A 124,977-nucleotide genomic window follows, 5' to 3' on the forward strand; every position below is an offset into this window, starting at 1 on the left:
TGTTCCTTTTTCTTTTTTTTTCCCCCTTAGGAAGGAGCACCAATGCTTCAGATTTTTTTTTTTTTTTTTTTTGTGTGTGTCGAAATTCCTTCCTCTTTTTGTAATGTTGTAATCGGAGGAGGGGGGTTCACCTTAGAATTGAATGAAAGAAATTTCATTTTTTGCACATCACGGTGTGAATGGCTTTGTAATTGAGTTTGAAAATATTTTATTGAATTTGAATTTGAGAATGATCAAGTTTCAATGAATTCTGAATTGGATATTGAGCCCTTACCTGATCAAAAATCAAACAATGACTCAATGGAAGAAGAACAAAGCAAAAACAATCCAAACAAACCTATTTACATTCACTGGAATGAAATAGACTCAAAACAAAACTCTAAAAGACAAGCCATTGAGCTTTACACAAATTCTGCAGTTTTTCCATTCTGGGTTCATAAATTGGCTTACAGGCAGATTGAGTGACCTGACACAAACAAGAAACACACCTAGAGTCAACTAAAATCTGGATGGCCGACTGAATGTTTAACCAGCCAGCAGATATATGAACATGCGACTCGAGAGCGCAGGGAGAAGACAAAATTCCTGACTCGACTATGCCCCTAGTTCATTGCTTTGACTTTCTGTTTTTTTTTTTCTTTTTTCTTTCTGCTAAAGTGATTTTGATCAACATGAAAGGTAAATTAGCACACTTCTTCCATTTTCTGACTGGAAATCATATAAGCCAAATTATGAGCACTGAAAATTCTCTTTTTGGTCCAAAGAATGGTCTAAGTTTTGCAAAAATGGAATAATTTTTGAGAAAATCAATCAACATTAAAAGTCCTCAAAATCTATTTTTGCAAATGACCACTACTCGATCAACATGAAATGCTTGAGATGTACAACTGAATCTGTCTTGTAACTGAATTCGTCATGAAGGAGAAATAGGACAACTGAATCAAATGGGGACGAGTCACTCAAATATGGGTAGTTGAGTTGAATAAAGATACACCAATCAAACACAGACGAGATGAGTGAGTTGAAAAATGATTAGAGTCGAACTTCAAGATGAAACTGCCTACATATCCCAAAGATAGGAATCAGGCCATATGTGGTTTTAGCTAAGGTTCACTCGGGTATTGACACTCTCCTTTTGTGCTCTAACTTTTGCCAAAGTCGCCCTTTCAAATTTTCAACTTTGCAAGCTTTTCATTTTTTATTTTTCTATTTTTTTCATTTTTTTTTTCACTTTCTATTTTTTGTTTTTCTGCTCTAACTTTTGCTTAGGTTGCCCTTTTGGGTTTTCAGCCCAACAAGCCTCTCAAGGATGATACTTTCATTTTAGCTTGCCCATGTTGATTGGTTGTGAGATCTTTAGGCCATCTAAATCTATAAGAATGACTGCTAAACTTTACTTGATAGATATGATGATGTAGGGACTAGGCTAATTTGGTCTAAATTTGCCCCTAGTGTCGTGGATAGAAACTCGACTGTCCTTTAGTAATAAAACTCATTCCCTCAGATTTCGGGATTTGACTTATTTTTCGGTCTTCATTAGCTTAAGAAACAATCCAATTTTAAATTTTTTATCGCATCCAACCTTATTGCCCCTAGTTCAAGGGCTGCTTCCAATCTAAATCACATTCGACCTTATTTCCCCTAGTTCAAGGGCAGTTTCCAATCTGGATCACATCCGACCTTATTTCCCTTAGTTCAAGGGCTGACTCCATTCCGGCTATGCAAGCCTTATACTTTGGTTGATTACTGAACATTCTGAATCAAGGTTTGAAAGCTAAGGAGATCGGACCTTAAGTCGAGAGGGATACTATGCTTTCAATTTCATGTTTTTTAAACCAATTGAGCAAAACCACCCCTCTTTGTTGAATGCGTCTCAAAATTAGGGTTATGGAAATTTTGGGGTTTCTCTCTAAAATATAAATTGGAGATCAACTCTCATCATCACTTACAATAATCTTCAATAATAAACATAATTTCATCCATAACCATAGAGTATTACTCACATTTTCCCAAATCACTTACTAACAACACAATCTACACACACATATATATATATATACACATACACATGAATAGCTAATGAAAATTACCACATAAGTAGTTCAAATTGAAGATATAGCAAGTTAAAGACACCCCTACCTTGAATGTGGAAGCTGGGGTTGTGAATCACACTTGAAACTTTGATGATCCAACGAAATAATAAGTAGAAGTGTTGATCTAGACTTCCTTTCAACTTTTCTTGGATGATTTTGAGGGAATCTTGGGTTGAAGTTAGAGAAATCTAGGGTTTGCGAATTGGGGTTTTTAGAAAAATAGCGTTAGAGAGAAAGAGAGTGTGAAAAGTTAAAATAAAATGAGTGAGGATCGACTTTTAAAATCTACTGTCCTGACTAACTGCTCGAGCACAACTTCTTTCACTCGAGCAAACAGTGTCGCTCAAGCGACACATCCTACGCTCGAGCGAAAAATGAAAGGTCCCTAAAGTTTTGCAAAGCTACAGTGAAATTACTAGAGCAAACATTCTATGCTCGAACGACAACTTCTTCACTGGAGCGATCCGCCTGCAAAACTGCCAACTATTGTGACCTGAAGATCTACGCTCGAGCGACAAAAGCATCGTTCGAGTGGTCCAAAAAACCCAAGTGTCACAGCCTATCCTCTTTAAAGAATTTCGCCCCCGAAATTTCGGTAATCCTTGTTAAAAGCAACTCTAACAATTCCCAAGAAGACAATTACTACCCTTGTAATACCTCTAATCATCATATTATCATCACACACCATAATTCGAAGTATGAATAGCTAAAACACGTGAACTTCTTATCATTACAACACATATACCTACCAAAGTTTATTCACATTCTTTAGGCTATATTACAAACATTAACATCACAAAGTAAATAAGATTACACATCTCTAAACAACTTAGGGTATTTCTCTCGGACTTCCACTTCTGTTTCCCAAGTGGCTTCTTCTACTCTGTGATGGTGCCATAGTACTTTATTCCTACAATTAACCTCATAAAACAGGGCATTTTGGAATTTCAAGCCTTATCTGGCCTTGTCCCTAATCCTAATAAGAGCCATATCTTCTTCTCAGGTTGCAACCACACCCTGAGGAAGGATATTTTGGATCTTACCCAATTCATTGAGGAAGAGTTGCCTGTAAGGTATTTGGGAGTTCCTTTGATCACCACTAGATTGCGAGCTAGTGACTGTAGGAGTTTAGACACTAGAATTACTAAAAAGTTGAAATCTTGGACCAACAAGGTCTTGTCTTATGCTGGGAGGGCCCAGCTTATCAAGACAATCTTATTCTCTATGCAAGTTTACTGGTCCTCTCTTTTTATCCTTCCAAAAAAAGTGATTAAAGAGATTGAATCATTATGTAGAGCTTTTCTTTGGATTGGTTTGGATCTTAAACAAACTGCGGCTAAAGTGGCTTGGGATAAAATTAGTGCTCCTGTTAATGAATGGGGCCTTGGTTTTAAAAATATGGAGGTGTGGAATAAGGCTGCTGTGTCTAAACATGTTTGGTTCTTAATCTCTAGTGGAGAGCAGTCTGCGTGGTGCCAATGGGTTAAATCCTACGTCTTAAAAGAAAACTGCTTTTGGGGTATCAAAACCCCAAGTAATCCTTCCTGGGTTTGGAGGAAGTTACTATCATTGAGAGAAAGGATCTATCCCCTTGTTAAATGGGTGGTTGGTCCTGGTAGTAAGGTTTTCCTTTGGCATGATAATTGGCATCCTTTTGGTTCCCTGTAAGAGAAATATGGTGCTAGATTTGTGTATGATACTGGTCTCCTGAGCCAATCCAAGGTTGACTTTGTGATTTCTGTTACTGGTTGGCATTGGCCTAATGCTTCCTCTTGGGAAGTGCAGGAAATTGTGGGGCACTCTCCTCCTATCATGGTGCTAACCATTGGTAGTAGGGATGAGGTAATTTGGCTGCCAAATAAGAGTGGGTTGTTTACTATTGGGTCTGTTTGGAATCTTTGGAGAAAGAAGTGGCCTAAGGTATCTTGGGCTGATCTTTTGTGGGGTCCTTACAACATCCCTAAAGCTAGCTTTGTTGTTTGGATGGCTATCTTAGGGAGACTGAATACTGGGGACAGACTTGCCACCTTTGGCATTAATGGGGTCTCCAATTGTCAATTTTGTACCCATAATGGGGAAGATCACCAACATCTATTCTTTCAATGTCCATTTGCCTTGCGAGTGTGGACTGCTATCTAAGACAAATGCCAAGTAAATTGGCAGAATATTCCATGGAGTGACCTACCTCAGGTAGTGGCTGCTGACTGTAAAGGAAAATCCTTAGCTACCATCATTAGACAATTGAGCTTTGTAGCTCAGTTTACCATATGTGGCTAGAAAGAAATAATAGAATATTTTCCCATGAAAAGAAACCTGAAGAAGTGGTGGTCAAAGGCATTGTGTCTCTTGTCAGATACAGACTTTTGGCTATCTCCAACATCAAAAGAACTCAAACTGAGGAATGGTTCCTCCAAGAGTGGAGGCTTCCTGCCTCTATCCTTAAATGAGTGTTGTGTTGTGGGTTGAGTTATTGGTGAGCCAGTATAAGAGGGCCTAGTGATGTGAGCCATATAGTGAGGTTTTTAAATCTAATCATTATATTTGTTTGGTTCTAACGTGTGTTGTTGCAGATTTGCAGGCCATTCCAGTGGAGTAAAGAGTATAGCAATAGGAGGGTTGAGTGCAGTGAGTTTATAAATCCTGTGAGGAGTGTTGTAAGGTGTGGGTTGAGTGAAATAGCCCTATAATATTTTCTAATACTACTGCAGGTACATATGCTGGTACAATTTGTAGGGATATCCATTGTTGAGGGTTGAGTGATTGAGTGTATAATTTGTTGGTTAATTAGGCTTTATTCTCTAACTTGCTGTTAATTGTTGAGTGTCCTTTATTTGTGGGTTGAGTGACCAAGGAATTTACATAAGTGAGAATTGTTGCGGGTTTTCTTTATTTTCATATTCTTATTGGTGATTATATATAGCTTCATCGCTGTTTACTAATCTGAATTGGATCAGGGTAATCAAGGTTCTTACACTTGCTTTGGTTGTTAGGTTTTATTAATCGATGGAGGTAGTGTTTGCTGCGTTGTTTGCTGTGTAGTTTGCAGTATCCGGTTTGAAGACTCTCATGGTTGAGGCTGCATAGGTGCGCCAAACCTAGTGGAATCTAGTTGGAAATTCGTTGTTCTTATTATGATAGTTGGCTCTTTTGTTTATGTTTTGATTTACACAGTTTTGAATGGTATAGCTCTTTTATTATGGTAATTGTCCTATCCCTGCGGGCTATGTAGGGTAAAGCTCTTTTTTTTGTTCTCTTTTCTTTCTCTTTTGTTGGAACCGTTTGGCATTTTGGACATGTTGACTTTGCTAGGTTTCTTCTTGCCTTTGCTACAAAGTTGGTTCTCCCCTGTTCATCACCCCTATGTGCTGTATATGGCTGCTGAACAGGTTTTGGTTTTTTATGGTTGTTAGAGTGGATCACGCTGGTTCTGCTGTTGGTCGGTGCTATGTAGAAACTTTCTCTTCTAGTTTTGGTTTTGGGGTTCACTGGGCTGTTGCTGCTTTGCTGCTATGGTGCATTTATCCTAGGGGGATTTTCAGTTCTAGTTTTGTCTTTATTTGTTTGTGCTTTTCGAGTTCGAGTTTGTTCTCAGCTCATTTGTTCTTTATCTGTTGGGCCGATGCTTTTGTTAATAGTTTATAGTTCTTTGTTCTACTTCTTTTTTGTTTTGCTTGTCACTATTTGTTTGTATAGTTGGCTAGATCCTGGGGCATGCCCCTTGTATTCCTGTATTTTCTTCTGTTTTATTTTATGACTTATTCACCCAAAAAAAAAAAAACAAAAATCTCTACAAATATTTCTCTTTGTTCTTCCCTCCTATGTCACCATTGTAAAATCTAAGGATTTGGAGTGTGGATATAATATTAAGAAACTCTAATAACTTCTTAATGAAAAATGTTTCAGACCACTAATTCAATACCACTAATACACCACTAATGATATGACACCATGTGGACTCCATCACTGATATGATAATTTGGCCTTTGTTTTTTATTTTTACTTTTATTTTTTTCTTCTTGCACTGCCAGCTCATTAGAGTTGACATTAGTACTACCATTTTAGAGCACTGAATCAATGTTGGGTCTTAATTGACAAAGGGTTTTCCAAAAGAGGCTTGTAATTCAAGTGTCCGATCCAGATCGTTTTCACATCAAGTAATATGGTTACCCGTGTTATTTTTATTCAACTATATATAGTGGGTGTTTGGAATGTTGCTATTTTAGTAAGATATTTTAATTTTTAGCTATTTTAGTAAGCTAAAAATCTGTGTTTAAGAAGATAGATTTTTTTGTAGTTGAATGTGATGTTTGTAAGAGAAAAAGTGAAATGATTATAAATTTTAACATTTTATTTTATTAATTATTTTAGCATATTTTGTCCTTTTGTAAATTTTAACCCAAAAAAAAGGCTAAAATTCAACTTGCCAAACACCCCCATAAAGTGAACAAATTACTTGATGTCCAAACTTTTTTTTATGCCACGTGTCCCATATTTCTTAGAGAAATATAAAATTAAATATTAAGGTGATAAAAGGCACTTGAACCTAAAATCATTGGTTTAATAAACAATACTTCTACCACTAAAGCAATAGACACTATTTTTAATTCAAAATCAAAATGTATATTTTATAGATTTAACATGACATTTATTGGGTGACACTCACCCACCAGCGTGTATATATATATATATATATATGAAGTGTTGTTCAGGACACCGAAACAAAAATAAAAAATAAAAGAAACCTTAATGTAGAGAGAGAGAGAACAAAGACGTTCAGTGAATAATTAATTAAACAAAAAGCGTACACAATCATGAGACAAACAGGGGGATGGTTATAAGTTATTTATGCCATCTATTTCTAACTGTCGTGCTGCTGCTACTCATCCTCCTATTGCAAATATTGAGTGGGTGAGTGAACGAGCGGATGTCATAATACTTTGGACTATACCCAATGGATGATTCCCGTTGAAATGCGAAACAACCTCAACCTCAACCTCATCCTCATCTTCATCTTCACCTTCATCCTCATCAAGCAAGACTACCTCTCAACATATTCCATCGCCTTCCTCTTAACAGATTCAATCCTTTCTTCATCACCTACAGACTTTCATACTTTTTGAATAAGAACTGCATTTCCAACAAACCACACTTATTCACTCACTCATGTGACAAGGAAAGTCTCAAAAACTAAATCTTCAGCATGAGCACGAAAAAAAAAAAAAACAAAACAAAACAAAAACAAACACAACCAACCAGTTAAGTTGCACACACCTTCATCCTTTTAGGTGGAAGGCTCAAACTTGTTGCCCTCTCAAATAATGCACGAATCACATCCACATCACCAAGTCGAATTTCCTGTTTGTTAATTTTTTTTTTTAAGACAAATTTTAATGCATAAAGCAAACTATATTTTTTTATCATTCATTGTTAAAAATAAACAACAGAAATAGAAGAAAAGGATTTTTACTTGATCAAGATAAATGCTCCACAAATCTGTTCTCTTTGGGTACTCGCGAAGCATTCCCATCGCCCTCTGTCAGGAACCCCACATTTGAACTCTAGAATAGCTGCTTGCGAGAGGAACTTAATGTGCTTATGCCGGGGAAGGCATACAACAGCTCATTTTACAATAGACTGAACTTCATCCTGATTTTGATTCAAAAGCCACTGAATCCGCCTTAACCAAACCTATAAAAAATAAAAATTAATAAAAAACGTATGGTGAAGTCTAGTAGATTAATTTGATAGCTCCGCCACTCGAGGAAAAAACAATAACAATACTCTAGTTTATTATATCATAAAAATACCTTGCATGAATGCTTTGAATTTCTTGCTCATTTTGCTGAGAAGCTCGTCAGCCAACTTGTGTTGCTCAGTCCTTTCATACATTCCCAACAGTGCCAGATGCACCTTTTTGGGATCACAATACTGCAATGCTCTTCCAAATATTTTTGAAACAGCGTCCTGTAAAGAAAAACTAAAGTAAGAAAACTCCTAGAAGCTATTGAAATGATACTGATGGTGAGAGAGTTTTTTTGGAAACAAGGCAAAAGGATATACATGTATAGTATATATATTTTACCTCTGGAGGATATCCATATTCATTCTCTAAATTAAAATAAGCCACCCATACATTCAACTTCTCAGATTCTTCTCGGATGTTTATTGTCTTCAAAGCCCTAAAGAACACAACAGAGACATAGAGTGAGAAGCAAACTAGCACACATTATGAACATAAAAGCCAATTTGTGGATGTGCATTTATTTTATTTTTTTGATGCAACTAGCTACTGCTGACACAAAAAATGGCTCGTTGGTTCAACCACAGCATATTTGATGAAGGGAATATAAGGTAAAACCAAAAAATTTGAATGTAGAGAAAAATGAAACCAAAGAAGAAAGAAACAAAGAAAAAAAAAAAGAACAAATCAATACAATAAGACATCACGTGACCAGAAAGCTGAAATGCAATTTAGGACCCACAATAATGTCGGCCTTGTTTGGTTTGTGTTTCTCAAAAAATTTTGGGAAAATTTCTCTACAAATAAGTTTTCAAAAGTAATCAAACCAAACAAATTTTCTCAAAATTTTTTTCCAAAACTTGTTTGGTTTACAAGTTTTCCAAACAAATCTCTCTCTCATACACATCAAATCAATCACTTTTTCCAAAACTCTCTCTCAAAATAATTTTTCAAAACATCTTTTGAAAAAAAACCAAACCAAACAAATTTTCGTACTTTTTATCTCAAAACATGTTTCTCAAATACAAACCAAACAAGCCCGTCAATTCTCTGCTTCAAGTCCAAGATCACTAATCCACTTTCACATCCTGTTCAGATATTCTCGCTTTTTCTTGACAAACAAAAGCTTACACACAAGACCATGCACTCATATGTTCCATGTGGCTATTCACTCAACAAATCAGTCTCATTATTTTGAAAATTTAAGGTTTAGCATTTACTTTTCAACTCAAATTAAACAAGCCTTTGTCTCAATTATCTCAGCTCAATTTGAATATTTTCTTTCTTCATACTACCAGAGAAATGCTTATTATAACATTGATTAAAGCAGGCAGTGGATTGGATCCCATTGTTAATAACTTTTAGTATTTCCTGTTAAAAAATAAATCATAACAAGGAGAATAATAACAATAAAAAGACACATTTAGGGACAAAATGTTTTGCTTGAAGCAAGAATTTCAAATAAGATTTAAAAAATAAAATAAAAATACAAATGCAGAAAAAAAAAAAAAAAACACTCCATATGTTTTTGCCAGAGCAAACTAGAAACTAATAATACAGCTAAATGATTACCTCTCAGCAATTGAGCGGGCTTTCTCAACATCAGCCAAAGAAAGCATAAATGCCATGTACTTTATCCAGACAAAGCTGCTATTTGGGGAAATTCTAACCACTTTCTCAAATTCATCAGCACTTCTTGGAATATCTTTCTCTAATAGCCTTTCTTCAGCAGCCCTAATTTCTCGTTCCCTGAGCAGAACAATTTCCATTCTTAACAGGAAAACTGAGACAGACAGCCTTTAATAAGAAAATCATGAAAATATGTGAATAAAAAAATTACCTCTCTTCATTGGCTTTCTTCTTTGCCTGGCTTTTATTCTTTTGATCTACAGCATCAGCATCATCAACGTGCTCTATATTTTGACAAGCAGCATTAACCATGTCTGATTTCTCTATATCATCGAGAGGGACCTCAAGTGGAAGAATAGAAGCCCTCGCTTCCACTTCAGCAGGAAGAGGATGCTGCCCATTTTCACATTCAAAGTCCAAATTCTACATCCCGAATGAGCCTCTATCTGGCAACATTGTTAACCTAGTACCCACCATGTGATCTTTTTCCTCAATGGCATCATCATACTTCTGCTTTGAAGGAGCTTGAATGTCATAATTGCTCATAAAATAAGAATTCTTCATCCTAAGAGAAACTCGTTGTCTATCCTCATCCACCTGATAATAGTTTGAAAAACAGAAGAAAATAAAAAATACAGCTTCTGTAGCCACAGAGAGTTACTCAAACTGGCAGAAGTTCCATAGCAGCTGTTCCTATTTTAGATAATATTTAGAGAAATTATTCATTTGAATCAATATACATGTTCTCCAGAGTGTAGAAAGAGGTTACAATAATCACCATTCAGCAATCATAACACAACAACCACACTGCTTGCAAAGCTTGACATGCAATTGTTTACCTTCAAAACCTTTGATGTAACTCTCTCCCCTGCTCTGTATTTAGTTTCAATATTGTCAACATGATCATCAGAAAGCTCGGAAATATGGCATAATCCAACCTAGGCAGAAGAAGAATGCAATTATAAACCCAAACTAATATGCAGTCCGCTGCCAGAGCAGGATACCATGTGTTACATAACCTAAAAAGAGTTGGGGCACACCTACCCATAAAACACATCCTATATTCAAAGTTTGGTAAAATCAAACAAATGTGATGATTGTACAAACTGGCTTATTATTATAGTGACAGAAGTTGATGGGCCAGATGTTACCGCCACCCGTTACGGCCGCTTTTGCAGTATGATTGAGATTCACAGGTGTGTCGGCCGTAGCTGCTACCGTAGCGGTCTTAACGGTGCCGTAACAGCCGTAACGGCCTGTTACGCACTGTTACGTAACGGTTCCAAATTGTTTCTTTCCAAAAAACACACAAAAAAAAAGCTGAAAATGGGGGAAGAGGGATAGAGAGAAGAGAGAAGATAAAGAGAGAAAATGGAGAAGCAAGAGATAGAAAGAGAGAAGAGGGAAGATGAAGAACATGTTATTGATTCGTTGAAGTTGTAAGACCTATGTTATTCTATTCAGCTGCTATCACTCAACCATTTTGTTTGTGTGTGTCTATCTATATATTGTTTGAAAATAATAATAATAATGAGTGTGGTCATTATCTATTTGGGTTGGTTAAAATATGTATATATATATTTAGGCTTTTATTTATTCTTTTACTTTTGTCATTGTTTATCTTATATATAATAGTTAGTGATTGATTTTTTGTATAATATAAAGTCATTAATTATTAAAATAAAATGAAAAAAACTCAGTTTATAGTAATTTAAAAATATGAAATATATTAGATCATACTTAAAATTTATAAAAATTAATCAATATTTATTTTTAACCCAATAAATATGATCATGGAAAAAAAATATGCGTATCCGTAAGTTTGTTTCAAATTGTGCGAAAAATAAAAAAATTCACGGTTCCGGTTACCGCAACCGTTACACTACGGCCTTTACACCCCGCAACCGCAACCGCGCCACCGCCACCGTTACGGCGACCGCAACCGCTTTTTAAAACCTTGATTTCATATGATTTTCCAGCAAAGGGGGCAGTTTTTCGGAAATCTAAATTGCCAGCTTAAATAAGTCCTATTAACTATTTAAATAAGGCCTATTAACCATACATCTTAAATAACTACTTCATCGAAAAAAGACAAGTGATTCAATACTAGAGAGCTGACTATTATATATCATATGATTTTCCAGAAAAAGGGGCAGTTTTTCTGAAATCTAAATTGCCAGCTTTGTGTGGAGCAATTTTCAGTTCCATCGGATATTGAAGGTGCTGACTGGCCGATTGGGATCACCAGCCAGGTTTATTGGAGCGTAATGTTAAGCTCTGGGCCCCATTGGTATTCAGGTCCCTGGTGTGCTGTTTGACAGTTAATTTTTTTGGGTCAGTTCAACATTGTTTTGCAATTTTCTAATATGATTTGGTGATATTAGTTCCTATTTTTTGTTGGGTGTTTGCTGACTGCTTGCAGCACCCACTAAACAAGAAAAGAAGGAGGGGGGGGGGGGGGGGTGGGGGGTGGGTTGGGGGGGTTTGGTGGTCAGTTGAAGGGTTACAATAATAATGCAAAATGATAAGTGCAAAAGAACGAAATAGAATTTTAATTATATACGGACTTGGTGATGCAAGAAAGCACCAGTAATTCTAAATACTTACAGTGTTGTTGAGTTCACTGTTGCTGACAGTAGTAGACTTCTGAGAATGAATGCCATCTGAAGTTGTGCGTAATGACAAATCAACCTGGAAAGTTCCCTTAACTGAATGGCTGATTTCTAGGACTTTGCATTTGACAAATTGTCCCTCATGATATCCAGACAATGGGTCAGAAACCCATAAGTCTGTCAATTCAGTAAAATGGACCTTTCCATACCGGTGTGGATCTATTTTGATGAGCATTCCACCCACACCAGGAAGAATTTTGGAAATCCTGCCGCCCACAACATCACCTTCGTGAATATGGTATGCTACATTCCCATTCAAGTGATTGCTTGTGTCATCTATCTTAGTAGTTTCACAACCAAGTGTTCTATCAGGAGCAGAATAAATTAGACGCAGCACGAAACGTAACAGCTTTTTCTCCTTATTAGCACTTAAAATATAACCAGATATTGCTTTCCCCACAGTATAGCGCTTCTGGAATTCCTGAAGTTCAGTAGGTTCACATGAACTGTCAAGAACGTAGAGCTGAGCCTTCACATGTCGAGACATTGTTAACCAGATCCATTCACTATCCAATTTATAGACAAATCCAGTAACATGTTGCCCAATTGAATAACTGAAATCTTCATTGCCAAGCTTAACTCCCATTTCTGTAGAACCTGGATAAGCAATTGCATTTGGATCAACTTGAGTGATAAAACAGATACTAGAACAAAGTTTGGGTCATGTGCAACTTAGACCAACTAATGCACCAGCAAGGGCTGATTTGATACATGTTGCAGTCTCAAACAGAACACAGAGGAAAACAGAGGACATGGGTTAAGGGAGTGGCCTTGGATCTCACCGAGCATTGCTTTGAATAGACCCAACCAGAGAAAAAGGATAAAAACTGCACCCAGCAGATAAAAAAAATATCTACTTTTTTAATATATTAGCCATATAGTTGAATTTATATGGATGAGGATGATCCCTAGAGCAATGCCCAACAACTATTAACAGACACATATAAGGTGTAAGCTTTTCTGTTTCTGAGTTAAACATATTACAAGATGTAAGCATTTCAACGAATTTATCTTCAAGTGGGATAACTACAAAGACAATTAATAGCATAAGGTGAGTCATGCTACAATAAAGGATACCGTCTTTTTTTCCACCAGGGATGAGAGCCAGATAGTTGATCTTTTTTTGGTTTTGAGAATTTTTGGGGTGATCTCAGGGCTAATTTGGCAAAAAGTAGTGTGGTGGGCATCAATTTGCAACGTAATAAGCTTCAACGAATGGCTTCGCTTCTAGGATGTGGTATTGAGGTACTTCCGTTCAAGTACCTGGGACTTCCACTGAGGGATACTCCTAGGAGTGAATCTTTTTGGAATCCAGTTGTGGAAAAGATTGGCAAGAGGTTGAAAGGGTGAAGCAAGGCTTTCCTCTCACGTGGGGGTAGATATACTCTAGTAAGACAGTTTTAAGCGGTATTTCTATTTTTTTTTTTTTTATCTGTTTAGGATTCCAATTAAGGTTGCAAGATCATTAGAAAAGTTGATAAGATCCTCTGGGAAGGTAAGGATGAGGGTAAGAAGGATCATCTAGTGAACTAGGAAATAGTTTCCTTCCCAAAGGAGAAGGGGGATTTGGCCATTGGTAACATCGTGGCTAGAAACATGACTACTTGGCAAGTGGTTATAGAGATTTCCAAATGAATGTGACACACTATGGCATTCTGTTATTAGAAGCAAGTATGGGATTCAAGGTAATGGTAGGGATTCACAGGTGGTCTTTAGGGGTAGTTGTCGTGCTCCTTGGAAATCAATTTCTCATCTCTACACACTTTGGTCTCATTATCATTCTATGATGGTGGATAATGGGAACTTGTTAGATTCTGGGAGGATGTTTGGGTGGGCTCTTCTTCCTTTGTTTCAAATTTTCCACATTTATATAGAGTGGCCCGGTCTCATAATAGTTCTATAGCTTCCATGGCTTGTTTCTTTTTGGCTCCAATTTCTTAAAATTTCAATTTTTTTAGGAATCTCAATGATAGGGAAGCTGAAGAGTTGATGTCTTTGTTGTCAAAAGTTAATCATATTTCTTTGGCTTCTCTTTCGGAAGACAGAAGGTTTGGGCTCTTCATTCATCAGGTATTTTTTCTTGCAAGTCTTTTTTGGCAAAATCATTAATAATCCCCAAGTTCCTCAGTTTCCTTTTAATAAAATAATTTGAAAGACTTGTGCTCCTCTTAAGGTAAAGGTATTCATGTGGTCCTTGGTTCATGGATCATTTATTTTTGCACTGTCCAGTTGCTTTAAATTTATGGCATAGATTGTTTCTTTTGAAGAATGCTACGTGGGTGACCCCAAAAGGCAATGTGCATATGCTACTAATTGACTTTCGAGCTTTGGGTGCATCGAAGAAGGCCAACGTGCATTGGTATTGTGCCATCTTCGCAACTTTTTGGGTCATTTGGTTGGAAAGGAATGCACGGGTTTTCGAATATAAATTTCGGGATGTGGATTTTTTGTGGGATAAAATTTGTCATGTGAATGCTCTTTTTAGAGGGGTTCCACTTTTTAGAGATTGGTTGTCGATGTGTGACATGTAGAAGGATTTTGATGTAGTCTTGTTTGGGTTGTGTACTTTCTTTCTTTTTTATCCTCTTTGTAGAGGATGCCTTATCCTCGTTTCTTTTTGTTCATTAATAAATCTCTTTGTTATTGATCAAAAAAATACTACAATAAAGGATACAAAGTAGTATTACTGGGATGAACTATTTTGAGATGGAAGAACACTATGATAAGTAGATATGATGGAACACAATTTGTGATGGAAAAAAAAGTTTAACGGCTCTAGTGCTGGGGTTATAGTCCAAGTTCAAGACACTGCTTGCACAAAGGGGAGGAGTAGAAGTGTAGAAAATGATTCAAGGTTACAAGAAAAGAATGGTGTACTTAGATAAGAAAGAATGAAAAAAACAAGTTGCGTTGCCAATTCAACTACTTGGAATAAATGTCAGCCAACTTTGGGTGATATGTTAACATATTGAAAGGACAAGTATGCTGTTGAGGGAACCCAGTGACTGAAAGCTTTGATATAGACTATAAATAAAGAAACTTTAGACATTACCTTACCTGAAACGAGAGAAGGTCTGATAGACAATTCCCACTGATAGTTTTTCCTATTATTTTCTGATTTATTGGTCTTTGAAACAATTACTGCGGTCAGTGTTTGTCCAATTCTGAAGTCTTTAAAGGGATTTTCGACAGCATTATCATCATTTGCCTGCCACAACACAAGTTTAACTAGTATATACAGCCAAGTAATTCGAAACCCATATAAATCTAGAAACAATGATCATAGATGACTGTACTGTGCCATTGTGTCAAAAAAATAAAAAATAATAATTGAAAAATATTCACCTCTGTGATATGTACCCTCCCATGGAAACCAGATCCAAATTTCAATTTCAGTTCCAAAGTCTTTATTTCAGTAATCTAGCAATAAAACATAATTGCATATAAATAATCTTAAAAAATAAAGAAACCATGATAACAGGTTTTTGTGGTCAAATGAAGCCTTTAAATATTAACACCAAGATGGAAATCCAACAAAAATAGATATTTCTACCTCTGCCTGAACAACAGCTCCCACATCATAGCCAGACTTCTTTTTTGCTCTTTTTGAACTAGAAGTCTCTGTAACCTCACTTATAGATTTAAGTAGCAACAGCAACCTCCCAGCTGTTGCAGGGCTTGGCAAAGCCATGATGGTGGCAATGACACTACATTACATAAACAATTTCAACTTGTGAATCCACAAAAAAGCATATATAATTTTGAACCTATAGAGTTTCAAAAATATTTGGAAAGAACCTCTCCTAGAATTGGATTAGTAAAGTTGGTTTATTCTTTAAGTTTGATTACAGCTTTTCTTTTTACTTTTTAATTTGCATATTAGGGTATTTTGCTAATTTTACTTTTCAGTTATATTCTTATTGTCTTTTGTTCTTTATTACTCAGGTAAGCTTTCAAGATCATGAGTATGATTCTGTATAGGTCCAACCCTTAGCTTTACTTAATTTTCAAGACTACTTGGCTCCAAATTTTCAAAATTGAATCCTCCATAAAAGTGATGCAGTGGAATTACTTTGAAGCCCCCTGAATGAGGAATTTGTTGGAAGACAGTTACTAGTAGTATGTGATGCAACCTCTTGCAGATGTGATGCCAAAAGAGTCTAGGGGGAATTGCTTCAGGATTTCCTCACTGTTTCTACTGTCTCTTCTCATGTAATCCTTGTTCACTGAACCCACGCATTCTGTCAACCACCAACTGCTGTTGTAACACCCTAGGTATTTCCATTAACTGACACATACATATTTCTCATTTCAATGCTTGAGATGCCTGGAATTAAATTTTCCTTCTTCAGTGTATGATACACTTAAAAGACATACTTTGATGGTCCTTTGGCATGACTAGAAAGATTTGTTCTTTGAATAAAATACACATGTTTTGCTATCCAATGTTTATAGCCTTGAAGTTCTGTCATTTGATGTGAAATGAAAGAAAACATAGAGACAAGAAAGGAAGAATTATATTTGCATACATATAATTATATTCCCCTCATCAAGATGCTTAAGTGGCATGGTCTAATGTTCTTAACATTTATATGCAATGTGTGGAAAACATAATCAGGATTAGTGGTAATTTAAGTGTGATTAGTGAATTTAATCAAGATTAATTAAGCTTAAACAGGAATAATTAAGTCAAGTGTGATTAGTTGCCTGAACTTGATTAATCAGTACTAACCTAGCTTAATTAGTGTAAACTTGATTAATTAATATTAATCATGTATTGGTAGAGACATCCAAGCACACACCTCACTTAGGAGTGTGAAACCTCATACTTGAATAGATAGATACATATATAGGAGAGGCAAGTGTCTGTCCAGTAATAAAAAACAACGGAAAATAGAGAGAGAGAGAGAGAGAGAGAGAGAGAGAGAGAAAAGAAGAACCTAAACTTGCCCCTAGTTTGAATTGAGGTAAAAAAAATTATTTTTATTATTATTATTATTATTTTTGATAGGTAAAATTCATGTTCACCTTATTGTTACCTTTAATTGGTTGATTTTATGCTTTGACACTTACTCTAATTGAATTTAAGCTTTTGAGTAGGAAAATAACTGAGTTCTTGACAAGTAGAATCTGAACAGGTTGCACTCTTTTGACCATATCTCCTAAAATATGTGAAATTTTGATGTGAAATTACTACTATTAGAAACTAGACTTATGGGAGTTCAATTTAGAGTCAATTTTGCCCAAACCCATGTTTGTGTGAAGGAGTTATGCTCATTTGAAAGTAACTTACCTGTGCTGAAAATCAGTGCACAGGCAGCAAAAGTTTTGGGTCAATTTTGATTGCAAATCTGTATTACTTGGGAAAGAAATAAATGGCATGGCCTATACCATTGGAAACATATAGGAGTCTAGTTTCTAACACATCAAACGGAGCTTGATTTCAAGTTTTGTAGTGAGAGATATGATTGTTTCACTAAAAGGTGTCGGTGCTGCCTAGGGGTGAAGGAAAAACTGCCTACACTGACCAGATCCCGGTTTTTGGTCTGTTTTCTGCACCGTTGGACTGTGTTGGGATTTTTTTTTTTTCCTGGAAATCGGTTCAGTGTTCGGTTTTGGAGATTTCACCCGGATAGAACCGAACTTAACGGATTATACCAAATTTACCGAACATTCAAATAATATACAAGCATTACCTCTTACTGTTGTTGAATTTGATATTTGATGAATTAGTCTTGGTGCAATTATGTTGTTGTTTGTTAGGTAAAAACAAGCCTTATATTTTAATTAGATTGATCTATAAAATATATATATATATATAAAGGCAATTATTTATTTTTTTTAAACAAATGCACAAACCGGTAAACTGCACCGAATCAAACGAAACCGAATTTACTGGTCCGGTCCGGTTTACTTGTTCTAGTCAGTCTGTTTGGTGCCATAGTTGTAGAAAACCGATTTTAACAATTCTGTCAAAAAAACATGCAAAACCAGACTGAACCAGACTGATTTCACCTACTGCTGCCCACTCAATTCGAATCGCATTAAAATGGTTTCAAACTTATTTTCTTCATCTAATTCAGCCCCAAATCACACAGAATTTAACTCAAACATGTTTTGAGATATTAGCAAGGGCCTAAGCAACATGGTCAAACCTTCGATATACCTCAAACAAGTTAATTTAAGAAAATGAATTTCAAACCGAATTAAAATTGCTCTAATTTTGTTGAAATGGATTGTGTACACCAACATGCATTGTTTTATATGATGCAGGTTGAATTATATTTGGACTAACCTACATTTTAAGGGGGAAAAGAGGTGAGTGGCGATAAATCACAATTTATTTTGCAGTACAACTTCTTTGAAAATTAAATCTACCCTGTATTCTTCGAATATAAAATGTTTAATCAAGGATATCATATGTTTATTACATTTAATGTATAAAGATGATATCTATGGTTTTGGTTATGGTTTTAACTGTTTTGGGAGCAAAGTACTACATGAAACTAAGTGCTACATTGTATTGTGAAATACAATGGAAGCCACCTCTAGAATTTTTACAAGTCACCTCCTGGATCCTACATATCAGCTTTTGTCCTGGGCTGCTATTGGGGAACATTAATCTACTAATAATATTCGTCCCGGAAGCTATTTGGATACATTAATCTACTAATCGTATTGGTATTGTGAAAGTTATCTTAGAATGCGGTCTTGACATCATCGAAGTCAACCTAGTTATGTTTTGTTTTGTATTTTCTGGATGGGCATTATCACCATCGAAATGCAAAAGATATGTTAAATTTCAAATGCAAATTTAGCTTTTAAGTTTTGAACAACTTATAATTATTGGAAATGAAGATATCCTTGTCTCTAAATAGCTTTGATACATCACAATTCATTGGGCTTTAGTTCACCTCGCTTCCCTATATATATGAAGGAGATGATGATAGAGCATGAAGATTTCATGTTTGAAGCTAAGTGTTTATGTGAATAGACAAGAAAGTTTGTATGCATAGTTGTTGGATAAAAGACGAAGCCCTGAAGTTTGAAAGCTTTGTACACGTTTATCTTTGGAAAGAACATGACGTTCTCTTGTAAAATTGTGTACTCCTTGTGACTGAGTCTGTAAAAGGCATAAAAAATAATAATGTATGTTTCATTTCATTTACTTATGCACTTCCTCTGAATGGATGTCGTGGAATAAACAGGTCTTCCAATTTAGTGGCTTCCGCTACTCAAAGCAGTTTTTCCCCAAATTTTCCGTAAGTACAATGCTTTTGTTTAGTTAGGCCGTTGACTATTGGCTGGTCACTACTCTATCTCAGTTTGGGGTGGAATGCAATCGTGACAACTGTGGACTTCTTAAGCCACATCATACTACTACAGAACTTTCATGCCAAAATAAAGCAATCAGACTTCAATAATAGTAGAGGGCGAGCACATGAATACAGGCTACAGCTATTGTCAGATTCTGTCAGATACTTCAGTATAGAGGATCACATAATCCATATCATACTTAAGAAAAAATAAATTTAAAAAATCATAAACTATGAAACCATGGTTCCATTTCAAGGCCGGATCCACTTTAAGCTTTTCATAATTAAGTTCTAAATAATGTCGAGTTTTTTTTTTATATTTCCTTCAAGCACTACTGCTTCAGTTTTGCGTATCTTAAGTTATGTTATGTTTTAGGAGTAAAAAATTATTCAGCATATCCACATTTTCCAGACATGGGCTGTAGTGCTAAAATGTGGTTTACATTTTGTTAATAGATGTGTTATTGGGTCCCTTGTTTTGGCCTTAAGTGTGTTAAGATAAGTTTCACTAGTCATAACTTAAGCAGCTACTTTGCCTTATTCCTACCCCACAAGCCTCTTTCATACACTAACGAAACCAAACCAGTCTAAGTCTTCCCCTCCCCCTAAGTTATTCATTTGTGGTGATCACATAATTTTTTTCTTTTATCATTGCATCTATCCATCTTTGTTGTATATGATCAAACCATCTTAGCATGTTCTCCTACAAAACCCTAAAAAAGTTGCCATGCAAAAATTTCAGCAAGCCATCCTTTGAAAATTCAAAAAATCCAATCCATTTTTATCCATAAAACCTACCTTTTCAAAAATCCTCAAAACACAAGTTTACCAAAACCTAATCTCGCCAAATATTCAACTATAGGCCGCAGTATTCTAATTTTCAAGTGCTGTCAAAGAATATTTGATTTGAATTTTAAAATAAAATTAAAAAAGAAGAAACAAAGAAATGGCATGCACAAAGTATTGATTAAATTACACCAGAAATCATGTTTCACCTTTGGCCATTAACATATTGTCTTGGAGGGAACTTTTGTGTGCTGTAGCCGGTCAGTGAGGCATATCCAACAGCAAAGTTATATTGTGGTATTGACAGAACCTGCTCCACAAGTAACACAATAGGAAGAGAGAGATCAAAATAAGTATAGATCACTAACAGTGAATTCTTGTGAGACTAAACAAAAACATCAAACACTTGCCAAGTAAGTATCTTTCACAATCTCCACCATTGCATCAACAGTTTGATGTACCTCCAGTTCTTTGTGTGATTCCTTTTTGCGTTTCTGGAATAAACAATTGCATAATTCATGTTTAAAAAGTCAAGGAGGAGAAAGAGAAGGGAACTACAGATGATCTTCATTAGTGAACCATGAGAAGTGAAATGTCTAAGACAGTAGCTAAATTTAAAATATAACATCACACCTCATCCTATAAACTTTAACAAATGAAATATAGGTGTATGGAGATTCCCTAAGACGTGAAAGCGCAACAATATAATTGCACTCAATGTGCAGCGAAACGTATTCACCAGAGACCAAAAGCATTAACAGAGCTGGAAGAAGAAGAATATCAGAACTGAGAAAGATCATCTCAAATCACAATGTGGGTGTTTGGAAAGTGACTATTTTAGAGGTTTTTTAGCTTTTTGGCTATTTTAGTAGGCTATTTTAGTTTTTGTGTTTGGGAAGATGGGATGGATTTTTATTTTAGTTGTTGTATTGAAAAATGTGTTGAAATGATGTTTAAAGTTAAAATGACAAATTTACCCCTAACATCACATTTTTCAAAATTAATGTAAAGGGGCAAAATCGTCATTTACCAAGGGATGGGACAACTTGTCAATTCGTGGTTGCAGCTATTTTTTTTATAAAGTGTTAATTTAGGAGCTTTTTGGCTTTTTTTTAGTTTGAGGCTATTTTAGCCTCAAACTCATCTTCCCAAACACCCCCAACGATAATATGTGACTGAGGAAGAGGTGGAAGAAGCAAGGGAACAGACAACATCTGGTACATCAACAGTACATCAACATTTAGACACCAAACTTGAGGCAAACCTTCTTGTTAATATCAACTTTAGAAGTTTCTTCTCTCAATATATCAACAAATGCTGCCCTTAAAGACAAATCCACAAGGTGTTCAATCTTGGCAACATCAAGAACCACAGCTCGAACGATGGACCCAGTTTCCACAGTAATTCCACCTTCTGCAAAAGATTTGTTGCACCAAACAGATGTATTACATCTTGAGAGATAATAAATAACTGATTCATGAAATTTTCAAATAAAGGACTTACACTGATAGTGCGTAACAAAAGCAAAAACATCATTATACTTCTCAAAGCTGACGACAACTCCAAAATCTTTCACATCACTAACTTTTCCTTCAACAACACTGCCAATGCTAAAATCTTCAACCCAATTTAACCCAAGACTTTTTGAGTCAGATAACTGCAGCTTAGCAATCTGGATCATAAAGTAAGATCAGTTCAAAGATGAAAATATTACATATCCAGAACATGGTCAAGAGAGTCAACAGCAGCATCGAAACAAATATGCATGATAGTTACAGAGCAGAAGTAACATCTTACATAGGAACCTCAAATGCTAAATGAATAAATTCAATTTACAACACACTGTACAGTTTCAAGCAAAAAAGGTAAAAGATACAGAAAACAGTAATGTGTGTGTTTTTTTTTTTTTTTTGCTCATATATCATATGAGCGTTCTGAAGAATAAGGAACATAAAAGGAGGAATGTGGAAGGTACTTTAAAATTTTTAGGAAGAATATAAAGAATTTCCACCAAAATGCTTGAACAACTAAACCAACCAGTGAAAGGTTCCAAAGACATCATTCTTTGAAGTAAGTTCCGCAAAGCTGTTCTACATTTTCCACAGGGGCTTCTTTTCTTTTCCAAGGGATGGCATTTTTCCCTTAGCTTATTCACTAAGCTATCCTTACCAAACAAGACAAGTGAGTTATCCCACAATTAAGATCCCACCCCACCCAATGCCCATATGGTTTCAGCTGGAAAATTAAGGCTGTGTTTGAAACGATTTCCAAACATTGATTCTACCCCCACGTTCCAATATGATGTTTGGATAGGCATTTGGAACTAATTTTCCACAACTCCGCAGAAAACTCTGTGTGTGAGGCGCGATTTTTAATTTTTTTTTTTTTGAATTTGGCCTAACCGGTCGTCCCACCGATTGTCCGGCTGGTTGACCGGAATAGTACTATTTTTTTTTTTTTTTTGCAATTGACATATTTTAATTTTTATATATTCGAAAAAAATATTTTCCGAATTTTTAAAAAAAAATTATGTGTTTTAATAGAATTTTGAGTTGTATGTTTGATTATGAGTTGTAAGTTTTTGTATCAAATATCAAATGACACATCAAAAATTCCCCACTCAATTCAAAACTCTTTCACCAAACAAATTTTCCACACTCAAATCATAATTCCAAAACTCACAAACTCAAAATATAACTCCTACTCTCAAATCATAGTTAGAAAGCTCTACCAAACGCAACCTAAGATTTCAAAGGAAAATTCATTCGCAAATGACATCAGATCAGATCAAACATAACAAAAAGAAATGCCGTCCTTTCCTTGTCCACCTTGAACCACTTTCCAACCCTAAAACTTTGATGGCAACTTTAATAATAATAAAAATAAATAAATAAATAAAAATAAGTATAGTTAAGACAATTCTGCATGTGCAATTAGGAATAGTTTAGACAATTTTCCTATAGTGTACATTTGATACATTTCCTGTGCTAACTCATGAGCAATACTACAAGAAAATGACATAGTTAGCCTTAAAGCATGACAATCGTTTTTGGTGTCCTTCAATTTCTATCACATTCACAATTCTTCCTGTTTTTGTAGAGCGCTAGATAACTGAGGAGTGATAATAGGCATTTTGGCTTTTGTGACAAGTCTGGCTGTTGACATTGGTTAGTACCCCTTTAATGCTTTCTCTAATAAATCTTTTACTCACAAAAAATATAGATAATAAATAGAACTGCTTTTGCTGGCCATTGTAAGCCCTCAAACTTGTAGTTGAAGCGCAACTTTTTCCCATCATCGAGCAATTCAGAAGCTGATATAAGTTAGTCCACTAGTAAACCTTTCATCAGCTGTTTCAAGAACCTTATACGTACAGTGAACATCATCAGCTATTTCAAGAAATCATTACCTCTTGTTTTTATCAGTTCAGCGAACCAGAAACCATCAGCTATTTCAAGAATCTTATCCAGGCTACAGTAAATGAGTATACCAAACCAATGGACAAAAGCATCCTCAACAAGACAGGAAAATCAATTTTGTTTGAAACCTATCAAATAAGAATTGCATTTTGTACATCAATTAGAAACATGCCCATGATTTCCTAAACAGTTGAGCCAGATATGGAATTAGCACATATGATAAGTGCATTTCTAATGATTTGGAAGTCCTTGACAAAAAGAGTTGAATAACCCTTTCTTCCATGGGAAACTTTCGAGTTGTTCTGTAATTAGAATAACGACACAAAAAACAGAAATAAAAAATTTCACACTCACGAATCCAATGTGGTTGCATTTCTATTTTGTTTCCTTCTTAGTACATAGAATTTAAAGAAGAATTATCTTTTCTCTAAGTTTGGATTATTTAACTAAAGAGTTAAATTTGTAAACAAAATCATTTTTGATATGTTAAAAATATGGTGACTTCAGTGTTTACCTTTTCTTCCAAGAGAAAGTATTCTTGGATAAAGGATGCATCCATCGAAGAGCATAATGATTGCTTCAAAGATAATGTTACTCTGCCAGTTTCACTACTAACCTGGAAAGAAAACAAACAGAAGCTTGTAACTGAGATTCTTCAATAGCATAAGAGATTCCATTCTCAAATTGTCAACCTACATCAAGTATGTAACTGCGAACAGATTGCCCAATGTAGAAGGCTTCAGACAGATTAGTTCTTCGGTCATCCGTTGCCTTCAAAAAACAAAAAACAAAAGAAAACCCAAAATGAGGGAGAATACTACTAAATTAAACAGGACACTTGGGCCTTGTCTGGTTCAGGCCATTTTAGCCTAAGAAACATTTCATCGAATTTTTTTGATTTTAGGTTCCTCGAGTAGAGGGAACCTAAAAACAAATTTTAAAAAATGATCCAATTTGAAAAAATTCATATGAGCAAAAATTAAGCCAATTTTTTGGGTAAAAGATAGCTTATTTTCGTCTTATTAAGACTCTTTAAAAATTTGATCATATTTATTATTTTTAGGAACCTAAAAAATTTAAATAAAAAATGATCAAATTTGAAAGAAAAAAAATTCAATTAAGGTAAAATAAAGCCAATTTTTGGGCAAATGATGCCTAATTTTTGTCTTAAAAGGACATTTTAAAATTCAATCAAAATGTTTTTTGATTTTTAGCTTTTAAAAAAATAATAATAAAATAAAATAAAATAAAAAACTAGGAAAAAAATTGATCAAATATGAAAAATGTCCTAATAAGACAAAAATAAGCTGATTTTTCTTACTTAGGTTAAAATAGTCTCAACCAAACCTGTCCAGAGAAAGTAATGGCCGGAAGAAAAAAAGAAATGACAGAAATAATGAAGGTAACTACCTTGCTTCTAAGAGCAAAACCAGTTAAACGCTCAATATATCGAACAAAACAACCAGATTCAATCAAGTTACACACGTACCCCTGGTTCAAACATCCGAAGTAGTATTAGTCAATAAAATTCAACTGCAAAATATCCGCAATTGATCTTTTAAAGCTATGGGGCACTTTGATAATATTTCGTATACTTTTAACTTCCAACTTTCCATGGGCTTCATTTGTAGGTAATCTAAGTTGTTGGAGATGATGATCCAGTTGTTTGGCACGGGAAGTGGGTTAATCAAAGGGAACATAGTGAGTGCGAACTGTATGGAGGAGTTAAGTGGCTGAATAGTCTGGTGGCAAGCTGGAGTTTAATTTTTTCTCTTGTTGGACAGTGCAGGTGTGAGTATAATATTTTATAAATGAAGATTGGGCAAGGTCGGCAATGGTTTAGGATTGGAAGAGAATGAAGACAAGGGGTGGGCTTAGGCAAACACAAACGAAGAAAATGTGAAAAGGGGTTGACAAGATTTACTTTTCATACTTTTTCATCCTATCATCTTATAATTTCATTCTTTTTTTGGCCATTTTCAGTTCTGTTTTGAAAACCAATGACACCAACAATGCATATTCTCTAGCTTCTCCCTCAATATATATATCTTTTAAGAAATTACTTTTAAAAATGCAGCAGAATAGGGGGCTGCATTAATATGTGATGAGTTTTCCTACAAAAAAATATATATATAAAAAATAGAAAAAAACAGGGCTCAGAAATAAACTAGTAAATAAATTCTTACATGGATTATTGAATGAGGACAAATTTGAGAAACTTCTGCAGGAAGCTGTTTAGCAGATTTAATAAGTGAATACTTTGCAGTGAGAATTAAATTGTTGCTCTCAGCGTCTACAACATTCAAGAGGAAATTTTAAAATTTGGATCAGCAATTCATAATTGTCATAAAGACTTTCTGGCAATGAAAATTTAATAGCATCTAAGCAAGAAACAAGCATACATACAAGAAATATCCTTTCAAGTAGAAGAAAATGACTAAGAAATAAAAATGATGACTGCCAAAAACTCGCTCTCTCCCCCTCTCCAGTTATTCACCCACAAGCAGCAAGGGTGCAACTCCAAAACGTCTGCTCCATTAACGTATACACCCCTTGACAACCTCCCAACACCTAATACTAGTCTCTGATAATTCAATGAACCCATTCCCTTCCCCAAATGCTGGTCCCAATTCATCATGGTTTCTTGGAGGGGAGTGTAAAGAGGGAAAAAAAATAAAGGGACCGTAGGGGTTGTTTGGGATGTCCTAAATAAGTGCACTTTTTGACTTTTTAGACTAAAAAGTTGAGGAAAAAATTATGATTGTTTGGGTTAACTTTTTGACTTTTTATGGGAAAATGTGTATTAAAAAATTGTATAAATTAGTGTGTAGGAGAAAATTAGAATCCGGAGTTGTTCAGCCGTAATTTTTGACTTTTGGATGAATAGTGATAACTTTTTAACTTTTTTAGTAATTTTTTGGGTTTTTGACTTTTTTACAACTTGTCAAACTTGGTCTAAATCAAGCAGTAAAGAGATGATCAACTGTCTTCCCTCTGTTCTCACATACAAAAACAAATGGGCAAAATAAATCTTGAATGTATTTCTGAAGGCCAATGAACTATCCATGTTAAAACTAATAAATCTTCAATGTTCAAACTAATAGCAACTGACTTGGGGACACAACCTCAATGAAGCATAAAATAATAAAAGAGGTAAAAAGAAAAAGAAAAACATTTTGTTTGGGTGCCTTTAATCAGGAAAGAGATACAAAACTTTGAGGATGTGAACAGTGCCCAGACAATTACAGTTGGTGTCATTGCTATGGCTAATTATTTCAAAAGGAAAGCAAATAAGCTCAACAGAGAAGATTTTACAAGGGTTAAAAGTGGTTACGGGTCATAAACTAAGACCAAAAAAACAATTTCAGTAGAAGTAGATGCTAGGAGGCAATTCTAAAAATCCTTAAAGGTCAGACTTAGGCTTGGAATTGCACCACACATTCCCTAATAAATTGCTAGAAAATTCCTCGAGAACTACTCTGTATTGAACTGAATGCATCTAGTAGGTATTATATGTAGACTAGTAGATAATCCTAACCTATGTTACGCGGACTCAGATACAGGTATCGGGTGCGGGAGGGTATCTAGAGGTCAGACCCAGCAAACGTCAAATTTAAGGGTATACTGACTCGGTATAAAAGGTCAAATTTTATATTTTTAATCTATTATATGAGATAAAACAATGTTAACTTATATGTAACATACAATGTCAAAAAAGCATTTTATTTATTTTATAGCAATAATACAACAATATATACATATAATAATAGTGTTCAATAAAAATATGTATGGAGTGTCTGATGAGAAGTATCGGACATATATCCCACACCATTGCCCAAGGGTCGGGTGTCCAACATAAGTATTTGGTTTCTTTTTAGTCAATGTAACATAGAATCCTAACTTCAGTAGGATTTAGAATCCAAATTTAAAATTTTATATGCTTGCTAGTGCAATCCATATAACCAATATAAAGTCATCAACTAAAGATCCAATAGTGCAATCCAGAGTTCAGAGCTGTTGCCCATGGAATCTGTGAAGTAATGTGGATTAAAAGAATTCTTGAAGAATTAAAGCTTTCTCACCCGACACCTATGAAGGTCTATTGTGACAACAAAGCAGCTATATCTATAGCTCATAATCCAGTTCTACATGATCGCACAAAACATATAAAAGTGGATAAACATTCCATCAAGGAGAAAATCAATGCTGGCATAATCTGTATGACCTACCTTCCAACAGGTGAACAATTAGCTGATGTGCTAACGAAGGGACTACACAAGAGCAATTTGATAAGCTGACTAGCAAGCTGGCTATGGAAGATATCTTCACACCAGCTTGAGGGGGAGTGCTGGAAATTTGTGTTAATGTATATAATAAGATAGTGGCATGTATATAATATGATAGTGGTGTTGGTGACAGATAGTGGCATGTATAGAATATGATAGTGATGTTGGTGGCAGATAGTGGCATGTATATAATATGATAGTGGTAGATAGTGGTAATATATAATATGTAAGTGGTATATAATAGGTTATAATGATGTTTATAATATCTCCTATATAAGGAGTGTCATTTGGTCTTGTAAGATAAGAAGTTTTGAATATAACAGAAATATATTCCTTCTTCCTCATATTTTCGGAGTTCTTCTTCCTCATATTTTCTAAGTTGGTATCAGAGCAACAAAAAACACAGCAGCCCTAAAACCGTCATAGTCATGTCGGAAGTCACGTCCGAAACCACTTCAACCCCTACCGCTGCCATTCCGGTGAAAACGTCCAACTCTCACTCTGTCCAAATCACCACCATCCGCCTAAATGGTGATAATTTTCTCCGCTGGTCACAATCTGTCCGGATGTATATCCGTGGGCAAGGAAAGATCGGTTACATCACTGGTGACAAGAAGGCTCCTGCTGTTAATGATCCGCTGTTCGACAGTTGGGACGCTGAAAACTCCATGGTTATGACATGGTTGGTCAATTCCATGGAGGAGGATATAAGCTCTAATTACATGTGCTATACTACTGCACAAGAGTTGTGGGATAATGTTAGTCAGATGTATTCTGACCTAGGAAATCAATCTCAAGTTTTCGAATTAACTTTGAAGTTGGGAGAGATTCGTCAAGGAGATGATTCCGCCACCAAATATTTCAATTCGTTGAAAAGGTTGTGGCAGGATCTTGACATCTTCAACACATACGAATGGAAATCGGTTGACGACTGCAACCACCACAACAAAACTGTGGAAGACAGCCGTATTTATAAGTTTCTTGCCGGCCTCAACATTGAGTTCGATGAAGTGCGAGGAAGAATTATTGGCAGACCTCCTCTCCCATCCATTGGCGAAGTATTTGCCGAAGTCAGAAGGGAAGAGAGCCGAAGGAGCGTCATGCTTAAGAAAAAAGGTACTGGTGAATCGACTGAAATTTCTGCTTTAATTAGCGATGCTGCAGCCAACAAGGCTGCAAATTACCAGCGCAGGTTTGATGTAAGCCACGGGTCTGGTGTGATTTTTGCAACAAGCCTCGCCATACACGCGAAACGTGTTGGAAGATCCATGGCAAACCTGTCAACTGGAAAAGCAGCAAACAAGGAGAGAAGAATCGTGGCTTTCCTACCGCTAATGAAGCCGATTCAGGTCCCTTCAACAAAGAGCAGATTGATCAACTCTTAAAGCTGATAAAATCCAACTCCTCATCCGGTACTCCTAGTGTTTTGTTGGCACAAACAGGTAGAAATCCTAAAGCCTTCTCTTGCCTAAACTTCTCTCCGTGGATCATAGATTCCGGTGCCTCCGATCACATGACTAGTTTTCCCATTTATTTAGTACCTATTTCCCTTGGTCTGGTCATGACAAAATCAGAGTAGCCGATGGTAGTTTTTCACCTATTGCAGGAAAAGGATTTATTAAACTAACTGAGAAAATTAATCTCAATGTTGTTCTTCACGTCCCCAACTTAGCCTGTAACCTTTTGTCTGTCAGTAAACTATCTAAGGATTCTAATTGTCGTGTTACATTTTTTGAATCCCATTGTGAATTTCAGGACCAGAACTCGGGGATGATGATTGGGCGTGCTAGGATGCTTGAAGGTCTTTACTACTTTGATGAAGTACCTGTTAGTAATAAAAAAGCTCAGACCTTTAATAGTACTAGTTCAATCTCTGTTCGAGAAAAAATAATGCTATGGCACTATAGGCTAGGACATCCTAGTTTTCTTTATCTGAAACATTTATTTCCAGAATTATTTAAAGGGATTGATTGTTCTTCTTTTCATTGTGAAAGTTGCATTTTTACAAAATTTCATCGCTCTACTTATTTGCCAAAACCTTACCAGGCTTTCAAACCTTTTTATTTGATTCATAGTGATGTTTGGGGCCCTTCTAAAATCACTACTCTTTCTGGTAAAAGATGGTTTGTTATATTTATTGATGACCATACCCGCTTATGTTGGATTTATTTGATGAATAAAAAATCTGACGTGACAAATTTATTCACAAATTTTTACAATATGATTGATGTTAGAATTTCCCATCTTTACCTTCACCTACTCCACTACACACTCCACTTCACCTACCTCCACTTCACCACACACTCCACTTCACCTAACCCACTATCACCTCCACTACACCTACTACCACATTTTCTTCTATATATAGATTGTATAGGAATTGTAATTAATCAATCTTGTAAGACATCAATCAATAATATTACATCATTTTTTTAACATGGTATCAGAGCAAGGTTAAGACCTTAGTATTTCTCGCTTCACCGGCGGGCGGTAACCTCGCCTTGGCCGCCCGCCGGACCTCAACCTAGTCTGCTAAAATTCTCTACACATACCTTGAAATTTATTCGAGTCCACCACCACTGTTAACCTTACCCTGTGAGAACCCAGCTTCCAGATCCAACTCTACCGAACACTCTGAATATACATCAACTCTGGTGGGATTTCCCCAACCAGTTGATTCAACCAAATCATCAAATCCCGGAGCTTGGCGAGGGAACCCAAGCTAGCAGGGATTTCCCCAGTGAGGAAATTGAAGCTCGGATCAAGAGTAACCAGCTGAGTACAGTTACTCAGATTCTTCGGTATCGGACCTGCTAACTTATTTTTCTGAAGATACAGAACTTTCAACATGTTGCTAGGATCTTGACAAATACCAGGAGAGTCCCAATCGGTAACTCACCAGAAAAGTTGTTATTAGAGATATCGAGATTCCATGGCAGAGCAGAGCCAGACAAATTGTTGAAAGAAAGATCCAACTCCACCAAACCATTCGAGCTCGAGCACAGAGACCCAGCAAGCTGGGATGGTATTTCGCCATAAAAATCATTCTTAGACAGATGCAAGAACTTCACAGTCCCGGCTCTTCCAGTCGGTTCTTGCCCATCGCGGCAGCCACCGCCGCCGACCTCGGCTCCGACGCCGCTGTCTCCTCCAACTTCCTCGCCTTTGCCTGCCAAACATGCGCCTTCTCGCTATACTGCGCCGCCCTCTGCGTTCCTTCGCACCGCCAGTTCGCACTCAAGTTCTCTTTCTAACAGCCGCCTCTCTGCCGAGGCTTCTCTCTTGCGGAAGAATAAAGAAGAAAAGTAAAAAAAAAACCAAACAGGGGGCCCTTCTTCTCTCTCTCTAATAATCACCCACACACCACCCACGTTATCTCCCACATTTTTTTTTATTTTACTATATCTATATATTAAACTAATGCCTTATAAAACCATTAGTTTAGCTCAGTGTTTGGATGGTGGGGGCCACAGCATGCTTTTCCAGAATCAAAAATAAAATTTAAAAAAAAAAAAAAAAAAAAAACAAAACAAAACAAAAAAGTGCCACACAACCCCTTTCTTTTCTTTTCTTTATTCTCCACTCACAAACAATTATCATTACCTTTTGCACCTCACCCGTTGCTCCACTTTCTTTCTTTTCTTTTATGTTATTTATTTATTTATTTTATTAAAAAAAAAAAAAAAAAAAAAAAAAAAACCAAACAAACAAACACGGAGGAAGAAGACGAACTGCGAATTCATTTTATTCATATCGGGCCTCACCCCGATCATCATTTTACACACAAAAAAAATAAAAATAAAAATAAAAATAAAAAAAAATAAAAAAAATACAAACAAAACAACCACACCCACAGTGGGATTTTTCTTTTCCCTTCTCTATTCTACTGCAGGTCTCTTCTTCTTACTTTTATCTTGGGTGTCCCGTGCCAGTCCGGTCTCCGTGTTTCCTTGTCCACTGAGCACGTTCACTCCCCCATACTCCTCCACTGCAGCATATGGAGGACCTCCAAATCGGAACATCACGGTGGCCTTTCGCTTCAGCTCCTTGTTTTCTGCCCTTAGCACGCTTATCTCTGCTCGCGCATCCTTATACATGCGTTGGAGCAGAACCAGCTGGGAGTTTAAATGCTGCACCTCATTTGTCCTACTCTGCAGCCGGTTCGACAGGTTTGTGACCGCCGTCATGCTTTCCACACATGCCTTCAAAGTATACTGATTGGCCTCCACATCCGACTGCACTGCCATTCTTTGCTCCACAGACCGCATCGGAAAGTTCAACGGAGTAAACTCCGTGGCGCTTGGTTGAGGTTCCAGTGCCACCGCACCAGTTGTCTCTCTTGTTGACTCATTGAGGTCGGGAAAGAGAGTGAGCAGACTCCGGGAAGATGAAGCCATTTTCTGGGCCACAGAGTATTACAGAGTATCTCTCTCAGAAATCTCTCTCAGACAACAGCGTGTTACGGACTATCTCTCTCAGCAAAACGAAGAAGAGTTTTTTGTTTTTTCAGAGGTTTTTCGCAGCTTTTCTCTGCCTCAGCCTCAGCCTCTGTCTTATAGCCGAGGCAGCCACGCGTATCGCGCGCCTCTTATCACCAGCCGACAAACGGGCACGCAAGCCAAGGCGCCCACGTGCCTCGCCATCATGTCCGGCACACCTTTTGATGAATTGGGCACGCCTTTTGATGGCACGCCTTTTGACAAAATTGGGCACACCTTTTGAGGATGCCACTTTTCCACGGGTCCGACAAGACTCTGTAAACTGTCCCGACATTGATTCCGGTTAGCTCCTTCATGGGTCCGACAAGACTCTGTAAACTGTCCCGACATTGATTCCGGTTAGCTCCTTCATGGGTCCGACAAGACTCTGTAAACTGTCCTGACATTGATTCCGGTTAGCTCCTTTATGGGTCCGACAAGACTCTGTCAACTGTCCCGACATTAATTCCGGTTAGCTCCTTTATGGGTCCGACAAGACTCTGTAAACTGTCCCGACATTGATTCCGGTTAGCTCCTTTATGGGTCCGACAAGACTCTGTAAACTGTCCCGACATTGATTCCGGTTAGTTTCTACAAGGGTCCAGCAAGACTCTGTAAACTGTCACAACAACTGTCACAACATTGTCTGCTACAACGGTCCGACATGACCCCATAAACTGTCTTCTACAACGGTCCGACATGACCCCATAAACTGTCCTCTACATGGTTATGACACCCCCATACAGTGTCTCCTATCCTTTTTTTATGTATTTTCTTGTTTTGTTCCTCTCTTCAAACTCAAGTTGGTTAGTTTCTATCCTCCTTGAGTTTGCAGGGGGCTGTTAGAATTTCCCATCTTTACCTTCACCTACTCCACCACACACTCCACTTCACCTACCTCCACTTCACCTAACCCACTATCACCTCCACTACACCTACTACCACATTTTCTTCTATATATAGATTGTATAGGAATTGTAATTAATCAATCTTGTAAGACATCAATCAATAATATTACATCATTTTTTTAACAATTGAAAACCAATTTCAAACCAAAATTGGTATTTTACATTCTGATAATGGAACAGAATATTTCAATGAGCAGTTGGGTGAGTTTTTGGAAAAAAAGGAGATTTTTCATCAATCTACATGTCGGGATACCCCTCAACAAAATGGCATTGCATAACGAAAAAATAAACATTTACTTGAAGTAGCACGTGCTATAATGTTTTACATGCATGTTTCTAAATATTTATGGGGTGAAGCAATTTTAACAGCCTCTTATTTGATAAACAGGATGCCTACAAAGGTGTTAACATACAAAACACCTTTTGATTGTCTCAAAACTTTTTTTCCTGATACGAGGTTGTTTTCTGATTTACCCGCCAAAGTTTTTGGATGTACTGCCTATGTTCATGTTCCCAGTCAATTTCGTTCAAAACTTGACCCCCGTGCTATAAAATGTGTTTTTTTGGGTTATTCCTCAAACAAAAAGGGGCATAAGTGTTTCGATCCTCAAACCAAGAAATTTCATGTGAGTATGGATGTGTCATTTGTGGAAACAAAATCCTATTTCCCCAACACTTCTCTTCAGGAGGAGACAAGTGGAGTAGAAGACCATTTTTGGGATATTTCTATCCCGCTCCCCAATGTCATTTATCCTCCACAAAAACCACATCTGTCTGATAATGATCACTTAGGAGAACCAAGTTCTATGGTGCCTAGTCAAGAAGATTCTTGTTTAGGGGGAGAAGTACTACAAAATGATCTAAATTCTGAGCTTCAGGTTTATACTAGGAAGCGATTTCATCTGAGGAATAATGACCCGAATGTCCATCCTAATGACCCGAATGTCCACCCGAGTTCTGGCATCGAAATTTTAGGTAATCCTATTCCTTCTATTTCCGACCTTGATGTTCCTATAGCAATTAGGAAAGGTGTCCGAAATTGCATTAAACATCCTATTGCAAATTACCTCTCCTATCAAAGACTGTCTAAAAACCATAGAGCTTTCACATCTAGGATTTCACACTTGTTTGTTCCAAGGAATATACAGGAAGCATTGGATGATCCGAATTGAAAATTAGCAGTCATGGAGGAGATGAATGCTTTAAGGAGAAGCGGTACTTGGGAGATAGTTGATCTACCCAAAGACAAGAAAACAGTTGGGTGTAAATGGGTGTTTACGATAAAATGTAACGCAGATGGAAGCGTTGAGAGATACAAGGCGAGACTGGTGGCTAAAGGCTTCACTCAAACTTATGGGATCGACTATCAGGAGACGTTTGCTCCTGTTGCTAAAATAAATTCCATCAGAGTACTGTTATCTCTTGCAGTAAATTCAGATTGGCCTCTACATCAACTTGACATTAAAAATGCATTTCTCAATGGTGATCTTGAAGAGGAGGTGTTCATGAGCCTACCACCGGGATTTGAGCAGAGACGTGGAAGCGACAGAGTATGCAGATTGAACAAGTCATTATACGGACTCAAACAATCACCAAGAGCGTGGTTTGAACGCTTTGGGAAGGCAGTTATCAGTTGTGGCTTCTCGCAGAGTCAAGCAGATCACACAATATTTTATAAACATTCAAAAGGTAGTAAAATTACAATTTTGATTGTTTATGTTGATGACATCATTTTAACTGGTAATGATGAAGCAGAGTTAGCAGCCCTCAAAGAGAAACTCGCAAAACAATTTCACATTAAGGATCTGGGAACCCTCAAGTATTTCCTCGGAATGGAATTTGCAAGATCCAAGGAAGGTATATTCGTTAATCAGAGAAAACATGTTCTTGATCTCCTTAGAGAAACAGGTATGCTTGGTTGTAAGATGGTGGAGACTCCGATCGAGCCTAACTTGAAGTTACAAGCTGCTAAGGCTGAAGAAGTCAAAGAGAGGGAACAATATCAGCGACTTGTAGGGAAATTGATTCACTTGTCTCATACGCGGCCTGATATTGCCTTTGCAGTCAGCATGGTAAGTCAGTTCATGCACTCACCAGCGGCAGAGCACTTTGAGGCCGTTTATAAGATCTTAAGATATTTGAAAGGAACTCCAGGAAGAGGCTTACTGTTCAAGAAACATGGACATCTTCAAGTTGAAGTATACACAGATGCAGACTGGGCAGGAAGTGTTACAGACAGGAGATCAACATCCGGATACTGCTCCTTTGTAGGTGGGAACCTAGTTACATGGCGGAGTAAAAAACAGAATGTGGTAGCTAGAAGTAGTGCAGAAGCAGAGTTCAGAGCTGTTGCCCATGGAATCTGTGAAGTAATGTGGATTAAAAGAATTCTTGAAGAATTAAAGCTTTCTCACCCGACACCTATGAAGGTCTATTGTGACAACAAAGTAGCTATATCTATAGCTCATAATCCAGTTCTACATGATCGCACAAAACATATAGAAGTGGATAAACATTTCATCAAGGAGAAAATCAATGCTGACATAATCTGTATGACCTACCTTCCAACAGGTGAACAATTAGCTGATGTGCTAACGAAGGGACTACACAAGAAGCAATTTGATAAGCTGACTAGCAAGCTGGCTATGGAAGATATCTTCACACCAGCTTGAGGGGGAGTGCTGGAAATTTGTGTTAATGTATATAATAAGATAGTGGCATGTATATAATATGATAGTGGTGTTGGTGACAGATAGTGGCATGTATAGAATATGATAGTGGTGTTGGTGGCAGATAGTGGCATGTATATAATATGATAGTGGTAGATAGTGGTAATATATAATATGTAAGTGGCATATAATGGGTTATAATGATGTTTGTAATATCTCCTATATAAGGAGTGTCATTTGGTCTTGTAAGATAAGAAGTTTTGAATATAACAGAAATATATTCCTTCTTCCTCATATTTTCGGAGTTCTTCTTCCTCATATTTTCTAAGTTTTAGACCAGCCAGTATCATTATTATGTCATAATAAAAAGGCTTATTTGAACAAGCATAAAACAAACTGAAAATATAAGAAAGAGTGTACATATTGAAACATAAAACATAAAAAACAATAATAATAATAATAATAATAATAATAATAATAATAAAAGCAAAAGCAAAAGAAAAATTAAAACTAAGGAAAACAATTTAACGAGAAAACAAGATGTGTCCTTGATACAAGTATTGAAAAGAAAGAAACTGAGTACCAAGAACCAATAGTTGATCAAACTCACATCCTGGCTTCAAGACAGATTTCATCAAACCCACAAGCCCTGTGCAGCAGTGCCTTGAAAGTCAGTAAACAATGAAAGAAGGCAGCCTTGAACAACCCTTTCTTCTTGAAGACAGAAAATATACCTTGGTGATCTGACAAATGTTCTGCAGAAATTGTACCCTTGGTGTAACCTTTTGCATTGACACCTACTATTGCTGCATGAGGGGTTACTCACTCAACCACTCCAGAAACAATAGTGCCCAACTTGGCCACATCATCATCAGTAACCCTGCCAGTAGAAAATCTCAGTTGCGGTACACTGTTCAATGTGAAAAATGCAATTCAGGAATTGACATATATTTCCATTACCATACATGACTGTAGATTATGAGTATCAACATTTTATGTAACAAACAAGGAACAAGATTTCATTTTGTTTCAATGAAAATGACCGAAACATTTCAGTTTTCCAAGAAACCAACACAAAACTGGTTGAAAACCAAAATTCTAGTGTTTCCACCAAAACACATTGAAACTCACCAAAACACTACGAAATACACGGGAACAATTTGTTAGAGACCCATTAGGAGTCCCTAGCCAAAATTGTTTGTGTTTTTCCATTTTGTAAAGAAAAAGAAACAAGAAGTTTAGAAACAAATAAAACATGTCAAATGTGATAAAAGAAATATGAGAAAGTAGAATAGAGAAATAGAGAGATAAAGAGAATAGAAACAGGACATTTTTGAGCTATTTATTGTCTTCTACTGTATTCACAGATATCTTCTTCTCCCCCTCTTCCCTAGTACTTTTAGTTTTTCTCTTAACAAAGACAATCCCCACTCCCCAACCCAACCATTTCATTTATCATTTGCAAAGAATCATAGACACAGATAAGGATGTGGACACAAGACATGCTCATTTTAAAAAAAATAGGGACACGGATACTGCGGGACAAGGCAATAAAATATTTTTCATATATTTTAATTTTCTATGTAGATTAATATTACATCCGGAAACAATCAAAATTAACAAAAACTAATACTAATTCAATATTAAAATAAATAAATAAATCACTTTTAAATTAACACTTATCGTTTGTATCTTTTTTTATGGATGATAGATGAAGTATTTAAATCTAAGCAAAAAGAAATAAACATTCAACATCCAACATCCAACATACATCAAAAGCACTAAAGCAAGCGAGAAAAAAAACTACTTCGCATGTCCCCGGCATGTCCCCAGAGCAGTGTTTTAAAAAGCTCTAGGTGTGAGGTGCAAGGCGAGGCACGTGCCTCATCAAAGTGAGGCACAAGTCGTAGACTATGAGTAAAATTTTAATATAGGCAAAGTTTTCAACATAAGCAACTATTTCTAAAATTTCAAAAAACATAGAACTTTCAATATTCTAAAAATCATAAAAATAACATTCAACGTTCCGAAAATTTCTCAAAAATAATATTCAACCTTACTTTATCCAATACTACCTATCTTCCTTCATTAATTTATTGACGTGATTCACTTCTTTTTTAGATAAGAAACTTGCAACATATAGTACCTTAGTGGTTTTGATTTTAAACCGGGACCAAATTGCCTGATAGCTTCAATCATTGGCCCAACGTTGTCCTAATTCACTACATTGAAAGGAATGCCAAAGTCATATATCCATATTGCAATCCAAGAGCTTTTTCTCAATCCCTAAGGGTTTTTTAATATAAAAATTGGGGCTCAAAGTACATGTTTATGTTTGTCGGCGGCGGCGGTAGGTTTGGTTGTTGCTGCCACTAAGTTTGATGTGGTTGGTTTGGTTGGAACGGAATCGACGAACGTTTCAAGAGGTTCATCATTGTGTGTCCTGGCTAGAGTCGTTTATTATTTGTTGGTTGGAAAGGAGGACAGGTTCGGATTTGTTTGTTCTTTTTTGATTTTTTGGATGATGTTATTGTTTAGGTGTTTTTAGGTTTTCACCCCATGCCGAGGCTCTTTTTGTATTCTTTTGCATCATCTTGATGCTCGCTCGATAAATTTAGTTTATTTATCATAAATAAAATTAAATAAAATAAAATAAATTAAAGGGGTTATGATTCCCTATGGCACACACACACAAAGAATAAGGATGGAGCAAAAAAATGAATGAGGCAGGCACCTCACGCCAAATCCTAAGTCACGGACCTCAAATCCGCCATTCCTATAGCACCTTGCCTCAAGTTGTCTAAGGCACCTCAGTGCACTTTGCGCCTAAGTGCGCGCTTAGGCATGTATTTTAAAACACTGCCCCAGAGTGTCCTTGCTGTGTCCCCAGTGTGTCCCCTAAAAAGAAATCAATTAAATAAAGGGGCACACCTCGTAACGTGTCCAATGCGTGTCCCCGCCATGTCCCCGTGTCTAACACGACTACAACACTTATTTTCAATTGTCGATGCTTCATAGATCATCTATCAATATTTATTGATCATTGTTGAAACATTGTTTTTTAACTTGTTAGAAAGAAACTTCTAATCTTATCGCTAAAGGCCTCCTTACACCTTAGAACCCCTTTGGCATTCATTTATTGCTACCTTCATCCCACATTGTTCATCCTTATTTCCCATTTGGAATGTCCCGCAATGTCTCCTCTTTGAAAACTCAAAGCATAAGATTTTACAATTTTCCAAAATTATCTCTTATAAGTGACTAGGAATAGATTTAAGAGTGGGAATATAATGGCTATTTGGGAAACCATGTTGTTTGATTTTAAATTGAATGCATTAATGACATGCCTCCTTAAAATGCTGGAACTCCCAAATCAGACTAACATGTAAACCTTGTTTGGAAGGGATTTAATGTACATTTAGAATTATAAATGCTAACGTTAAAGACTTGTGGATTTATTTGACTTTAATTGAATTTTTTTTGTTTATATTAACATTTACTACCAAGTTTAATAAGAATGGATGAGTAGACCTCAACTACGTTTTAATCGTTAGGCTACATATGCATTTGGATAGCTTTTAGTTTTTCCATCAAACATTATTGTGCTTTTCCAAAAATGTTTACGATTTCCCTCAAATTTCCCAAACATTTCCATTTCCAAACTGACACGTTGAAACAAATTTGACCCCTGGTTACAAAGTAACCATATTTAACAAGTCACATGCTTTTTGGTCACTTATCATGTTAGAAAGTAAACACAAGATTTTAGCAAATCTTGTAGATCCATTTTAAATATACAACCAATATTATTACACAGTTACATACTATTACGTTCCATTTGGAATGAGGGATTTGGTGAGAAAAGAAAAGAAATAGTGAGAATAGGAAACCCCTTTACTTGTGTGGATGGTTAAGTAGGTGAGAAATGATGAGAGATGGTGAGAAAAAGATTCTCACCAAACCTATGTTTTGTTTCTCACCAAAAGCGGTGAGATTTGGTGAGAAAGGAATTGATTTAATGAAACTTTTCTAAGATACCAAAATTACCCTTATGAAAAAACATAGCTTATTAATATGGACGGTTATTTTAGTGAAATGAAACACAACACTTTCCTTTCTTTTTTCTTATTTACTCTATCCAAACAAGAGAGGTGAGAAACCACATTATCTTCTCTTTTATTCATCCAAATATAATGGTGAGCTACGTTACACGGACTCTTTGTTTTTTGAGAGGTACCCGTGTTGACATGACACAACATGGGTACGGGTGCTGAATACTGTTAATTTTAGAGAATACCATATTAGGGAATGATATCCTAATCATTCCCTATTTATATTAATGAAGATTAATAATTACAAGGAAGCCCTAAGGCATAAAATAATTACAAAATAATAACCCAAATAATCATATATTATTCTAACACTCCCCCCCCTCAAGCTGGTGTGAAGATATCTCTCATGCCCTACTTGCGTAAGATGTCATGAAATGGCTTACTCCCAACTCCCTTGGTGAGGATGTCAGCAAGTTGTTCACCAGGCTGCACAAAGGGAGTACATATTGCGCCACTAGTTAGTGAGTTTCTCCTTAATGAAGTGGTGATCAATCTCAACATGTTTTGTCCTGTCATGTTGAACCGGATTGTATGCAATGTTGATACCGGCCTTATTATCACAGTATAACCGCATGGAGTCTGTCTGATCAATACCTAGATCACTCAACAATAACCTGATCCATAAGAGCTCACACACCCCTTGTGCCATAGCTCTAAACTCAGCTTCTGCACTCGACCTGGCAACCACATTTTGTTTCTTACTCCTCCAAGTAACTAGGTTGCCTCCAACAAAGGTGCAATACCCTGAAGTCGATCTCCTATCAGTCACTGATCCAGCCCAGTCAGCATCTGTATAGGCTTCTACACGAAGATGATCATACCTTGAAAAATAAAGACCCTTACCAGGGGTAGACTTCAAGTACCTGAAAATTCGCATGACAGCCTCGAAGTGAATCTGATGAGGAGCATGCATAAACTGGCTAACCACACTGACAGCAACAGCAATATTAGGACGAGAGTGAGATAAGTAAATGAGTTTACCCACTAATCGCCGATAGCTCCCCCTGTCAACAGTTGCTCCTCCTTCATCATCCCCTAATTTCTGATTGGGTTCTAGTGAAGTGTCACAGGCCTTGCAGCCAAGCATCCCAGTTTCCTTCAACAAATCAAGCACATACTTCCTCTGTGAGATAAATATCTCATCCTTGGAGCGAGCAACTTCAATTTCCAAAAAATACTTCAAGCTCCCCAAGTCTTTGATCTCAAACTCACGGGCTAAATATTTTTTCAACAGAGGAATTTCCTCACTATCATCACCCGTAAGAACTATGTCATCTACATAAACAATGAGGGTTGTAGTCTTACCAAGTGAGGAATGTTTCACAAATAAGGTGTGATCTGCCTGACTCTGTTTGAAGCCATATTTAAGCATAGCTTGAGTGAATCTCTCAAACCAAGCTCTCGGAGACTGCTTGAGTCCATATAATGACTTTCGAGATCCTCAAAACCAGGAGGAATGTCCATATATACCTCTTCTTCGAGGTCACCATGGATAAAGACATTCTTTACATCAAACTAATGAAGTGGCCAATCTAGATTAGCTGCTAAAGAGAGAAGCACTCTGACTGAATTCATCTTAGCCATGGATGCAAAGGTCTCCTAATAGTCAATGCCATACGTTTGAGTAAACCTTTTTGCCACAAGTCTAGCCTTGTAACGCTCAATAGAACCATCCGCTTTGTGTTTCACAGTATACACCCATTTGAATCCCACCGGTCGTTTGCCCTTAGATAACTCAGTCAATTCCCAAGTACCATTCTTCCTAAATGTTTTCATTTCCTCAATCATGGCAAGTTTCCACTCAGAGGTAGCTACTAGCAAGAGCATCCTGAAAATGGTTAGGAATGCTAACAGATGAAATATTGGACACAAACGCTTTATATGAGGACGACAAATGAGAGTAGGACACAAAATTTGAGATAGGATGTTGAGTACAAGACCTCACACCCTTTCTCTTGGCAATCGGAACATCAAGATCAATGGACTCGAGAGATTCAAAGTTACCTGGACTCTCATCAGAAACAGGAGATGACAGTGGAAGAGCAGAAGTGGTCTCTTGTATGCAGTTAACTTTCTGTCCGTCTTTGTCCCTGACAAAAACTTGTCATTCCCTATCCTTGGTGACATTGGGTTCTGCAGTCCCAGTATGACATGGTGGTGTAAGAACAACTGGTTCCACCATAGGAATCACTTCACACCAAAGCTCCCCCTGAAGGGAGGACTGTGACACCGGAGAGGACAAGAAATAGGACTGGGACTCAAAGAATGTGACATCCATGGACACAAACCGGTTACGAGAAGGAGGGTGGTAACACTTATATCCTTTTTGAGTAGGAGAGTACCCAAGGAAAACACATTTGAGGGAGCGAGGGTCCAACTTACCACGAGTAGGAGAGTGATTATGGACAAAACAGACACAACCAAATATTTTATGAGGAATAGAAAACAAGGACTGGGAACCTAGGAGGACTTGAAGAGGAGCTTGTTTTTACAAGATGTGAGTAGGGAGATGATTAATAAGATGGGCAACGGTGAGAACGGCGTCGCCCCAGTAGGACCGAGGCATACTCATAGAAAAACACATGCACCGAGCCATGTCAAGAAGATTGCAATTCTTGCATTCCGCCACCCCATTTTGTTAAGGGATATAGGTGCAAGAGGTCTGATGGATAATGCCATGAGTAGAAAAATATTGCCCTAACCCAAAATCTATGTATTCACCCCCATTATCAGAATGGAATATTTTGACAGTGGCCCCAAACTGAGTACAAATCATCCTATGAAAATTGTGGAACACAGAGAAAACCTCACTCTTGTCTTTCATGAGATACACCCAAGTAGTACGAGAAAAATCATCAATAAATATAACAAACCAACGATGACCTTTCATAGACACAACACGAGATGGATCCCAAACATCAGAATGTATTAATGAGAAAGGAACTAAACTATTATTAAAACTGGGAGCAAAAGAAGCTCTGTGTTGCTTGCCAAGCTGACAAGACTCACAAAAGAAATTCAAACACATTATTGTTTGAAAAAATAGATAGAAATAAATGCTTAAGTAAAGAAAAAGAATGATGCCCAAGACGCCAATGCCACAGCCATATATCATCGGTGGTAGTAGGACGCATGGTGGAAGAATGAGCAAGCTTGTCCGGTTGATCCAGGAAGTAAAGACCATTTTCTGCACTACCACTGTCAATCGTCCTCCTCATGACAAGATCCTGAAGAAGACAATTATCGGGAAAAAATGTCACACTACAATTCAAATCCTTTGTAATACGACTCAAGGATAGCAGGTTAACAGAAAAATTGAGAACATGAAGAACAGAAGAGAGAGATAAAGTAGGAGTGACATGGACTAAACCTTTCCCAGAAATAAAAGAAACAGCACCATCTGCAATCCTAACTTTGTCCTGACCTGAAGAGGGCTTATAGGCAGAGAAGAGATCAGAGGAGCCAGACATATGATCTGAAGCACCAGAATCAATAATCCAAGGCAAAAACTTATGAGACAGGAAAACACAAGGAGAAGAGACTAAGTTACCTGAGCGGGCAAATGACGAGGAAGATGTACTGAGAGCAGCAAAAGACCGGCGATCTAGCAATTGATGCAGAACATTCTCAAGCTCATGAGTAGTCATGCCAGAGAGATCATCAGAAGCCTGGCCAACGGAAGCAGAATTAGAATAAAGTGTATCAACGACACTAGACTGATGAGCTCGGGGATAGGAGCCACGTCCGCTAGACTGGCCTGACCGACCTCCTCTAGAACCAGACCGATCACCTCGACACCCGGATGGAGTCCCATGAAGCTTCTAACACATCTCACGAGTATGCCACAGCTTCTTACAGTAATCACAGAATACAAACTCCTTAGCGGCAGACGAAGGAATGGGAGTCGGGCTAAGGCCATCTCGAGAGGTAGACAGTAATGCTAAGCAGTCAGTAGAGACAGGGGACATCATAGCAGACCGGCGACTCCTCATTCTGGACATAGGCAAATGCCTCTTGAAGTGAAGGAAGAGTATCCATACTCAGAACCCGACTCCGAACCGAATCATACTCCACATTGAGACCGGCCAGAAACTAGAAGACCCTTTTCCTGTGCAATAAACTTCCTGTACCCGACAGAATCAGCAGTGCAAACAGGCTTATAGTCCTGCAGGTGATCAAGACGTTTCCAGCCGTTGGGGAGGAAGGTGAAGTACTGAAGAACCGTCTGCTCCCCCTGAATAGAGCTCTCAATAGAGCGACGTAACTCAAATGCCTGGGAGAAATTCCCTTTGCGGGAATAGGTGGTAGCCACAGCATCCCAAACATCTTGGACAGTCTCTATACACAAGTAGCCCTCGCCAATGTCTGGTACCATCGAATGAATAAGCCAACCCATAATCAAAGAGTTGGTAATCTCCCATTAGTCATAACCCGGGTCAGTTGTACTGGGTGCCTGTATCCTGCCATCCACATACCCCATCTTCCCCCTGCTCTTCAAAAACATAGTCAAACTCTACGACCACGCGAGATAGTTCTGACCATTAAATAAAGAGGTGGTGATTTTAAGACTAGGGTTGGGGTTATCAGTCATAGTAGTAGGTATAGGGAAACTCTCACTCCTGGGTGTCTGAGAAGTACCGAACCCACAACAAAACTAGTGTCAATCACAAACCTGGAAGGTGGTGGTGGTGGTAGAAGGAAAAACAAACAACCACTATGACAGTAAAGAATTAACAACTCTTACTATTTTCTTTTTCTTTTTCTTTTTTTTTTTTTTTTAGAAAAATAAAACAAATAGTGCTGGGTTATATACCTAGGTTATATAAACACGGAGCAAACAAACAACTCAAGAGTGAGAGACAGAGAAACGAGACAGACAGAGAGAGGAAGACAACAAGAGAAGCAAAGCAGAGGAAGAGTTGAGCAGTTGAGAGAAGCGAGGTAGGGTAGCGGAAGGGGCAAGGCAGTCGGCTGAAGCCAACGAAGACTGAGGAGCTGTCCGCTGAGTCATCCAGTGGTCGACGAAGATAGCACAGACGACAACAATGAGCCGAGGGTGATTCAGTGGTCCACGTTCATCACACCAGGTGAGTTCCGAACCCTAGGTGAACCGAAACCCCTCAGGCTTGACACGAACGAAGCCAACGAAACCAATAATGACGATGATTCGAATGTGATTCGGCTTGGTTGGCTCCGGAAGTGGGATGGTGGCTCCGGTGGGTACTGTATGCTTAGAGGAATTTAGGTTTTACGGTTAGCTCTGATACCATGTTAATTTTAGAGAATATCAGATTAGGGAATGATTAGGATATCATTCCCTATTTATATTAATGAAGATTAATAATTACAAGGAAGCCCTAAGGCATAAAATAATTACAAAATAATAACCCAAATAATCATATACTATTCTAACAAATACGACCGGGACACGGCTATTTACAAACAGATACGAAAGAGCCCTAATTGCAAAAGAGAAAGAAGAGAGAGCAAGGAGACAACCTGGTCACCAACTTCAAAAGGGTGAAGACATTGATCTCTTCTTCTCTCTGTCGATCTCCTCTTCAACTTCCCCTTCGTCTTCAACGAGTCCCGTCTCCTTTTCTTCTCTCTCTCTCTCTCTCTCAGATAATAAATAAAATAAATAAAAAAAAAACCCTAATAAAATCATCTATTTAATAGATAATAATGAATAAAATAGATCATTTATTTTTATGAAAAAAAAAAACTAATAAAATTATATATATATATAATAATAATAATAAAAAATCTATAAAATAAATCATAACCAAACCTTAAGTCCCATCAAATGGGATCGGCTACATGAATCCTTCTTTTCCACTCAACTCTATCCAAGGCCATTTCGTTAGTCAAACAAATCATCTAATTTTTATTTTTTATTTCTTTCAACATAATTTGTTATTTCTTATTTTGTTATAATGTTTTATTTATAATATATATAGATGTCAATTAAAGATAACATATACAGATAAATTAAAAATATTATAAAGAGAAATTATTAGGTGTGGTACTTTTGGTTTGGGAAGAAATTATAATAGAACCGCCATGTTACCAAAAAAATACATAAAATTTAATTAGAAAAATACAAAATATTTTTTTGCAAAGCCATGTTTAACCGTATCCACATACCCGTGTCTAATTTTTGGGTACTTTTTAGCCGTACCCGCGTATCCCTCATTTAGAGGTTTGTTGAGTCCGACCTCTAAATATATACCCGCACCCAACACTCGTACCCGAGTCCATGAAATGTAGATGGTGAGAAACCATAATCATTTCTTTTCTCAACTCACCTCACAATCCAAACAGAGTGTTACTGTTCAAAGCATAAAAGAGCTTTCTAAGGAAGGCGGCTCACTAAACAATGTTTGAGAAGATAATTGTCCACGTATGAAGCAATGTTATTTTCAGTCCATAATTCTTTTAAAATGTACAGGTTCCGATAAAATTGGATGCATATTACATGTATGAATAGTAGGCACATTTCCTCTTCTAACAAGTTTTCCATGAGGAAAAAAACGGGTGGGTGATTGGTAAGTAATATAAATATTAGTTCACACTCATGCAACCAAGTTACCTTACCAAAAGATAGTAGCCATTGAATTATTGACCAAGTAAATACAGTTTCTGCTGCCAACTAACTACACACGTAGGTATCCAGTTACAAAAATGCAAATCATGTCCTTCCATTCTAGGGTAGGACTGAAAAATATGAATGAGTTGTGCAGAAGCCATGGCGTTGGTCTCCCATACCCTTCTTGTTCACTCTCCACCCTCTTTATCTCTTTCTTTTTTTTCTTATTTAAACAACCTTCACACAAGTTACAACACCTAGGCACTGTTTCTGACATAAATTTTCAACCACTTTTCCTATGAAAAATATGTTTCATCATTCTAAACAAATCATATCTTCTTTCTTTTTCCTTTTTTTTTCAGTTACTTTTCAAGGTTTCACAGATTATGTTAAAAGATCCTGATCCTTTGTGAGTTGTGTGTCATTATATGTCAAACATGCATTAACTATTGAATCAAATTATGAAAAAATATTCTGACTGCTCAATTATGTTATGGTTTTATTATAAAGCTAGGTATTTTGCGAAAAATTTGCACCCAACTATAATAATAAACACTTCAACTAATGATGTCAAAGATTACCTTGCAGGTGTCATAACAAAACTAAGGTTGATGCGCCGTGAAGCAGGAACAGAACTTGTAACTCTGCATTTGACAACTTGTTCAACATGATACAGCAAAGTTGGGTCATCACCAGGTTCTAAACCAAGCTCAGATCTGGGTCAGATACAATCAGTTAGTTTCTTTCAATAATCAGATAAGGACACACAACATCCAATAAGATGATAGTCAAACAGAAATTTGCTACAAATAATAATTCTTTTTTTTTTTTTTTTGTTTCAGGTACAATTCTTTCTTCTTCCTCTCTCTTTTTTATTTTTTTCCCAGTGCATGGGGGGCAAAGGGATAAGGAGAAAGAAACAGTAACACTTATAGAAGAAACTCCAATCAATTAAACAAACTGCACAAAATATGATTAAAACATGCACAAGCTAACACACCTACCCATGAACACAGAGGCCAATGCACACCTTCCCCCCATATTTTTCCCATGACTAGAACCCGAGCCACAAGGCTGAAGGTGGATATCACTTGCATCACACCAGGACACAACCTCTTATATACAGACTTAAAAGAACTCCCAATTCAAACAAAAGATTAAGATTCCAAAATTTAAAGCTTGAGGCATCGAGTTCTAAAAAGCCTATCTAACCCAATTCAAACAAATTCAGAGACTCAAAATGATCAAATGACCGATATACTGACCCATGGGTGACTTCTATAGCTATGTCCATAAAATTTAAGAAAAAAAGTTCTATTGCCTCTTTATTGTCCAACTCATGTGATGGAGAATGCATCGGATAAGGATAAGAATAAAAGTTCTATTTATCTACAAGCTATTTATCTAAGAATTTTATCTATCTAGGAAGTCGAGTTTGTTTAGGATTAGTTAGGCATGCTTATAAATTAATCTTTTATGTAATGGTTTAGCTGACTTGGAAAACAATTAATAATTATCATTTTGACTTATGATTGATGTGAAAGCCTAGGGTGATTGCTGCTATGTCTGAAACTGTCACACCTCAAACCCGCCCCTAGAAGTTTGGGCATGACCACTACAGAAACGGACACTTAACCTGTTATATATGACATATGGGGCCTAAATGGAAGCATAAATTTTTATATAATAACATGCAAGAAAAGAGCTACATCCATTGAGCGACCACTATCATGCCAGGATCACAAACAGACAGATAATAATAGTTACACACACATATACAACCCCGCCCGTGTTTGGGCATATAACAAAAACATTAGAATTTACAACATATTATGGACAATCAGAATGTAAGCTAAAACTTCACAAAACAAGTAAGCTTCACCCAAATGCTTGGATACACAGGGGCTAACAAAGGGAGACGAGCATTAAGAGTTGTGGCTGACCTCCAAACGCAGGACCTACGGAATCAGACGAAATACAGAGTGAGATAACCTCAGTGAATAATAGTACTTGAATAATTCAATGTTCAACTTGAATAATAATGCAAATCAGAGCGTATATAATATAAAAGGGAGGTAGTTAATCTGATTCTGTACTAATGTCACAACGGCTTTGGATCCGGCCTTTAAAACAAAGTGGCTTTATTTCCAAAGATTTCACAAATTGGCCCTTGGCCTAATAGGTTCACAAGTTCACAAATTGGCCCTCGGCCTCATAAGTTCACAATATCACAAATTGGCCCTCAGCTTCATAGGTTCACAATATCACAAATATTCATAATTTCACAAATTAGGCCTTAAACAGAACGACATTAAGCCCAGAATGGCATATAGCCCTTTCATGTACGCATGAACTCAAGAGGTGGCTTGCACGGATTCTAGAGGTGGCTCCCACCAAAGTGTAGCACTTAGCTCCGTACAGCACTTTGTTTCATGCTAACAGATCAGACAAAATGGCCATAGGTCTCATAACTTTCACATAACGGCCATAGGCCTCATAACTTTCACAGAATGGCCATAGGCCTCATAACTTTCACATCGGCTTTAAGCCCAGTTACATATGTATGGACTCAAGAGGTGGCTCGTACGAATTCTAGAGGTGGCTCCCACCAAAGTGTAACACTTAGTTCCGTACAGCACTTTGCTCCATACCAGAAATACATAATGGCCTCTGGCCTAATAGTTCATAAAGAAGCACATAGTTCCTTCTAATTATTCACATGAGTTAACATAGTTACGTTACATTCAACAGAGTGCTAATAGCAGCTATTAACGGGTTGGACTTCATAAATAGCAATGGATAACATTAATGAGGATCAAAGGCGAATGTACCATTAATAGAGGCATATATGTCATTCCATTACATTTAATAAGGATAGACCAATTTACATTCTAATGCGGTCACATCGTAACATTAAACCTTTGCATACATGCCATAGGATCTGAACGATCTAGGTTTCATAGGTGACATGTTCGTTATTGACAGAATAGAATGATTGCAAAGTCATACCGATATGTGCCAATCCTTCAACATTCACATTGATTTCCAATCGTCATAACTATGCGTGTAACACTTACGAGGAACAGAGTGTTAGTGACAATAATTACCAATGGTAGATAAAATATACATTTCCGTACTATTACTCACAGTGTTGTGATGACGTGTTACTTCCTCCCGGAGTGTGTCCTGCACACACGCAAAACTTGCACATTAGTTCTCTTTTCTTTCTTAAATCATTTCCTGAATCATTACACTTTTCACGAATTTACAACCCTCTTAAAATCATCAGAAAATATTCTAAAAATACCAGTGAGTCAAGCACGCAAAACTAAGCGAACCACTTTTCCAGCCCGGGCCGCACGTGCGGCCGGACCCTCCGCTCGAGCGGCCAAGCACCGCACGTGCGGTCATCCCCCTCTGCTCGAGCGGCCGTAGACAGTAGGCATTTCCAGGTTTTTCTTCTTTCTCCGCTCGAGCGCCCAAGGCCTCCGCTCGAGCGGCCATGGCCCTGTTTTGGGGCAGCTCGGTTTCAACTCAATTTTAAGCATCATCACTTCATTTCTCATGCAACCCAAGATGAAATTAAGGCAATACTTGAACCCAACTTCACTATAACAAAATTTATCATTGAAATATCAAAAGTTAACATGATTAAAAGCTTGATCAACTCACTATTCTTCCAAATTTCATCCTTTAAGTTAACTTCCTTTTGTTCATAAAACATAACACATTATGGCATAAAAACCAAGGATTGAAGTATAAATTGCACCATAGCATGTACTAGAACTTGAGCATCATAAAATACACATGAATAGAAGCTTATTCCAGTTACAAACCGTCTAAATTCTATCTTAATTCAAGTTCCTCATGTTTATCAAAACATCATACCTTACTTAAATATAGTTTCATGGGTTTGACATGAGAAACAAAGATTGAGGTATAAATTTCATGTCAAAGCAACCAATTGATGAGTATCCTCTTCAATCAAACATAAATTATGAACAATTCTCCATTACAACCCTAAATCATCAAACATAAATCATAAACAAATCATTCTTCACAATTAAAAGGAGAATTCCCATATACACTAAATTTAACATACCTTAAGCTTTAAAAATGGCAAGGATCTCCTAATTTAATCTCAATTCCCTTCCTTGTTGAACCTTGCCCTTGTTCTCCTTTTTTTGTTTTTCCTCTTCTTTCGTTTTTTTCCTCTCCAAGAGATATGTCAAATTGTTTTTGATCAAGCTTAAGAGAACTTGGACTTTGATATATATATAAAGGCATATAAGACAAAATTCCATCGTTTAATCATTCCGAAATTGAAATTTCGTAAACATGCTTAATATTACGTAAAAATTATGCTAATCACAGATATATAATCAATTTTAGATAATTAAGCCGTTAAGGCTTCCAATTTCTGATTCAACCATTCTAGATTTAATAGATACTTTTCTTGTTAGACAGATAGACATCCTTAAACATGGATTTCACTTACTTAACCTTAATTTCTCATGGGATGTTACAGTAAGCAGTTATAGTAAGCATTTAAAAGCACAAAACAAGGACTGAAAATCAACATCATCACACTGTCATTACCCATCGCATATATTGAAGTTTGGGGACCAATTACTATTTTGGATTGCATTGACACTACTTTTCGTCATTGTCCTTGTCACTTCACTGCCTCAAATCACCGGACCATCCATTGTCAATCACAACCAACACCTTCGTGCCTCACTGCCACTGTCTTTCAATTTAGAATTGCGGGGTAGCCTGAACTGATGCAATCCACGGCATTAACTTTGATTTATTTTGCTGTCTCTCAGTTCAGAATTGTTGGGTTGTCTGAACTGCTGCAATCCACAACATTAACTTCGAACTGTTTGCGACAGATAATTCCATGACTTGTTGCTGGAAATAGCAATGATTGTCAACATCCCTTGTTGAGTCATTACTTCTTCCACCAAAGCCACATCGTCTATTACATCACTGTGGGCGATGCTTCCCTCATGCCGATGCCACCATCAAAAGCCAGATCCCTTGTCTGTGGCCGTGTTACTGCTCAACATTGTCAGTGTTGTGTTCTGTATTCACTTGAGGTTTCATCATAGCTATATAGTGCCTTTATGTGTTGCTATTTACTACATGAGGAAAACATTGTGCAACGAAAAGAGTATAAAAACCCTTGATTAGACACAAGTCCAACCCAGAGCCAAGAATATTTAACGCAAAACAAGCCTAGCCCAACCGAACAGTCCAGACGACAATAAATACCCACACTGACCCAAGTCCTACCTTTATTATATTGATCCAGCCATTTTGTCTTACAAATAAAGATTTCCAATCCAAGAATATAATGAAGCAATAACCCAACTCAATCCAACTGCCCCTGCCAAAGCCTAAACATAACAAGGATCAAAAATTTCATTTCGGTATGTTGTTTCGGGTAGCTTGGAAATGAAAATGTTTTAGAAACATTTCAGAAATATTACGGAAACGTTTCAAAAATCTCTCAAAATATTTCGAAACCATAAGGGAAATGATAAAAGAATTTGAAAATGTTTAATATCAAAAACAAAAACCTATATAAATGTTAATACATTATCAATAATTAAATCATTACACTTTTTTTTTATCAGCTACAAAAAACAAATTAATTAATTAATTAATTAATTAATTAATTAAAATAAAAAAATTATTAATAATGAAAAAAGGGGTACAAGGAGAGGACAAGATGGTGTTCAAAAAAAAAAAAGAGAGGACAAGATGTCCTCAAACACAACATGAAAAACCACACTGAAACACCACAAAGAAAAGAAATCAAGATTCACAAACAGCTTTCCAATCTTTGAAAATCAAAAAAAAAAAAATGCGGAACCCGTTTAAACGGAGGAGAGGCGTATATCCAAATATTCAATCCTATCCTCAAAGATCTTTGCATTCCTTTTCAACCAAACTATCCAAAAGATCACAAAGACAACACAATGCCACTATTTGTTTTATTTCTAATTGCCACCAAAACCTCATAAATCAATTAAGAGCAAATTTGCACATGCACCAACAGCCACCCAATGTGTTTTCAATCAAACAAAATAGTTGATGCCATAAATTCAAAGCCAGGAGGCAATGCAAGAATAAATGATCCACCAAATCCCCTACACATGATGCACCATTGAGGATAAAGGAAATGATTCAGTCTCCTCCTTTGAAACATATCGTTGGTCATAATGCTTCTGTTAAAACCTACCATCACCTACTCCACTTACTACACCTACCACCACCTCCTACCACCTACTACACACCTACCACTACCACCTACTACCACCTACTCCACTACATCTCCTATATAAGGAGCCCCTCACCATTTGTAATATACAACATACAATCAATCAATAATACATCATTGTTTACATGGTATCAGAGCTAGGTTAAGAACCTAATATTTTCGTTCCACCGGCGGGTGGCAATCTCGCCTTGGCCGCCCGCCGGACAAACCCAACACAGACCAGCCACACATAGACACCATTCTCTCTTCTCTCTCTAACACAAACCCGTAAGGCTCGAACCCGCGCCCCTCGGCTCATAAGACCAAAGCTCTAACCAGCCAAGCTACACAAACCCAGCAGCTCACACACACACCCATCACCTCTCCCTCTCGGCATACACACACATCTTCATCGACCACCTTTTAAGCCCTGTTGATGTTCCCCATTGCTTCAAAGAGTTCTTCCCCTTGGCCGCTGTGCAGGTGACGGAGCTCGGCGACGGAATCTTCGTCGGATGCACCGTCAATCACGCCGTCATGGACGGCCCGTCGTTCTGGCACTTCTTCCCCACCTTCGCCGAGATCTGCAGAGGAGGCCACACACTTCGCTTCACAATCCTCGGCTTCCACAGAACTCCCACAGAGGCATATATGTGATTCATACACACACACCCATTGGAGAAGGGGGGAGACACGGTTTCTCTCTCTCTACACCACCCACTCACGCTCTTTCCAGTCCTTTTGAAGAGCTGATCAAAGTGTGGTCTGCAGTACAGAACTCCCTCGAAGGAATTGTAATTGCCAAGCTTGAGTGTTCCTTTGCAGTGATGGCATCGGAAACCGGTTTTCTCTCTCTCTCTTTTTGTCCCCCCACCATAATTGTTTCCACCACCCACCTTTCTTCTTATTTTCTTTTTATATATATATATATATATATATGTTGTTTTTATTCTCACCTATGTGGTCTCCCCGCTGTCACCTCGTGCTTGTTCCCACCATACCATTATAATATATTATAATATGTAATATTAACTCACAGATTCACACACTATCACTGGTTTTTTAAATCGTTATTTTATTTTTTATCTTTTCTTTTTGAACATTACACCACCGCCCCCAACACCTTTCCTTCACCTTTTGCACCTCACTTTACCTTTATTTATTTTATTTTATCTTCCCTTTTTCATTTCAAAAAAAAAAAAAAAACAATCACGTGAACCACTTTCTTTATTTCCCAATCTCCTCTGTTTGATTTCAAAACCACTTTTAATCTCTTTCACATTTTTTTTCACTCACTCTCTCGACAGTTTCTTTATTTATTTATTTATTATTTTTTTTATCTCTTCTTTTCAAAAAAAAAAACAAAAAAAACAAACATCATCATCTCTCCCACCAAAACAACTTCTTATTTCTTTCTTTCTTTTTCTTTCACATTATTTTTCATCTTTTTCAAATTCCATTCATACCATATCGCTTTGCACACCAAACCATATTTTATTCATCTCAGGGATCAACCACGATCACAATTTTACACACAAAAAAAAAAAAAACAAAAACAAAAAAATAAACAAAAAAAAAAAAAAAAAAAAACACACAACACCCAAAGATTTGTTTTCTGCAGACGGCCACCCACCAACCTCACTTCTTCGCCTGTTCCGCCGGTCTTTTCTTCTTGCCTCCGTCCTGGGCGGCCCTTGCCGGTGTTGTCTCCGTGTTTCCCACGCCACCGAGCACGTTCACTCCACCCTGCTCCTCCACTACAGCATAGGGCGGCCCTTCAAATCGGAACATCACGGTGGCCTTCCGCTTCAGCTCCTTATTTTCTGCCTTTAGCACACTTATCTCTGCCCGCGCATCCTTATACATGCGTTGGAGCAGAGCCAGTTGGGCGTTTAACTGCTGCACCTCATTTGTCCTACTCTGAAGCCGGTGCGACAAGTTTGTGACCGCCGTCATGGTCTCCACGCATGACTTCAAAGTATACTGATTGGCCTCAATATCTGTTTGTGCTGCCATTCTTTGCTCACAAACCGCATAGGAAAGGTCAGCGGAGCAAACTCAGGGGCGCTTGGTTGAGGTTCACGGGCAACCGCACCAGTTACCTCTCTTGTGGACTCGTTGAGGTCAGGAAAGAGAGTGAGCAGACTACGGGACGAAGAGGCCATGTTATGGGTTGCTGAGTGTTTCAGAGAAGGGTTGGTTACCGAGTGTTACAGAGTATCTCCCTCAAGACAACGAAGAGTTTCTCAGAGGTTTTTAGCCAGTTTTTTGTCTTAGCCTCTGCCTCAGCCTCAGCATCCGTCTTGGTTAAATAGCCAAGGCAGACACGCGCATCGCGCGCCACTTGACGCCAGACGACAAAACGGGCGCGCAAGCCAATGTGGTGACGCGCCTCGCCATCATGTCCGGCACATCTTTTTATGACTTGGGCTCGCCTTTTGATGGCACGCCTTTTTATGAATTGGGCACGCCTTTTCATGGCACGCCTTTTGAAAGATTGGGCACACCTTTTGAGGGTGCGACTTTTTATGGGTCCGACAAGACTCTGTAAACTGTCCCGACATTGATTCCGGTTAGTTTCTACAAGGGTCCGACAAGACTCTGTAAACTGTCCCGACATTGATTCCGGTTAGCTCCTTCATGGGTCCGACAAGACTCTGTAAACTGTCCCGACATTGATTCCGGTTAGCTCCTTCATGGGTCCGACAAGACTCTGTAAACTGTCCTGTCACAACATTGTCTGCTACAACGGTCCGACATGACCCCATAAACTGTCTTCTACATCGGTCTAACACGAGCCAGTGTCTTCTACATCGGTCTGCCATAACCATACAGTCTTCTACAACGGTCTGACACGACCATACAGTGTCTCCTATCCATTTTTTATTTTTCAGATTATTTTCTTGTTTTGTTACTCTCTCCAAACTCAAGTTGGTTAGTTCCTATCTCCCTTGAGTTTGCGGGGGGCTGTTAAAACCTACCATCACCTACTCCACTTACTACACCTACCACCACCTACTACCACCTACTACACACCTACCACTACCACCTACTACCACCTACTCCACTACATCTCCTATATAAGGAGCCCCTCACCATTTGTAATATACAACATACAATCAATCAATAATGCATCATTGTTTACAGCTTCCATGAGCCAACGACCACATAAAAATCTTCACTTCAGGAGACAGCACCGCTTTCCAAATCCTCTTGTGCAACCAAAAAGTAGAAACATTGGGGTCGCGTTTGGTAGAGTTTTACAATTATGATTTGAGAATAGAGTTGTATTTTGAGTTTGTGAGTTTTGGAATTATGATTTGAGTGTAGAAAATTTGCTTGGTTATGAGTTTTGAAAAGAGTTTTAATTGAGTGATGTGACATGATATTGAAAGTGGGTGTTTTGAAAAGTGTTTTGAAAAGTGAGTGTGAAATTAATTTTCTAAAGCTGTAACCAAACAACACACTCAAACTAAGAGGAAACTTCAAAAGCTCTACCAAACAAAGCCTGGGTTTCTCAATGATTGAATCAAAAAAAAGACTTGCATGAAAAGATATCGAAAGAGTATTTAAGCCAAACCTACCTATCACAAACATTTGGAGACAATGAAAAATTATCAAGCAAAGACAACAAAGATGCCAACTCAAGAGCCTCCTGATCATTAACATTCCTGATGAAATTGAAATTCCAAATAATTGGAGCTAAATTGGAGCAAGCCAAAGACGCAATGGAAAATTTATTGAGAACGAACCACAATATACAAGTGTAAAACAACCTTGTTAAAGGAAGATTCACCCAACCAAACATCCTCCCACAACCTCTGCATTTTGTCCTGTTGCAAATTAATACCAACCACACCGCTCTTGTTCAAATTAACCTACGACCGAGCATAATTTCAAAACTTCTCACAATCCCTAAAAAATTAGCTACCATACTTTCCTCCCTTGCAAAAAAAAAAAAAAAAAAAATGTCATCCACATAATGTAAGGTGAGACACACAAATTTCATCCTCCCAATAACAAAACCATCAACTAAACAAAGCCCCTAGCTCTATCTACAATCCTCCCCAGCACAACCGCCACCAGAATAAAAAGGAAAGGAGAAAGTGGGTCTCCCTACCTTAATCCTCTAGATGCCTTAAAAGTGTTCCCAGCTTCTCGATTAACAATGACCGACATATTACAAGTGGACAAACAACCCATAATCCATTTCCTCCATCTTACCCCCAAACCCTTTATTTGCATCACAAAATCCAAAAACCTCCAAGCAATATGACCAACCATATATGCTTTTTCAAAAATAAGGCCCTCCTTTTTCAAAGCTCTATATTCTTCCACGCTTCATTTGACACCAAAACAATATCCAAAATATGTCGGCCCTTAACAAAAACACCCTACACTAGAGATACAGTCTCCCCAAAATGGTTCCCAATCTTTGTGATAGAAATTTCCCCAAAATTATAAAGGGGTGTAACCAAATCGATGGGTCTAGAATTACCTTCACTGAGTTTTCCTTTTTTAGGATTAGACAGATAAAAGAAGCATTTGTGCACAAGTTAACTACTCCCTTCTCATAATATTTTACAAAATCACTCACTAGATCCTTTTTCACTATTGCCCAACAATCTAGGAAGATCGCCATAGAGAACCCATCTGGGCTTGGAGCTACATCTCTATCACAATCAAAGACTACCTCTCTAATCTCAATTTCACCAAATGGTCTCAGCAACCAACTTGCTCTATATTCATCAATCGACATCCAATCAATTCCATCAATTCCTAGCTTCTCGACTCCCCCATCAGAGTAAAACTTGAGTAAAAATTTAAAATCTCACTAACAAGTCGATCCTCCCTATCCACATACACTCCTTGATCAACCTCCAATATTTTGATGAATGTCTTTTTCATCTTTCCATTAGTCATTCTATGAAAGAGCCTTGAGTTAACATCACCCTCCTTAACCCATTTTAATTTTGCCTTTTGGGCCCAAAAAAATATGCTCCATAAAATTAAATCTTCCAAATTCACTTTTAAATCAGCCCATTTGGATCTCAAATTCCCCACCAAATCCTCCCTAGCCTCAATGGTTATCCAACTCCTCAATATTCCTAATAATCTAATTCTTTGTTCCTTTCAAATCTCCAAAAACCTCTATTCCACATCTTCAAGTTTTCCTTGATCTTCTTTAGTTTTTTCACAAACCTAAAACCCTCCCATGAATGACATCCACAACTATTCCATCACACCCCAAAATCTTTCTTAAAAGAATGGTGTTCCTAGCACATATTTTCAAACCTAAAAGGTGATGGACCCCATATTAATGGACAACTCTCCATGATCGCCAGACAATGATCTAAAACGATTCTTGAAAGACCCTCCTACCTTGAACTAGGAAATAATTCCTCCCATCCCGAAGCAACTAAGAACCTATCCAACCTACTACATATCAAATTTTTTGAAGATTAGACCCAAGTGAATATAGCATTACACAAAGAGGGGTCAATCAAATCACAATCTCTTATTAAAGAGTCAAAGTCCCTCATGCTCCTATTTGTTGAAGTCTAATTGAGTCTTTCTGACACATTTGACCACATTAAAATCACCCCCCACACTCCAATTGGGATGAAAAAGCCAATTTAAACGTACCACCTCCTCCCACCAATCCTTCCTTCCACTAGGCCTATTTGGGCCATAGACTTTGGTCAACCACCACGCATTATTATCACCATTTTTGAACCTAACAAAAAATGAGAATTCCCCTACAAGAATTTCACAATAAGTGACCACTCACTCATCCCAAATAATCAAAATTCACCTTGACATCCCACAAGCTAGCAAGAGAGCCTATTTTCTAAACCTAGATTCCCAAATACTTTTAATGAAATGCTTGTCACAACTCTCAATTTTAGACTCTCGAAAAATAACTATATTTGGCTGATAAACTTTCAAAGTCATTTATTACCCCATTCTTTTTACGAGACCACATATCTATAACATTCCAACTTAAAATCTTTTGTTGAGAACTAACATTACTTGTAACCTCCTTGTGACGTCCTTCATAATTAATGTTGCTCGCTAAATTTTTTAACTCCTTGTAACCTTTTCTGCTATTACCACCCCTTTTTCAAATCCTTACCTCCCCCCAGCTATAACCAAAGATAATCCCAATGTTTGAAGCAAATGTTTAAAATGTGACATCCTCGTCTAAAGAGAAAGACACAAACTTCATCATCTCACTCAACCACCTCTAAGTCTCATCCACTTCTAAGTCTCATCCACTTTTTTCCCCTGAATAGTGCTTTCCTCAATCCCATGATTCCTAGAAACTTTACATTTGAATTATCACTCATATTGTATTCCTTATTAAACATAGGACATTGTTGACAATCATAGTGGGTCCAGTCTCTATGGGTAACTAAGGTATATGCCCATTCCCATTTAAATCCTTCCTTCTCGACTACAATTTGGGCAAGAATCAAAAAGACACTACCTATTTTGTCATGCACCTATCGTTTGCATCCCTCGACACTAACCTTCCCTTTTTGATTGTTTCCCACCCTTTCCACTTCCTCATGTTCCTTGAGAAAGTAAACCTCATTGTACCACCCTTTGTCTACTCCAATGCCACACGTGTTAGCTTTGTCTACCATCTGTCCCCAACGACCCAATTGTTGATGCTTGAGCTTACTGCACTTCCTCACCCGAAACTCCATTGTCGATTGCCTGCTCTAGGTTTAATTGATTTTAAAACTACCCTCAAACGAACTTTGATGACTTCATCAGCTACCTTAAACTCCATCGCAGTTGGAAGGAAACAACAATCGAAACCTTGTACCTTCAATCTACTTGTCAACAAATTCTCGAAAGCCAAGTAATCGATCTCAACTAGCCCTCCATAGTTTATGTCGATCTGTTCAAAAATGTCTTCGTTCTATAACTTGAATGGTAATTCGCAAACAAACAGCCCAACCTCCATATGACTAATTTACATATGGTTCTTTGTGCCTTCTATCGGATCACTTTTCCAATCTAACCGCAACTCCTCCTTCAAAGAAACACACCCCTTGACTTCCATAAAAATCAGCTTCATCCTTCTACAAAAAAACAAAGCCGTGTTGATTTGGAAAGGTTAAAGAACAATTAACTCTTCATATTCTTTTTTCTATGTCCTTTCAATTTGCACCCAACTGATGTATAAGTCAGTTCTAATGCAAACTACAACATTTCCCCAATCAATTACCTACTTTCTACTTTGATTTTCTTATGTTAAAGCCTTAGAAGCTCATTAAAAACAAAATTTGTTAAACGCTTAATTAGGATAGAGATTTACAATTTTTTTTTTTTAAATAAAAATTAAGGAATAGTAGGGATGAAAAAAAACTCTGCGCTGGGAGTAACAAAGAAAAAGAACAAGTGACTTAATCATACAGGTTTTATCTTGTCCTCACTATCTCTCATTTTCTTATTTTTAGATATAGTTTCTCATATTCTCTAATAAATTTAATTTTTTTTCCTTTTCCACTTTTTTATTTTTATTTTTATTTTTTTATTTTTTTAACAAAAAGAAGCAAATAGAAATGACCATTGTTAAATAACCTTAATAGGTATCGAAACAGCTCGTTGTTTCAGTATGTGTCGTTGTGTTTTAGTACATTTCAGCTTGTTTCAGTGGAAACATCGAAATTCGATATTCCACAAAAGCATTTTCGTTGTTTCGATGAAAAAGAAATGAAATTTTGTTTCTCAAAAAAAAATAAAAGAACCCACATAAACCCACAAAAACTCATTATAGCCAATCACCCAACCCACTAAGAACTAAACTAGCCCAGCCTAATACCTTTCCAACTTATTCTAACCCAATCAATTTAGCCAACTCACTAAAAAATCCACCAGAAACCAAAAAAAATACCAATTTTGGAATAAGAACTAAATCAATCTATTACCTTACAACGTTAAACTCCCAAACTGGTACATCATCTCACAAGTGTTGTGTCATTGTTACAAATAACCTCTCGTTTACCCCAAAGGCACTACCATCTCATTCAACCTTCAGGTCTGGCAACATCACCTAAATCTTTCATTGTCCACATCATTGCCTGCATCTTTTCCACAATGCCTTCGAGTTCCCAACAAGTCTTCGATGTCATAGTAACATAGCTTCCATTACAGATAACCTTTGGTTTACCCCAAAAGGCACTACCATCTCATTCAACCTTTAGGTCTGAAAACATCACCTAAATCTTTCATTGTACACATCATTGCCTGCAACTTTTCCACAATGCCTTCGAGTTCCCAACAAGTCTTTGATATCATAGTAACATAGCTTCCATCATGCTACTATGATATTGTTGCCACGTTGTCATCAATTGTTGCAGCTTCTATCTATTCCATCGTTATCATTCTAAGGCTTATTCGTCAATAAATCTACATGAAGACAACGATGTGCAAAGCTTGTACTGCCATTACCCAACCCTGTTTTGACCCATAAACCCATATCACTTTAAAACCTAACCCAAGAACCAACCTAAGACAGTATTATCCAAATTCTATCCAACCAATTAGATCTTTTGAGTAGCATCCAACTAATTAGATCAATCGTTAAACAGCCCAAACCAAAATCTCATTACAACTGACTGACTAATCCCAAAAACTCTTTAACCCATTAACCCAGCCCACACTACAACCATTCAAAACCAAGCCCAATGAAGTTCGCCAGCTCAGCATGTATCCTTATGCCACACAAGATCTTTGGCATAATGAGCACTACCAAAGTCGCAGTTGTTGTTTCCGCTCCAGCCCATAAAGCCTACTGTTGAACTTTGTATACAATAGAGCCATTACAACTCTCCGGACAAGAGTTCTTTTCTTAGCTAGAGAGAAATGATAGGGGCAAAAAGGCAAAAAATAAAGATGAATTGAAGACTACAATTTATTACTTTACTAGCATTATCCTATATTTTTTATTTTTGAGGTTTTAGTGTTCCACTAGGATCCAGTAAGTGTAGTGTTTTATTATAGATAGGGTTTATTTAGAATGCCTACAAATAAGCCTATGCGTAATAGGTTTTAGTGGACTTGAAAGAAATTAATAGTTATCATTAGGATTTTTGCTATGGTTGGTGTTGAAGCCAAACTCCTCAGGTGCTGAAACCTAGGATGATTTCCTCTATGATTGGTGCTGAAACCAAACTCTTTAGGTGCTGAATCCTAAGATTTCTCTGTTCTTTTTCTTTCTTATTGTCCTGTGCCACCAAGACTCCAAAAAACAAAAAACCCTTGAGAATAAACAAAAAAATCCAAGATATCTCACAATAGATTGTCATAAGAGCAAGGACCAAGTAATCACTTCAGCCTGCCTACCCGTCACAATTAGAAACACCTCCGAGCAAACAACTATGAAATTCCAAAGAAGTGGTCCCTCTGACATGTCCATTATAATGCCTATTTTATACCTTTAATTTATTCTTTGTTAGACCTATTTTATATATTATTTTATTTTATTATACTTATTTTTATGTTTTTAGGTATTCTGGAAGTTTAATGGAAAAATGCTCTTAAATGAAGGAAATTGGAATATGCATAGGAAAAGATTAAAAAACTTTTTTGGAATTATTTATAACACATTGAGGTGTCTAGCCTAGTTGGTAGTGTGGTGATTCTATTCTTGAGGTTCCTAGTTCAAGCCATTCTAGCAACACCAATTCTATATTTTTAGCAAATTTGGCATTGTCCAATTGTACCAAGACCCAAAAAGCACCAAATTATTTCTCGAATCAAGTGGATATCTTCAGAAACCAAACTGCACCACTTTTGCCATACTACTCACGGGAGAACAATTTTTTTTTTATTGGCATGGGGTGTCCGGATCAAAACCCAACTAATTCCCAGTGGTGCCCAGGCCCTCAGCAAGGAGAATAATTTTTTTTATTACAAATTGTACTTTTATTTAATAATAGTTTATTATTATTATATTAGGTTTAGGTTTTCTCTTTTATATAAACACATGTAACCCTTATTATTTAGGGACGACTTTTTAGAGAGAGAAAAAGAAAAAGATTGTTAGGGTTTTGCTATTATCTTCTTCAATAATAGTAAGTTTTATAACTTTGATTTTTTTTTTTTTTTTTTTTTGACTGACACTTGGGTGTCCAGATCAAAACCCAACTACTCCCCAAGGGTGCACAGGCCCTTGGCAAGGAGTTTCCCATTAGTGCACCACAATTAATTCAAGGGTTAACCCCTAGTCCAATTGCCCCAAGGAATTGTTAGTACCTAAGAGGTTTCGATCCTGAACCTTCGAAGAAGCACACCCCCAAGACCCAAGGCCTTGCCACCAGACCAACTCCTTGGGATTTTTATGACTTTGATTATTTCTTCAGCAATGTGTAACTAAACTATTAATTAAGGTTAAAGATGAAACCTCATGCTTCATAGTAATTAAATATTAACCTAATTGTATTTTCTTGAATTGTGATTTAATTGATTAATCATTCTTGTCTCTTCGTAATTAATTCAGTAAATTTTGGACATGAATTTAATCATGTTTCTTTCATGATTTGAAATCTACTGATTAATAGTTTGCCTTGATTATTATCTTGTTCAATTCGTATATTGGATATCTACTGTGATTTGTGCAAACGGATGCATTAGATGATTAGATTTTTAACTTTTAGGCGAGGAAGAACGTACATAAGATAATTATTTTCAAAAGAATTTAACGATCCTATTTTCCATAATAATTGAGATTGATTTCCATATTATTGTGAAGAGAATTAAAAAAAAAAAAAAAAAAAAAAAATGCTTGAGTGTGGATTTTGAAACCTTAGTTCTATTCATCAGATTAATTTATTCTTCAATTCCATTATTTCTATATTTATTTAATTATTTTTTTATTGCATATTTATAATTAATTTCAATCACACCAAAATTTGTTCACTACATTAGGATCTATTTAATTTGAAATTGATTAGTTTTTGCAAAAATCGTAAGTGTTTGTGGGTTCAACCTCGCATTCATTAAACTATACTATTGTATGGTCCATACACTTGCAAGTAATTAAAATTGACACATCACCCTCCATGGCCTCTAACAGGACAATGATATTCGCAACAGATTATAAAAAAGTAAAGAGTCATAGCATGTTTTGTTTTGCGCTATGGAACCAATCTGGTTTTCCAAATATATGTAATGTAACTTTTGGCAAGCGTGGTATAGTTTGCTCATTCAAAAAATTGAAGAATTTTAATGAAGAAAATGCAGAGTCCAAATAAATACATCATATCTATTTAGAGACTCAAGAAGTTGTCAAATCATCCAAACCCCCAAAGTCAATAAGTTAATCGGGCTTATGCCATAACTAAAGTCTAAATATAGAACCACTAATTATTTAGATTCCACATCTCTTAGACAAAAACCATAGCTTTATTTGACAACTACTAAAATCATATTCATGCAAAAAAAAAAATTTGACGTTAAACAAAAGCATAAGAGCTAAAAACCTTTGGAGTTGGGAGCCAAAGGAAACAAAAGAAACCAGCTATTTTATATTGTTTAGCATAGCTAATTTCAAAGAAGAGAAGAGGCCTAAAGACCATCATTATGTAATTACACTACTTTTTTTTCTTGATAAGTAAGACAATAGTCATTCAATTACAATCACATTATTACCACAATTCACACTCAAGGCAAAAGAAAGTGACTGGAACTGAAATTAAAGGTGCTGATACTAACCTTGAGGCAAATCCCTGTACTCCATTGTAAAATCGCACAAAGCATCCATGGTTTTCGATCTTGGTTATCCATCCATGTGTTATTAATCCTTCAGTAGCATCAGTATGAACTAACAATTCCAAGCATTGATTTCACCTGAAAAGATACAGAAAAAAAATGTACAAAACATCATACATGAGTGTATTGCAATTTTATTTTAATTTTTCATTTTGAATAACAGAAATTAACAGAAATGAAGAGGGTTGTTAGCACCCAAAAATTTTTTTTGCATTTTGTATCAAATGGAGTAAAATTTGTTACTCTAAGATTTATTCCTACATTTTGATAGCATGTTTCTTGACATATGCAACCTACAATAATAGCTTACACTGTAACCAAAATTTCTCTCATTTAGATTCATTAAATGGGGGGACTAGATTCAGGCGTTGAACAATGCAAGGATAAATTAGTAGCAACTAGCAATACAAGATCAAATACGACATGATAATATTTAGGACACATTACAGACCACACCAATTGAAACAGGATAATAGAATCCAGCCTCAGATGATTTGCCATGTGCAATACTGCCAACACAGGTGCACAGGTAGCAGCAAGTGATTATTATTTATTTTTCTTTTTTTGCTGAGGGAACAAGAACAAAAATTGAAAATGAACATTCAATGACATAACTGATACCACACTGAGTAAAGAAGAACAATTCAACGAGCTGATCCTTGGTAGTTGGGAAAGTCTCATTGAGTTACTCAAAGGATCTCAACAAAAACCAACTCATAGAAAAGAATAAAAAATTGAGTTCAAAATTGAAATATTCACTTTTACAAATGAGGACTGAAATGAAATGCAACTCTTTAAAATAAAGAGGCATATACAAGCATGTAATATGAGTCCGCATAACTAACAGGTGAATTGAGAAGGTGACCCCTCCTACACACATCATATACTTCATAGCAATCCAGTCAGCCCAAATTATGATAATTGAAAAATTCACAAAATTCATGCTGATGAAAAACAAATGTTGCAAAAATAAATCCTTAGGTCTCAAAGAGAGCTTGCTATGCTCAAGAATAAGATGACATTATCAACTCTACTTCCAGCACAGTAGCACCTACAATACGGAGGAATTTTCCACCCTCAACTCATGAGATGCTATTAAAATTTATACTTGGTAAGCTGTGACATGTGAGATACACAGGGACAGTAAAGAATAAGGTTGGGGTGGGGTCCGGTTGATTTCAGCTAAGAGGTGAAGTCTTCTAAAGGGTACGAGCAGTCCCATGTTGGAGGAAAGGTTTTCCAAAGAAGCATATTACTGCCTTTCTGTTTTCCTGGATGAATGCATGAGACAATTTGAGAAAAAGTATATCTGGAAATTAAATTTTATGGGGTTATTCGAAAACCGGATGGAAATCACAAAAGAGAAAAAAAAACACCATTTGTGGAAATGGCGTGTTATTGAGGCAATTCAGGGACTAAGAGAATTTTTTTTTTAGATGTTGGGGGTATTAGATCTATTTTCTATACTTTTTCTTGTTTTCTTTCTTTGTATTTTATTTGATTATACAAGGGGTGTTACTTATGTGTGGCCCCTCAACACATTCTCTAATACAACGTGAAAATGTATGTACCCATTTGGTAATGGTTGACAAAGAGAACAAAAGAATTGCTAAGATGCAGCAGAGAGGAACACAAACCAACCAAGTTAAATTTACAACAATAGAGTTATTCCTCAAAGGCATATAAGGTTTCTTTCATAAAAACTCCGTAAACCAAAAGCATAATTTTAACAAGTTTCACAATCCCAGTGCACTAGTTCATTGATAGGGGCATAGATACATCAAAATGTGATTTTAAACACCAAATAACAGTGAATGTCTTATTACCTCAGAAAAATACACTGAAACAGCAGAAAGATAAAAGGAACAAAAACTTTAGAAGAAAATATAGCAGATCAGAAAAAACACGAGTAGCATCATTCACAAATCAATAATGATTAAGACCTCATACAAATTATTTGGGTTTAGCAGAGGAATTATTTTCTACCAGCTAGACACTTCTCTAGTGCAACAAGGCAAGCTTGGAATTACAAATTTGATCAATTTCAATCATTCCATTCATAGATTTTGAAACAGGACCAATCCAATAAAAGGGTTTGAACTTCTAATTTAAGTTTTAAAGGAGTTCTTTAAAGTTTATAAGCTTGTTCATGGTAAGTCTGGAAAAGCATACTAGTGTTTTCTTGTGAGTAACAGTGATTCTCTTGGACTTGCATCCAAGCACACGGAACTGTAGTTCAGCTCCAACCTGCACAGAAATTACCAAAGATAACATTAAACAAAGTTCAGCTCCAACCTTAGTTCTATTCATCAGATTAATTTATTCTTCAATTCCATTATTTCTATATTTATTTAATTATTTTTTTATTGCATATTTATAATTAATTTCAATCACACCAAAATTTGTTCACTACATTAGGATCTATTTAATTTGAAATTGATTAGTTTTTGCAAAAATCGTAAGTGTTTGTGGGTTCAACCTCGCATTCATTAAACTATACTATTGTATGGTCCATACACTTGCAAGTAATTAAAATTGACACATCACCCTCCATGGCCTCTAACAGGACAATGATATTCGCAACAGATTATAAAAAAGTAAAGAGTCATAGCATGTTTTGTTTTGCGCTATGGAACCAATCTGGTTTTCCAAATATATGTAATGTAACTTTTGGCAAGCGTGGTATAGTTTGCTCATTCAAAAAATTGAAGAATTTTAATGAAGAAAATGCAGAGTCCAAATAAATACATCATATCTATTTAGAGACTCAAGAAGTTGTCAAATCATCCAAACCCCCAAAGTCAATAAGTTAATCGGGCTTATGCCATAACTAAAGTCTAAATATAGAACCACTAATTATTTAGATTCCACATCTCTTAGACAAAAACCATAGCTTTATTTGACAACTACTAAAATCATATTCATGCAAAAAAAAAAATTTGACATTAAACAAAAGCATAAGAGCTAAAAACCTTTGGAGTTGGGAGCCAAAGGAAACAAAAGAAACCAGCTATTTTATATTGTTTAGCATAGCTAATTTCAAAGAAGAGAAGAGGCCTAAAGACCATCATTATGTAATTACACTACTTTTTTTTCTTGATAAGTAAGACAATAGTCATTCAATTACAATCACATTATTACCACAATTCACACTCAAGGCAAAAGAAAGTGACTGGAACTGAAATTAAAGGTGCTGATACTAACCTTGAGGCAAATCCCTGTACTCCATTGTAAAATCGCACAAAGCATCCATGGTTTTCGATCTTGGTTATCCATCCATGTGTTATTAATCCTTCAGTAGCATCAGTATGAACTAACAATTCCAAGCATTGATTTCACCTGAAAAGATACAGAAAAAAAATGTACAAAACATCATACATGAGTGTATTGCAATTTTATTTTAATTTTTCATTTTGAATAACAGAAATTAACAGAAATGAAGAGGGTTGTTAGCACCCAAAAATTTTTTTTGCATTTTGTATCAAATGGAGTAAAATTTGTTACTCTAAGATTTATTCCTACATTTTGATAGCATGTTTCTTGACATATGCAACCTACAATAATAGCTTACACTGTAACCAAAATTTCTCTCATTTAGATTCATTAAATGGGGGGACTAGATTCAGGCGTTGAACAATGCAAGGATAAATTAGTAGCAACTAGCAATACAAGATCAAATACGACATGATAATATTTAGGACACATTACAGACCACACCAATTGAAACAGGATAATAGAATCCAGCCTCAGATGATTTGCCATGTGCAATACTGCCAACACAGGTGCACAGGTAGCAGCAAGTGATTATTATTTATTTTTCTTTTTTTGCTGAGGGAACAAGAACAAAAATTGAAAATGAACATTCAATGACATAACTGATACCACACTGAGTAAAGAAGAACAATTCAACGAGCTGATCCTTGGTAGTTGGGAAAGTCTCATTGAGTTACTCAAAGGATCTCAACAAAAACCAACTCATAGAAAAGAATAAAAAATTGAGTTCAAAATTGAAATATTCACTTTTACAAATGAGGACTGAAATGAAATGCAACTCTTTAAAATAAAGAGGCATATACAAGCATGTAATATGAGTCCGCATAACTAACAGGTGAATTGAGAAGGTGACCCCTCCTACACACATCATATACTTCATAGCAATCCAGTCAGCCCAAATTATGATAATTGAAAAATTCACAAAATTCATGCTGATGAAAAACAAATGTTGCAAAAATAAATCCTTAGGTCTCAAAGAGAGCTTGCTATGCTCAAGAATAAGATGACATTATCAACTCTACTTCCAGCACAGTAGCACCTACAATACGGAGGAATTTTCCACCCTCAACTCATGAGATGCTATTAAAATTTATACTTGGTAAGCTGTGACATGTGAGATACACAGGGACAGTAAAGAATAAGGTTGGGGTGGGGTCCGGTTGATTTCAGCTAAGAGGTGAAGTCTTCTAAAGGGTACGAGCAGTCCCATGTTGGAGGAAAGGTTTTCCAAAGAAGCATATTACTGCCTTTCTGTTTTCCTGGATGAATGCATGAGACAATTTGAGAAAAAGTATATCTGGAAATTAAATTTTATGGGGTTATTCGAAAACCGGATGGAAATCACAAAAGAGAAAAAAAACACCATTTGTGGAAATGGCGTGTTATTGAGGCAATTCAGGGACTAAGAGAATTTTTTTTTTAGATGTTGGGGGTATTAGATCTATTTTCTATACTTTTTCTTGTTTTCTTTCTTTGTATTTTATTTGATTATACAAGGGGTGTTACTTCTGTGTGGCCCCTCAACACATTCTCTAATACAACGTGAACCTGTATGTACCCATTTGGTAATGGTTGACAAAGAGAACAAAAGAATTGCTAAGATGCAGCAGAGAGGAACACAAACCAACCAAGTTAAATTTACAACAATAGAGTTATTCCTCAAAGGCATATAAGGTTTCTTTCATAAAAACTCCGTAAACCAAAAGCATAATTTTAACAAGTTTCACAATCCCAGTGCACTAGTTCATTGATAGGGGCATAGATACATCAAAATGTGATTTTAAACACCAAATAACAGTGAATGTCTTATTACCTCAGAAAAATACACTGAAACAGCAGAAAGATAAAAGGAACAAAAACTTTAGAAGAAAATATAGCAGATCAGAAAAAACACGAGTAGCATCATTCACAAATCAATAATGATTAAGACCTCATACAAATTATTTGGGTTTAGCAGAGGAATTATTTTCTACCAGCTAGACACTTCTCTAGTGCAACAAGGCAAGCTTGGAATTACAAATTTGATCAATATCAATCATTCCATTCATAGATTTTGAAACAGGACCAATCCAATAAAAGGGTTTGAACTTCTAATTTAAGTTTTAAAGGAGTTCTTTAAAGTTTATAAGCTTGTTCATGGTAAGTCTGGAAAAGCATACTAGTGTTTTCTTGTGAGTAACAGTGATTCTCTTGGACTTGCATCCAAGCACACGGAACTGTAGTTCAGCTCCAACCTGCACAGAAATTACCAAAGATAACATTAAACAAAGTAACTGACAAGAAAAAGAATCATCTCTTTTAACAAGATGAAAAAAAACAAACAAACAAAAAGTATTTCTGCTCTCAATATACATCATGAACTGGTGCAAACTACCCACAGAAAAAATGCAGTAATAAAAGCATCTTTAAGAGGACATGTTGCTTAAAAATAACCTGAAACTTTTTTCTAGGCTTTGCTATTTCAAACTCTGACATATGTCGAAGGGGACAAAGTGACTTGACACCACTGGGAAATTGAACAATGGCCCCAAAATTGTCCACAACAGTTACTTTAGCTCTTACCACCATGCCAGGCTTCACATCGGAGTGAGTGAAAACTGAACCTTCAAAGGCGCTACTCTGCTTAAAAGAAAAACGCAAGGACAAGAATGTATGCAACCAGATAAGCCACATATTCATTAGTAACATTGAGGAAGCAAAAACACCATTTTTTCACACTTAACCATATAAATCCCCTTAATATATTCCAACCAGTCCGCTATTTATATTTACTTTTTAGCAATAACAAGGCAATTTGTAAGCCAAAACAATCATTTCTTTTGCATTAGAGAAAATTCATTACTAGAAGAAGCACATCAAAAAGCCTTAAATCAGAACATATCTTGCTAAAACATTTTTGCTAATCAATCAATAACAGCACCCAATCAACAGGAAAAGTATATATTAAAGAATGATGCTGTAGACAGTGTGCAATACGATTTGGTGGACTAAGAAAGGTGTATATTGAAAGGGATGGGATTAAATCAACAGATGAACCAAAGCTTTATGTGGATACAAAATTGAGCATCAATGAGAAAAATGTACTTAGAGATATAATCATGATAGGGTATGAAATCACTAAATAAAATACATTAATAGTTCCAAGATCCCAATCAAGTGGCACTCTTTATACAAACAAAATATCCTATGAATCCATTCAACACTTGAGAAACGGAATTTAACCTTCTAAGTTATGTTACCTAGAATGTGGATCATTCCTGTACGAGGAATGGGAACAGGAACGTAATACACCACATGCTCTAAAATGTGGTACGATAGAGGTGGACTTCTTAATTTAATATCCAATATATTATAGTTTATTTTTCTTCAAATTGATGATTCAACAACACACTTATATGAATATTAAAGGCCATTGTTTTACATTTTCATAATCCAAAACTCCATTCCATCTCAATTTTAGTTCATTATATTTAAATTTTCCCTATTAAGGAGACCTTTTAATAAAAAACATAGAAACATATTATGGGACCACTAAATTCACCATTTTGGAACGAAAGTGTACCATGTTTCAGAACGTGCATTCCAAAACGTCGCTAAGGTGTTGGCATTTTCCAGCAACACTACTTCTAAGTAGACTATATTTCTGTAAGTACAAATAAAGTTTTATAGAGACCCTGGTGCACATGTAATGCACACAAAACATTAGTACACATGCCTTGCTGGGTTACCTAAAACAAAGGCAATAAACAAACTGTTAACAAGAAATTTTTGAAAGCCCAAAAGACCTTCAAAGAGGGTATATGTTAATAAAAAATTAAAAATTAAAATTTAAAAAAAAAAAAAAAAACCTACAAATCTTCTATGTTTTTTTCCCCAACAATATTCCTTCACCATGTGGAAGAAATGGGGACGTGCTATCCAATAAGAACCCAACGCACAATGCTAACTGAAAACAAAGGTTGTATCCAGTGCATTACAGCGGAGTCTTGGAGAGGTACTAGGTAGGCAGGCAGCCATCCCTCCACTCTTTTTCTATAGTGGTTTTTTTAGCGGAGAGGCTGATTCTCGTGACTCAAACCAACGCCACAACAAAATATATGCAGTTCTTTTAAAAATTAATTCATCAAACTGAGGCCAAAAATTACAGCTTCTTTTCTTAAAAATGTAACTTTTCTTGTAAAACAAATAAAAACATCATAAATGGTAATGAAGTCCCGGAGGAAATTTACTTGTGTACATACATATAATGTAACCAGTACAAAAGCACACACAAAAGAGTCCAACCATCAAAAGCACCACAATAACAACCTAAACTAAAATATAGTTCAACCTAGAATATTCAACCTCAAATAGAATTCAATGGAAGATATAAAAGTGACCTTTAAAACACCCATAGCGAGCCCTTCCAAGTGCCTAAATCCTAGAATCTGAACACGAACATGGCTCCCTTGCTTGAAGTTTTTTTCCAATTTCCTAACATCCTTGTCAGCGACATCAGATACCTAGGAATCTCATAAATTAAATATTACCATTACAAAATCAGTAGCCCAGCTGAATAAAATCAAGATCACCACTACAACTTAAGATGCCAGGATGAACTAACACTGACATATGCTGGAGTTGGGATTGGAGAAGTAGGGACCTCAAGTAGAAGACCGAATCCTCTATCCACCCTGATTACTTTTGAATGGTCAAAGATATCTCCAGTTTTAACAAGTTGCATAATGAACCCAAAAAATGAACTCCATAACTGAGCAAATTGTATATCAATTTCGCTATTCCAAAACACATTCAACTAGTACATAATATATATATATATATATATCAGATAGAATGCAAAAGAAGAAGGAAAACAAAAGTTATTGGCAGAAACAAAGAGAATTGTCAGTGAAGCCTGAGCAGCACCAAATCCCTTTAGGCACAAGAGCCAATAAGCGAAGCTAAAGTATGCTTAGGTAAGTTAACTAGCATATGCATGCTACAATCGTAAACCTGTCCTAGAGATTTTCAAGTCTTTTGTGTACAAAGCAGGCTTTTACTATTTTGCTTCATTCTGGTGACCCCATGTACAAATGGATTTTAATAAAACTGTTCAACTTGTCCAGTGAAAAATTTTCTTTTAATGCACTATGGAAAAGCGTAATAAACCAAGTCTCAAAACCAAAAATACCAAGCTTGAGCCCAAAAGAATGCACAAGCTGAAGCTTGGCCTCACGCATGTTAATTGTACCTTTTTCCTATGCACAGGGTTCAACTGTTAATTCGAAACAACCCAAATCATATTTAGAATCTGAACATATAAGAACTAAGAAGTACTAGATCACATTCACTCCAAGCAACATTTAATAAATAACAGCACAAAATAAATGATCTCTGATTGCAATCAATGTTCTTGCAACTTGGTATATTCCAGGAGAAAGCTCAGAATTATCATAAGTACTAAACTTACAAAAGGTGGAGCCTTGTAATGGACAAGGTGAGGATTCAGAGTCAAACCAACAGCTCTAGTGAAGGGATCAATGAATAATATCCGAGCATTGACCTAATCCCAGGTAACAGATATTAGTAAAAATACAAAAAATGAAAACTCATCAAAATTTGAGAAAGAATTAATGGCTTTAGAGACCATGGCTGGAAAACTATCAATGGATTAAATTTTATATTTCTAGCACAAGAAACAAAAGCAAATAAAATTATAGAATCCCTGCAAAGAGCAATTTAAACAAATCTCAGTGAAGGTAAATCAGCAAGAGAACAAATCACTCCAATAAGGCCAATTCCCTCTTATGATGCTTTGCTCCATCGAAACTTCTATATTTATAAAGCACCAGTTATGATATGAAGCACAAACACTCCAACACAAGTGCCGTAGCAGTGTCGGACACGCCAGGGACAAGGCGGACACATACGGGACACACCAGCTGATGTGTCACCTTATTTAATTAATTTGTTTTTCAAGGCCAGGCTGAGGACACTTCGGGGACATGCCAAGTAGTTTTTTCCCCCTCTTCTTTACTGCTTTTGATGGATATTTTTATGGATTGTCTATTAATTATTTAAATCTAGTTATATATATATATATTGAATTACGGTCAGTTTTTGTTAATTTTGATTGTTTGTGGAGATTAATATTAATCTTCATAGCAAATAAAAATGTATAAAAAATAATATGTTTTTATTGTCGTATCCCTGCAATGCCCATGTCCTCATTTTTTTTAAATCACCATATCCCTTGCCAGTGTTTGTGTCCGTGTTTGTGCTTCTTCGGTTGGAGTCTAACACTCTAATATTTACAATGGCTCTTGTATTTAATGAGTGAACATTTAGCTTCACCATAAAAAAATGGATTGTTGATGTACAATCATATAATTTACAATTAATAAGTGTGCAATTAATTATCTCTTGAAGCCTTCCAATATAAGTATCTATGTGGTGCAAAGCACAAAATACTGTCACATCAAATAAACTACATATTATATCATTCACTATAGCATTCTCTGATTTCACCCGTGTCCACAAATCTTATCTTTTCCTACACATGAAATTAAAACATTTTATTGCAGTAAGTTCAAGATTCATATGATGCAATTGAAGTATTGATTTTAACCTAAGTTTTGAGTTTCAAGGACATGTCACATAATTCACATTAACAAAACTATCAAAACATAATTACATTCCAGCCTAACATGCTTTACTAGAAAAAGAAATTGTTGTCAACCGCTTGTACTAGGAATTACAGTAGTCTTTGTGCTGAACTTGTCACTCCAAAAAGATGATATCAATGTTTACCAGATGTCTAAAGTCTCATTATTGTTCTTGAATACTTTGCAAACTTGTCCCAAACTTCTAAACAAACTTCGAATCCAAAATAAATCTCAAGACCTAAACTTATGGCAAAAAAGTACACAACCATGAACACCTTAAGCCTTAAGCTCAGATACGCCAAATGACAACAGCAATAAATGGGTTAGATAAAGGGGGGCAAAGAATCCTATTATAGATTTCTACACCAGAGATACCAAAAAAATGGGTGAGAAAGTGCCCAAACCTTCTTATTTTGATTGTAATCATCTTTCCAATTTGAAGTAGGGAATGCTTTTTGCAAGTGAAATATGTCAACCTGTAAAGATATGAAATGAAAGATCACGGTGGCAGACAGTTAAATTGAACAAATTTATAACCTGTTAAATCATGATCTTATTGCTGCAAAAATATGACAGACACTGCAAACTCACAGTTCCCGTAAAGTACGTAAGGAATGATAACATGATTCCGTTTTCAAGGGTTGATTGTACACATGCATTAACCATCATGCCCGGAATGAGAAGATCAATTGAAATGCCTTTAAGCTCCTTGGTCTGTATAGAAGTACAAATTGAAGTGTTAAACAACAAAATAAATTGCTTGAGAACAGGACAATTAATAATAAAAGAATACTAAGCAATGACAAGGCATACCACACATTTAGACACCATATCAGCATCAGAACTCAGATAAACTACTATACGAGTTTTGTCGACGCTTTTGACAACCCCTTGTAAAAGTTGTCCAATATTGACCCTAATTTCCCTGCTTTCTGCCAGAGAAGGGTAAAAAAAATGAAAAAATAAAACATGTTACTAGATGAGCTGCAAATCACAAGCCACTAATGCAACCATAAGAGAGTCCTCATAAACATATTACAAGTAGATTGCAACATAAGAGAGAATTCTGAGAGAGAAAATATAAAAATAAAAGGGAATAGTGTTTGATTTTTGCGAAACAAAGAATGGCCTGATCGTCATTGTGAAGCTTATACTTAATAATTTCAGGGGATATTTTTTCATAAGAAATGAAGACCTCATTGGAAAAAAAAAGAGATGCACAACAAATTTATATATACAATGAATTGTAGAGTCAAATGATCCCATCTATGGAAACCAAGGTTTCAAATAATGGTTGCAGCTACCGTAACGGTTGTGATGGCAGTGACGTGGCAGAGTATAACGGCCGTAGTGTAATGGTTGCGGCAACCAGAACCATGAATTTATTTTTTTTCTTCATGCAATTGAAAGAAAACTGACCAATACACTTGTTTTATTTCAGAATCACATTTATTGAGATTTAAAATAGATTTTGATAAATTTTGTTTTTTTTAAAGTATTATACAATATATGCCATATTTTAATAATATTTTCCAATTACTATAAATACATTTTTTCAATAATCAATGATTTTATATATCACAAAATTACATTTGGTTAAAAAAAAAATCAATTTCACATTTAAATGTGTACAAAATTATATGTGGAATCTTGGATTAAAAAGAGAATGATTTGAAGACATCCATAAAATTATGCAACCATCCCACTTAATGTCCATAAACTAAACTCAATTCACTAAATAAATAAAAACAACGATCTAATCTAAAATTTAAAAAAAAAATTAAAAAATAAAGGCAATGTTCATAATCATACAATAAACAAAAATACTAGCAGTGTTTTTATATTTATAATTTCATATTTAATGTAATCACATTAAATAAATTGCATAGGAAAAAAATTGGCAGATAAATGACAATCTATGTAAATAATAAATAAAAGTAGAAACAGAATTGTAGATATTAATGACTGTTATAGATAGTGTATAACATCTCTATCATCTATCTAGAGAACATCACTCTAAAGCATATCAAAAGACAGCACTCTTCCAGATCATATCAAAAGACAGTCAATAAAAGAGAAGGTTAAAAGAAATATCTAGAAGCTAAAGCTCCCTGATGAGGTGACCCCATCAATGGCAACGGCATCCTGTTGTCTCTCGTCTCCTCTCCTTTCCTTTCAGGCTTTGTCAATCTCACTCTATCTCCCACTGACCATGCAAGTCAAAGCCCACTAGGGCCTCTAAGGTCATCTACAGGTTTGGAACCCTCTCCCTCTCTTGATCCGAGATTCTAAAGTTGTTCAAACCTTTCAAAGATAAAAATAAGGCTATAGATAATACATCTGAGGATTCTGAGGTATATCAATAATTTTTGGTTGAAGGGCTCTAAAAACTTTGTTTTTCCAAACCAAGGATGTTTGAAGGGCCCTGAAAACTTTGTTTTTTTCCAAACCAAGCCTATTTAGAGGCTTACCTGCACCTTAATGGGACATTAAGACTGTTACTCTACCGTTACAGCAGTTACACATGCAATTTTCTGTCACACTGCAAAAGTGGGCATAACGGGTGGCGCCTGAGACCGCAACCATTACATAGCACCGCTTTTTGAAACTTTGCCCATAACTAAGAAACAACAATATCAGAAGCTAAAGACATGCCACGAAGTATCAAATGGGAAATGTGGTTCAAGTACTACTAGGAACATGAGAAAGAGGGGTCCAGAGTTTTACGCTTGATCATGAAGAAGAAAAAAGTTCTAGGAGCGGAGTAAGGTATTCACCTTTCAATCTCAATATTTTTCTTTTCTTTTTTCTTTTCTTTTTTTTCTAAGAAACGACCTTTGTATATAAGGTATGAGGTTCAAAATTTTCAAAAAATTCAAAATGCATTATATTGGCTCAGCACAAAAATTGAGCTCTCCTACATTATCAACTAACTAGGGCAAAAGAGGATTCGAAAAAAAAAACAAAAAAAAAAATCCTTCATACCAAAATGAGAACTATGCAATAAACAAATCTTTAATTTTTGCACCACCAACTCTGTATCCTCAAAAGTGCATCCATCTCTTTCTCTCCACAACCACCACGTGATACAATCATCCATGCTTTTTTTAGTAAAATATCCCAACCTTAATGGGATGAGTTTGGGAATGGGCAAGTAGAATCTGATTAGGTTCAGGAGGGGCTGGGTGGGAAAGGGGCAACTTAAACTCAAGCATATAAATTCTCATATATATAATTATATTTTAGAGCAAATTACAAATATACCTCCTAAGATTTGCTTAAAATATGGATTATCCCTTGTAATTTGGAAAATTACAAATACCTTCTTATCAGAATTTTTTATTTAACAGAATTAACTAAAAAAATAAAATTTTTGACTACTCTTCTATAGAATAATAAAATTACATGAATTATTAATTAAAATAAATTTCTGACATCATTAAAAACTGTTAATTCATTTGATGATTTATTAACAAAAGAGACTATTTGTTATGAAATTAAAAACTTCAACAGGTGGAATGTAATTTTCAGAATTTGTATTTTAAATTAACCTCAGGGGGTGTATTTGTAATTTACCCTATATTTTAATATATATCCACGGGAGCTTCTATTTGCACCCTAAAATGTAGGTCGAGGACCCCATTACTTTGAGCACCCCAATAATAAATTTGAAATTTTATTTATTTGTTTGGACACTCTAAATAATACCTATCCTAATCTTAAAAGCTCTAAAACCCTATACAAATCTACTTTGTACACCCTATTACCAATAAACAGAGGAACAAAAACCACATTTGGAGTCTCTGGAATTCCAAGCGACGAAAAGGGATTCTGAGTTCATTCGAGACGAAGAGGGTCTCTCTCTACTCCTCTATGCAATCCGTCTATCAAAGCAAACTACTACTCCTACATCAACCAACGGTAGGGCTGTGCAAAATATTTGCCCAATCCGTTAAAATTGTACCGCGGTTTAAACTTTAAAATTTATAATCCGCCTTCGAAACCGCTCTGCTCCGCTATAGTTAATACATATATATTTTTTAACCTATAATAAAATATGAAAGTAAAAATGAGTGTGAAAGATATTTAATATGTGAAATTTATTACAAATTAGTAGTTATATATATGAAAAATATTATGTAAAATTAGTTTGTGTCATATATATGAAAAATATTATGCAAATTAGTATTATATATTATGCAAAAACTTGATAATTGGCTAAAATATTCTTCAATCTACCAATCCATCCAAAACCACTCAAACTGCAATTTACCAATCTATCAATCTGCCAATCCGCCATTCGGTTCATAATTTCACTCTCAAGCTACCCGAACCGCACCGCGCACACCCCTAACCAGCGGCTACCTAGTCCCAGTTGTTTCAAATGGATACTCAATGCGGAACAAAATATATTTGTCCGCATACTTAATTCCAAACATATGAAGTTTATTCGGATACTCAAGCCCAAACCACAAAAAATTGATTCCGATTGTTTCATATGGATACTCAGTGCCGAACAAAATATATTTATCCGGATACTTAATTCCAAACACGTGAAGTTTATTTCGGCCAGTTGTTTCATATGGATACTCAGTGCCGAACAAAATATTTTGTCCGGATACTTAATTCCAAACATGTGAAGTTTGTTCGGATGCTCAGTGTCAAATCAATTCGGAAAACTAACCTACGAAAAATGATGAACAACAATTAAACACTTAATTTCTCTATAGAAAATTGCTTGGAAACGTCTTCTTTATTATCCATTATTGATTTCAATATGAAATAGAATACAAGAATGATGGATTAAAGTAAATAGGGTTGGGTTAGGGTTGGGTATGAAGATGCAAAGTGATGAAAGTAGGAAAAGAATAGGGAAGATGAATATTGGGGCTGATGATGAATGGGGTTTTCAAAACCCTTTTATTTACACTTTTTCCAAAGTCAAGTACTTTTTGGTCATTTTAAATAGGGACTTAATAGTAATAAAAAAAATATATCATTAAATTGGGGCGCCTAATCTACTTTTTGGGGTGCAAATAGAAGCTCCCATATATCCACAAGTAGGAACACTTCTATGAAAGAAGTGTCGTGTCAGACACGGACACTCTGCTAACACTCCTAATTTATTGTTTCTTCTTCTTTCTCATATAAGCAATGACAATGATTGGTATGTATATACCCTGTCTTCTTTAGGTTATCAATAGAAGGAATAGTCATCTATTGTTTCCTCTTTCTAACGTAAGCAGCACAACACTAATAAAGTGATTAGTGAGCCTATATCCTTTCTTCTTTAGTTTATCAATAGTAAGAAAAGAGTCTAACGCAATCATCCATACAAAGAATGCCACCTTTGTTGGCGCTCCCAACTCCCAAATCACCTCAAAAGGAAATAAGATCCTCACCCTACCAAATGTTAGAGAATAATAGGACTTTACCAAGAAAATCCCATTACCATGATTCCGCCAATCTTACTCCTATGAACAGTAATTCTGTATAGAAGCTCAAAGAAATAACTTATAGCCTCCAATTACTAGTCCTAGAGCAATCTAATGAGAGATATTCCCAAACCATTCCGGAGTCTCATGTAATCTGCTATCAAAGTTTCCTAGTTCACAACAACACTATGAAGATCCAAGGTCACTATGACCATCACCACAAAGCTCACGTGCTTGACAAAGTCAGACCATCCTCTATCGTCACCCTTCTCCATAGATTGTCTTTCTATTCTCCGAATATCCAAAGTCATTTACCCAACAAGGCTAGATTAAAAAGGCAAAAATGATGAAAGCCCCCTATCCACAAAGTAGGCAAGCAAGCTAGGGAACCCTTAATAAGAGTGATTCTAATCTCTTATATATAGATATTCCCTTTTCCATCAAGTGATGATATTTGAAAATTAGGATGATTTCAAAAAAAAAAATCGATACATAATCATGTCTCTAGTATTATTAGTCTTATTTTATGACTAGTTTTAATTTACTAGGATTTTAAGGTAGCGGTATTTTGGTAATTTTCATATTTGCTAACTTGGGTTGTAGGGGTTGGCATGTGGGTCAAATTACTGAATTGAATTTTATTCATATTTTCTTATTTGGTCTTAAATTGGTTTCAGAAGTAAAAGAATTTTTAGTAGTTCACTTCTCTTGTTATAGTTGGAATAGGAAGTCTTTAAAGTCTATATGAAGTCATGTAATTCTTCTAATTCAATAGATTTGATATTTAAGAAAATTTTCAAAGCTTTTGAAGCTTCTTTACGGATTGTGTGATGCAATCAAATGCTAGGTGTAATGCCTAAAAGATTCTAAGAGTGATTCCGCAACCTGTCTTCTTCTTCTCCTTCTTTCCCTCTTGTATTTTCTGCACTTTAACAGCCCCTAAACAGTGCCAAATCTCATCTTTTCATGCTTAAACTCTTAACCATATATTATCCTAAACAAGCCCTACTTGTCCCCTATACTTTTATTGCAATTTCAGCCATCTATTCAATTAAAATCAACTCTTAATTTTCAAGAAACAATAACTTAACAATGATGTTGATATTTCATAATCATATATACATTTACAAGTAACGATGACCCAATAATAACGAACTTGTAGAACCGTTAGGTTTAACTAACCTCATCCATGTAATATTAAAATATATTTATTTCAATAAAATAGCAATAGATGAATTCATATTGGAAATTACTTTAACCTTAAACATTTTTAGAATATACATTCTGTTTTTTTTTTTTTAAGGAAAAAAAAAGAAAAAAAAAAAGAGAGAAATGTTTAAAACATGTTGGGTTTGACTGAATCTGATTGGATCCTATTAAAAACTCCCTCATCTAAAAAAAAAAAAAATCATATATATATATTGGTTATTTCGCACTAAACCCTCTTAGAAGTTGTATTATGTCATTTTAACTAAAAAAATGAAGAAAAAAATTGAAATATGTCAAACATGATCGCTTCAAGAATTGCATGAATTGTAAAAAGTGAATCGAATCGTAAATCGATTGTGAATTGCGCGATTCACTAGAGACTCACTTCCAAAATAGATTCACCCATAGATTCATATCGATTTTGTAAAAATTGTGAATCGAATCGTGAATAGTAAGATCCTGATAACAAAGCTCTGGATCATTGGCTTCTCAACTGTGAGGTGGTTAGGGAGCTTTGGGATTTGTTGTTAGGACATTTTTGGGGTTCTTTGAGTTATCCCTGCTTGATTAAGAGAGTTGTTGGAAAGTTGGGAATGCTGCAAATGGAGGAGAACAAAGAGAGCTTGATTGAAAGCTTCTCCCTGCATTTTGTGGTTTTATGAAAAGAAAGAAATGGGTGCATTTTTTATGATAACAGTGTTAGCAACTTTTATGTTCAAGATTTGTCTTTTGCATAGTTTTCCTTCATGGTGTAAAAGATTTTTTGTCAATCCTCATCTACTGTAGATTTCATCAGGAGCTCAACTTGGCATCAAGCCTTCTTTGATACTCTTGAATACAGGTTGCGTACCCTTTGCCCTTTTGTTTTTTTCTAATACATATTTACTTATCAAAAAAGATGTAACAAAGATTAATTAAAAGATAAAAAGTGACTAGAATGGATATGCTAGGATGACTAGCGATTACCAGCTTGACTGTTTTTCGACATAAACCCAGTAAATGAAGGCAATCCAAAATGAAGTATATAGCCGTGGTCTTCAATGCTCTTCACATATGCAGTGATAACCTGTAAATCATACACAATTAGAAAAAGAAAAGAAAAAATCATACCAGAACATAAGCATGAGAGATAAACAAAAGATATGGTTAAGAGTAGAGTGTTCAACTCAAACACAATTTCGCAAGAAACAGACTCCACATCAAACCAAAAAGAGTACCTTACCTAGCCTCTTTTGTCATATAGGCAAATAAGGGAATAAAATTTTTATTTTACAACTTCAAAGCTAGATAATAAAGAGCTAAAAGAGCACATAATAATTAATAATGTAGCAATAATACTTAGGAGTCTTATTTTTTCATGGGTAATTGAAAAGGGAGGATTTAATTTGAGTATTGGCATACCTCTGGTATAGAGGACTAGGCAGTGTTTTTAAAGGCTCACGGCGCACCAAGTCGCTAAAGGTCTCTTAGGAGCAAGGCGCAAGGAGCAAGGCGCAAGGTGAGGTGCGGGCTTTATTGAAGCAAGGCACGCAGTCTTAGTAAAAAATAAATAAATTAACATAGACTAATGACTCATACTAGTACTAAGACAAATTATTAAAAAAAATAAAAAAATAAAAAAATAAAAACTAAATAAAAGAAGAAGAAGAAAGTAACCAAGGCAAATTATCGAATAATTCTCAAACCATAGAATAAAAAAAGAAGACATGTGCTTGCTTATACAAATAGTTGTTATTCTCGTTTTACATTATTCCATGTAACAGAGAAGCAAAAAAAAAAAAAGACAGGAAAAAAAACCCAACCCAGCAATAGACAGAAAAAGAAGAGAAAGAAGAACCCTGCCCAGCAAAGAAGCAGGGAAGAGAGAAAGAGAGTCGAAGAAGCTGGAAAAAGAAAAAAACATAGAGCAAAGAGGAGGAAGAAGAAGAAGAAGAGAGAGAGAGAAAGTCGAAAAAGAAAAAGAAAAAAACAGAGAGCAACAAAGTAGAAGGGGAGGGAGGAGGAGGAGGAGAGAAAAAATAAGTCACCTAGCAACCAACGAAGAAAAAGAACAAGGGAAAAAAAAAAAAAAAAAAAAAAAGTCGAATCAAATTGAATTGAATCACCTAACAGCAACTAACGAAGAAGAAGAAGAACTAACCTCAAGATTTCGAAGTCGAAGTCGAAGTCGAGAGAAACGAGCCCAGAGGAAGAGACGACACAGATTTCTTCAATAGATTAGGGATTTAAGCTGTTGACTGATTTGAGTTGAGTTATATTGTATGAGTTGTAATCCTATGGGTTGGAGCCTTTTGAACACAGATCAGAGCCGTTAGATCAGCATCAGAAACAAAAATAAAAACAAAAAAAGCCCTCTTAGGCTCGCACCTTGCGCCTTTCACCACCTGGCCAAGGCGCGCAACTCATTTAACGTGCCTCGCCTTGGATCCCTTCAAGACACTAGTTGCGCCCTAAGCCTAAGTGCGCCTTTCACAACACTAGGACTAGGGTTACCACAATTCTCACTAGTCATCATCATTCCTAAGTGGGGGAACCACAATGCTGTTAGGCACATCCTTCATGTGAGCTCACCTATTATGTGATGCAAGATTCTTCCCCAATTGTTTAATCCAGCACCTGGGGATTTTGATGACATGTATTCCTCTGTTACAACCTTAAGTTGAGTCCAAGGACAAGGCCTTGTTACTTAGTCCAAAAGGTAGCCCTCTCTGGGAGTGCTCCCTTAGTTGTACGGTCAAGCTCTTCCACACTAGCCACTCTGTGCTTAGCCAATATGATGATCTTAGTGGTCTGATCCAGTTACAGATGCTCGGTCATTGCCTATCTTGGCCCAAATAGTGGCTGGACCAACTCTAACATTCTCGACGCACAACCCTAATTCCAATATACGGTATCTAGCCCTAGCCCAAAGCTCGGCTCAGTCCAAGGGTGCTAGACTAGGTTTGGCCCATCTCGTGTACTTGGCCTATGCCCTTATCTAACCACATACGCAGGCTAGTTGGGCTTGACCCATGTGACGAGTTCGGCCCAATCTAGGCCTTGCCTCGGTCATATTAACTACCTTCATTTGCCCCTTAGCTTTCACTTGTACTTAGCAGTGTTTTAAAAGGCTCTAGGCGCACCGAGGCGACAAGGTCTCCTATAGCCTAAGCACAAGGCACGAGGCAAGGTGCGCGCCTCACCAAAGCGAAGCGCAAGTAGTAGAAGAAAAGCAAAATTATAAAATTGGCAAACTTTTCAACATAACTAATATATACAGAATTTCAAAAATCATAACCATTTCCAATAATCTTTAAACATAACATTCAATAATCTAAAAACTAGAAATATAATATCCAACGAAAGATATAAAGCATAACATTCAATCTTTTATCACTTTTCGCTCTCTTTTGACCACGTTTTGTCATTTTATATTGAAAAGTTTTGAATCCCTGTGGGTATTCCCACAAAAAAAGCACTTAATCAACAATTGGAGTAGAAAAATAGGTATGAGCTCACGTCTTGCGCCTCAAAAAAGAGCCCACACCTCACGCCTCAAAAAAAAAGCCCTCACCTCAACACCTAAGCTGCACCTTGCATATTACACCTCGCCTTGACCTGTTAGAAGCGCAAGGTTGCTCCTCATTGCAACTCGCGCGCCTTTTAAAACACCGGTACTTAGTGAAGTGGAAGCTTACTTCAGGGGCAATCTCCTTGTGATATTAAGTGTCTACCTCCTTAGCTCAGTCATCCCCCTGGTCAGACACAAATATCCGTTTGTGTACTGCTTGTGCACACGTGGCGCTTTTCAATTGGCAAAGCCAACCTGTCCTTAACCGCTTGATTTGCTCAATGTGACATGATCCGTTGTATTTTTCATCTTCCCCAACAAGTAATGATAGTACTAAACAACACCCTTTGGTTTCCCAATACACTTGGATGTCCCTTCTAGTTCAAAAGCTATGAGTACTACATCTTCCTTCCAATAAGGTCTTCCCCTTCCTAATGATCTAGAGTGCTCTCTCGCAGATTCTGTTTACTCCAATTCCATCATTCCCCTCCAACGAGCCTGTTCCAGCCCCAACTTTGAGCCCATCTGTTGTAAGTCGTCCTTCCTCACTAGCTTTGATTCCTAGTCCCACTTAGTTGCTTTGATTTCCAATACTGTTCTGGTTTCTCCCGATGTCCGCCATTGATTCTAGTGACTATTGCCATGATTTCCCCGCCGTTTATTATTTCCATGCTTTGTGAGGTTTCAACGCCATGGACAAGTTTCGGAGTAAGGTGGATACTCTCACTGCTATGGTGCGATTCCATCATGAGTACAGTGTTGCCAATGACGTTACATTATCATTGGCAAAGATGGATGCTAAACAGATGGGGACCAAATCAACAGTCGCCTTCCCCATAGCATCCATTGTTGAAGGCAGCCTTAGATTCTTATTAGACGCTTCGTTGCATCAGCTTTTCCATCAAGTCATGCTTACCTCGATGCAAGTCTCTATTAATGTCATTAGGATAGTCTGTGGAATCTCAACCCTTAATCACAAGCTCAGACTTAACCTTGAAATCTGAGACATCTTTCATTGCAATGGTTTATTCCACAACAAGGATTATAGCACATATTATTTGTGTGTTTGGTCGGCCGAGCTACATATTACTTGTGTGTCTGGTTGGCCGAGTTGCACCTAGTTACCAAGCTCTTTGATAAAGGACAAGCACAATGATGACTTCCTTCAAGTTAGGAGAAATTGGGAGTTTTCAGCCGATACTAAGGACCAAACAGAGAGGCTACCACTAATCGATAGCCATCCAAGTCTTGGACTGACCTCTCCTTTGATCTCAAATTCTTGATTATTTTGCCTAAGTCACTCGTTTGGTTCCCCTTTCAGGTCCTAGTTGACACAAGAGGCAGCCGACAACGGAGAACGTAGAAGCAATCAAAGCCACATTTCAATACAAAAAACGTTCAGCTCTAGAGTTGCTCGGTTACATACAAATCTACAGGTTTACTATCACAAAGAAAGTTAAAGTACTAATTATCTTCAAGAGTCTCCTGAGCATAAAGACGAGCATCAACTCGATTAGACACAAGTGCCTCTTCTTTTGTTCCAACCCGTTCTTCGAGCCAAGCTCCCAATAGCACTGTCTAGGGAGATAACCATGCTGAAGCAAAGAGTGATGCTTGATTTGGAGACCAAAGTGCTCAATTCCACATCTACACAAGGAACAGCTCTCTTGCCTTTCCTTAGACTAGGTAGTATGAGAGGCTTGTTTAGAAATTTATCTGAGGGAGAAGAACGTTTATTTTATTCTGAGGTTGAACTGAACAAGTCCCCCCCCCCCTCCCCAAACCGAGAGGTCCTGGAAGAGGCATAAGGAGACTAGCAAAGAACTAGTTGATGCCACATTGAAGAGCAAGGAACGAAAGAGTTGCTCGAGCTGTGGGAACAGCCTTTGATGCATACTGGCCGACTGATCAATACCACTAACTCCGTTGTAAATTCGCGAGAGATGGCTTTCGATCTGTCGAAAATCTTCTTCTTCCACTTGACATGGCCAACCACAACATTCCTTCAAGAAACCACATAATGAAGGGAATAGCCCAAATGCTAAACGTGGAAATGTGTTTTTGTACATATTTAAGTCTTTCCTCTCCCTTGTTAGCAACTAATTGACTGTCTTCTTCAATGTGTACAAAGGATGCATATCATTGATGATCTGACTACTTTAGAGGATTCCAAGAGGACCCCCGCATCTTGGCCTAAGACTTCTATTGCGTCAGATGAGAAGGCAAAGCTAGAAGCTGTGGAGCTAAGCAAGAAATTAGAGGAGAGGGCGGCCAAGCTAGAGGGTGTGGTGGCAATCAAACTCTAGGTGCGATGTCAAAGGCTTGTAAAAGTGATTCCAAAAACCAGATTTATTTAAAGCACTTTAACCCTCAAACATCTCACATCACAAGTGCAACCCTATAAAGAACTGCAAAATAAACATGTATTCCTATTTTTTGGATATTGTTCACAAGGTAGGAACAAGCCCAAACCAATCCCCAAAACTCGTATTTTTCAATCTCAAAACCCAACCCTTTGTTTCACTTTTAAAACCCTAAAATCCTCGTATCTTTTCACTCATCTAGCCTTTTAAAACTAACCGAAAGAGTCACATGCACTTTTTTTGTTGCTATACATTTGAGAACAAGAGTCACTCCTCTTAGTAGAGTGCAATTTGCACTGATTCTACATCACAAAAAAGCAAGGACATATGCCTAAGTGGGTACAAGATACAGGTGGTTTGCCTTTGTCTATCCTAGCACCTCATTAATAGTGGGACCTCAACTACTAGGACCACCAAATCACCAATACACAGATTTCAGATGTTTACAAAGCACATCACATGCCTTCTATGAAGCACGGATACTTCAAATAGGGTGACATATCCGTATTGTATCCGTATCAGATACCGATACTCCTTGGATACTCGCGGATACGTATCGGATACTTATTAAAAGTATCGAATACTTCTTTTTTATTTTTTCATTAATTTTGGAGTATCGGATACTTAATTTTGAAGTATCGGATACTTCAAGTCATGTTTACTTGTTTTATGAAATTAGAATTGTAACATTTCTTGCATAGTAATATAATATAATATAATTGCAAGTATAAATATAAGAATATTTTTCTAATACTTTGTTAAGTTCTTCGATAAGAAGAGTATAGTGAGTTAAATAATAGAATTTATCAAACTAATGTATCCTAATTATTTCATGCATGTCCCCCCTATAACAACATAGAAAGTAAGAATTAACAAGATAATATAACAATGGTAAAATTAATTATCAATAAATAAATAAGCAAGTAAACTTGAATACAATATTTTTCACTAGTGTCAAAGGAAAAAGCATAGGGACAAATTGTGAATTGTTCTATTATTGTAATATAAATATATTAAACTTGATCTTGAAATGAAATATTTGCAAAACCTATTAAAAATTTAAGAAGTAAACAAGCTACTAGCTTAAATTAAAACAAAATTCTTAAAAGTTAATATTTTGCATTATAAAATTACATTATGATTTCTCAACGTTCTTTAGTTTATGTGTAACTCACTATTAATAATTTTAAAAAATATATTTTTCACAAACGTATCCTAGCCGTACCGGTATCCTATTTTTTTAGATTTTGTCGTATCGCCGTATCCGTATCGTGTCGTATCCATATCTCGTATCCGTATCTATGCTTCCTAGCATGCCTTTATCTTGGTATGAGTCATCTCCTTTTGGAGATCTATCTCTTTCGCTCTCTAAGTCAAGCAAAAGCGCAAGTCCCTCGAGGGAGAGTGGAGCAAGCATCTTAATCAACCTTTAATTCTAGCCACCAAGTCACATGACCTGAGAGGTATTGCATAGGGTCATAGGGTCACACTCAACTGCCCTGTAATCGTGGAACAAACTCTACCAGAGAGGTCCCTAGGCTAGTGTAAGAGCATTGGATGCCATTGGGGGAAAAGGGGGGACGCAGCATAGGTGAAACACACTATAGTAAAAAATCACTCCACCACCAAACAAAAGGCATCGAGCATGGCATCGAGAGCAAGAGAGGCGACGCGCAAGAGAGGAGCATATTGAGCATGTTTACATAAGCATATTGGAAGTACCTTACTAATTGACTGTAAGCCCTAGGCTTAAGGTTAAGACATCGTTAGTCTTAAGTGACATGTCTCGACTCACAAAATATCAAATTTCAATATCTCATCACAAAATATTTTATTACACCTCTTCCTTTCACTAGTAACATTTATCATTATTAAAATTAATATTCATTTGTTATAGGATTGTGGTCAAAAAAAGTTGAATGAAAACAGGAAGGAACCAAAAATAAGAAGAAAGTATCATATTAGTATCAGAGTCATTTTCTTGCAAAAAGAAAAATTAAATCTTCAATGAAACATTTGAAAAAATGCATACCATTCCTTCTTGAATAACATCCAAGGTTAAGGTCTTATGCAACAAAGCAAGACGCAAAGAAAGCCAGATCTTTCGTTTCCCCTTCTCTTTCTTATCATCACCCAATTGCAGTACAATGCAAGAAACCAGTTGCCCAACATGATAAATGCTAGAAAGAAAATTAGTCTCCACATCCTGAGATAATAGAAAATAAAACCTTCTTACACTGAAATTATGAAAACAAACAATTTTAAGCACACATAAACGTAAGGAAGGAGGGGGAAAATCTAAATGAGAAAAATTAGTTCAAAAGCAGTAGAATAATAATGGCACAAAGACAGAAAATAAATGTCAAGGGAAGAACTATTTGGATATTCTTTATAGAAGAAGCAAGTCACCACCTTCACTTTATTATCTGAAATAGGATCAAATGCTTCACTTGCACGAACTAATCCACGCAAGCCCCCTGGAAGACTAATTACGATATCTTTCTCATTTACTTCAGCAATGACTCCCCAAAGCTTCATTCCAGGAGAAATATTCTAGGAATGCACAAAGAAAGCATAACTTTAAATTAGACAGCAAATTAATGTGGAAAAAAAATATATCCAAAATTAAGATGCTAAATTATTAACAGATGGCATCTATGAAGTTAACTTCAAAGTGTAGATAAGCTAGAAATACAAAAGTAGCAGTACCAATAATTACAAGAATTTTTGAAAACAATATTAGGCTTTTATTGAAATTTCATGCAATTTTTATTAAAATCTTCAAAATAAAGTTTACACACACTGTACTATTCTCAGGTTGCCCAGTCTCAATAGAGAGAAATAAAGAAAAAAAATACACAAAAAAAAAAAAATAATAAGAAGTATAATAGAAAACATTCACATATGGAACGAGAGAAGGGAAAATGAAATCGTATGACAGGACAAGGTCTATACAGTAAATCATAACATTATGATCAGGGTTGGAGAAAGTATGATCAGGAAGAAAACAAGTAGGGTTGGAGAAAGTATGATCAGGAAGAAAACAAGTGGGCATAGCAAAAGTAGTCACAAGACTCACAGCTGACACGTTTAGTCCTTAGACAGTCAAGTTGATCCAACAACTTCCATCGGGGTAGTCCATTAACTTCACATGAAATCAGGGGCAAGTTAAAGGAAGAAATACAAAATCTAACCACCTGGCTCAGACTTGTAAATTTTATTTTCCCATTTTAGCTCAAGTAGAACTTTAATTTTAGAAATTAAGCTCTCCTTGTATTCAGTATTTTATGGTCATGGTTCATTCACCCTTTAATATATATTAATTAAAATTTTACATGGATTGAGTTTGATCAAGTCATACGGATGTACATGTCTATGTATATAACATTCCCCCCTTCTTTCTTTTTTCTTTTTTTGGGTCAATTGATAGAGAGAATTTTTCAATATGAAGTGAATTATATCAGGGGCAAACATAGTCCAACAACTATAGAATAGAAGCCCCACAACTAATCTAGTGAAGAGCCCCTATAATAGGAAAGAAACAAGTAGCCTAACCAACCAACCAACCAACCTACAAACATACCCCATATTGGGGAAGAAGAGAACAATATTACGAAAGAGCGGGAAGAAATTATCAGTCCTTGCTCAATGCAAGAATTGACCCCCTAACCTCCCAAATAGAAATGTAGCAGGGTAACCAACTAAGTTAACCCACCCTTGTTATTTGTACCTTTTTCAAGGAATGTAAGCACCTTAAATTCATAGATCAAACTGAGAATGAAGCTGAAACATTGTCAGTTCAGTATTGTATTGCAGATGTATAGGTCCTCAGATTTCAGTTTTTCGGCCTGTCAAACAACTAAACAAAAATTCACCAAGTCTGGAAATACAGTAACTTAATTTAGTTTAATGAAATAGCATTATTAGCACCTAAATACGGCTGTTACCAACCATCTTATTACTTCCATCACCCAGTGAATTCCCTATTCAGCTTTGTAGTTACGCAGTTTTATCGGCTAACTCTAATCAAACTTGTAAATTGTTTGAGTCATTACTCAACAATCTTGTTTCTTTTCAAGCATTTCCTCTTTTATTCCCCCGCTTACTCTCCATTTTTTTTGTTTGTTTGTTTTCTTGCGAAACCACATTGTTGTTTTCAGCATATAACTCGAGTATCCAGTTCCTAAACTAGGAAAATCAGACATTTAGAACAGATGTCGCAGCAACAATACAAAAGAAAACTTGAATGAATTATACATCAAAACCCTATTATAATAATGATTCAAGGATGGGTCAACAATAGCATAGCAACCGAGAGAACCAACCATAGTACACACTAATGATAGAATAATCTATCTCCATACATATAATAACTTAAAACACAAACAATCAATTATCTAACAAATATTTACCTTCAAGGTGATCTTATTGGCAAACCTAGGTAATTTTCCAGAAATGCCATCACCAAAAAGAGAACCCAAATCATCCTCTTCTGCTGAATGATTTCGCTTTTGTAGCCTTTTATTCTTATTCTTATAATTATTATTATTCAACTCCCTCTCTCCTGATTCAAACTCCATATCAACATCATCGCCATCAACTTCATCGACTTCTTTCCCAAGTGAACTTCTTCCACCTAATAATAATAACACATACAAAACAACAAACAAATTTAAAACCATACATACATACATACATGTAATATATATATATATATATACGAACCACCTCTGGCTGTGGCTCTGGGGAAGTCAGGGACGTCGTCTTGGAGTTGCATAGCCAATACTTGTGTTTCGTCTGTTTTTCTTGTGGGGTTGAATGATTTCTTAGATGGCTTCTGGAATTTCTGCTCAGATTTCTTGTTTGAAATTTTCTTGGAAGGTCGTGCCATTTTACCTGAAATTTTTCTAAGCAACCAAACACGTTCTAGGGTTTTGAGGCAAGTGATCGTTTAAACCCTAAACCCTTAACCAATAAAAAGCATGAGATGCGCGGAGGCTTGAAGGGCTTTAGACAAAACGGCTGATGATAATGTTTATATATATATATATATATCAAATAAATACAATTGTTAATTACACTTTTTGTCCTTCTAATTTGATTTAAATTTTATTTTAATCTCTATTATTTTAATTTAAATAATTTAATTCTTATAGCTGCCTTATTTGATCAGATGAAATTGCACTTTTTATCCTTCTAATTTGATTTAAATTTTATTTTAATCTCTATTATTTTAATTTAAATAATTTAATTCTTATAGTTGCCTTATTTGATCAGATGAATTATAATATAATATTTGAATTATTGATTCATGAAACTCACATTTTATTATTTTGTTACAAATTTTATTATTCAGTTTAAATTCCAATGACTATCTAACAAAATTGATGAATTTTTTAATCTTACAATTAATAGCACAAAGCATATATATAATTGGTTATAGACCAATTTTTCCTTACTTGATCATTGACCAAATATTGCCTAAACCTTGTTACTTCGAGTAGTATTTGGGCCGTTACCTTTATTTTTGATAACATTTACATTTTTGAAAACTATTTGATAAGATCTATCAAAAAAACATCTCAATTGAATATAAAATTATTTTAAAAAAAAAAACACTTTTTGAATGAAAATGTATAACTTTCGGAATTTCACATTTTTAAAATTTCATATAGTTTCTAAATTGAAAAATTTTAAATTTAAATTTCTAATAATGTGAAATTTCACATATTTGAAATGCAACAATTAAAAAATAAATAAATAAACTTTACACTTGTTCTAAATAAAAATAATGTGATTTTTTTTATAGTGCGAATGTTCACACTTTCAATGAACAATAAATACTTTCTACAAGTTTTTAGGTGGCCTTGCAACCTTTTTATCAAAATCCAAACTAAAATTAACAAAAATAAAATAAAATAAAATTGAAAATTTTAAAAATTACTAAAGAATTGCATCCAAACTACTACTGATTGTTGGTCATGCACTTCGTTAAAGAGGGTAAAGATATCTCACAAAGGAATTTTTATTTTTATTTTTTTTGATAAATAACTAAAATTTATAAGAAAAGCATCGAGAAAATGCAAAGAATACAAACTAGAAACCGCAAAGGCTCAACATATTAACAAGTCAAATCCTCCACAAAATCTACAAATGCCAAAACATCAAAATCAACCAAACAGGTCAGCCAACTATGCAAAACCACAAGTAGTCGGCGTTCCAACCAAGGAACCGAATGAGACACCCCTTGGAAAATTTATAGATATACATATGCATCTCTAGTTATGATTTTTGTAATTTTTAGTTATAATTTATTGGAGTGTTAGTCATGACTCATTATAATGTTGATTATGACATTATTTTGGTTATGATTCAAAAGTTTTTTAGTTATACCTTATGAATATTTTTAAATTTTGACTCCCAACAAATTGAGTTATGACATTTGTGATAATCAACTCCATAAATATTATAACTTACATATAATAGCATTGCCTTTTTAACAAATGCTTAAGATGAATTTTGGAGTATGCCTATCATTTATTGCTCTCTCTTTCTTTCTTTTTTTTTGTTCTATAATGATGAAATACATAGCAACTAGTGAGCCTCAACAACTAATAGCTCAATTAGATACCATTAGTGGAGAAGGCTCTTCAATATGTGTCAAATAAACCACAAACATTTCCTTGAGTTGAGTTGAGTTGACATATAATCTGTGTCAAAGAATCCAAAAGCATTATAATAGTTTTGGAGAAATAAATTGCCGCTTGAGCGGTGGAGTTACCGCTCGAGCTGTGAATTGAGGCAACCAATATTTTCCTCTACAAGTCTGATGTAATAACCTCAACATACATATCATGATTATATTCATTTACTTATATGTTATTTATTAATTGTGATATGTGCCTTGTGATTAATTTGTGCATATCTGTCAAACTTGGAAATTATCTACCATGATTTCTACTCTAAATCTGAAAGTGATAGCCAAAATGTTTTTAGAAACTGAAACTGAGCATATGGGTAGACTAAATGGAATTTTTGAAACCATTTGAGAAGTTTTATTAGAAATTGATTTAGTTTAGTAAAATCGCATGTGATTAAATTGAGCCTTAATTGGAACTATTTTTGGTTAACTGAGTTGTGTACTAACCTTGATTAATTAAGGCTACTTGTGTTTAATTAAGATGATATAAGATAATACATGATTAGTATCTAATTTAATCCTATTTATGATTCAACATCTGATTAAGTGTAGTATGAGATGGGAATTTTGTAATGTTGGGTGTAGAGGATTAAAATCCTTGAGTGTGTGTTGTGCTGGAAGCTTTGCAAGAGTTGTGTATCTTGTGTAGGAGAGTCAAGATGTGAGAGTGTGTGTATGTATATTCTGCTGAGTTGAGGGAATGTTGTATTATTCCTTTGGTTTTATTGAGTTCATCATTGGCTCCTTGTGTTGAGAGCTCAAGTTAGAAAGAGAGTGAGAGTTGAAAACTTGTTTTAGAGAGAAAAACCCATTTTTGTGCTAGAGATTAAAGAAACTAAGGAGGATCATCTCATATTTTCTGAAATCGAAGCTCTAGGTAAGAATCTTGAACACAATTTCTGTAGTAAATCCTCTATGCGTCATGATTTCATCAAGTTATTGAGCTACTTTCATAAGAGTTATAAAAAAATGGATTTTTGAGCATGAAGATGAGTTGCATGTACATTCTTAGTAGTTAACCTTTGATTTCATCATTTTGAGTATGAGTTTTGAAGCCTTTGCATGCATGTGAGTTCATATATTGTATATTGTTTCAGAAACTCATGAATTTATAAGCACCATTGCATATTTTTTTGAAGAATAAGAGAGAAGAGTTAGAAATTCTTGCATGCATGGGATTTTGGTTCAAATCTTTGACAAATTGATGAAGATTTGAATAAAGGATTTTTCAAAGGTCTTGTATTTGAGTTTTCTAAAACTATTCCATGCATTTGAACAAACCATGCAAGACCCCCAAGTTTTGAAGAGTTGTTAGAAGCCATTTTTGTTGAGCTTGGTACCCATAAATTTTGCTGACCGCTCGAGCGACCGTCTAGTAACTCTAGTGAACTCCGTGGGCTCCCAGTAGTTTTGCAGTCTTTACAGATCGATCGAGAGACCAAAAGGTGGCTCAAGCGAACCCTTTGTATGTTATCGGACTGCTTGAGCGATAGAGTGTTGGCTTGAGCCAACTTCAAACCTTCCCAATATTTTTGAAATCCATGCAGTCTGCTCAAGCGACCATTTGGTGGCTTGAGCGATCATGTCATTTTCAACACATTTTGGGATGTTGTTTTGTGTTCGCATCTTCATTCTCATATTCTTCTGAGCATTCCTAGGCATGAATTATGACTCATTAAGGAACTGACAAGTAAGAAACCATCATGAATAATTGGATTAGAAAATAGTAGATGAATTATTCGGTTCAAACAATATATTTCAATGTGTATGCTTATATGTAATGTGTAGGTTCGAACGTTGTGGAAGAACATCAACCTACTCAAGGTGAGTAATATCTTAGTAAAGATATTTTCTCCTATGTTATTTTTTTACCATAACAATGTGGTAAGTTTTTTTATACTGATAATTTTGAAAGTATGAATGAGTCTTTTATCTGTCTGATCGGTATGCTATTTGTAAATGTATCTATCGGACCTAAGGTCATTCTATATCTCTGTTCATGTTGGATCTAAGGTTGTTTTGCTATGTATTAAGTCGGAGGCCGTTTTATACAGTTGTGTTGAATTGGAACCTAGGTTGTCTCTTTTTGCCACTGTCTGCTCTGCTTTGTTTTCTGCTCTATTATCTGTTATACATTGGACCCGAGGTCGTTCTGTCATGTATTGGACTTGAGGTCATTCCGTTACGTACTGAGGTTACTTTATGGTTTTACTTATGTATATAGAACTCATTCATATAACCTCTTTACTCTAATGTTATTCACTAGGCTATAGCTCACTCCATATTTATATGTATGTAGGTGAGCAATGAGATGTCCAGCCCCAGTGAGTTTGTGAAAGAATTATTGAGTTTTGTGGAGTTAGCCCAAGATGCCTCATGCATAAGGCTTTTGCTTTTCGTCCTTTGTTTCGTTTTATTGGTCATGTTTGGCCATGTCTGTACATAAGTTTTAAGTTTTGTATGGTCCTGGTTTTGTAGTATCTTTTGTGTATGAATGGATGTGAGTTATTAACTAAATGAGATGTTTATGATATGCTATATATGCACAGCTCATTGGACAAAAGTTGTTAGTCTGCTTCCACTTTTGGCCCATTTATTATTAAAATATTTTTGTTAATTCTGTCTTTGAGGCCAAGTAATTCGAGATTACTAGTTGGTTACAGTCTAAACTCATAAGGACGGGTTTGGGTTGTGACATTTGAGATTATAGGAGAATGAGTTCTCCGCTCGAGCAATGGAGTTACCGCTTGAGCAGTCTTCGTTCTCACACCGCTCGAGCGCATAATTGACTGCTTTAGAGGTCTATTCGGATTCAGCCAATCAAAAATCAACTTTTTGCCTATTTTCTCTAAAATTTTTCTTTTCCTTTATCTCTTTCCTCCATTCCCGAAAAACCCTAGTCTCAAACCTTTGATTTCACTCATTTTTACAAAGAATACATCCTAGATCTTGCAATATAAGTGAAGAGAAGGTGAAAATCAACACTTTGATCTTACATTATAACTCTTTCAAAATCATGACCGTTGATCATTTGCTCACCATATATAAACATTAACTACCATCATGTTAAACACATAACTTAATCCATTTCTTGTTCCTATTTTCATGTCGCATCTTTTATCATAATAATTAATATGATTCAAAGAATTCATGATATTAGCAATTAACCTTATTTCTCAACATGATTAAATAGACAAAATTAAGGCTTTTGATTTTAATTATCATAATTATATTCTATTGTCATCAATTTATCATAATCAACATTAAAACATAAGATTTATTCCTTGGATTCAAAACCCTAACCCACATCTACATGTTTTTCACAGATTCCCCTTTAAAACATGATTTTATGCAATACAAAAATATCACAAGCCTATCTATAACAAGGTGTTGAGGAGAAGCTGTCACATCCCAAAATTTAATTACTCGAAAACATTACCAAAAGCCTGTAATTTAGGTCTTTTTTTTTTTAATACAAATATCCATTACCCTTAAGTAATATAAACACAATAGTACATATTCTCTCTCATAATGAATACAACAATAATAATAATACATGCCAAGCTTCCGCTACAAAATTACAAATAAATAATTATAAACGTCAATGTGCAAAATTCATTTCTTTCACATCTACTATGGAATTACCCAAAAAAGATACATGAACTTCTTAACCCTGCAACCAATCAATCCGAATTCTCTTCCTGTAAAAAAAAAATGAAACAACAAGGGATGAGCACAATTGCCCAGTAAAAATCTTATAGTTCTAAAACAATAGCCATCCTATAGATAGAAATAATCATGCATGCAGGGTGATACCATATAATAAGGTAATGTTTTGTAATTTATTTGAACATTTAAGGAAAACCTTCAGCCATAAAAATTATTCGTTATCGTCAGAAAACCATAAATCCTTTTTGAAAACAAATATGTTTAAGGAACAACATCAATTTAAATTTATTAACCAATTCCAAAATATTTCTCATTTAATCTCCATTGTAATATTCCTCTTTTTATTTCCATTTTCCCTTTTTACTAATTACATTTATTATAACTCCATAATCTCAAGTTCAAGTTCAAGTTCAAGTTCCCTTAATACTCAAAAATAGCCCTCATACACTCCATTCCCACCTGTCTATTCATATTTGTTGTAACTCCTTAATGTAGAAATCCAAATCTCCTTTATGTTCAATAACAGTTCTCCTACACTCAACTCGTACTTGTCTAACAGTTATATCACATCCACATTTGCATTATCAATTATACTCCAACATATCATAACTACATTACATCCACATTTGCATTATCAATTATAATTCAACATATCACAAGGATAATAAACCCTTTTAATTCAATTCTTCATTAATTACAAAACAAAACTCTTAGTCTTTCATTATAGTTGCAAACAACCCGGTGAATTCATTATCACCAACCCCTTATCCAGTTACTATTTCCTTATTCCATTCTTTTCAAATAATTTCTATATGCATTCCCCTTCCATACCAAGGCACACATTAAATTGTAATTTCATCAGTTCATCACAAGTTACACATATTATCACCAACTCAACACATTCCACATTTTGTCGACTTGATACGGCGGGATAGTGGGCATCCAATTCATGGCACATTCCACCTTTTGCCCGCTACTATATGGCGAGAAGTGAACTCCCAAAAATGCTTTTCTCAAAAATCATATTTTTTCAAAAATCATGTTTTTCCACATTTACCGACTATCATATAGCAAGACGTGAAACCCAAAAAAAAAAAAATTTTCAACTTTAAAACCATCCCCACATTTGCTAGCTATTATACAGCAGGAAGTGGGCACCCAAAAACATTTTCAAAACCATCCGTTTTTCCACTTTTGTCAGCTATTATACAGCGGGACTGTGTAGACACCCAAAAATATTTTTCCACTTTTGTCGGCGATTATACGGCGAGACTGTGTGGACACCCAAAAAATATTTTTCCCACATTCGTCCAGCGATAAGCCTAGACAGGACATTTGGGCACCTTTAATTCAAAACCACCTCCACATTTGCCAGCTATTATACGGTGAAACGTTGGCCCCCAAAAACATTTTTGACTCCCCGCGCGGATGTCAACCACAACACAACCCAACACAACTTAACTCAACCCAATACAACTCAACCAAACTCAACACAACATAGCCCAACTAAACTCAACATAATTTAACATAACTTAATGCAATTCAACATAACATAACAAAATTCAACACAACCATTTCAACACCATTCAATACAATTCGGCATAAACCTTCACATCATCATTTCATCACAAAGCTCATATCATCCATACCATTAGTAATTTCTTTCCCCTAAGTTTGGTTTCATATTATAACATAATTTAAAATATCAACATTAAGAGTTCAATCGCAACTTTTACATAGATTTTCCAGCTATTTAAAATTTAAATTTAACTTGTACATGTGTAATTTGACGCCTCAATTTCATAATACTATTTTCAATTTAAGCAAAACCATCATCTATCTTCATGGACCAAACTAGGATTTTTAACAGAAATTAAAGCTCTTCACAAAACACATTTTATTCCAACCCTTCATCTTGAAGCAAAGAGAGATGACAATCAAAAAATCACCGGCGACGAAACCACGAAACTCTTGGATTAAAAGAAAACTCTTGACGAGATCTACAATCTTTCTCAAAGGACCAAGGTGAAAAGATCACTCTAGGTGAGTAGATCTAAAGATCTAAGTAAAAAAGTTTGAGTTGAGAGAGAGAGAAGAGAAACTTACAATGTAGCGAGAGAAAATAGGAGAAAAAGTAAAATGAATAAGTGTTTGGAGCCTATTTATAGTAGCAAGGTAATAATAGAATAATAGCCCCAAAGTCAAATGAAAATAATAAGTCAAAAAACCCCCAAAAGTAGGGCCCAAACCGACCCAAAAATCTAACTATCAACCCGAGAAGGAGATGGTATTAATCGAGGGTGGCTAACCAAAACACTTCACACTGTAGACACCCCATTTTTGACCGGCCTTAAGACTCAGACGTCATCGATTGAGCACTCGGTGATGGTGCATGTTGTGCTCGTTTCGAGTTTCTGGAGTTTTGACTGAGAGCCTTGCCTCTAGGCCTCTGAACTCTTTGTGCTTTGGCTCGGTTTGTAGATCGAATCTTGTTTTCTCTTCCCGAAATGAGAGAGAGGTCTTGTAGACCGTCTCTTTGTGGTTGTAGACCACTTTTCCCGTTTGGAGACTAGTTTCTGATTTTTGGAGCCTTAGGTCTCGCACCTTGTCTCGGGACCGCTTAACGTTCTCCGTTTGGCATGGTTTTTGAACCACACCTTGTTGCCTCTGCCTAGAGGGACACTGTGGTCCGGGAGACCACTTTTGTGGTTGTATACCACTTTTGGTGCCCGTAGACTAGTTTTTGAGGCTTTCGGTCACGTGTCTTGCCTCCCGATCTCTCGTCTTGCATCCGTTTTGGTTTGTTTTTGGTAAAAACCTTGTTTTCCTTGTTTGTAAGGTGGTACAAGGGTGGGAGACCACTTTTTCTCCTTGGAGATCACTTTTCCTTCTGCCAGCCAGTTTTCTGGTCGAACAACTAGCTTTCTTGGTCTTTGGGCCATCTTTTCTGGTCAGCCACCACACCACTGCATTGTTTTCATGCCCTAGACCTTCTCCCACCATGTCCGACCAGTTGTCTTCTTGGAAGACCACTTGAAGTGGTCGGCCGACCACTTTAAGTAGCTGGCCGACCATATCAAGTGGTCGGCTGTTTTTCTCACATTTTTTGAGATATTATCCTCCAGCTGGCACAACTAGAAGGCACCAGAGCCATCCTCCATACACGTGTATGGAGGGATTGGTTTGAGTCTTAGCTTCTTTGAGAAGCTTTGCCTTTTGTTCTCTATAAGAAGGAGGCTCCCCTTCCCTCCTCTAGGTTCAGAAAATTGGCTTAAGAGTTATAGATATAGTTTTGTCTCTATATTGCTCTTCTTCTTCATTTTTGTGCCTTAAAGTGTCATTTTGTCTTACTTTAACACACAAACACACACTCAAACACCATCCTTTTGTTGCTGAGGTGCTTAGGAGCTGGTTTTGGTGTTCTTGGGTTAGTTTGAGCTTGAAAAACCTGCTAGAGTTGCAGCCTTGAAGAGGTTCTACAAGGGTGAGTCTTTAACCCTTAAAACCCCTCTTTTTGCTTAAGCTTTTAGACCAACTTGCATGCTGTTTTAAGCTTAACTCTTAACTGGAAAAAGTTCTGTTTTTGCATGCTTTAAATGTTTGTTTAATGTCACTTTTTCATTGGGGGTGGTCTACTCCCTCTTAGGCCTTGTTAGGCCTTGTTTTGAGCCATCCCTTTAGGCTCTTGTTGTAGCCTTTGCATGACCTTTCTACCACTAAAATCCAGAGAATTTTCAATGGTGGAAAGGTGGTTTTGGAGTCCTAAATAGGAGAGGGTCATCCCCTCTCCTTGTGTCTTGTATGCTTGCTTCATATGCCTCATGTTTGAGCATGTTTATTAAGCTTGTGTTGGCTTGTTCTTAGCATGTATTTGGGGTTATTTTGAGGTGGCATGCCACTGTTTTTGGTTAACTCGATCATCCCTTGCATGCCTTATACACTTGTAGTGTAAATCTCACAAACTAACTTTGTATGCTTCATGAAGTAGCATGTCATTCTAGCTTGTGTTGAGTCCATTTCAGTACGTTTTTGGTGTTGTTTTACCATGCCTTAGATCTATTTTGGGTTTGTTTATTACCCCCTTTGCATGCTCCATGCACTTGTAGTGCAATTCCATGAAGTAGCCTAATGTGTCTCAGGCTTTGACATGTTATTCTAGCATGCTTTTGGCTTAACTTAAAGAAGATTTTGTTCATGTTTTACCATGTTTAAGGTCTGATTTTGGTTTTTTTTGGTCGCGCATGCCATGCTTTGTATAGCTATAATGCATTCTAGCTTGTTAGTTTTGTGTATCAAGTCCATTAGCATGCATTGCTTAACCTATTTCAATGATTTTGCATCATTTTTAATCTTATTTCAGTCCATGTAGTGTGGTCATACACTCACATCTTTCACTTATTCAATGCGTTAGAGGGTTAGTCCTTTATGCCTTAACATGAGCCATTATGTATGCCTTCATGCCTAAGCTTGTGAGCTATTATTTCAGTGTGTTTTTTTGGGTTATTATGCCATGATATAACTCTGATTTTTGTTGGTTAAGTCATTCCATGCTTTGTCTTAATAGGTGTAGTGTAATCCACCTTATTTGCCTTGTATGCATCATGTCTTATGTCCTTCATGCTAGCTTATTTTAGCTTCATTCCATACATGTTTTAGTATCATTTTGACATGTTCTAGGACTGTTTTGGGTTGCCTTAGCCATATGATTCATGTTTTGTATAGTTGTAGTACAAGTACATATCCTAATTTCAAGCTTTGGGCACCATAGCATGCTTCATTTGTGTTGTGTACATGATTTGGCATTATTTAACATGATATTTCAGAGCATATAGGGCTGTCATGTTCCCACTTCATTCACTCTTTAAGTGTCTTTAAGTGTTGTGCATTGTTGCCTAGTTTATGGCTTAGCTTGTATGCTTACATGCCTAGGCCTTTGAGCCCTCATCTTAGCATGTTTTGGTCTTTGTTATGACCTATTTAAGCTCTGTCCATGATTGGTTCATGCATTTGTGTCATGCATTGCATGCCCTCTTTATAGTCCTCTTTGATAGCTTCATGCTTTAAGGACCCTACCAGGCCTTACTTGTCTTGTTTGAATGATTTGGCACCATTTCTTGCTTAATTTCAGTGCACTTAGTGTTGTTACACTTCCATACTTTTCACTCTTTAAGTGCTCTTGAGAGTTGCACCTTAGTGCCTTAATTGGTGAGCCAATTAGTATGCATGTTTGCATGTGTTTTCGGTGCCTTCATTTTAGCATCATGGCCACTGTTTTGGCATGACTGAGGTCTGTCCATTTTGGTTTAAGTCCATTGAGTATGTGGTTTGCATGTTGTTGCATGCTTGGTGTATTGCATATTGTTGCCCTTGTTGCATTGCATTATGCATGCATGCATTGCATTGTGCTTAGAACCTTATGATTGCCTTGCATTGAGTATGCCATCTAGTTCTTAGCATTTAGCATTGTGTATGCCATGTTATTCCTTGCATTGTGTATGCTATGTTGTTAGTTGCATTAAGTATACCATGTAGTTGCATTTGCATGTTTGCATGCTTGAGTTGCATTGTTTAACATGCCACGTTGTTTGCTTGCATTCGTTTGGATTAAGTGTTAATCCGAGCACGAGAAACGAGGGACGTTTCATACTTGAAGTGATGAAACGTGCCTCAATTCTCGGTCACCGACGCTCTTGATCAAACATGATAGAGTTTTAGGCTTTATGTGTTTATGTGTGCATTCATTTTATATTGAATTGTGCAATTTGGCTTCTCGGCCATCATGCATTGAAATGCGTGATTGGTGGCCCGAGGGTTGAGAATTACACTCCCTTGAGCTCATGACATGATAGGGAGGGTGGTTGTGCACACATATGTTGCAAATACATTGCCATGCCCTTTCTTGCTCTTTGTTGCAGCAAACTAAAATTCATTAGCAACAATTGGTCGGCCAGCCAGAAAAACTAGTTAGCCGACCACTTTTTCTGGTTTTCAACACAAAAAGTGGTGGGCAAGTGGCTGGTGGCACCAATAAGTGGTCAGCCACCCCGTCACGACCCAAACCCGTCCCTATGGGTTTAGTACCGTAACCGGCTAGTAATCCGATATTACCGAAGGCCTGCTTAACAGTAAGACAGTAATACAGAGTACAGGGGCATGGTGGAAGCCAAAACAGTAAATAAACAATGTCCAATGAGCTATGACAGTCTGTATGCAAAAAGATTTTTCATACATATATACAATCAGTGCAAAACAGTATGTACAACATTTACAATTATTCAGGACAGGGACTTAAACCCTATTAAAATAGTACAGTATCAGTCTATATAGAAACAGAACAGAAAGGGGGAAACTAAAACACCCCATAGCCTTAGCTTGGCAGGCTCGGAACCTCTCAGTGAGGCACAGTAGTTGGCTTGACAAAAAGGGGAGTCTAACCCACGCTCTTAGCTTCAGTCTGGTGCCCGAACACCTACATATATATATAAACAGTGAGCTAAATCCTAGTGAATAACATGATGCGTAAAGAGGTTAAGAATGAATGTCCTTTCAGTATTGAAAACAGTCAATTGATTCAGTATATCAGTCATTCAGTCATTCAGTGATATGTGGTACATTCAATAGCATAGCAGTACAGTAAACAGTAGGTCTTAAAAGACCGAACAGTAAATGATGGCCATCATGTCAGTAAACAGTAGTGGTTCCAACATGGGAACCAACAGAGATCTCTGTAACAGTAATAGTAACAGCAAACAGTAGTTGCTAAGGATGCCACAATACAGTTCATAATAGAGGACATACATTCATTCAGTCAACAGTAAAAATTCAGAAAGCAGTTCAGTTAACAGTCAGAAAATATTCATCTTTGAACATATCTTTACACAGTTGTTACTCACAGAGTTATGGGCTACAGTTAAGCTAGAGCGCGTCCCCAGATGCTAACCCTACACAGTTACAGATTGAACACACACTAAGCTACACAGTTGGGAAAAATAATAATTTAATCCCTAATTTGCCTCGGTGTGGTTTTACATCTCTATCCTCATTAAGATGCCTTAAATTAGGCCTAAGAATGCCTAGGATGGGATGAGGACGCAAAGATGCACTCAGAAAACATTTTCAGAATTTTTAGAAAACAGGAGTCCTGCTTGAGCGTCTACTACTCCGCTCGAGCGGACATGCAGACAAAGGTTTCCGCTCGAGCGTAGACTTACCCGCTCGAGCGTACTGCAAAACAGTCAAAAGTACTGGATAGGTGAAATTCACGCTCTATTGGGCACTCGATAGCTGCTCGAGCGTAAGACACAAGATCCCGCTCGAGCATCAATTACCCTGTTCGAGCGGACATCAAAACAGTGCAAAGTACTGGGAGCACGAATTTCACGCTCGAGCGCCAGTAACCCCGCTCGAGCGTGAGTTCAAAATCTGGAATTCCCAGATTTGAACCTCGAGCTCAAATACAACTTCAAATGTATCAAATTCAATTCCTTTGGGCCCATTTCCTGGAAAACACTTGTAAATACATAGAATAACATGATTTAAAGCTCAATTTGTAAAATCAAGGCCCAAAGGTAGTTCAATTAAATTCAAACCAATTTTCATAAACATAATTCAAACATGACATGCATGAGTTAATCCATTTTCAAGCTTCAAATACTTGCTCTATTGAGCTCATTAGTCTCAAAACAAGATGAAATCAAGGTCCATTGTAAAATTATGAACATGCATGTGAGGAATTTATGAACAACACCTCAAAACTCATGAATGGCAACATGGATGCAACAATTAAGCTACAATTCAACATTATTAGACTAAATCTTGACTTAGATCACTAGAGGCTCATAAAACATGTAAAACCAACTCAAATACACAATTAAGAAGGTGAGTCTCCAACCTTAAGTCTTGAATTATAGGTAAGGAAGCTTAATTTAGCAATCTACACTTCAATTCCTTCAATTTCCAAGCAATTCAACAAGATGTAGCCAAATTCTCTCTTAATTCTCTCCCTCTCTCTCTCTATTTCGGTTGAGACATGAAATGAGCTGATGAAATGTTTTTGTTTAAGTGTGTATGAAGATCAAAATGTTTAGCTAGTGGCCACTCACAATGGCATTAAGGTAAATATGTCAAACTATGTAATTTAGCTTATGTTAATCTAACTTAATCATAACAAATCACATTTTAAATAAATATACCATAAAATCATATAAATTTCAATGATCGTAAAACATCAATCAATTTTTGATTCGGCCGCCGATAAGGCCTTCAATTAGCAGTTTAGACACAATGACATGAACAGATCAATTAACAATCAACAGATAGAAAATGCATTTAAACAGATACAGTCAATCAATTAGTTTCAGATTTCAGTCAGTCAGTTCAGTATTTCAATCAGTTCAATTACCAATCATAATCAGTCTCAGTTTAGCAGTAAACAGTAGTCAATCGGTAGATGGTGGTGAGGGTTGTTACACACCCTCCTTTAGGTTTCCAAGGTGGAGTTCAAGCTTTCTGGAGCTTTGTGCAAGGTTCTAAGGACAATTGCAAACAGAGGCAAATTAGGGCATCGCGACGGATTTCTGAACGAGGCGACCGAGCATCCAGTCTTCTCCCTCTGAGAACCTTCTGTTTTATTGCTTTCCTTAGCTAATTTGCTTAGCTAGATTACGCATTCGTTTTGTACTTTAATAGTTAATGCGTTTAGCTATTTTAATTCGTTTTGTAATAATTTGTTAACTAAGATTAGTTAATTAGTTTTGTTGTGTAATAATTAGTTTAATTAGCTTAGATTAGCTAGTTAGCTTCTTACTCGGTCCCTCATTTGAGAGGGCATATTGTTGTAATAAGCGTGCGTGTATGTGATCCATGTCTTCCAACCCCTATTTCTTTCTCCCTTTTACTTAACCGCTTACGATGGTTAGTTTTAGGGCATATTTCGTTTAGCATACTTTATGCTTGCATGCATGCATCATTCATCTGTATTGCATGCACCGGGCTCGACACATCATACTAACTGCATTGTATTTCGATTTCTACTTGAATATATGTATCAAGTTGCATTTCACATGACATTCTAGATAGCCGAGCCTGTCTCAGTTGCATTTTCACATGTGTTGCATTAGCCATCTTAACATGAACTAGGATCATGAATGATTTCTAACTAGTTTTCTGTTTTGGCTCGGAGTACACTGTGAGTGTTTACGCTTTAGCATATTGCATGTGTGTTAATGTTGCCATGAAAGCATGCTTGCCATGAGGCTAATTGCTTATTTGATATAGCTGCCTGAATGTCTGTGGGTGAAGGTTGGATTACTTGAATTGGAACAATTCATTAAAATTCGTGATTTAGCCTACCAATAGCAAATCTCAAACCGTTTTCAAACAAATGAACATGCAATGTTTTGTTCCAACTTGGGCGATCTAGTCTATACTTGTATGTTGTGCGCATCACATAGTAATTCTAGGTTAATAACCGGAATAAGAACACATGTGTTTTCAAAAACAAAATATCATGCTTAGTAAAGACCGATCTTTGATCGGGCGAGCGGGGGTGCTCATTGCATGATCTTTCCCTTTCGTACCCAAGTTCCCGAGCCGAGGCAACTTTGGTGATGACGGACACGTGGCCTTCGGCACGAGTCAGGGTTTCCTAAATTTCCCAAAATAAAATATTTTGGTGGCGACTCTGTATCTGGCAAAGCAATCCATGTTTGGCACTTCTTTATAAAAATCAGTTTTCCAAAACGATTTGCCGGATTTGGACTCTTTGGTGATTTATCGGTCTCATATCGCACATTGTGAGACTAGATTCAGAACCGTGATATGAGTCCGAACTTGTAGTAGCTAGAAAGCAAACGAATTTTGCGCCTTCGCAGGGCGGAGCTTCGGGAGCCCTCGGGCGCGTCTACAAACACGTGTAGAGGGTGATTGCAACAACAGAAGCATCCTACCGCTGAGGCAAATGTAGGAAAAACACAACACAATGGGGGCAAACCTTTCCCTCATTTGAGCCACTAAATGACTGCATTTTAGAATATGATGGGGATAACAACTATTCTAAACATCTTCATCTCAATATACTGCTAATGATTGTTTAGCCAGATCATAATTATCCAGCTCAAAATATATTTAGCCGGTTGGCTTAGTCGGGTCATTTCAGGGACAAAACTGACTTTTCACATCTTTGAAAGTTTATAAAAGGTGTGACCATCCAGCTTCCATTAATTTTCATCTGAAAACAACTCTTACTCTCTCTAAAACCATTTCTGATCATTACCTATGGACAATGATGATTTCCTCCCCTTTCCTTCATATTCGCCCATTGGTTTCAATGAACCAGATACTCTGGAGGACATGTGTTCTCCCTCTAAGAACACTATGGCAGAAGTGATCTCTATGGCCATAACAGAGAATGTGGACTTGGAGCTTGCTTATGCCACAACTTACGCAAGGAAGCATGGTCTAGGACGGGCTCGTGGTGGTAACAGGAATCACAGACGGTCGGCAGGTCATGAGCCTGTTCAGAACTAGGCTCGTGGCAGGGGGAGATACTATTAGCCAGGCCAATCTCTAGGTGAGAGACGAGGCCGAGGATACGGGGGATGATGAAGACAAGGATGAAGTCCCTTGCCTCCAAGTCCATTCCCTTAACACTTCCCTGATTTCTTTGATGAGGTTAAATTCTTTAACATCCGAAGCTGATCATTTTTCGAACTACTTGTATACATGTTCTTCTGCTAACGGTTCTCACTTCTTCTTTTTGCAAGATGATGAGGCTGCTTCCCCTTCAGAGGTGATTGTCATCAGTAGCGATGAGGATGAGGAGAATGATGAGCTTGACGGTTACTTCAATGACCCTTCCTATAGTAGTGGTGGCCTCGGTGATGATTCCAGCGATGACGATGACTGGCCCGATGGAGTTAGCGCTCCGTTATCCCTTAGGATGATTGTGCCTGCTGTTTAGTTCATGCCTTTGATCAGTCTTGTTTTTGTTATCCTTTTTGGCTTCTTATCCCTTTGTATAGTTAGATGTGTCTTTTTATCTTTGTGCAAAGAACATCTTTTGTAGCCATTTGTTTTAATCAACTTCGCGGTTGTAGCTCATAAATATATATATATATATAACTACTTTTTGTAAATGGATGACCTTTGGCTCTCGTCTTGCTCCAAATTTGAACACACATTGTCATTCTGAGATCTACAACACATCACTTTCCCTTCTCTAGCTGAAACTGGATCCATTTATACATTGAAGCACAATGAATCACTCCAAGGAGATTTTCTAGATACCGAACACAATTCTATCCGGTCGGTTAAACATTAATTTGGTTGAACTATTTGGGTGGCCTTCGGGGAAGATTTGAATTTTCAACCTTTGACTGTTTATGAAAAAAGCTCGAAACCATTTGAAGGCTCTTATAGCCACTCGAAACCTTTGTTGTGGGTGGCCTCATTACTCTCACTATATTCTTATAGCTGGGAATACTTCTCCTCCTCTTTCTCCTCATTCTTCTCTCAAGGTTGATTTCCTTCATTACCCAGACAACGATGACTCCTCTGATGATAGCTCAGGTGACGTTGTAGTTCTAGACTTAGACTTGGAGCATGCAAGAGCTCGTTCTAGAGGCCGTAGTGGCAGGCAAAGACTGATTCGTAAAGGTAGGGATGAACCATGAGTCGTATTGGGAGAGACCAATAACAATGATGGAAGAAGGGTCCGAGGTCGCGATGAAGCCTACGGACGATCTGTGAATTATGCTCAGGCTCAAGGTAATTTTTATGGGCTCGATCAACCACTAGGACATAAGTATGGGTATGGCTAAGGCCCTCCACCTCTAGGTTTTTTCCTACATACGTCCTAAACTTCTTGGAGGTTACTCCTTTGAATTTTTCATCTTTGTCCCATTTCTGGTTTAATACCACTATTTTTCATTCTTTTCACATGGACACCTTTCTTAATTTCAGGATGAAGACGTGGAGCTACTCTAACCTCCTACTCCGGACTTCCTAGTGGTAAGTAGCGATGACGGGGACACTATGAAAGTGATTTCTGATGCTGGGAAAGGCCCAATGACTGGGGCAATTCCAGTAACGATGAAGATGCACTGGGGGGTCTCACATACCTTTTGGAGAACTATAGCCTTGCCTCATCAGTTTAGACTAGCCTCAACGGTGCATTTTCTCTACTCTCAGAGAGAAAGGGTTCCTTGTATAGTTTTGATAGCTAAAACTTGTGTATAATGAAACCCCTTTGTGAAATACCAACTGTAATGGGCTAAAGGCCCTTGTGAACCTCTTGTAAACCTCCCGTGTTTAATATAACACTTCTTATGTATAAATTGGAATCGACCGTTGTTTTGTTGACTTTTAGAGTGCACACTGATCCTCTAAAATTGATTTGAACACTGTTTTCTCCTCCTAGATAAAAACAAAGACCATTTGAGCAAAACAAGACTCTGCCTGTACAAAAGATCTATGCTGGTCCTCTTATTTGGCCGCCAGACACTAAATTGGCTGGCCGAACAAGAATTGGTCCAGTGGGTCATGTCAAGTTTTTCAGGGACAGTTTCGACTTTTCACCTCCTGGTGTAGAGTAACAGATCAGATTGGTTATAAAGACCCACGTGCAGATCAAATAGTTGATTACGCTTAATCAGTTCCATGAATGAAACTCACGTGAAACCCTGGTACCAGATAACAAATAACACATGACAGATACACATAATGCTAAGGATGCCACGAATACATTTAAGAAATTAGAAAATCATTCGTTCTAATCAGAAAATAACATTTCAAAAAATAGAGTTTAACATATAATCAGAAAATACATATAATCAAACATATCTTTACAAAGTTGTTACTCATAGATAGCTCCAGAAGCAGATCAGATAGATTAGAGAGATGATAGCACGTGACCTACACAAACATATAACATATACACATTGAAACACAATATCACTTCCTTGATCAAACTTGACTTCTCTTGTCTTTTTCTGTCTAAGTAATCCGAAGTTTTACTACGTTTATTCTTTCTTTATTCAAATGAATCGAATTCTCATTTCACATATTCTTTCATTACTGAATCGTTATTTTCCAAATAAACTGATTTCTTACTTGGCTTCTTAATCAATTACTACTAAATCAATGATTTATTCTTTAACCAACTAAGTTATGTTGATTGTTAGCTTATTAATCTTCATTGAGTCATAATTCTTGCTTAGAAATTTTTGGAGGAGATGAGATAACAATATGAACAAAGTGTGATTTTTCAAAACATGCTGAAAATAGCCTGACAGCTCGAGCCACCACTTGGTTGCTTGAGTAGACTGTATTATCTGTAAAAATACTGGAAGCTCGTAATGTTCGCTCGAGCCACCAATTGGTCGCTCGAGCAGTGTGTAAATTTTTTGGATTTTCATAACTGCAGATTTAGCTTCCAAATTTCATTTCAAGTTTAGATTCATGCATGACTCAATTTAAACATGTCATGTTATTAATAAATATGAACACATGACTAATTTCCAAATCTTAATACAAAAAACTTCTTAATTTGTCCAAATTGAAATTTAATTCATTTCCTTTATATCAAACCCAATTTCAAACTCATATGTCCTAAAATATGAACTAAACTTTCAAAATATAATTCCAAAACTTAGGTTTAAACATGACTTGTCTAAAAATGTAGAACCTCTTAAATAATTAAGAAAACTTAATCATTTTTAAACATTTACATCAAAACTCCTTTAATATAAAAATTATGCTCATTCTTCATAGACTCATAATTTTTCCAAAATTTAGTTCTTGCTTCATCAAGAGATGGAATCAATTCTTAGAAATCTTTTATGCATGTACAATTAGAGTATCAAAATTTGTAGAATTTTTTCATGCATGTAGGAATTAGACTCAAACCCATGTAAGATATTCAAAATCAAATCCAAAATAATTAGTTTTCATAACCATGAACATGCATGTAACCCATTTCATGTTCAAAACCTAATTTCTTTCTAATTCCATGAATAAAATCTCAAATCCTTCAAATCTTTTAAAAATCCATTGATGCATGTAAAGATGAAGTCTAAATTCATGAAAAATAACACAAATTAAACTCAATCGATAAATTTTCTAAATGCATTTCTTAGTTCTTGACCTTAATTCTTTCCTTTTCTTTTCATTATATGTAAAATTTCTTACAATTAGATTCTATTTCTTTCTGATTTTTGAAACATGAAATTTGTAATGACCCTTTTTTTTTAAATAGCCAGCGCATAATTTAATTGAGCTAATTTTTTAATTTGATTGCCGTGTAAATTCTGTGCGAAAGCAGTTTGGTTTTATATTTTTTAAAAATAGTTACCGATCTCAGAAAATTATGAAATTTTTGTATGTTGTTCCCATATGAGTCTAGAATGTCGGATAAAAATTTCAGAATTTAATAATAAGTATTTATTTTATGAAAATTCGCGGACTGATTGGTGTTGAGTTCAATTTATAACAGAATTTAAAATTGAGTTTTGGGTGTTCGGACCATGATTTGAGATAAATTTGTTAGGGTCTATTTTGGTATATAATTGGACCATATTTAACTTATGGGTGAGACCCGTGACTTAGATTTAATTTAAATTGAGTTTATTTAATTACTCACGTTTAACTGTTTGGTCCTTTTAAAATGTGATTGGTAAAACCACATTGGGAGTTGTTATTATTTATTATATAGGATTATAATAAATATTTAATAGTTGATTTTATGGTGTGTACCATATGGAGAAAAATTATATATTTTTGTAGTAAATAAAATGGACGTATATTTCGTGGTGAGTAAAATATTATACTTTGTGATGTTTACAAGCAAACAAGATATATTTTGTGGTGAGAAAATATTATATCTTTTTATCATTAATAATGTTGAAATATACTTTTAATTGATATATATATATATATAGATATATATGTATAGATAGATAATTGTATTGATTTGAAAAGGAAAAAAAAAATTATTTAATTGAAACAAGGAGGTAGACCCACGTGGGTGCTGCTCTCCCATTTCTTTTCTTTTTTTTTCTTTTCCTTCTTTCTTCTTCTTTACTTCTTTCATTCTTCTTTTCAATTGCACAGCTCACTCCCTATCTCTATCTCTCTCTCTCTCTAATTTTTTTTGTTACTTCTATCATATAAAATCTTTGATCTACCAAAATCTATTAGATTTTAGACCATAGTTCTTAAGATCAAAGTGAAAAGCTTGGTGAGAGCAACGTTTTGACCGGTGGAGATCGAAATTCGACAAAATCGAAAATTTAGATTTTTGCTTGTTTCTCCTTCTAGCTTAAGGTAGGGATTTTTCCTACACTTCTTTATGCACTTTTACTTGATTATAGGGAGTTTATAGTTGTATATAATTTAATTAGAATTTTTGAAAAAATTGTGATTTATTTGCTTAAAAGAGAAATTTTGAAAAAAATAAAAAGTTAATACCCAAATTGCGAAAGTGTAAACTTGGAATATGTTTGTAAGGTTATGAAAGAGTCATGTTTTAAATTTGAACAAAAACGGACTTCGATTCGATTAGTTTTGAAATTTTTACCAGTTTGTGACCAAAAGAGCATTTTTAAAGAAAACAAAGGAATTACGTTTAATTTTTGGGGCTTTCGATCAAAATAGGATATCATAACTGAATAATGCTTGGAGAATGAGTTTGGAAAAAAATGATGTTTTCTTGGGCATTAACGGTATTATTTCGTTTAATGTATCTGTTGGAATAAAACCGACACGGTTAGAAATGGACCTTGAGAGGTTACCGGACGTGATTGTGATATGAAAACTAGTGTAGTTGTTCATATTTGATAAGATGTGGAATATATTGTATTTATCAGATTTTTTTTTGAAATTTAATTGTTTAAATATCTATTTAGAAATATCTATTTTGAGCTATAGGTAGAGGATAGTCACGATTGTTGTAGAAATGCATGAGACTTAGGTAAATTGAACCACATTCGTCATTTGTTGCATTGGACGTTGCATCACATTTATTTCATTGGAAATGTATCTGTTCTTTGAGAAATGTTTGGAAATGTATCTATTTGCGAAAAGATGAATACTTGGTGAATCTGGGTAAGAGGTGTAGAACCGCGCGGTTAGGTGTCGAGCCTTCCAGTTTACTGGTAAAAATGACAGTGGTAGTGCATTAGGGCCTACTTGCAGACACTCATCTAGAGATTCACAGAGCCTGTATTTATATAACAGATATGGTTTAAAATGGAAATGGTTTTATATCTGTTGTTGCATCTTAGCATTGCATGCTTTATAAAAAGAGAGATAAATTGTTTTATCATGAGCATGGCATGGGTATACTCCTCTTTAGTCTTGTCGTGGTTCATATGTTGTATAGTATATCTCTACTGGGCTATGGCTCACCCTATAAGGGAAACCATTTCAGGTACAGGTGCTATGTCTGCGCCAAGGTATTGACTTGGGAGGACTCGGAGCTGAGGCTTCATTTTTGTTTTATTGTTATTTGTTGAATGTAAGCCCAGGGCTGTATTTGCATTGAGTTGAAACTCCATTTTGTGTAACCAAGAATGTTCTTGGATAAATTTGTAAGATTGTAGGGCACTCATTATCTGTTTGGTTTCCATTTCATACTTGTTGTAAAATGCATGCTTGGGATTGAAACTGGGGCATTGAGATGTGAACAACATGTATTTGGTATTTGGGATTAAATGGAAATGGATGTATGAAATAGTTAGCTAGATATATGTATTTGACTATTAGATGGGTTTGTTGTATACATAGATATACCCTGCCTAATTTTCGGGGCATTACAAAATTAAACATGTAAGCCATGAATTTTTCTAAAAACATGCAAGATATATATGCTCTTATGTATGCAAGAACTTCAAAACCAAGTTCAAAAATGATGAAACATGAGACATACAACCATGGATATGAACTTAGTTTACTATTCATCATCTTTTTGACATTTCTTAACAAATTTCATGTAATTAAACCCAATTACTTCATAAATTCAACCTTTAGATGATTCCTCTACAAGAATTAAGGACTAAAATCTTACCTAGAGTCTTTAGCTTTAAGAGTTGTAGCCAAATCTTCAGCTTCTCCTACAATTCTTCTTCTCTTCACAATTTTGGAACTTATTCTCTCTAGAGTTGGTCTCTCTCGCTCTCTCTAAAGTGAACTCTTAGTACAAACAAATGAACAATTCATCTATAACTCACCAGCACATAACATATACACACACAACACCTCTTGACACCACACAAGCACACATGCACACTTCTTTGAATTCAACACATCGCTTATATGCATGCACACACATATTTCTTAGCACACTCACACCCACATACACTCTCAAATTCTAGACCATTCCATAATTCCATTTATGATTAAGATTGACTTAATTAGGCAACACTTAGTCTTAATAAATCTTGATTAGCATATAATTTAATTAATCATAACTAATCACAAAACCCACATAATTTAACTAGTTTAATTGACTTCAATTAAAACCCCATTAATTATATTTAAATTTATCAATCTGAATCAGCTTTTTAATCAAACTCCCAAAAGGTTCAAAATATCAAATTAAACTTATTACCATCATCAATTTTGGTTTCCCAAATCATTAAAACCTTCAATTTCAGATCAAACTCAAAATCTCCGTCAATAAATTACATACTCAAATTGGACACCTCATACGTAAATTTAATTTGTAATAATCATAATTCCCAATCCTCGTGCTTAATTAACATAATTAACTCCAATTTAGACCCAATTAATCGAATCTTAATTTTACTAAGCTGAATCAAATATTTAATTAAACTCCCATATGGTCTAATACTTACAATTAAACTGATTCAACTCATCAATTTTATCTTTTTAAGCCATTTAGGCTTTCAATTTCTAATTCCAAAATAAATCCTTAATCATATCATATACGAATTAGACTCCATAATTCTTATAAATCCCAAACTAATTCAAAATATTGGACAATTAAAACCTAAATCTCCTTAATTAATCGAATGCCAATTATTATACATGGTGGGGTCATCACAGTCTCTCTCCCTTAGAAAGTTTGATCCTCCAAACTTAAGGCACTTGTACCTGAAACCCAATCATATAGCTTTGCTTTATTTCATTTCTCTTTTCTAAGTAACTTACTTACCATTTGATTTTCTCATCACAGAAGCTCAACTCATTTTTATTTATTTGTTGGTTAATAACCCAAATTGAAGTTTCATCACAGTCTCTATTATCATCAAAGGCCATTCAATAATGATCAATAAGATGAGTGGATCTCAAAGTTCACCTCGTATCATCATAACATACCTTATAACATCATAACATAAAACACATTAATCACATAACTCATATACCTTTATTTAGCTAACCATATATCTTCTAATAATTCACATATTTCCAAATAACCCGCATGTCTCCAAATAGTAGAGAATTGATCACAAATGATATTTATAATCCTTCTTAACTTCAAATAAGTCAAAGTACTTCTCTATTGACATGCTGGATTCTTCAAATTGAATTTAATAATCAATGCATTACTAATAACAAATACAAGTTCTTGGTCTTTCAAGTCTATTTACAATAATAGTCCTGACATTATTCCTATGCAATTCGTAATCCATTATTTCCCAAAAGAATAGTCATTTAACCTTTATTGACCATGTCAGAGGGTTTTTTTTGTTTTGTTTGTTTGTTTGTTTGTTTGTTTTTTTTTTTTTTTTGTTTTTTTTTTTTATAGTTATGCATATAATGTAGTATTCTCAAACAAAGTTTCACATGTCAATCTATAACAGAAATTTTCAGTTTATATGGAAATATTATCACATAATAATTATCTTAGTTTCTGATAGGTATCTTGTGTACAAATAAGAACGGTAATTCTAAATTTGGAGTAGTTGGTCATGAACAGTCATTCAAACTTAATAGTTATACGGTTACTGACAGAGCGCTCAAGCGGTTTACTCTATCAATAACCTTATAACTATTAAGTTTAATTAGATGATCGGTTACGATGCTTAACCTATAGGGGGGTTTGGGTCGTGACTAATAATAAATACAAGCTCTTGTTCTCTATTACAAACCACTCGAGCGACCAATCATATACGAACCAGAGTGGTGTTGATTAAAATTATTTAAAATTAAGTGGAGTTTAATTAAGTTAATTCATAAATTAGTAACTAAGTTAATTTATTCATTTAGTCAATTGAGAAGAAGTGTGTAGGGCCTTCTAATTTGTTGTATTGAAGTGTGTATGTGCACGTGTACATGGAATAAAAGAAAGGAATGTAGTGTATTCATCTTGGCTGGAGAAGAGCTGAGAGAGAGAGAGAGAGAGAGAGAAGGACCTCAAAGCTTGTGAATTGAAAGAAGAACAAGGGAAAATAGAGGAAAATCAACCAAACATGCTAAAATTAAAGTTTAAGGTATGAAATTTATGCTTGATTTTTGTAGAATCTTTGTATTACACTTGAAATTAAAAGATGAGTTTGGAATCAACATCATATAATTGGAAGAAATTAAGACTAAATTGAAGAACATGAGATAGGTTAATAAACATGAAAAATAATTTTAAGATTTCATTAGATTGAGTTTGATTTTGAACACTTTGATGTAATTGGGTTTTATGTTTGCATGCAGCATGAATTTTGAAGGAATTTAAGTCATCCAATTTTATACTATGAAAAAAAGAAAGCAAAAGTTTTGTAAACATTGAGTTCATGAAAAGAGTTTAATCATGGAGTTAAATGAGATTTTGATTTTGCTTTGAAACCTAAAATTTCTCTTAAAAGGGGTGTGTAAATGTGTAGAGACCCTAATTTTTGTAATTACCATTAAATCCCTAACCTTGAACTTATTTCAATAAAGCCCTTGAATTTTCGCTTAATTGCATTTTAAACCCTAGAATCGGGAAGCATCGCGGATTAACTTGAGTAAACCCTAATTGATCTCAGTAGATTAATAATCACCTTTAAAACCTTGGAATTAATTATTAGACCTTATACTTACAGATTAATTACTTTAAAATCTTAATTCTCGATAACGCCATTTTCACTCGGTTTCTCGCCTTTCTTTGCGCTTTAATTTAACGAGACCCGAATTTATTATTTTAATTGTTTTCTAATGTTAGTATATTAATAATAAATATCAAGGTTTTATAAATTTAGACTTGGTATTTTATTAATTAATGTACTTGTGCCTATTATTATATGTTTATAAATACAAATATCTCCTATATATATATATATATATATATATATAAATTGACTGTTATTCATGAGAATTGAAATTTATTATAAGCTTTGCTTAATTATTGTTTTTGTTGTATGTTATGATCATGTCGTTATTTTACTTGTGTATTTGGAATGGAAAAATGGACAGGGTGTGTGTGCTTATTGGGCATTCCAAGCTCATGGCATTTTATGCCAAGTGAAGGCGAGTTTTACACCAAGAACAGAATCCCTAAAAGTTTTGAGGAATCATGGCTGCCTTAGAGATTAGATTTTATATTTCCTGTATTTTGGATAATCTTTTTGTATCAAGAAATTGATCTGTATTTAAAGACTTGAAATTTTTTATCTATAACTATTATTAAATTTTCTTTTAGTGTAATTATTTGTATTTTGTGCTTAAAAATGTTGTGTATCCAATAGTTAAACCCCGGTGTATCGTTGTATTATATTATCGATGTTTCCAAAATTTGGGGCTTCACAAAATGCCTCATAGGTGTGCTCAATTCGGTTCTTAGCATACTTCCACCACTGCCCGACCTCCTTTTTTAATTGATAGGCTACCAATGCCACCTGAAGCTCACCCTCATGAATGTCCAAGATCTCAAAAGATTTGACTACATGTTCTAACCACTCATCTACTTTCATAAGGTCGGACCTGCCACTAAACTCTGTGAGGTTGGAACGGAAGAATTCCTTCTTCAGAAAAGTAGTTCTAGTCTCTCCTTTTGCGGTCCTAGCCACTTGTTCGGCTCTTAATATGTCCATGTACTCTCTAAGAGCTCCTGTCATCTCTCAAGCCAAAGCCTTTATTGCATCTTGGATTGATTGGGCGGCCACAATCTTCTTAAGGAGGGATCTCTGTCAGAGCCGGAATATCCCGACAATCCCGACGAGGTCTACCATGGCCTCTACCACGTCCTGACATCCTATAAGCAATAGAGATAGAATTAAATTCGTGACTCACCTTTCCACACTTAGTCTCACCCGTCCAACATGCACTAGCATGAGACCATACATACATTTAAATCACATTAAGCAAACCACATAAACACCTTGTCACATAGAGCGCATACGAACCATCCCTTTAAGATATCAACAAGTTCCACAATGCTCAAAGATTTCAAAGCGGAAAAAGTATTGATGAAGTGCCTTTCCAAAAGGACTTCAATAAGTGCAGTGAATCCAAGTTGTATCCTAGAAGTTTGATCCCATACACACATAATCACATAAACACATAATCATGTTAAGAAATTAACATCCTTGCCTAGCATGGCAAACCCATTATGCTGCTAGCCACTTCCCACGAGCACAAGGTATTCAAACCTGGTTAGCTCTAATACCAATTTGTAACACCCCTAAATTATTAATCATAAAACATTACTCACAATATAATAAATGTTAATCCATTCGTCACTAACCAACAACATTAATCCAGTACCCTCTTTCTCATTGAACTATTACTTCAAAAATACAAATTTACATGTTCAGTTCTTAGTTACATCAACATTAGCATAGTTCAAGAAGTTAGAGGAGTTAATACAAAATGCCGTAGTGGCTCACAAATATCAAGGCCATGCCTTGTTACAATAAAATGGTCTCACGGTCCCCAAACAAGAATGCTTAGAGCTTCCACAAAATACATCATTGAGAGTTCACGCTCCGGTCAACACAAAACTTCCACCTCCTTCTCATTGGGGCGGTGGCACATCACAAAGTCCTAAAATGTTAGATATTAATGAGCTAGATAGCCATTAGAAAAACTTTTAACAAAGTATCTAGTTATTCAAAGATCCATATGGCATCATCATCACAACCCAAAACATATTTAATTCAACTATTTGTGTTATTATAAAAGGGAATACAAGAATCCACCGTTTCCATAAAATTTGATAAATTCCAAACTGAGGGTAAATAAGCCATTAAGTCGCTAAGGAGAGTCCCAATACATACATATAACTAGGTTCGTAACCAAAATATTCCCACATTTGCCGGCTATTAATACAGCTGGAAATGGACACCTAAAATCATCTGTTTTTCCACTTTTACCAACTACAATACGGCAGGACCAGTGGACATCCAAAAATATTTCTCACATCCGTCCGGTGATAAGTTCAAGACAAGGCAATTAGGCACCAAAACTTCCCTGCGTGGGCTGAGAATTTACTTGGAATTTTCTGAGAATTTACTGATTAATTAAGTTAGAATTTACTGGGAATTTACTGAGAATTTACTAAATAATTTACTGAGAATTTACATGGAATTTACTGGGTAATTTATAGTGTAATTTACTGAGTAATTTACTTAGAATTTACTGGAAATTTACTGAGTAATTTACTGAGAATTTACTGGGACTTTACAGAGTAATTTACTTACAATTTACTAGAAATTTACTGGAACTTTACTGAGTAATTTATTGAGAATTTAATGAGAATTTACTGATTAATTTACTGAGAATTTACTGAGTAATTTACTGAGAATTTAATGGGAAATCACTAATTAATTTACTAAAAATTTACTGAGTTATTTAATGAGAATTTACTGATAATTTATTGAGTAATTTACTGAGAATTTACTGAAAATTAATTGGGAATGCACTAGGAATTTACTAAGTAATTTACTGGGAATCTGTTAAGAATTTACTTGGAATTTACTGAGAATTTCCTCAGAATTTACTAAGTAATTTTTTGGGAATTTAATGATAATTTACTGGAATTTACTAAGAATTTAGTGCAGATTTACTAACTAATTTAATGAGAATTTACTGAGTAATTTACGAAAAATTTACTGGGAATTTACTGAGTAATTTTCTGAAAATTTTATGGTAATTTTCTGAGTAATTTACTGCGAATTTACTAATTTATTTACTGCAATTTACTTAGAATTTACTGCGGATTTACGAAATAATTTACTGATAATTTGCTGAGAATTTACTGAGAATTTATTAGCAGTTTACAAAGTAAGTTACTGAAAATTTACTGAGAATTTACGGGGAATTTACTAAGTAGTTTACTTAGAATTTATTGGGAATTTAGTAAGTAAGTTACTAAGAATTTACTGAGTAATTTTCTGAGAATTTATTGAGTAATTTACTGAGAATTAAATGGAAATTTACTGAGTTATTTTATGAGAATTTAGTGATAATTTATTGAGTAATTCACTGAGAATTTATTGAGTACTTTACTAGGAATTTACTGAGAATTTACTAAGTAATTCACTGAGAATTTATTGAGTACTTTACTGGGAATTTACGAAGAATTTACTAGGAATTTACTGAGTAAATTATTGAGAATTTACTTAGTAATTTACTGGAAATTTACTAAGTGATTTGCTGAGAATTTATTAGGAATTTACTAAGTTATTTATAGAGAATTTTCTGGGAATTAACTAGTAATTTACTTAGAATTTACTGAGAATTTACTTAGTAATTTACTTGAAATTTACTGATAATTTATTGAGTAATTTACTGAGAATTTATTAGGAATTTACCGAGTAATTTACTGAAAATTAACTTTGTAATTTACTGGTAAATTACTCGGAATTTACTAAGTTATTTACTGAGAATTTACTAGGAACTTACTAAGTAATCTACTGAGTATCTATTGGGAATTTACTAAGTAATTTACTGAGAATTTACTGGAATTTTCGTAGAATTTACTGCGAATTTACTGAGTAATTTAATGAGAATTTACTGAATATTTACAAAGTAATTTCCTTGGAATTTACTGGAAATTTTCTGAGAATTTACTGATTAATTAAGTCAGAATTTACTGAGAATTTACTCGAAATTTACTAAGTAATTTACTGAGAATTTATTGGCAATTTACTTGTAATTTACTGAGACTTTACTTGTAATTTACTGAAAATTTACTGAGTAATTTACAGAGAATTTTTTGAGAATTTACTGAGTAATTTATTTGAAATTTACTGAGAATTTAATGATTAATTTACTGAGAATTTGTTGAGTAATTTACTGAGAATTTAATATGAATTTACTGATTAATTTACTGGGAATTTAATGAGTAATTTACTGAGAATTTAATGGGAATTCATTGATTAATTTACTGAGTTATTTAATGAGAATTTACTGATAATTTATTGAGTAATTTACTGAGAATTTATTGAGTAATTTACTAAAAATTTACTGGGAATGCACTGGGAATTTACTAAGTAATTTACTGAGAATTTCCTCGGAATTTACTAAGTAATTTTCTGGAAATTTACTGATAATTTATTGAAATTCACTGAGTAATTTACTAAAAATTTATTGGGAATGCACTGAGAATTTACTAAGTAATTTACTTTGAATTTACTTAGGAATTTACTGAGTAATTTACTGAGAATTTCCTCGGAATTTACTAAGTAATTTTCTAGAAATTTACTGAAAATTTATTGAAATTTACTAAGAATTTATTACGGATTTACTAAGTAATTTAATGAAATTTTACTGAGTAATTTAGTGAAAAATTACATGGGATTTACTAAGTAATTTTCTGAAAATTTTATGGGAATTTTCTGAGTAATTTTCTGAGTAATTTATTGGGAATTTACTAAGTTATTTACTGGAATTTATGTAGAATTTACTATGGATTTATGGAGTAATTTACTGGGAATTTACGTAGAATTTACTAAGAATTTATTGGTAATTTATTAAGTAAGATACTAAAAATTTACTAAGAATTTATGGAGAATTTACTGAGTAATTTACTTAGTAGTTTACTTAGAATTTACTGGAAATTTAGTGAGTAATTTATTGAGAATTTACTGCGAATTTACTGAGTAATTTACTGAGAATTTGCTGATTAATTTACTGAGTAATTTACTGAGAAGTTAATAGGAATTTACTGATTAATTTATTGAGTTATTTAATGAGAATTTATTAAGTAATTTATTAGAAATTTACAAGTAATTTACTGAAAATTTACTAAGTAATTTACTTATATTTTTTTGACAATTTACTAAGTAATTTACAGAGTATTTACTGGGAATTTACTGAGTAATTTACTTGGAATTTACTGAGTAATTTACTGGGAATTTACAACGAATTTACCAGGATTTACTAAGAATTTACTGCGGATTTACAAAATAATTTAATGAGAATTTACTGGAATTCATTGACTAATTTCCTAAAAAATTAATGAGAATTTACTGAGGAATTTACTGAGAATTTAACTGGAATTTACTGAGTAATTTACTAAGAATTTATGGAGTAAATTACTGAGAATATACTGAGAATTTACTGAGTAATATACTGAGGATTTACTGGAAATTTACAGAGTTATTTACAAGGAATTTACTGAGAATTTACAGGGAATTTACTGATTAATTTAATAAGAACTTACTGTGAATTTACTAAGTAATTTACGGAGAATTTAAAAGGAATTTAACGAGTAATTTTCTGAAAATTAACTTGGAATTTACTTAGTAATTTACTGAGAATTTACCTTGAATATTCTGTTAATTTTCTGAGTAATTTACTTAAAATTTATAGAGAATTTACAGGGAATTTACTAAGTAATTTTCTGAGAATTTACTGGGAATTTATGATAATTTACTGAGCAATTTACTTGGAATTTACAAAGCAATTTACTGAGAATTTACTTAGAATTTACTGAGAATTTTCTGGGAATTTACTCAGTAATTTACTGGGAATTTATAGGAAATCTACTGAGTAATTTATCAAAAATTTACTGGAAATTTATTGGGAATTTATAAGTAATTTACTGGAAATTTACTGAGAATTTACTTTAAATGTACTGAGTAATTTACGGAGAATTTCCTAGGAATTTACATAGAATTTACTGAGTGATTTACTAAAAATTTACTCAAAATTTATTGAGTAATTTAATGAGAATTTACTGAGTAATTTACTGAGAATTTATTAGGAATTTACTAAGTATTTAATGGTAATTTACTGAGAATTTACTTGGAATTTACTGAGAATTTACTGGGAATTTACTGAGAATTTATTGAAAATTTACTGAGTATTTTACTTGAAATTTGCTGTGCACTTTACCGAGAATTTACTGAGTAATTTAATGAGAATTTACTGGGAATTTACTGATTAATTTAATTAGAATTTACTAGGAAATTTACTAAGAATTTACTGAAAATTTACTGTGTAATTTAATGAGAATTTACTGATAATTTGTTGTATAATTTACTGAGAATTTACCGAAAATTTATTGAGTAATTTACTGAAAATTTACAGATGTTTTTACTGGGAATTTATTTAGAATTTTATGGGTAATTTACTAAATAATTTACTGAGAATTTATTGGGAATTTACTGTGTAATTTAATGAGAATTACCTTGTAATTTACTGAGAAATTTAATGAGAATTGCCTCGGAATTCATTGAGTAACTTATTAGAAATTTACTGAGAATTTACTGGGAATTTACTGAGAATTTCCTGAGAATTTTCTTAGTAATTTTCTCAGAATTTAATAAGAATTTTCTGAGTAATTTGCTGAGTAATTTACTGGAATTTACCTAGAATTTACTGCGGATTTACTAAGTAATTTAATGAGAATTTACTGAGAATTTAACGGGAATTTACTGAGCAATTTGCCGAGTAATTTACTCGAAATTTATTGAGTAATTTACTTAGAATTTAATGAGTAATTTATTTATAATTTACTGACAATGTAGTGAAAATTTACTGAGTAATTTACTGAGAATTTATCATGAATTTACTGGGTAATTTAATGAGAATATAGTGAGAATTTACTAGCAATTTACTGGAAATTTGCTGAGAATTTACTGGTAATTTACTGAGAATTTATTGGGAATTTTCTGAGAGTTTACTGAGTAATTTACTGGGAATTTACTGATTAATTTACTTTGAATTTACTGGACATTTACTGAGTAATTTAATGGAATTTACTGAGAATTTTCTAAGTAATTTTATGAGAATTTACTGTAAATTTACTGAGTAATTTTTTGAGAATATTAGGAATTTTCTGAGTAATTTATTAAGAATTCGCTGGGAATTTACAGAGTAATTTCCTTGTAATTTACTGAGTAAATTACTGTGAATTTTCTGGGAATTTACTGATTAATCAAGTGAGAATTTACTGGGAATTTACTCAGTAATTTACTGAGAATTTATTGGCAATCTACTACGT

At 35.5% G+C, this 124,977-nt stretch overlaps 1 pseudogene across 1 annotated transcript; it reads right to left on the reverse strand.

Annotated features, from left to right (window-relative positions):
- Nucleotides 1-6,690: 6,690 nt before the first annotated feature.
- Nucleotides 6,691-92,222, reverse strand: LOC114283319 (rRNA biogenesis protein RRP5-like; annotated as a pseudogene). The gene is made up of 38 exons (XR_014332422.1): nt 91,952-92,222; nt 91,639-91,862; nt 89,639-89,779; nt 89,259-89,432; nt 82,280-82,379; nt 75,483-75,601; nt 75,261-75,383; nt 75,074-75,145; nt 73,476-73,567; nt 72,629-72,743; nt 72,405-72,527; nt 70,459-70,644; nt 70,185-70,259; nt 68,057-68,091; nt 64,696-64,797; nt 47,279-47,413; nt 36,731-36,876; nt 36,580-36,645; nt 25,842-25,948; nt 25,066-25,146; nt 24,352-24,426; nt 24,170-24,271; nt 21,740-21,908; nt 21,501-21,649; nt 20,647-20,730; nt 20,446-20,546; nt 15,688-15,841; nt 15,480-15,554; nt 15,192-15,342; nt 12,070-12,731; nt 10,302-10,400; nt 9,674-10,059; nt 9,406-9,582; nt 8,176-8,272; nt 7,901-8,057; nt 7,561-7,781; nt 7,365-7,448; nt 6,691-7,220 (listed from the first exon to the last, which is right to left on the reverse strand). The product of XR_014332422.1 is annotated as an rRNA biogenesis protein RRP5-like (transcript).
- Nucleotides 92,223-124,977: the final 32,755 nt, after the last annotated feature.

Source organism: Camellia sinensis, chromosome 6, assembly GCF_055761805.1.
Source record: "Camellia sinensis isolate YWXY chromosome 6, ASM5576180v1, whole genome shotgun sequence".
Lineage (NCBI taxonomy): Eukaryota > Viridiplantae > Streptophyta > Magnoliopsida > Ericales > Theaceae > Camellia > Camellia sinensis.